At 38.2% G+C, this 111,655-nt stretch overlaps 5 protein-coding genes across 7 annotated transcripts; 3 read left to right on the top strand and 2 right to left on the bottom strand.

The window, feature by feature from the left end:
- Positions 1 to 3,677: 3,677 nt before the first annotated feature.
- Positions 3,678 to 26,509, bottom strand: mmp14b (matrix metallopeptidase 14b (membrane-inserted)). The gene is made up of 10 exons (XM_066680925.1): positions 25,988 to 26,509; positions 16,062 to 16,210; positions 13,265 to 13,387; positions 12,596 to 12,903; positions 9,912 to 10,073; positions 9,652 to 9,815; positions 8,836 to 8,974; positions 8,321 to 8,471; positions 8,124 to 8,239; positions 3,678 to 6,196 (listed from the first exon to the last, which is right to left on the bottom strand). Exons 1-10 carry the CDS (start codon positions 26,081 to 26,083, stop codon positions 5,715 to 5,717), a joined length of 1,890 nt encoding a protein of 629 aa, XP_066537022.1. The 5' UTR covers positions 26,084 to 26,509; the 3' UTR covers positions 3,678 to 5,714.
- A 2,310-nt stretch (positions 26,510 to 28,819) lies between these two features.
- sall2 (spalt-like transcription factor 2) lies at positions 28,820 to 41,574 on the bottom strand. 2 transcript variants are annotated; one of them, XM_066681606.1, is made up of 3 exons: positions 41,236 to 41,574; positions 33,177 to 36,588; positions 28,820 to 31,920 (listed from the first exon to the last, which is right to left on the bottom strand). In XM_066681606.1, the coding sequence occupies exons 2-3, from the start codon at positions 36,333 to 36,335 to the stop codon at positions 31,663 to 31,665; spliced, it is 3,417 nt and encodes a 1,138-aa protein (XP_066537703.1). In that variant the 5' UTR covers positions 36,336 to 36,588; positions 41,236 to 41,574; the 3' UTR covers positions 28,820 to 31,662. The 2 variants fall into 2 exon arrangements, with proteins under 2 accessions (XP_066537703.1, XP_066537704.1); XM_066681607.1 differs by having other exon boundaries at positions 41,495 to 41,572.
- Positions 41,575 to 47,892: 6,318 nt separating this feature from the next.
- Positions 47,893 to 57,094, top strand: trim110 (tripartite motif containing 110). Its single transcript, XM_066680296.1, has 7 exons — positions 47,893 to 48,390; positions 49,679 to 49,774; positions 50,672 to 50,905; positions 54,859 to 54,881; positions 55,041 to 55,186; positions 55,849 to 56,120; positions 56,560 to 57,094. Exons 1-7 carry the CDS (start codon positions 47,893 to 47,895, stop codon positions 56,830 to 56,832), a joined length of 1,542 nt encoding a protein of 513 aa, XP_066536393.1. The 3' UTR covers positions 56,833 to 57,094.
- Positions 57,095 to 61,329: 4,235 nt separating this feature from the next.
- On the top strand, positions 61,330 to 67,330 carry cbln12 (cerebellin 12). Its single transcript, XM_066681804.1, has 5 exons — positions 61,330 to 61,360; positions 64,760 to 64,816; positions 64,948 to 65,314; positions 65,414 to 65,533; positions 66,280 to 67,330. The coding sequence occupies exons 3-5, from the start codon at positions 65,033 to 65,035 to the stop codon at positions 66,475 to 66,477; spliced, it is 600 nt and encodes a 199-aa protein (XP_066537901.1). The 5' UTR covers positions 61,330 to 61,360; positions 64,760 to 64,816; positions 64,948 to 65,032; the 3' UTR covers positions 66,478 to 67,330.
- Positions 67,331 to 71,918: 4,588 nt separating this feature from the next.
- Positions 71,919 to 111,409, top strand: chd8 (chromodomain helicase DNA binding protein 8). Of its 2 annotated transcripts, XM_066680571.1 has the most exons (41): positions 71,919 to 71,963; positions 73,418 to 73,614; positions 76,095 to 77,086; positions 79,234 to 79,512; positions 79,702 to 79,818; positions 79,973 to 80,448; positions 80,637 to 80,751; positions 82,616 to 82,816; positions 83,230 to 83,298; positions 83,430 to 83,485; positions 83,955 to 84,072; positions 84,184 to 84,267; positions 84,420 to 84,557; positions 85,728 to 85,849; positions 87,098 to 87,341; positions 88,131 to 88,307; positions 89,344 to 89,487; positions 89,592 to 89,690; positions 90,571 to 90,730; positions 91,020 to 91,230; positions 92,183 to 92,378; positions 92,973 to 93,143; positions 93,717 to 94,007; positions 94,659 to 94,879; positions 95,453 to 95,655; positions 96,915 to 97,071; positions 97,251 to 97,340; positions 97,939 to 98,042; positions 98,498 to 98,621; positions 98,732 to 98,807; positions 99,636 to 99,901; positions 101,754 to 101,986; positions 102,156 to 102,439; positions 103,548 to 103,920; positions 104,986 to 105,101; positions 105,408 to 105,635; positions 107,390 to 107,485; positions 107,578 to 107,679; positions 108,053 to 108,163; positions 109,357 to 109,461; positions 110,348 to 111,409. In XM_066680571.1, the coding sequence occupies exons 3-41, from the start codon at positions 76,151 to 76,153 to the stop codon at positions 110,717 to 110,719; spliced, it is 7,665 nt and encodes a 2,554-aa protein (XP_066536668.1). In that variant the 5' UTR covers positions 71,919 to 71,963; positions 73,418 to 73,614; positions 76,095 to 76,150; the 3' UTR covers positions 110,720 to 111,409. The 2 variants fall into 2 exon arrangements, with proteins under 2 accessions (XP_066536668.1, XP_066536669.1); XM_066680572.1 differs by lacking the exons at positions 71,919 to 71,963; positions 73,418 to 73,614 and adding an exon at positions 75,872 to 75,931.
- The last annotated feature ends 246 nt before the right edge of the window (positions 111,410 to 111,655 follow it).

Here is a 111,655-nt window from a genome sequence, read left to right as displayed (position 1 = left end):
TTGATGTGTCAGATCACAGGGTATGTTTCCACTTCATCTCACTTCATCTTAAGTGAGCTCAGGCCCAGAGAAAGAGGTAGCAGTTCTAGATTCTGTTTATATATAGTTTCTTCTTTGTATTTGTGAGATTAAACTTGTGTGACAAACTGTGTTCATAGACAATGGTTTTGGGAAATGTTTCGGAGCCCATGCATTGATTTTCACAACAGAAACCTGTCGTTTTTTTTTGGGCAAGATTACAGCCAGCTAATGCAGGGTTTTGGCCTTGTCTCTTGCATCTAGAAGTCATCTATGGATTCTCTGAATCTTTTAATGATACTATGTAAAGTTTAAGAAATCTTTAGTATTTTACTTTGATAAAAGTTTTTCTTGAATTGTTGCACTGTTTGCCTAAACAGTCCTTTTATGAGGTAATGAACACCTCCCACTTTACTACTTACTCTCTGAGATGTACTTTTTTTTTTAATCAATCATGTCAGTGAATTGCTGCCAGTTTTTTGTAGTATTACACAACTGTCAAGGATTGCAAGGAACGTGGAGGTAGGTAACGTTGCTTAAAGATTCATTTAATTAACCCAAAAGATAAATAAAATAAAATGACACTGATGAGACCAAAATGCTACTAATAAAAAAACAGACAAGAACAGTATACAAAATGACTAGATAAAACCTAAAGGAAAGAATGAAAACAGAAGACTCTAAGAAGTGAAACACTGAAAATACAGAAAGAATAAACAGACAACACTGAACAGAGACAGAAAAAAAAGACAGATAGAGGAAAACAAGGTCATGAAAAATAGGTCTAAATGAAAACAGGCAGACCTGTATATAATAAACTATAAAAGGGATACACAAGCAGAACAGAAACAAAACAATACAATAAGAACTAAAGAAAGAGGCCAAAGCTAACAGAAAAAACATGGCATACAAATAAACCAAAAAAACACAACCTGGATAAGGGCAAAAACGAGAGAGACATAAACAAGAATACAAACAAAAGGAGAACCACAGATAAATAATATTCTAGACAGAGAGAAAGTGCATGAACCACAAGACCGACAGAGAAGGACCTGGGGGTGTTCCACAAAGCAGGATTTCTCTGTTTAGGCAGATAAGCTAAGCTCAAAATGATGCCTGTCTAATAGAAACAGAGCTGAGGGTCCCATTGGACAATGTGAGCTTAAGTTAGAAGGCTAATTGAGAAATCCTGCTCTGTAATATACCCCCTGCAAAAAATCTACAAACACTGAGGCAAGGCATAATGAGCCCATAGGAACAAACAAAGACAAACATGGTGGAAACGTAAACAGAAAAAAAAATTGTGGAAGGAGAAAAGGAAAAAAAAAGCCAGAGATGGAGACAATGAGGACGGCCCTTTATCAGTCTTTGTTGCCCCATCACAACATTTTTGAAATGCTGTTTCAGCATTTGAAATATTGTTTTTATACTATATTTTATTAAATACATGGTTTAAATGATTTGCACATTAAATATTATGCTGTTTTTACTCATAAATAGAGCATAGTACAGAAGGAAAAACTTGTATTAAACAAATATTGACTAAAATTCTTCTTAAAATTAAAATAAAGGCAACATTAACAATGGTAATCAAAAACACTTCTTATAAAATTCAGTAGATGTTTCCTAACCATTTGCTAGCTTTTAAGTCTGTGCTGGAAACGAGTCTAATGTGTTTACGAAGCCCCGTGTCAGTAAATGAGTAAAAACCAATGTGGCTTGGTCAGACATGCTAGCTTCCTTGTTCTCTGCTCATGGCAAAACAACTGCAAAGAGCCCTCCAAATGTTGAAAATCATGAAAAGAGATGAGGATATTGTTTTATATTGATTCATTTTTGCTGTTTTGCATTTACTCTGAAACCCATTCTAAATTTGGAAGACTGCTAACTGAAGGAAAGTAAACAGACCGAAAGTGCTAAATAAAACCTAAACAACTTACAAAAGTGTTTCTGTAGTAATTCAAACAGTGAATAAAAATGTACAGACAAGTTAAATTTCAGCTGCATAGTCGTTTTTCTCCACCTTATGTGAATGAGAATGAGAATGAGAAATGAGAATATTTCTAAATGAATTTTTTAATGTCCATTTTGAATTTGATGTCAGCTACATTTTACAAAAATGTTGTGATGGGGCAACAAAATACTGGTAAAGTTGTGCAATGCCACAAATAAACAAAAAAAAAATTGGGTTAATTGGAAACAGGTCAGTGACATGACTAAGTTTAAAAAGAGGATCTCAGAGAGGCAGTCTTTTAGAAGTAAAGATGGGAAGTGGTTCTGTAAAAAGCTGCATGGAGAAATAGTGAAACAATTCAAGGATAATGTTTCTTAGTATAAAACAGCATACAACCTGGTGATTTCTTCTTCTACAGTACATATTATCATTGAAAGATTCAGAGAATCCTGACTAATCTCTATACGAAAGGAACAAGACCCAAAACCAATATTGGCTGATTGATCTTTCTGGCCCTCAGGAGGCACTGAATTAAAACAGACAAGTTTCTCTGTTAGAAATCAGCCATTTAACATGCACTGAGGCAAAAAAGTCTTTTTGAAAAGCATAGATGCTGTGTCCTCCAGAGGTGGACCACCTGGCTTGGTATAAGCACAGTTCAAAAGCCAGCATTACATATGGGATGGACTTGATCACCTGTGATGGCACCGTTAATGCTGAACAATATATACAGGTTTTGGAACAACATCAGAACCTGAAAATGTTTAGGCAAAACCCTGCTTACAGCATGACAACAACAACGTAATGTGCTAAGCTATGAGGGGCGTTAAGTTCTTAGTAAGGTAAGATGTGAAACACATAATATTTATCATATTTTTTGTTTGTCATTTCTATATATTTGTTAGATCTAGTAATTCCCTGAAAAAAAAATACATTTCACATTTCTTTATAAATATATGAAATTTGCTTCTCACAAACACACACACATACGCATATATATATATATATATATATATATATATATATATATTTTTTTTTTTTTTTTTTTTTTTTTTTTTTTTCCGGGCTTATCTCGATTGTAGGGTTGAGGACTGGTGGAAACAAGAATCACTCAGTAAAATTTTTATCAGCATACTTGTGTTACTCATAATGGTTTTGTTTTCATACACTCAAATATGAATTGCAACAAAACTAATGATGGAGCCAATAGTTTCTTTTTATCCCCACAGAAAATCTCACTTCCTAGAACTATTATAAAAACATTGTATAATAGAATTAATTGATTATATTTATGCAGAGAACTTGCTGAATGCCCTTAATAGTTCAGTCCCACTGAAAACATTTTGTGCATTATGAAATGATAAATACTACAATGGAAGCCTGCATAATTGAGCAGCCAAAACTCTTTATCACAAAATCATGGTTAACCATTTCATTTTTAAAGACTTTTAAAGTTTCTCCTCTGTTCCCAAACTTAAATAGTGTTTGTGGTGATGCAAGACTGCGGTAAGCATGATCCTGTCCCAACTTTTTAGCAATGGGTTGCAAACATGTTCCCCTGTTACCTGGGAGCATTCTGACCTGCTTAGGTTTTCAGTTGCAAAAAAAAGACCTAATAGAGAAATTTTAACTTCTACGTAAGTCCAAAGACATTGTCGTTCATTATAATCATTTCTATGGTCACACAGTTTTGATTGAGTTTTTTAATTGCCAAAATAAAAAGCCAAGTGATAAAGAAAATAACAAAAATGAAAACAATGCTTCAATACCTACTTTTCCTGCTACAAGCTGTAATACAACACTAAATATCAGCCTAAAAATGACCATGTGAAATAAACGTATTACAAAATGTTTTTATTAAAAAAACATTAAAAAAAAAAAAAAAACAAAAACAAAAAAACACAATAGACAGATACATTGTGATGTATTTGTTTAGGTTAGATCATTATCATTATTATTATTAAATATTATTACCATTATCATTGCATGATTTAATTAAACTGATCAAGATATAAAATTATGAACACAATCAGAAGAATTAATTTCACATCCTGAATTTATTTTATTTCTGAAGTTCAAAAGTACAAACCCACCCTTTCACTTTCCCCCAATTAAAAAATGTCACTTAACATTTATTGTTGCCTGTCCAGCAGGACACTGAAATGTCAATGTTAAAAACAAAACACATTCTTTTCATGGAGAATATTAACAATAACAATAATAACAACAGTCATAATAATAATGACATCACCTTTATCAATAATAATAATCTAAAATACAGTACAATATTTAAGTATGCAACTGAAAGGCACAGACAAACAAAATTTAATGCAGCCATCTAAAGGCCCTAGTATAGTGGCTAAAGTTGTGGTGTACAGATTTTAAAAGGGGCAGGGATTAGTTTGCTGAATGGTCTAAGAAAGCTGCTGGAAATGAGGTGATTTTGGAAAGTCCCCTGATAAATGCATTTAAACATCACAGACTAGAATTTACAATGAGACAGACAAATGACAACCACAGCTAAGTAAGGACATAAAAAAGCCAAACAAACAGCGATGAGCTGGCGTCACTTCCTACTTTAGAAGGGGATCAAATGGATACAAAGGAGAAGAGAAAGAAGAAACTGTGTGGGAGCAAGCAATCCTTCCTAAAAACTGGCTACGGACACAAATTAGGGATGTCCCGAATATCATTTTTAGGGTTATATTAGCTTTTAGCAAGTGATAGCCTGAATACAGGTAGAGTGGACAATTACCTTAATCAAAAAACGCCACCACAGTGAATATACAATTCTCAAAATTAAACCCAAATACCTACCCAATTTTGGAATATATGAATATTTGGGTCCAGCCCTAACATACATTATCTTGTAAATATTTTGGGATTTGCCATTGCCCCTAAAACTATTAGGTCTATATTTGGCAAAATTATAACAGGTCTTAAAGACTCACAATACAGCCATAATATCAAAACGTAATCTAACTGAGATGACAATTTATAAGGCATTTTGGTAGACAGATGTCAAGGAAAAAAGTGCTATCTTAAGAAATGTAATTTTACGCATATTGCAACCTTACCCAGAGACGTTTGAGTGGAAACCAAACAGTGATTTAAGCCTTTAAGTGATATAATAGGGCAATAAACCACCCTGATATTAAACTCTACTCTAATTAATGGGTTATTCTTATGAGATATTCTTTCATAGTGTCTACATTAAAGAACCACATTTTAACTTCAAGCTACCTTAAAGGCTTTCATAAACACATTACAGTATTTAAATGGGAAGATTTCCAACAAATTGTTCCTTGCAAAAGAGGAATCTTTAACCAATAAATCTTTGTTTTTAGCACTTTTTCCTGGTTTAAATACATTCCTGATGTAGGAATTACAAGAACTTTGGGAACATACACAAAGATGGGCTTTTCAAATGCATATGTTTTTGTAAAAAAAAATTTAATTTTGCAATTTCTAAAGCCATTTTTCAACAAACAAATTATCATTTTTAATAACAGACAATTAATTGGCTTATCTATGTATTACCTCATTATATTTTTCTGAATTCAGAGCTCTGTCTTTGTTTCTATGTGGGAATTTGGGCCAATGTTTTATTTTATTATTTAAAAGCTTCAGAGCTCTGCGTATTTATTTTTTGTCCATAAAATGGTTACACTGTACTTCACTTCTTCATCCTCCCCTCCCTCATCTTTGGTCACCTTCTCTTCACCTCTCCTCCTCCTCCCCTCTAAACCTTGTCCAATAAGGAGCGCTGGCAGTAGAGTAGACGGCGTGGAGTGCCATACTTGCGGAAGAAGAGTAGAGCTCCGAGCGTACAAATCACACACACAAGCAGCAAGAGCGGGATCACCACTGCAGCAGCACCAACTCCACCAGCAGGAGCATTATCCACCTCAATGATGATCACCTCCGTGTCCTCCACTTTGTCCACTTCTTCATGCTTCTCTTCGTCATAGTCATTTGCATCCGTGCCGTCATTTCCATTACCGGTGCGGTCATTGCCTTCATTTCCATCATTTCTGTCACTACCACCACCACCACCACCACCTCGTCCTCCTCCTCCTCCTCCTCCTCCTCCTCCGGTCTTGGGGTCCTCATCTGGGCAGTTCACCCATTCCCTAAGGGCAGACTTAGGGTAACCAGGCTCCACTCGCAACAGCTGGTTGTTAAATTTCCAGTATTTATTGCTTTTGTAGAAGTAGGTGTAACCTGAAATTGCAAGTTAGACATAATATCTTTAGACTACTTTTGTATTTGTAGAGTACTGTAAACAAGCATTGTGACATCATACCTTCCTCACATTTACAGTAGGATGAAGGCAATATATAATATTTGGCTGCAGCACTTATTTTTTAAGGTTTTGTGATAATTCACCACCATATTTGACAGGTCAGAGTTTGTAACCAAGAATAATATTGTGCCAGTAAAAATACAGCCAAAATCACTTATCAGTACCATATTTATTCATTCATTCATTGTCTGTAACCCTTATCCAGTTCAGGGTCGTGGTGGGTCCAGAGCCTACCTGGAATCATTGGGCGCAAGGTGGGAATACACACTGGAGGGGGCGCCAGTCCTTCACAGGGCAACACACACTCACATTCTCAGTACCATATAAATATTTAAATTATATTAAAATTCCTGATGGTTAGTGATATCAATTCAATGTAAATTGCCGCCAACTTCCAAAAAGCTCACATATGTTACAACATAAAACAAAGTTAGGAACAGTCCCAGTGGCCTCAGTGCAGTTTTTGTAATGTGGTTTTTGTGTCAGGGGAAACATGCTGCAGTCTCAGAGCCACTGTGTGGTGCCCAATCTCACCTCCCCATCCTGATTTCACTCTCGTGAGACCCTCAAAATCATTGAAGATGAAAACAAGATGGCTAAGTGAGATTGGCAAAACACCGGAGCCCCTGAAAACTGAGGAGTAAGCTTTTGAGCTGTAACTGATGCTGATTCTTGTCTAAACGCGTGTGCCTGTAGGAGTGTGTCTGTTTATTCATTTTGTTACTTTTTAATGTCCAACTAGACATCAAATGCAAAAAAATAAAAAATAAATAATAACAATAATAATAATAATAAAAAACACATGCGTTCAAGCGTTACAAACACCCTGCTCGTTCAGCCTTAAGAGGTGCTGCCCTCTGCTCCACATAATACAATATGGCACTATAATTATATTTAAGTGCCTTTTTCCTTCACCTTAAATAAAGTCCTTCCTTCCTTAAAGAGAACTCTGTAACATTCTGCCACCAACACAAACATTAAGGTCCATCTTACATTTAAAAATGCTTTTTCCTTTATGCTCTAGAAGATTTTTAAAATAAACATGCTTCTTAAAAAGGAAACTCAAAATATATCCATTTAAAAAAAGAGGGATATACATTTATGATTGCTGATTACCTGATAAAATAAACCTAATAAATCATTTGCTCTCTTAAGCCACTTTACAGCCAAAAGTATAAGACAAACAGTATAATAGACTTTAAACAGTTTATTGTTAATTTAAACCCATTTTTGCTAAAACTTTATTTAAATTCGTACCTAGTGCTGATTTTATTCATGTTCAATATAAAGTTTAATGAAATGATTTCAGTTTGTGTGCCAGAACTTTTTGAACTTTTCAGCACATTTTACTAATACAGTGATAATACTCCATGCCGTGATTCTGGTCACTATAATTGTGATAGTAAATATTTATACCACTTCATGTCTAGCACCAAACGTGCAAAAGACTGGAATTACTGTAATGGCTAAATGAAAAATCCAGTTTAAATCATTTTCCACTAAACCAAAAGGCAAATGATCAACCTAGCCATGTTTAGTATTTTGTTTCTTTAGTGCTGGGACTGCAGACACAATATTGTTTATCACATGATTAAATAAAGTGGTTAAATCAAATTTACACAAATTTCCCATACATCAAATATTCAAATGTCTTAGACATAGTTCGGTGTCTGAAGTGTGCCCCTTTCTGTTTTGCACGACTGTCTATGAAAGTAAAAGGCTTGAATAATACTTTTAGCTAATTCATTATTTCCAGGTTTGAACGAATGGTTAGATCTGGATTAAAATAGAACCCAGCTTACACTTTTCACTGATTCATTTCAAGTGGTCAAAAAAGGGTCTTACTTTGATCTCGGCTTATGAAAGCTGCTTTAATGTTTTCAGGGACCCCTTGCCACTTGCTGATTGGTTTAGGATAGTCTTGGTCCACCGAACGTGAATCTTCATTATAGCGATAGTATCTGAGGAAAGCCAAGTAAAATTAGAATGTTTTGCCATAAAAAACAACATAATTGTCCTAACACAAAACATTTATAACCCACTTGTTTCCTCTGAAGAAGTAAGTGTTGCCTGTAGGAGTGTAATACAAGGCAGCATCTATTCTGTCCTTAGGGAGGCCACTGCCCATCTCCCTCAGTGTCTTTGGGTAGCCTGACTCCAGGGCTGACTCGGTGAAGACCCAATGCCGATCCCCTGAGAAGCAAAACAATTTAACAATTATTTAAATATAAAATGTTATTACACCAACATTCCTACATTGATTTAAATTTCTGATTAAATAAGATGCACACAAATTTATTCTGCATGCATAAATATGTTGTTGACTGCGGTATGATTCCATGCTCCAGCAAGTACATTATGCTTTATTTAAAAGTCCTTGGCCAAGACCCCTAAAGCTACATTTACCTACCTTTTTAATGTGTAAAATTGTAAGTTGCTCTGGATAAAAGACTTTGTCAAATGCTATACATTATTAATGCATTAAAAGCTACATACTTAGATTAAATACATATAAGTTGTACACTGCATTCCTAGATATGGATTAAAATGCTATTACCTTTAAAAAAGACAAATTTTCCATCCTCTCTCTCATAGGCAGCGTTAATTGATGAGGGTAGACCTCTCCAAAAATGTCCAATTGGCAAGGGGTAATTTTCCATGACTCTCTGATTACGAATGCGCCAGAACCACTTATCCTGCAAAAAAAGGTCAAAGAAGGTTAGGGTTGAACAACTGCACTTGCTGTATATAAACCGCAATATTCATTTTCAAACATTTGTGAAATGTAATCTGAAACAGAACACTCTTCAGCAGCCTTTTTATTTAAAAAGACAGATACAGGTAGAAGGAAGAAGAGAGAAAGATTAAAGTAGCTAGCGTTAAGATTAATAGATTTTACAGTGGAAAAGAATATTCACAAATTAACGTAACACACCGGTTGCTTGAATTCCAGCCCCGTTCAGTTCTTTTGTGTGCCACCAAGCATTCTGACAGTACTACATTTCATGAAAGCCATATCAAGGCCACAGAAGATCAGATAGCTGGAACTTTACACAGAGGAAGGCAGCCAGTCTTTTTGTCAACAAACACTAAGGCCAAGTTACCTCAGCTAACATATCCTTTCAGCTGAAAAACTGCCAGTGTGTGAAAAGGTAGTAAACTGGTACAAGCATGGTAAGTGGGGCTGATCGGATTATTTCATTTCAGTTATGTGAGTAGAATGTAAAAAATGAACTTGAATTTGGTGTTCATTCTCCCTGCCTTTTTCCTTTCTTCTGTGTGGTGGGTGGAGGGTACGGGAAGAACTGCTGCCACTGCTGAAAAAAGTTCTAGTGGAAACATTATAATTACAAAAATAAACATACTTAAATACCTTGAAAATAAACATTTCCCCTCTGAGGATGGCAATTGTGTCAAAGTGACCTTCACAGATGTCAGGTTTGAAGCTTGGTTTGCGTGGAGCATATGTGGGGGGTGGAGTGTGGAAAGGATTCCGGGGACTGACTGGTGGTCGAGGATTGTTACCAGGATTGGGCCCTGTAGGACACAGAAGCACAACAAACGCTTAATGCTTATATCAATATCAATTTTCACCTTTGCTAAGGATACCGTAAGTCTATGGTTCTGCTTTACCATAGAGCTGCTGAATTCCTCTGCGATCGTCCTCAGGAAGCTCAAAGTTCTCAGTGTCCATCCATTGATAGAATGGAGCCATGATGGCAGAGGGGTCATTTGAGTGCTCCATGCCCAGGGCATGACCCAGCTCATGCACAGCTACCAGGAAAATATCATTACCTGAGGATTTAAAAAACAAATAATTGAGGTTAGCATAAATTATATATGACAGTTTTTTTGTAAAACAGTTACATTTTGAAGAATGTAATTTCTCTGGGCTTGACAAAGATTATCAACGGATCTTTTCATTTTTGTGGAATGCCACTCCAGGATCATGTATAACAAGATTACAGCATTAATTTTGTTGCATAGTCCCGGAACAAAAAGTGCCACCCAGACGATCCCTCATTTAGGTAGCTCTGGCCTAAAAATAAATTAACCTGACTAGGGACGCCAAGGTTACCATGTTATATCCCCTCAACTGGCAGGAAAGATGGATGGGGATGAAGGAACATTGAGATCTCCCTGAAGCCAAGGCTGAGGGGCCCTTGAGCAAGGCATCTTACTCCAAAATTAACCCACATAACCCATACTTTTCTGATACAAACATCAGACCAGTTGTTTAGTCCATGTCTATTCCATGTTCATTTTTCACTGCAGGTGACCTTTTGAACAATGACTAGTGATTTCAATGAATCACTTGTGCTATAGACATCTAGATATTTTCATATACTGTATTATGTACACTATGTGTATGATAAATATATATATATACACACACACACATATATGTATATATATGTTGAATCCTAGCTGCTATGTAGAGGGGTTTGTACTGTGCTTTCTTTACTTAATAATTATTATTTATGTTGTAATTGTTAGTCCAGTTGGTTAGTATTTATAGTCCGGGACATAATGCAGAGTAAGAATTTCATTATACAGTGTAACGGCCTGTTTCTCTGTGTATATGACAATAAATTGTTGGCAAAATATCCGGTGCTTGAAAATGCTCCCCAGTCACAGAAGGCTGTCTGCTGCTCTGGGTGTTTATGTTCACTGCCCTTAATCACCAGTATGTGGTATGTGTCTTCACTGCCACAATGACAGTAATGAGAGTAAAGCACGAAATCCATGTTCATTGTGTTTTCCTAGCAAATATATGGGTGGAAATGTAGAAAAAATTCACACCCGAGGGAAGGTCAAATCCTCTTGAACCTCTTTAACACATGCACAGTACTCTACAAATTTTCCAGACATTACTTGGAAGATCTGTATGCGTGAACGTAAATGTCTGTAACAGTGGCACCAGACATTAGACAGACTTTATCCTGCACACCCCAGTACAAGATCCAAGTAATGTCAGAGTAAGTCAATATGTGAATAGAGCCGGTAATGTTTCGGAGAATTCAGTGAATAAATGTCATGCCTCCTGCAGGTGCCATCCTATTCCTAAAGCATTTCCTGTGGTGAGAATGCGTCTGCCCCAGAAAACCTCCGGCTGTATGCTGTGACTTCGGAAAAAGTCTGTATGTGATTCTCTGGATGTTTTTCAGAGTCCATATGTGAATTACAATTACAATTGTTTATTACAATTTGGTCCTTGTCAAAATCACTCGGGCCTGGGCTCACTGATATGTGAGAGCAATGAAATGGATCCTAACTGAACCAACCTGACAGAAAACTATCTTAAAGCTACATAGTTAGCTTGTAGCATGCAGGGGATTCAACTTGAAAACAACAATATAAACGTGGATAATGCAGAATTTCTGTGATTTGCTTTTGGATATATGCACATTACAAAAAATGTTTAAAAATACTGTAAATAAATATACATTGGACTAAATAATTCTTTTCAATGTAAGAAATACATAACTAATTTCTGTTATTCAGTATTAATGTGAAAGTGGCTTTAAAAGAGGTGCCTTCTCCTTTGCAGTTTTAAATGCTTGCAGCTGTTCAGCCCCGCAGACTTGCTCCGATGGCTTGAAGCGCTACAATGAATGTCAAGGAATGGTGTCTCACAGTGCACGAGACAGAAGTCTACACTTGGCTGGGCAAGAGATCATTCATTCCATACTACTCTCAGCTGTTGGTGATTAAGGGAGAAGGTGAAAAAAAACAGATGCTTCTACTTTTGCTGAGTTTACAAGCAGAAATGTCCATTTAGTTACTGCTGCCACGCTGCAAACACAAGATGGTGTGCTAGTATGTATACAGGGGGACAATACACATGAATTGGGATCTCATTAACATTGTGACGCCACAAATTGGATATCTGTCTAATTTTTACACTACATATTAAACTGACTTACATTCACTGAACATACTCTAAACAAAATAAACCTTCACAAATTATATTGTTTAATCATGGACAGAAAACAATAATTTGAATCATAAATCATGGCTTAACTTAGAATCAGAATATTCATTACAGGTGCTGAGCTGAAGATGTGAAGAGACCTTTCACCAAAGTTTGAAAAAAGGTTTACAATCAGAATGATCTAATACACAACTTACAATGAAAATAAAGAATCATAGCTATTTATATCCAAAAGCCTACACCCGACCAGATGAGGGGGAAAAAAGCATCCTGCTGAGACTTGCCATCTAATTTCTGTATGAAATGCATACCTAACAGTGGGAATTCCAAGTGAACCACAATATCACGGTCAGTGATCTGCTCTGTCTTTAAAATCTCTTACCCATTAGATCTCGGTTGCCAATCGTCCATGGTTCTGCAGCATCAAAGTGTGTGTCTCCCCCTATGCCATTGCCAGGGAAGTATGCGTGTGCCAAGAACCCTCCTTCACCATCGAACGGACTCGAATCGCCATGGAAACCTTCGGCAAAGAAGAGCATGATGTCCGCAAAGTCAGAGGCCTTGTCCTTTATGTAACTGTAAGGGATCTCTTTGAATTTCAAAGGCGTGACACCCTCCCAAACTTTGAAGGCTCTTCGGATGGCATCAAAAGTTTCATATTCCCCGACCTTAGGGGTGTAGTTCTGTATGCTGAATGGGACAAAAAGAAGAGAAGAATGGGTCAACTGGAGAGGCAATCAAGAAAAAGTAGGCCATAGGAAAAAGGACGATACTAAAATGGCAGGGGGGAGGGAGAGAGGGAAAAAAAAGATTCAGGGAGACGAGAAAGTGATTTACATTACAGACAACTCGCATAGAAATTCTAGCCAGAAATGAATGGATCATACTGTACGCCAAAAATGACTTTTCCATAAGTGAGCAAAGCGTTTTCCCTACACAATCCCAATTCAGGGTTTCAGTTCACCAAACCATGGTTTAACAGTAACAGTTCAAATGACTTAAAGGCATTTTAACTCTGCTTTTTCACATTGAAAAATGATTTGTCTCCTACCAGAATGTGATTTCCTTCTTCTCCCACTTCAGTCCCTGGATAGCGTAGCGTTTCTTCCTCAAGTTGCTCTTCAGCTCTGCTCCAAACTTATCAGGAACACCACAGCGAGGCCTCTTCATTGCTCTGGAAATAATATTAATTATTAGATCATCTTTAGAAATCACACACAGTGCTATGTTTATAGAAATTATGTAAAAAATATTCAGTGCAATTATTTTATTAGGCATGACACACTATGCACTGGGAATCATTATCTGTTGATCCTATCTACATTTTATAAAATACAGAAATTGCACACACCTGGATTAGCATAACAGAACTGTAATTTATGGTTGTAGCTGCAGTTACAAACCTAATTTTCAAAAAAGCTGTGGGGACACTAAAACTAGGTACTAGCTGATAACCTCAAAAAACACGGCCAAATAACAACTGCCAACGAGGAGAGATTTGGGAAAGGTTAAACCAACAAATTCACACACAGAATATCACACTGGAATAATGTTATTTGGTTTTATTCTAATTCTAAAGTTGGGATGGGCAAAAAAAAAAACTAGTAAAGTTGTGCAATGCCACAAAAAATGAACTAGATTGAATTGGCAACAGGTCAGAAAAATTATTGTGTTAATAAACAGCATCTCAGAAAGGCTAAGTCTAATTCTGCAAAATAATGAAACATTTTAAGAATCACATTTCTCAACATAAAATAGCAAAAAAAACTGGGAAAGATCTTCATGTATACATAATATCATTAATAGATTCAGGGAATCCAGAAAAATCTCACAAATGCAAATAAGAAACAATATACAAACAGGATCCAAAAGCCAGAGTCCAAAGCCAGCACATGTGTGAAGACATTGTTAATGCTGAACAATATATACAGCTTTTTACAGGGGTCATTTTCAACATCTCATAGAATCAGAAATAAAACAGGAACACGCTCTGTTTGTGTGTTTCTGGGGCTATCTTTGGCTATGCGTTGGTTACATTTCTATGCTGTTCACAAGCTCAGCAGGACGACTTGGAACGCTGCAACATTTACACACATATTATATCTAACAGAGACTACTGAATTTGTCTTATTTAACGTGAATTTGTGTCTTTGCCTAAAATATTGTAAAAGGAAAAGCTGGGAAGACATTTTGTGGCATTAATGTGTTTATAAATCTCTATATAGCTGCACACAGCCACCTTAAACTTTACAAGCTTTACTGTAAGCTGTTACATTGAATAAATAAGTGATTGTAAATCTTTAAATCGTGGCACAGTGGCGCAGCAGGTAGTGTCGCAGTCACACAGCTCCAGGGACCTGGAGGTTGTGGGTTCGATTCCCACTCCGGGTGACTGTCTGTGAGGAGTTGGTGTGTTTTCCCCGTGTCCACGTGGGTTTCCTCTGTGTGCTCCGGTTTCCTCCCACAGTCCAAAAACACACATTGGTAGGTGGATTGGTGACTCAAAAGTGTCCGTAGGTATGTGTGTGTGTCTGTGTTGCCCTGTGAAGGACTGCCGCCCCCTCCAGGGTGTATTCCCGCCTTGTGCCCAATGATTCCAGGTAGGCTCTGGACCCATCGCGACCCTGAACTGGACAAGCACTTACAGATAATGAATGAATGAATGAAAATCTTTAAATCAACAAAATATTCTTTGTTCTTTGTTGGTAGTATTTATTTTTAAATAAAGTGAACAGGATGAACACTGATACTGGGGCTTTCCTGTTTTTGAAATGCCAGAAACACCTCAGTGACAATGGCTTTATGGCTACCGGTGGGCCGGCAAAACTAGGCTTGCTTAGTTTTCTTTTTTCTTGTTTTTTTCTGGGAAGACCTGGTATATTTTAGCAAGACAAATACAATCCATATTCTATGAGTGCTAAACATGTTAAGACCCACTGAAAACTGCTGCATTATGTAATGAACAGCACCATAATGGAGACACAAAATATTGAGCAGCTGAAATCAAAGCTGAATCCTATATCAATAAAGAATGGGAAAACATTTAACTTTAAAATCTACAGCGGTCATTCTCCTCAGGCCTGAAATGTTTACAAAGTGTTAATAACACAGGGTAATGTCAGAGTGTAACACAGTGGTAAACATACCCCTGTCCCAACATTTTAGAAATGTGGTACTGGCATCAATTTAAAAATGGGCATAAATTAAAAAAAAGTATTTCTTAGTTATAACATTTGAAATACTGTCTTTGTATTATATTAAAATAAATATTGGGTTTAAATTATTTGCAGACCATTCTATCCTATTTTTATTTACATTTAGTTGTGTTTCAACTTTTCTGGATATGATGTTCATAGGTGAATAAAATGCAGATATTAGCACAGATGTCAAGCATCAAATAAAGGCTCTGTTCTTCCATACAATAAAAAAAGTCATCAGTTTGAAATATTTGCAAAACTAAAAATGTGAATGAGACTGATCATTCTGGATCATTAATTTAAAATTTCACACATGTGATTGCATTAAATCCAGCTAAATTGAAATACTTATCTCTATGTAAATATATATGCAGCTCATCAAAATTATATTCCTGTGATCCGCAATATTTTATTACGATAATGATATATTTCATCATTGGAGTTCTGGAGATGCATGTCCATTTTCATCCTCCTTAAAATCTATATTCTGCATACACTGCTGGAGAACAACAAAGTTCTTTTCAGACAGCTTATATCTCATTACATCCATGTAACAAAAAGCAATGTTAACCCTGTATTAGGACTGTATCTTTTGTTTTATTTTTCTATAAATAAAATTGTAAAGATATGTTAGTCTAGCAGCTAACTCACTGCAAGGTTTTGGGGTCCAGATTTCCAGTGATGGTCAGTCCATAGAATCTCTGCATGGCAGCGATAGCAGAAGAAATGGATTGAGGTGAACGGGCTGCTTGCATCCGAAGGTCACCTGGGGGCAGGTATCCATACTGCTGTAGCCAGGCCTAGAGAAATCAGACACAGGATATATACATGTGAAGTACAATGTACAGACATTTTCAAAGATAAGTGCCACAGGAGAAATAAAACAACAAAATAAAAAGAGAAAAATACTAAAATAATATATAATACATTTTTATACATAGAGCTAATTCATGATGGCATCTGGTCAATAAGACAGATGTATCCAGTGAGATTCCGTTTGAACCAATACAGAGTACAATCATATAAATATAATGGTGTGTATTACATGGGTCTCCCTTAATAAATCTCAGAGCAGTGAGCCTTTAAAATACCAACTTGAGCATTGCTCTAAAATACACCCTCATTAACCACCATCACTATCTTTCATGTTGTACATAATAAATAAGTAAATTAAATAAAATAAATCAAATTTATTTCTGCAAAAGAAGCCAAGCATTTGTATGAATTGTCTGAGTGGCTTTACTCATTTATTAGTAAGCTTCTGCTGTAGCCAGATGCTATGATATTTCTATTTAGTATAAATCATAATCTGTTAAAGATACATAAAACCACACACTGCAATTATACACAAGAAAGTAACACATATATTTTATATGATTCAATACATTTAAATATGACAGGGTGTTCTTCAAGTCCAACTCTTTATTCCAGAAAGTGGAATATTATTATACAAATTTATATCCATATTCCAGACACATTTTTTTCCATTCCTATATTACAGCTGTAAGAAACGTGTTAAAAAAAAGATAACTTAATATTTTTGAGTCCCTTAACGCTGTGCACATTCTCAGATATGTTCTGCTTTCAAAACACTGTGACATTTTCCAGTCATTAGAGAGAATACTCTCCAAATAACTTTTTCCATGTTTTTTCTTTATTTTTTTTATAAAAATAAATATGAACACAATACATAACAGATATCTAAATGTTGTGCTGACCCCTGAGGGCAAAGTTGGAGGTCCACTGCTGTTTTGCACAGTGTTTTCTGAGCAGAAGACTGGTCATTTTACATTGTTTTAGCACTTTTCCATTCACAGTCTAATTTACTGATTTTTCCTTAATTTCTTTTGATATTCTTTGTAAATTCAATTTGTAAATCATTTTAATCCAGTGTCACCATTTCCAGCTTAATCGTTTTATATCAGGCCTCTTCATTATTGTATTTGTCATAGTTGCTGGTAATATTTGTTTTATTATTTTTTCCAGAATAAAAGTCTAGTTGTGTTCCCTGAAGGCAATACCCTTCTCTGTTACAGCTTTGAGTCATTAGTTTCTTTAGATGTCTGGTTCCAATCACCACTACTGGGAACCATTCTGACTGTGTTTCTCAAGAACAGCATTTCACGTCAAACAATTGGGATTGTCTTTGAGTACATCATAATTTAATTATAGAGAATCTTTGAACAATCATTGCAATTCCTCTTTGTGTTAATGCCATTGGGTTAAACACAGCTCTGTGTAGCATTGCTAGGCCGTGCAGATTTACAAGCTAAGCACTTATGGGTACTGAGAAGCTAAACCTCAATTTCTTGTGCAATGGAACAATCCTATAAAGACAGGGAAGGGCAATCTCGCATACAATCCTCTCCTACTTGCATCTCAAAATGATGTTTTCCTTAAGAGCCTCATGGCCTAATTACAAACTAAAAAGTTTCATTATATATCTCAAGTAAATTTTTTTCATTACTGTTCCATAGAGAGTTGTAAACTGCTGCAAACCTGGGTGTGCATGTGTTTTAGTTAATAACCAAAGGGGTGAGAGAAAGACAAACCAAAGGGAAAAAATGACTCACATATTCCATTTTCACTGAGCCAATGGAAGAAAACAAGATTTGAGCGAGAGGTGATCGTATCCAAGGCTGTCTTGCAAAAAAAAAAGTTTGTACAGCTACTCAAGTTACCATAATAAACCCCAATAGCCAACTAACCCTGTCATTGCCGTAGACCTAGACATCATCCTCCAAAACAATGCAACAAACAGCAAAGAAAAACTAACAGCTGCAGCTGGAGCAGCCGCACATAAGCCTAAGGTCACCAAGTTCAGACCCAAGTGTGGGCTGGAAGAGTCTAGAGCCACACCAGTACTGGGCTGTGGAGGAGTGGAACTGAATTCTCTGGATTTTTATAGCTCCATCCATTTAGGAGTTAAGAATTAATTGTTTTTGTAACAAAATCACAGTTCCAAAATCACAAACTACAAGAGTTGCAGGTTTTAATTCAAAAGCAAATTTAGACAAATCTAAGACGACCAAATACTGCTGTGTACATATCAACATCCACAACTAAATGGCAGTCTAGGGCTCTGGATTCAGTGCTCAATTAAAGCTAGATCTTTCTGGTTATAAAAAATAGGACTGGACCTTTCGCAACTGCTACATTGGACAGAAAAATCACAATTAGATATCTTCCCCAATGAGTTCAGCCCTACATCCACTACCTTTGGGATGAGTTTGAGTAGCATTTGTGATAGAGAAATAAACACTCAACGTCCAAACCAATTATCAAAGAAATACCAAATGTAAAAGAAAAGCCATGTTTTAAGCTTTCTCAGCAAAGAAATTTTTCTTCTTTCTTTTTTTTTAAATCAATTATCTTTTTTTCCCATGTAGTGTTAAAAAATGGCTATCATTTTACAGAATTTTAAATAAATAAAATAAAATTAATTATTAATACCGCCGGCACGGTGGTACTACAGGTAGTGTCGCTGTCACAAAACTTTAGGCTCCTGGAGTTGTGGGTTTGACCCCGCTCCGGGTGACTGTCTGTGAGGAGTGTGGTGTGTTCTCCCTGTGTCTGTGTGGGTTTCCTCCAGGTGACTGTCTTTGTGGAGTGTGGTGTGTTCTCCCTGCGTCTGTGTGAGTTTCCTCCAGTTGCTCCAGTTTCCTCCCATGATCCAAAAACATACATTGGTAGGTGAATTTGCTACTCAAAAATGTTCACAGGTGTGAGTGAATGTGTGAGTGTATCGCCCTGTGAAGCCCTGGCGTCCCCTCCAGTGTGTGTTCCCGCCTTGCGCCCAGTGATTCCAGGTAGGCTCCAGACCAACCGACACCCTGAACTGGATAAGCGCTTACAGACAATGAATGAATTAATGAGTATTACTGCATATTGTGTATAAAACAGTGTATCTGTGATTTCTGATTTAAACCAAACACACACACAAACTCACATCTACACTTTTTTAATAGCCAATCCACCTACCAAAGTTTTTGGACAGTGGGAGGAAACTGGAGCATCCAGAGGAAACCCACACGAACATGGGGAGAACACAAACCAAAATCAGTGTGTTCATAATGTATTTTTATATTAGTGACTGACACTACATAAAAACAACAAAGGGCAATTACAGTACAATTAAAAATATAACACTCTGTATAAAAAATATAAATTTACTACTGAAACCATAAAACTATATGTGTAATAGATCATTTATGATCAATTTTCAAATAGGCCTTAAGTATCTAGAAACGTTTCTAAAACGAGCTTCAGTTATTTACATTTTAATGCTTATATCTTAGATTCTGGAAAAATTAATAAAGAAATAAAATCTGAGCATCATAAAAATGCAGAAGACTTTAATGATGCTTTATTTTCCATGAATATTTGCGGTTGAGCTCTCAGAAGAAGATGGCTGAGGATCTAATATAATCATATTCCTAGGCAATGAGTATTTTTCCAGCTCTTGTTTTTGCAGCTATAAGTCAAGCTGTACTAGCACCTGGTGCACTTTACTTTTGGATGAGTAGCATATAAAAAACACTCTAATTTTCTTATTCAGGTTTAATTGTATTACTGCATTTGTATCCTTGTAAGATTTAACTTTCAGCACTTTATGTTGATATAAAATGTCTCATTTGGCAATGACTAAGAATTTGTTGCAGATGGAATATATGAATTTAAATACAATGAAAACACATTTACATATACATTTTCTTTGCTGTATATATATATATATATATATATATATATATATATTTTTTTTTTTTTTTTCTCTCTCTCTCTCTCCACAGATCTTCAATAACACAGGAACTTGGTAGATGCTCATTTCATGAAGGAGAATATCAATAACAAGACCACAAATATGAAAGAGTGCCATTTACCAATAAGCCATGTTGAAGATTTTTCTAAAAAATAAATAAATAAATAAAACATTTAATATTAATAATAATAATAACTTCTAGATTTTTCAGGTCAAATAAATGAGCCTTAGGTGAAGTGTATGCCACAACTACCTATGCTAATGTAAATATTTAGTTTTGACGTCTAATATCAGGTAAAAATTCCCAGATTACAAATACCACTCCAGCTGCTTCACAGCCCAGTGTTGCGAGGCCATGTTTGACACTGAGCATTGTAAACTTAGGCTGATGTGCAGCTGCTCCAAAGCATCACATTTACTTTCATGCTTTTCTAAGTAGTTTATACATGCAATGTGCACATGACTGAATGTCAACATCCAAAAAGGTGTCCCTTAAAAGAGGTTAATAGGAGTTACTCAGACATTGTATTCTTGAACATTTCATGTAATAGCTTTCTTTGAGGTAGGCTTAGAGGCATTACATGATTTAGTCTGCTTCCTATTATTACTACTATCAACAACTTGGGCTTGATAAGTTTTCATTAAACCAAATAAATGACTAACTCACTAAGAATGCAACCCACTAGCATCAACAACAATCTCCAAAGAGAAACAGGAGGATATTATCTAGCCAAACAGCAAAAGCATTGCCTTGAAAACCACTGGATCAAAGCTGAATTCTGAATTATTTAAATTCATAGCCATTAATTACTATTAAACCCAGTGTGCAGGACAATAAAGTCAAAAGGACAAAAACTGTTGTGCTATAAAGCTTTCTTCATGTCTTCCATGTCTGAAGTCATTCCAAGTGATCTGATGTGAAATTCCATTCTAGAGAATCTTGCAGAGTCAGAAATGTTTCCTGGGGTAGTGATAATAGCCAGACAACTGAGAAGTTCATTGCCTACATTAGGGTTGGGTGGTATAACGATAATACTGTCTACCATGGTATTTAAAAATGTGGACAGTAAAAGTTGGCTAAAATGTTCATGTGCATTTTAAGAGAGCCACAGGGAGGGGGAGCGGTGGGAGCTCAGTTACTGCTGATGTACAGTCTGAAAATGGGTGTATATAGATATAAGATATAAGACTCAGCGCAGCCTGACAGAACACCCCCTCCCCACGGTAAAACCGTATACCGAGATATTATTTTGAGACGGTATTACGGTATGAAAAATGTGGATACCGCCCACCCCTAGTCTACATTGCATGAATTTATTACATGAAGTGTCTACAACAAATGATCTGTTGGCTTATGGGTTTTGAGATATAAGTTTGACCTAAAACATTTATTTTTAAATCTGTTCCAGGCTGAGAAGTGCATGTAGGACATTGTAAGGAAAAACTTTTCATTCTGAACCAATATCAGAACCAAGATTCCTGTTTTGTTACAGTGTATATATTTGATCAGGTAAGTTTTGATTTCACAATTTAGCGAGCAGACTAAAGTACTTTCCTACATCCTGTTGTCAGTACGTACATCGGCTGCATCTCCCCAGACTTAACACCGATTGATTTGTAAAAGGGAATAAAGAGATTCATTTCTATATTCTACTACTTATTTGTGGCCATGAGATACATTAAATAAGACACAAACACCAAAACTTTTACATTCAACACTACTGAGTGCCCCTCTAATAATGAATAGTATTTTTTATACCATACAAAATGTGCTAGTGTGTGGTTTGGTATTAAGCAGAAGTTACGCAGCGGAAATCACAGTTAAGTTTTTATTTGTGTTTATTACAGTAACATTCAACATAAAAACTAAGACAGTGAGACTGGAGAGAGGTGTTATATTTTACTCTCCCTCATATAAACAACTCTGAATGTTAAAAACCTTTATAAACAAAAAAAAGATTATATCAAATGATATTTACTGATAATGCAGTTTTCACAAAAGCAGCATTGTATGGTTATTGCAATGAATTTACAGTTAAAAGTTTTGGGGGGTTTTTTCTACTATTTTTGAAGTGAAGGCAGTGAGTAAATCACCTGGTCCAAAAGCCTGAACCATCCAAAAATTTGTTTTCATGCTGCAGAAGAATCGAAACATGATTCAATTTCATTCTGTCCACCTCTTTTGGTCAGAACAAACTTTAGCCCTTTGGTTTGGACTGTGGTCTGAGGCACATTTCACACAAACTATTTTGATTTGGATAAACTGAGAGGTCTGAAAGTGCAAACCAAACAAGGCATGTATGAAAGTACCCTTAGCTTTACCACATTTTTTCACTAAACTCTGATGATATCAATGAACTAAGCATCTAAACCCTGCCTTGGCACACATGACCCATCATCTTGGATCTTCTTGCAGGATGTTCTGATTCACTATCCACAGTTTTAAACTTTGAAATACTTGCCTAAACAGATCAGTGGATTAGCAAGCCAAGAGCAAGGTATTTAGATTTTGAGAGAGGTACATAACACAGTTTTAAGGAACTAAAATAAGGCCATTCTGGTAGCAAGATTATAAATTTTTCATGGTGCTCAGTGACTGAGGAGGTGTTTTCTGTCTTGGCTGATTGTAAATAAATATTTCTACTTTATTTAAATGATGAAATCAGTGGGAAGCCCATAATGATGGTGTTAATACATGATGGCCTTAAGTGATCTTTAATGCCGTCATTCATCTGTTCGTTAAATTACATCATAGTTCAAATATATAATGGCTTCTATTCTTCTCCTCTTCCTTTTCCTGAGTCAATAGCCTCAATTTATCCTCCTCTCCTTCATGGAGGCCCTTTTCTTTGCAGTCTACTCCCTCCATCCTCTCACATTTCCTTCTCTGCTAATAGGTCTGCTATGGTCTATTCATCTGCTGTCAGAGTAAAGATGTTCAAACCTATGAGGAAAAACCCTGACCTCCTCCCCCCATCCTGTACCACAGGATGTGACTGACCAGCTGTAAACTTCCCAGACTTAAATGCATCTTAAAAATGGACTGTGACTAAACAGACCAAACAGAAGCCCAGTGACCAGTCATAAGGTGATAATGAATGTTTTATAATAAATAACGGTTCTCTTGCTTTGCTTTTATTTATGTATTGCTGTTTATTACTGTTTGGTTAAAAATATTAATCTTGTGAGAGGTAAAAGACTGCATTTATTTAAAATAAATCATCAACTTATTTCTTCTACACATGCATTACTTCGAAAATTAGATGCTACAATGAGAAAAGGAGATGAAAATATGCAAATATAATCACAGAACAGAAGCTGGTGTATTTAAAACAATAAAATGGCCACCACCACAGTGTCAAGATGTCACTGAATGAATTTGGAAATGGTTATTAACTTTGGGGATATATAAACATGTCCCTGACATTTTCTTTGAGCCTATGGATAAGAATAGATACTGTAAAAAACTGTGAAACCCATAGATACTAAATAAAATTAACATTTAATTGTTGAGGCTTCTGGGGTTTTGGGGTTTTTTGTTTGTTTGTTTTTCCCCCAATAGTGAAAATTCAACACGTTTGGTTCTGCATTTCATGATTTCTTAATGGACTTTTGAGATTTCTATTAGGCTCTGATCGAATTTGTATCTATACCATTATTACATTAAATACAGTTATAAAAAGGCATGATGAATGGACCAATACAAATGCTCCAAAATTACTTTGAATGAAATCTGTTCACTTTGACAAGTATTTTTCCCTCTCCTATAAAGTTTTTATCTTTGAGATATATGTTTGTCTTTGGACAGCAACAATATACATATTACTCAGGTTCAAAGACAACCATGGAAAGAGGTTTTGGAAAACTTTGGAAAGAGGACGTCCCTCAGATACAGTGATAAGCAGCTCACAAACAACTTCTAGCTGAAACCTACACTCAGCTAAAATCTCTTTCCCTTGTTTGCAACCATAACCATAACTGAGAACAGATGTCAGTATCCTCAGCTCTGGCATGAAGGGAAGTGAGGGGGCTCTTTTGACTCCCCTCTTCTTTCTCCTATCCGCAGAAAATCTTCTTTCACAGGCCATAACAGTTTAGCAGTACTTGCAAGCTCAGCATCGGCCCGTCCCATTGCTCTCACATGACTTCAACTTTTTTAAAACAAAGGAATGACTCTATGGTCACAGGATCAGAAACTGGAACATCTGTCTCATATTTCAAAGAGAATAACTGTGTCAACATATCTTCAAATAACTTTTCCTATATACACTACTTTTTTTGCTATATTAACATAGATGACACATGCTTCTATCTCCAAAGGAAGGAACTGCTACTAAGATGAGACTCACTGCATAAGAGCTTGAGATAATGCCCAATGCCAAGCATCAGCTGCAGGGGAATGAAGCTCATTCTGTACTGGAATTTCAAATAACATAATAGTTTCATTTGGAGTAAATATTAAGGAAGAGTTGGAGAGGGGTCTGTAATACAGAACTATGTAGTTGAATGTGATCAAATACTCCCTACAATGTTACAACGGCTAATGTGAACACTTTCTAGGTAAGTCGAGGGTGAAGCAAAGTGGTACAAACTTTAGAAAGAGGGCCAACAAAGTTGGTACATATAGGGTATGAAAGGTCTATGTGTTTCAAAGTCAGTATTTCTGCATTTTCACATTGTATCAGAGATTGTACCATACCCTATTTGTTTTTCAATTCCAATATATAAGTGTTGTGTCTCATGATTGCTTACTGATTATATATTTCTTTAAAACAAATTCTAAGCTTTAAAATTATATCTATTTCTAACTTGTTTAAATATCTGATTTTAAAGCATCAGATAACTTCTAAATTCTGAATTCTGGAATATTCAATTGCAAATACTTACCTTGTTGACATTTGAACAATATGCATCGATATATGTATCTTTACTTTGATCCAAATTAACTAATACACCTAGGAATATATTTTTTATCTGTAATGATAGTAATTATAAAATAAAAGTAGGGTCTATATTTTCTCTGCAATGAAAATAATATTTAAATATACTCAAAGCTATTGTAAAATAATGCCCCTCTAGTGGAAATCAGGACTTTTTCAGGTGTAAAATTGAAAAATCAGCACCATTGGTGAGCATTCCGTTTGAAACTGCAGTGTCTCAAGGGCAGTCTAAAAAACAAAGTGGATTTAGACAGCCCAGGATTCTTATGTTATAAATCTAAGAAACCAATCCTGTCATCTTGCAGGGCAGGGTTTTCAAGCTTGAGGCTAATGATGGAAAATTAAGTAGAGACAGAAGTGGGGACTAGTTGTTTGAATTTATTAGTTTGCTATTAAATAACATTATAGACCTGCAAGTACTGGATGAATGTGAAGGTGAAGAGTCATATCTAAGCCACATTAAGCATTAAGGACTGTTTTTTATATATATATATATATTACCCATTAGACCACGATTACCTGGGATGACCAGAGGGTATTTTAATATATAAAAAAACTTGTTTTAAGCATTCTCTGTAACAATTTTCTCTGAGATAGCTAGATAGATTTTAGACGCTTCAGACGTCTGGTTTCTATACTCACCACTACAGTGAACTGTTCTGTAGTTTTGACTTGGCAAATATCTCGAAAATGGAACATTTCTTACCAACGACGCTGGATGTTTCTGTTTATACCTTAAACATGTAATTATTCCTAAAGTGTATAAATCCAATGAATTATCCTTTAATGTAACATTTAAAGTGCTGCATTATTGATTTTAATGTCATTTGCTATCTCACATCTCTCTGATAGTGCAGTAAAAGTAAAAATCTACTTACCTCAGGTTTTAAGTCTTGTTTTTGTGCCTCGCCTTGAACACACAGCCAAAACGAGAAGAGCAAAAGCTGGGCGAGTGCATCCGACCAAACCGCCATTTCTGGAGGACAGTCTTCTCCCTGAAAGCCGTTAACTCCCCAAAAACGTTTCTGAGTACTTTTCGAGCTGCAGAAATACCACCACAACGTAAAACTGTGTATATCTAACAGCTTTTCCCTTATAGTTATTTCTCAGGAATTCTTGTAATCCTATTCTATCAAATAACAGATGTTAACAAAAATAATATTGCACGATTTATCGCTGCATTGCATTAACTCATCAACTAACAGCAACAAGTACATTTTTTCAATCACTTCGGGGGAAACTGAACGCGTCGAGTGGCCATATTGTCTTCTCTGTACCCTGGCGATCTTTAGTACTCTAAATATCGCTTCTCTCTCACTCTGGTGTCATATTGGGTTTTTTTTTTTTCTTCCCTCGCTTGCTCTTTTCTCTGAGCTGTTGACGTGGTCGCTAGAAAGGTGCGAGCTGGCAGGCTTTCTATTCAACAAGCAGTCCCCCAATACCCACCCATTGGAAACAAGCACTCCCCCGTTTCCCCTGCCAACTCCCACCCCCACAGTACAGTTTGATAGAACCAGGGCGTTCTTGTTTTTTAGGGGTGTTTCTAATAGTTCGAAACAAGAACGCCCAGTACTGTGAAGAGCCTAAAACAACAACTATTTAACCTCAAATCAGTAGGCCTTGCAAGTTCGTCTGGCAAGACTGCCAAGTGTAGAAGGGCATTGCGTGTTTCTACAGGCAAGTAGGTGCATGCATGTCTACAAACAATAGACATGTCTGGGCTTAATTTTTGGCATTCTGAATCTAGTGTTGGTGGATGCCAGGACAAGCTACCTACTGGAATTTGTAATGCTGTTGGTTTTCTAGGGTTTAGGGTACAGCAATCTGGGGCAGGATTAGGGAAGGCTTCTTCCTGCTCCAGAATAACTGTACCCCAGTGCAGAGTTCCACAACCAGTTTTCAGAACTGCTGTTCTCACAGCAAAACAAACTCCCGTCTAACATTTGTGTTCATTCAGAAACTCCACGTCATTTAATGTGGAACAGTTTTGTTGAGCAAGAATCTGGCTGCAGCTTGTTCATGGCTGACGTTTACCCTCTCTGTGGGTTTTACTCATTGTTTGAATTACCACTCATCTCTAACCTGTTTTGTTTTGTAGCACTTTCAGTCAGTGTCTACATTCATGCAGTTAGAGCTCTCCCTAATTTTGAGAGTTTCACCTTAAGTAACAAATAAGTCAATATTACTCACCTATGGAGCAGGAATAGAGAAACATCCACATCATTATCAAGCTTTTCAACATTCAGAAGTCTCTCTACTGTCCGAACACTTTCAAATGCCATGTCTCAGCTACACACAGAGAGAAAGCTTGAGCCATTTCAGACTGAGACACTTAGTTTTTCTCCCATTTACAGTACCAGGGCTGTGAAATTTTTCCAGTTTGGAAACAGATCAGAGAGCTAGCAAATAGTAAGTAAACATTCTCTGTATTTTTTTTATAAAGTGTATTGGATTCAAATCATGAACTTTGCCTTTAAGACATGGTTTGATGGATTTGGTATACAGGAACACCATTGATGTGCAGAGAACTGACCTCAAAGCCACTGAATACATTTGGGGTGAATGGGAAGAAAGAATTTGTGCCAGGTTCTCACAAATGTACTTTCTGACACACGTCAAACGTTTCTGTGAAGTTTCCCAAGACGTGCAGAAGCTGTAAAAGTTGAAAAGGACCCTGCTCAATATTAATGGCCATGATTTAGGAGTGGGATGTTCAATAAACTGGACAACATGAGACACCTTGTGGTCAGATGCTCCTATTACATCGCAGGGATTGAGGGATCTACACATCAAGAAACTGAAGTTCACTCTTGGCTTGAGCCTCGGCTAAAGATCACCAGTGAGCAAAGACCTCCAAACTATAGGGCCAAGATCTAGACCAGTGCACCCCTGAGGAGCTATTTTAACTGTTTATATAAAATAAATTAACAACCACTAGAGATGGTTATGGCATATGGCTTTTCCTCCCAAAATTGCCCATTTATTGGCTGTGATTCCCACATGCACTTAGAAAATCAGTGGTATCTATTATTTTGCATATGCCTGTATTTATTATATGTTCAAACATTTGTATGCTGCTCCTCATAAACTATTTCTGTTGAACTTGAGTATTAAAGTAACACTATGTCACATCACTATGCCTCCTTAAGGTACATAGTGTAGTCTCTGTAGAGCTCAGGACAGCAATGACCAAGGATCTATCCTCACAATAATTTTGAAGCTGTAATTTTTAGTTTAAACTTCAACCTAATGTCCCTTTAAGAGTTTGAGTTTGTCTTTACTGCAATAACAGCCTCTAAAAAAATCTAATATTAATAATAATAATATAATAATATTTCTTTGAGGCTCTCATGCATTTTAGCCTCAAACATGAGTGAAATTCTCTACTGCTGTAGGAAAATTACAAAAAAAAAACACACACATCCCAAAGTTATTGGATGGTGCTCCATCACTCCAAAGAACACATTTCCACTGTTCCACACATTGGCTTTTGTGAAGCATTAGCTGACCCTTTATCACTAAACTGGGTTGGGGATATTTGTATATGCAACTGCAACTGAACTTGTGTCTATGAGTACATTTTAAAGCAGCTGAATACTTGGATTAGAAGGTGTTTCCACAATCTATTAGACAGTGTTGGACAGATGTCATCCATGATATCACAATAAATAATACTCATATACTCGTTATATGAAAAGGTTTTGGTTCTTTATTTATTTATTTTTGAAGAAGAAGAAATTTTAATAAATGGCAGCACATAAACAACTGGACTAAGACATAGGTTACTTGTATATATTAAGAAATGCACTTACCATCCAGTTTATTAGAAATTCCTTCTTTGAACATTTAGTTAATATTAGTGTACATAAATTACGCAATAGTATTGTAGTATTTGTACAGCTGTAGAGTGGGTTTGCCACAAAATCACCGTTCAGATTCTCACCACAGGACCACTGCTGTCTAGATATTGTCTAGGTGGTGGACCACTTTCAGTACAGCAGTGACGCTGACATGGCAGTGTATTAAATTAAAAAAAAAAAGATTATTTCATAAAAATGTACTTTGCACTTATCTTAAACCATATACAAGCATGAGAATCTTTTAAAGGCTCTGTAACATTTAAAGGCCAGAGAATGCATAGCAGAAACTATGCTTTAAAGCAAAACTAGGTAAGATTTTAACTTCTGGGGCTCCCCCTAGTGTTTTTACATTTTTACAGCACTGTACTTAAATTATTAAAAGGGGGCGGCGGACGGTTCCTACCCTCCTCTAAAAGTTACATAATGCAGCTTTTCAAGTGCTGAGCCTGGTGTAGGAAAGACAGAGGGAATTCTCTATGTATGACAGGTCAGTGGAGCATCACAGTGATTTTGACTGTTTACTTTTAGCATAAAAATATCACACAATGATGCTTTAACAGAAAGGAAACACTAGCAAAGTAAGTTGGGTGTTTCTAATAAAGTGGTCGGTGAGTGCATATCATTTCAGCAAAAACATTTAGATAGTGAACATCAACTCAGATCCAGAACAGTCACAGAAGGTTGCCAAAGTAACATCACAGAAAGTGTGACATTTTGACCTGGTTTTGAATTTGTTATAGTTTCAGTTTGGGAAAGGACACTGACAACAAATACGGTAGTTACTGCAGCAACAACTCTGAACTGATCACCAAGACTTTTCACTGACTGACATTTAAAGTGATCTAAACACTATGTATGGTTGACAAATCACTGACCGCTAATCCATTGTTGACACATTACAGATTACATTATTTGTTATAGTACAGTCTTGAAAGGAAAAACATTAATAAAGCCTGAAGTTAAATGAGTATTTACAGTATATTGTGACCTAAAGCCACACATTGTTAAAGCCATGCCATTCACAAGAGTGTTTACATGGTGTCAATATGTTTATGACTGAAGTAGCTCCTGTGAGCTACAGTAATAGGGTATTGTAGCATATCCCCTTCCACTCACATTTTAATGTTATAAGAAAAAAAAAAAGGCTAGATCATTGTGGTTATAAAGAGAATTTAAATTAATCTTGAGGCCCCCAGGATATTGCTGTGTACTTTCTCATCTGCGAACTGTGCTTGGCCATGTATCCTAATCACTGCAAAGTGTGGAAAGAGATATCAATAGTGCTGGAATAATTTCAGGAATTTTGCACTGCTGTTTCTTTGTACTACTGACAAACGATCAAGAGTAGAAACAGCTGACATACACTGAATGATCACTGGATTAGGAACACCTTCCTTGTATATACACTCACTGTAGTGTACTCATTTTATTAGCTCCACTGACCATACAGGAGCACCCTGTAGTTCTACCATTGCAAAATGTAGTCCACCTGTTTCTCTGCATAATTTCTTGGCCCATTTCACCCTACTCTTCAGTGGTCTGAACACCAACAGGACCGCCACAGAGCAGGTGTGATGTGGTGGTGGATCATTTTCAGTGTTTGCAATGACACACCACTAATGTGGTGGTGGTGTGTTAGTGTGTGTGCTGGTGCGAGTGGATCAGACACAGCAGTGTTGCTGGAGTTTTAAACCCCTCAGTGTCTGGACTGAGAACAGTCCACCGACCAAAAACATCCAGCCGACAGCGTCCTGTGTCACTGATGAAGGACTAGAGGACGACCGACACACTGCGCAGCGACAGATGAGCTACTGTCTCTGACTTTGGTGGACCAATGAGGGAGGAGTGTCTCACAGAGTGGACAATGAGTGGACGCAGGGTTTAAAAACTCCAGCAGCACTGCTGTGTCTGATCCACTCGCACCAGCACAACACACACTAACACACCACCACCACATCAGTGTCACTGCAGTGCTGAGAATTATCCACCACATCACACCTGGTCTGTGGGCGTCCTGAGCGCTGAAGGGCAGGGTATGGTCAGTGGTGCTGACAAAGAGTGAAGATACAAAGTAGGTGTTCCTAATCCAGTGATTGTTTTTTTGTTTGTTTGTTTATTTTTTTGCTCCAAACTGACAATATATTTAATTTTTATTTGTTTTGCAATTTTATGGCATAAAAGTGCTATATTTAAATACACTTTTATCAAAATATTACAACATATTTACACATGACTTTTGCTTAATAACTTTTGATAAAGAACTTTATTTGTGCAAATAAAGTTGTTTATACTGCAATTTGGCTTAATAACTCTCTCTGAGTGGGTAGGACTGCCCTAGTTGTGCCTCCATCACTCAGCTTTATCCTGGCAAATGCATCTGTGTGTTAGTTGTTATAAAGGAATTGGTAATGTGACCAGTTAATCCTATATAAGATAACAGATATGATAGTACCATTATTTCAAAGCCTAAATCAATTCAAGATGCCAAATTTACATTCATTGTGTAAAGTCTCAGACACAGTTAGTACTAAACTACCTAAAAGAAAAACAAAATTTCCTAATTTCATTAATTAACAAAAAAATCCAGTAAACAAGAAAGAGATAAGTTGATACATATGCATATATATAAATGCTATTTACGTTACTTCAATTCATGTTTCAGTTTCTTCAGTCAACCATTTTCACACTGTCCTTTAGCCTTCATCCTGATCTAACGCCTCTGACCTTTTCCCTTTATGACTCATAGTACGATCTGGAGAGTTCCCTTTTGGATTCACATGGCTGACACTGTGGTGGGCTTGATACTGGTTCAAGAAACTGACAGAAGCTCTAGTGGCTGGAGGTGGAGAAGCAGTGATGGCCAGATTTTGTGAAGTCGAAGCATGATGTCTTTCAGAGACCCTGGATCTTGCAGGGACATGAGGGGTAATCCCATGATGCTTCATATGGCCCTGTAAGTACATAAAAACAGGACTGTTGACACATATTAACACAATACATTAACTCACTGAATATATATGGCATTCTATTATCAGGTTTCATTTTATCACTGACCTCAATTTATCAGGTCTATAGTGCTGAGAATAACGGCACCAAATATATAATTTACAAGTAAAGGGGAGAGGCTAGCAAATTATACAGAAGAGCAGATGGACTACAATTTGTAATAGGTTGTTTATAGATGACATCACATCACTGCATGAACTGCAGATGGAGGACAGAAAGTGATTTTAAATATACCGGTAACTCCATCACATGCTCTCATAAAGCATGTCCTTTGTGTTTCAAAATCTTTTGAACTTAGAATTAGAATGACTTTAGTGGCTACTGTGCTTGCACAGTGTTCTCCCAATCCGTGCAGCAAAACACACATTTCCACACACTAGTGAACACTAGGGGGCAGTGAGCACCCATGCCTGGAGCGGTGGGCAGCCCTGTTCTACCTTAAATGCTGCAGCAGGCACCAGTATATACCTGCCAAACCACTTAATGTAGAAAAGGAAAAATTTACTTTATTGTGAGGTCTATGAGGGGCGAGAATTGTATTTTGTTTAGTTCTATAGGCACACAGGGTGTCCACTGGCTATGGACTTAAAAACTTAATTTTACATTAAGTAAACCAAAGTAACATCAAGTGGCATCAAGGTTTTGAATGTTGTTGCTTGATTAATCCAAACGACAAAAAAAAAGAACCACGTGACAGTCAACATGGAACTTCTTGGTACAAAAGTTGACCCAAGTGCTAAAAACATGGTGATGTCTCAATACCTTTGTGAGCATTCATTAGTGTTCTTGTGTAAAAGGACATCTGAAGAACACTTCTTACACTGCCTCTAGAGCAGCTAATTTTACAGTTCAGTTAAAAATTGCTCTCCATAACAAACATCAACTCCTACATGTTTTAATTTACTGTTTGTACATTTCTCATGTAATATATAAACTAGCACAGTATATGCTCCACTCTTCTGTTTTTTCGCCTCCTGCCCTCTATCTGGATTTTGTGTGTTGTCAGAAACATGACTGAAAACAACCTTTTAGGGAACTACTAATTTGGTCTATATTGTATGGGTGCCTGACAAAATGCACAATGGTACTAATTATATAAATGTAAAACTGAAACTAGCTCAGCTTATCACTCAAATACAGACCTTTACATTAATCAGTGGAAATAAGCATTTATGTAAGGCATTTCTATTTAGTCCCTCACCTTCAGGCCACTGCGACTGGCGTATTCTTTGCCACATTCCGAGCAACAGTAGATTTTTTTGTCTGGACGAGTCAGAGAGAAAGAAGAAGCCAAAGATGTAGATACCATTGGTTGTGCTTGCTCTTTTTCAGCAACTGCAGCCTCTTTAACACCAACAACATCACTCTGTATTGTGGAATTATTCTGGCCATCTTCCTTTGCCTCAACTTGTTCCATTTGGGATGAGTCCAGTGCACTGTTTTCCAGTCCCTCACTTGCCTTTTCCACTGTGTATGACAATGCTGTTGCATTACTGTCCATCTCAGATGCTGGGACAATCCTTGTTGTGTCTTGCAAGATATCACCTCCTTTATTTGACTCTGGTGTAAGTGATTTGGGTTTACAGATAATATTCATGTCAGACTCTGACAGGGATCCGGTGTGAGAAGGATAATCTTCAGAGTTAAGCGTCAGCAAAGACGGTGGTGTGGTTAACGGTTGAGAAAATGCTGAAGAGTTGTGGGCTGGCATACTCAGCAAATTTTCCAGGCTTGAGCTTAATTCGCAGGAATTGAGGTCCACTTGAGTTCCATGAACTGTATGGTCAGGTTGGTTGCTTTTTGCTTCACAAAGTGAGATGGGAGCTGAATTGTCTTCGATAGTGACAGATTTAATGGGATGGTCAACCATGTCTTCGTCATTTACAGGAGATCCTATTTTGCCTGAAGCTGGGGGTGGTTGTGTAGATTTAGGGGAGGTGATAGATGCTGCTAGAGGAGACACATTAGCACTCTCTGATGACGGAGGAATGTGATGTAGAGATTGGTCCATGCTTAGGTCAGATAGGGGAATCATTTCTGAACTGAATTTGTTTTTGGTACTTCTTGAGGAAGAGGTACTAAGAACAAGGGGATCTGGGGCAATCACAGATGAACTGCTCTCTTGGGAATTATCCATGTTAGATGATATAGTTGAAGCAGTACTGAGGTTGTCTTGCACCTGAGACTTAGATAGCTCACATGAGGCCTGATCTCCAACACCATCTGCTGGTAGCTGTCCTCCTAAGTGCATTCGAATGTGATGCTGCAGCACCACAGCATTGGTGAACTTTCTTTGACAAAGTGGGCAGGAATTCTGGGTGCGATTGTTTGGTGGACGCGCTCGGTGGGTAGCAAGGTGTGCCCTTAAGCTGCCCTTGGTGGAAAAGGATCGGCCACACAACTTACAGGAGAAGGGACGTTCACCCAGGTGAGTGGCTTGATGGAGGCGTAGTGCTCTGGGACAACTAAGCACCCGGAGACATACACTGCACTGGTTTGGAGTGAGTGATCCAGAAGATGTCATGAAGTGTAGGTTAGGTATCACTGACCCCACAAAATCATTTTCTCCTTTGGCATCTATTCCAAGGGCTGCCATCATTTCCCTGCTGAATGAGGAAGGTGGAGTATTGGTTGTGGAGAATGGTGGGGAGGTTACCACGTAAGTAGTAGATGTACTTGCAGTTTTCAGGGCTCCTCCTGTGCTGTAACTGCTAGAAGGATTTCCACTAGAGCCAGGAAGCCAGTGACTATACGTTTGAGGCTCTTTCTCCAATTTTTCCACAAGTTTCTGCAATTTAGATGTGTCTGAAGTTGGAGTGGAAGCAGAAACCGAAGATGCTGAATCTTTAGGGTAAGGTGCAGAGGAGAAGGTCATTTGCTGCTGACTGGATGATGGGTTGGATGCTGTTGAAGTTGGAGATCTAAGAAGTCCAAAAGCTGTATGGTGGTGGGAGGAGGCAGCTGGGAAAAGGATTTTAGGTAAGTGGCTTAGTTGAGAATAGGTAGATTGGGGGAGCAAGTCAGGTACAGGAGGAGTATTTTCATCAAAGCGCTGTTGCTTTGCTCCTTTAAACAGTCCAGTGAGTGCAGATGTTGATGAGGAGGAAGAAGAAGCCACATTTGAAGAAGAGGTGGAAATTGAGGTACCAGCTGCAGCTGCAGCAGCTGCAGCAACACAGTTGAGCTGCAAGAGGGAGCGAGCAGTGGTCAACAGTGCCAAATCTATACTAGGTGGCAGGGGCAGAGAGGAGGGTGGGGAGCGTTGCAAGGCTGTGGACATTCCACCACTTGTACCAGAAACTTCCAAACTTACACTACTCAGGTCATCTTCTGCTCTGCGTTTCTGTTGCCTGTCCAGAGTACTGGTGTTAGCAGAACTAACCAACTGAGATTGCGCTGATCCTCCAATTGTTCCCCCTGCTCCAGGCACAAAGAGTGCAGGAGACAAAAGGGAGAACGACAGCTCTGGGTTTTGTTCACGATGTCTGAGAAAGTGAACCTTGAGGTTTCCTCTTGTAGTGAACCGGCTAAGACAAACAGGGCACTGGTAAGGCCTTTCACCCGTGTGAGAGCGCAGATGTATCTGCAGGGAAGAGTCACTACTAAAGTGTTTTCCACAAAACCGGCAAGTGTGCTGCAAACGTCCTGAGGATGCTACACTACTTCCTTGAGCTGAGTTCTGTTGCTCTTCTGAGTCAGCAGTAGCAGGGGGTGCACCAGATGTTATGGCATTCGAGGACTTCTCATATAAGTACTGGGTAGGTAAGCCAAAGGAGAGGCTACTTATAAGCGGATAGCTTATAGCACCTGGTGTTGAGGATGACACAACAGAGCGAGAGCTTGTAACACTAGTGTGCTTCTCTGGGGACAGGGACTGGGCAGGTTTAGAAGGTTTATTTGAAGACTGAGAAGGAAGCAGTGTTGAGATGCATGCCAAGAGAGGGGTAATAGAGGTGGGGGGTGGGGTTTTATTAAGTCGAGGAAGTTTTGACGTGCGGTCTGAACCTTCCAAACAGAATGGCAGTGGTGACAAAATGAGGGGAGCTGTATCATCACAAGATGTTTCTCCAAGTCTTAACACCTGCCGGCAGATCTCTTCAGTCATCTGCATCTGGTGGATCTGCCTTTGCTGCAAAATACGAAGCTCCTCCAGGATTACAGCAATATTGACAGGGGCACTGACCATTGCTGCCGGAATAGTACTTGGGCACAAGGATGTTGCCAGTGGGCTAGCAGGGGCCTCAGGCACTGAGCTAAGGCTACTAATGTGTTGTGGAGCACAGAAGGAAGCAGCAGACCGGGAGGAGGATGAAGACAAAGTGGTAGGTGTGGCAGGCACAGCTAATTTTGGAGAAGCCATGCCAGATTGAGGCGTACTGTACTACTAATGTGAAGAATACTTGAAAGGGAGTGTTGGGAATGGATCCTGTGGGTGATGTCAAAGAGTAATGGGCTGGCAGGTAAGGTTGCAGTGGGCATGTAAAGGCTGAGAAGGCCTTTAGTTGGGCTTGGAGGGAAGGGATATTGAAAACTTTGGGAAACTTTTTGAAGAAGAGGTAGAAGAACAAAAAGTCTTTGCAAGTGTAGATGTGGAAGGACCTCACTGCCAGCTTCTATGAAATCAAAAAGAGACCTTTTACACAATGTGTAGCATCACTTAAACACAATTTTTAAGCTGTCATGGTATCAAGGATATAATTACTTCAAAGATGCATAGTAAGCATTCAGTGAAAATACAGATTATTAATATCTAACATGCATTAATGCATCATGAAATATATTATTTTTCTTGAATTTTTCTTTGGGGTCTACACACACTGAAAATTTTGTCACAGCATGTAAGGTGTGGTCACTCTGCATTATTCTGTAGTAAGGTTTGGGTCATATTGTATCGTTCATTATAAAATTGATTATATATATATTTAAAATTAAATCTATATTGTGCTAATCGGACTTTTATGTAATGTAATTCAGTTAACATGGCATATATTCATTACGAGTCGTTTAGGCACAGCAACAACAAGGCAACAAATTGTTTCTGCAGTGGAAAGAGTTCCAAAAATAGGAGCTACTTTATTCATGTGGAGGTAATTTATATATGAATAAATCAAATAAAATATGAGATGTACAACAGACCACAGTGCCATGTCAGATATGAAACAAGCCTGTATCAACAAAAGGCGGAAACAAATTTGTTCCGTCACCTCAGTTGAGTATGAGAAAAGTCAAAAACATTGCAAGGAGAGATGAAAAGCCAACTACACTGACTCAGTACAGCATCCATTTTGTATTTTTGCTGTTGTTGTTGTCTACTGTTAAGTTGTAAATTTTGTTTTGTTTTTTTAATGGTACAATTATTTATATTTATTCTGTTTTTATGCACGCACTTTAAATTTTTGGTAGAATTATTTGTTACGTTATTTTTTTTATACAAAACTTTGACAAGTTACTGTTTACAAAACAAAACAAAACAAATGTTTACAGTTTTTTTTTTTTAAACATATATTTACAATATTAACCTATGTTAACCCAGAAATACTTTGAAATATTGTGATATTGTATTGGGGCCATAATCGCCCATCCCCATTCTGTGCACTTTGGATAAATTAGATTGGACTGAAGTGCGACAATCCGAAATTATATGCAAAATTTTTCCAAAGCTATTTTTTCTACTGAGCTGTTTTGCAGAGCCTAAAAAATTTCCATTACTATTCAAATGTACTTAGCCTGTTAAAGTAAATGTTTTTTTATAGTTACTAATTTTGACAGCCCTACAAACTATGCAAGTCTATCTACAATGTTAATTAGCATGTTTAGCCTATCTATGATTGGCACAATGTTTTGCCAACAGAGCGTTTTAAAGATATGCAAATAGCAAGATTAATGTTACTAATGAATTTCATCAGTTCAACAGTAATCTGGTTATTTATATTTAAAGGGTCTTTATATTTTGAAGTACATGTCAGACTGGAGGGTGTTGTAAATTTGGTCTTTGAGCCATTTCAACTTTTGTCTCTACAACCTTTCTCTCAATTACAGGAGGCAACTGCTTCAGTTGTATTTAAAAGGTACATAAAAACCTGCTATGTATTTATTACATAATACTAGCAGTCATTCTGTCCTTGCAGATAGTGACAACAATTGTTTGGCATTAACCTGTTGACCATATATGTATATAATTTGTATTTCAAAATTGACAAACAGTGAATTCCAGAATAGAAACAAAATTGGTTGATTATAACCCTTTTTCAAGTAAAATTGTTCAGAGTTCCATACAAAACCACATCAATTTTTAAATATTTTTCCCACATTAATTAACCTCTAAATGTGATTTTATTTCTGCCTGTAGCAGAACCATTCTGTATTTCGGTATTCACCATGACGTCTATTCATAAGAACAAAAGTGGGCAAAACATCCACTGTTTATTTAAAGGTGGCAAGGGAAGGGACTGACCTAATATGAAGAAAGTGCTATAACTGCACTCATTGTTTAAAAACTCATTGTTTTGAGGGGGCTTTGTGGTTCTTTAGTGAGGTAAAAACAGCAATCCACCTGTGGGTTAATTTTTCAAAGGAACCGGACTCAGTGCTAGGAATAAATTAGTGTGTTTGCTCTTCTTCCTTTGCTGTAGACAAACGTCACGTCTTCATGCTCTTTACTGAGGAATGTGGTGCCAATGCTAATAAGCTCAAATCTTTTAGGCAGTCAGAGCGTGTTTATGCCCAAAGAATAACAACTAGGTTAGAAGGGTGTATGTACGTTGAAAAGTATAATAGTCTGTAAAAGTACATTCAACATGTTATTGAACTTGTGCATATGTATGGCTATTTGTTTTAGAATGGGAAGACAGGGGGATTTTGTGGCAAGGTTCATTGTCCCTGGTCATATGTTGCTGTGGCAACAGGGCTGGCTCTTAAGTGTTCAGGGAGCATTGTGAGTTGGAGGATGGGATGGGATTTCAGATCTGAAGGAGTGAGAGGATCAAGGGGGGAGGCGGCGTGAGAATGTAACCACAGTGCTGGATACCAAAATGCTTTAGTGAATAGTCTAAATGACAGAGCACTCTTTACTGAAAGTGTGTATAATGTTTTAATGTAACTGTCTTAGCAGATAAAGAAACTATATATTTAATAAATGTGAAAGAACCTCTATCAGTATAGGTTTCTAATTTTTATCCAGGCAATCGACTTGTGTAGCTCGTACTTTGCTGAAAACACCTCATCCAGTTCATGAAGAGACCGATATTAAGTTGATGAGTTGCATCAGGTATGATATGAGCCACATTAAATGTGAAATAAGTATATAAATTTAATGGCAATGTTGAAAAACAAAGAATATATATATTGACACGGTAGGTTGCAATGTAAAATTTGTAGCTGTGCCAGTAACTGTACACTTTAGATTAAAAAATGATGAAGGTGTTAACAAAACAGAGCACAGGGAAGGAACAAAGCATGGCAATACTTGAGAAAAGAAGCAAATAATATGTCTATATGATATTTTAACTCTTAGGGCAGTAGTCGCCCACAAGTTCACAGAGAGTATGATATTTTCATTACATTAATGTCTCACTGTCAGGATTCTGCCAGTTGCGTTGATTGGTATTGTGACCCACTCTACACGTCATGCCAAATAGCACACCTGTGATTGGGTAAGTGGCAAAATGTGCCAGACTCTCTACAAGAAACACACGCCTCCTCATTTGGGTTAACCCGTCCCCTTCTTGCAGAGCTCAGCCATGTCAGGAGTGCAAGAGTGATTTTTACAGGCTGCAAACAACCTTAATCATTTTCATTTGTTAAACTGCATCGGTTTTTGTCTGCATTTAACTTTTACCATTTGAGTTGGGGAGGCAGGATTAATAAAATCTGGCAACATTACTGCAGTTAAATCTAATTGTTGAAATTAGACACTGGAGATGGAAAGTCAGTTTAGAGGGAAAATTACACTGGAAATTGGCTGCTTTGCCTTAGAGAACTTACGGGGTATGGTGTAGCTACCCATCTTAATGCCACCAGCCAGTAGAGGTGCTAGACCTGTGGTGACCTCACTTTTGACACACAATGTGCTATGTTTTCTACCATTACTGATATGCATAATTAAACACCCTAGGCCTAAATTAAGACAAGGTTCATTTACCTTACAATTACAGATTCTAAATCATTGTGATGTTTCCCTGACCTGTAATAGGGAAAACATTCCTCTGTCATTGCTGCTCTGGGCTCAGCACTGCAGAAACTGCACTATGTAGCTTTTAAAGTAGGCAGGAGACCGCCCCCTCCCCATTGATTTAAGTAGAGTGCTGTAAAAATGAATTTCACTAGGGGGAAGCACCAGGAACAAAAGACTCTGGCACTTTAAAAATATCTGTTTAAAGAACATTAAACTTTTAAATTTTAAACATTTGTGACTCTTTCTGTTTTCTTTTAAGTTACAATTTTAACTGGGAACAACTAATATGCAATTTTCATCTCAGTGGCAATGTATTTTATTATTTAAATTTATACAACACTATCTGATTATTATAATACTACAATTTTGGATTGAAGATGTTTTGGAAATATAAGGGAGCATTATTATAATAATGCTTATAATGCTTAATAATGCTTATATAATAATATAATAATAATATAAACGTGTGTGTGTGTGTATATATATATATATATATATATATAGAGAGAGAGAGAGAGAGAGAGAGAGAGACTTGCCTTCTGTACCTGGCCACGTGTAACGGAAAAATGAGCTTGGAAATTAGCTTCGTGATTTATAACACGCAGCTTAGGTGCCACCAACAAATAAAGCGTCAAAACGACAAATTAAACATGGACACACCTTCAGAATAAAATATATTTCCCACTGAAGAGGATAATACGGCCCAAACACACTATTTCATGATGCGTTCACTAACCTTTATATGTTTCATACGTTACAGAATGTTGTCAGAACATAATAAATAGTAATTTTAAGTTCCACCTTAAATGATGCATAGGTTACATTCTATCGCTAGGCGCCACAAAGGAGCCACTGTAGCATTTAAGGTGGATCTGAAAACTCGATTAAACAAGTTGGCGAATAAGAAGGCAATTCTTCAGCGTACTGTACAGGCGACCTGTTGCGTACCTGTTGCGCATAATATTCCGTTATTGGTTATGACTTATGATTCATATTTTCGTATGTCAGAACAAGACGAGATTAGCTTATTCATCCATCGAGTCGGTGTTTGTTTTGTGGTTTATTATGTAACTGCTGAACTACTTACCGTCTGGTAGTTATTATAGCGCTGAATATGAAATCATAAGACACACAAGTAGCCAGTCGGCGACATTTCAGCGGCGGCCACTCAGATGCGCAGACGAGTCCTTCCAGAGCCTCAGGGATATGAACGGTTTTCAGCGTCGTCGTTATTTGTACAGCGATATCTTAGGTTATGTTTCGCATGTGTTTACCCAACAACGATACATTATAAAGATGCATAGCGATATGACCGAAAAAGAAGAAGAAAAAAACGTCTCCCCCACCTCTTATCGACCAGCTCCCTTTGTACTTCGAGGGGTAAAATGGCCCTTTCCTCGGCGTCTGCTTTTGTTGATTATTCGACTGCAGCAGCGGCAGTGTGGGTCTGTCCTGTCCCTCTGTCCTCTCACATTACTTACAAAACTATTACAGCCTCTTAGATTTGACCATCCCTGTCCTGTATTGGCAGCTCAAAGTGTTTTGTCATACAAGAGCATCATACAAAAAGTTTAGCATCGGTATTTTTACTAAATTACTTTTATTCTTAAAAACGCTTAAAGATTTTGTCTAGCTAAAATGCATTAATCAGTAATGTGTTTTTCGTATGGGTTGATATCAGAAAGAATTCTATGATCATCAGTGTACTCTTGATGTTTTTGCAAAGATAATTTAAAGTTGATTTAAAGGTAAACCCAGTTCTCTCTGATTAATTGTGTTCAGAAGCTCCAGGTCTCATAATGTTATATATATATATATATATATATATATATATATATATATATATATATATATATATATATATATATATATCACAACTACTGTTTGTATGTGGCTGAAATTTTAACTTGTCTATAGGTTTTTATTCAATGTTTGAATTACCCCAGAAACTAATTTCTAATTTCTGTTTAGTTTTGTAGCACTAATAGCCATCTTCTGAGCTTGGAGACATTTCCACCTTCAGTGATCAGAAACAGCAAAAAATAATTCAATATTTCCCACCTATGGAGCAGGAATAGAGCAATATCCTCATCTCAGTTCATGCTTTTCAACGTTTGGAGTTCTGTCCATGGTCTAAAAAACTCCAAATGCCTCTGCTATAGGCAGAGAGTGAGAGAAAAATCCTAGCATTCCGGACTAAGACTAAACTAAGACTGATTGTTTTTTTTACTCATTTACAGACACTGGAGTTCATAAACACATTACACTTTGGCCCATCAGTCAGTCCCTTCCTGGATCGGGGCCTTGTTGTGGCGGAAGGGCTTGTGAGGTCTCAAGACCTCCAGGGCTATGTCGTTGGGAGCGGTTAGCTCCCAGTAGGGTCTCCCATGGTGAACAGGTCTGGAGTGAAGATCCAGAAAAACACGACTGAGAAGCACCCCTAAAATCTTGAAGGGAATATAAAGTGTACCCTGCCCGGGAGAGGGTTGTCAGGACCTACCCCTGTAGTCAGGCCTGAGGGTAGGGTCCTACGACGAGCTCCTGGTGTCCAGGCAGCTCACGTAACCCGGTCGGACTCAGCCCAAAAAGGCAGCATGGGAGGATCATGTGGGCTCACCACCCGCAAGATCAAGAGTAGGGGTGCGGTGCACTGCCCATCGGGCACAGAGCAGGGGCGAAGGTGCCCCTGGCGTCGTGGAACTTTGCAGTCACTGCACTGGACTAATGCAGTCACTGTACCGGACTGTCGTGGTGAAGAGAGACCTGAGCCATAAAGCATAGTCTACATTCCCACTCTCACCTATGGTCACAAGCTCTAGGTAAAGACCGAAAGAATGAGATCGGGGATACAAGCGGGCCGAAATGAGCTTTCTCCGACGGGTTGCTGGGCGTACTCTCCGTTATCAGGCGAGGAGCTTAGTGATTAGGGAGGAGCTTGGAGACGCTGCTCTTTTGTGTTGAGAGGAGTCAGTTGAGGTGGTTCAGGAATCTGGTAAGGATGCCTCCTGGACGCCTCCCACTGGAGGTTTACTAGGCGGGTCCAACTGGAAGAAGGTCCTGGGGTAGACCCAGGACACGCTGGAGGGATTATATCTCCCGGCTGACCTGGTAACGCCTGGGGATTCTCCAGGATGAGCTGGTGGAAGTTGTGGGGGATTGAGACATCTAGGCTTTTTTGCTCACCCTGTTGCCACTGTGACCCTGAAATAGATGAGCGGAAAAGATGATGATTGTGATGATATCACTCAGGGATTGGCAGCTATCAGTCAGACAGTAGTAGTCCACTGCCCACTGCAGTTGGTTAAATCCAAGTACATATTTCTGCAGGCCGGAGGCCCGCAAGTGGGCGGAAACCAGCAAGTGGGTGGAAACCAGCAAGTGGGAGGGGCGTACGCAGCAAGTGGGTAGAAACCAGAAAGTGGGGGATTTAGATGTTTTGTGGAAAGGCGAATGTAGGAAATGCAGCCTTTGTGTTTTGAAAAAAGGGCATAGTTTATCTCCAACAGAACTAGGTACCCTCTACTAGTTGTAGTTTAAAATATTACGTTTCAGTGAAAACGAAATACATAGCACTTCTGATATTTTAATAATATATTTTTGGTAATCTGATTATGGGGTGAACTGCAAACTTATGAAATCCATTAGGTCTCTCATGTCTACAATCATTATTTTGATTTGATTACAGAACTATAGGACTGTATTATTTGTTTTGTACTCAGCACAGTATTGGATTATAATCAGTATAAATGTGTAAACCCTTAAGTAAAACTTATGGCCCACTATTGAAATAAATATTTAAAGCAGCTCCTTTCCATTAATGGACATGGGAGAAATGGTGCTAATAATTTGCAAATAATCAGTCATGGTGGGTGTTTATGACAATAGAGTCAGTGCATGTAGCTACAAGTGAGATGAACTTAATAAGATGGAAACTCACTGTAATGTAGTTATGGTTTAATTAATTCCAAGATAGTGGTGCACCCTTTCAGGAAATTTAGCTCAATTAAGAATATAAACAGACATTCAGAGAAGTTCACTGTACTTCATCTAGTTCCTTTGTGTGATTTTAAATTATTCTTTATAGAAGCATGTCCTTGTTGTAGAGTATTATGTATTACTCTTTGTGTTCAGATAATCACACATGCTTTGATTTGGCATCAGAACCAGGTCCTGGAACACCCTACTCAGAAAATTAGTTGAATAAAGTTTGTTTGAACAGGTAGAATAGGATCAGAATTAGATAACACTGGCTTAGACCTTCAGAAAGCCTCCCTTTATTATTACCTGGATTGTGCATGTGAATTTGTAGAAGGACTATCATTCATTCATTCATTGTCTGAAACTGCTAATCTAATTCAACTCCTCACAGACCGTCACATGGAGTGTGGCTCAAACCCACAACCTGGAGCTGTGTGACTGCAACACTACCTGCTGCACTACCGTGCCGCCTGAAGGGCTATCAATTTATTTTAATATAGTTCATTTATTCAGTTTAATTTATTTCAGAAATACACCATATGTACAAAAATTTGAGGACAAATTTGTATTGAATATATTCTACATTAAGTTGCAACCGTTACTAACACAGATGTGCACACACTGCCTCTCTGATCCCTGTAGAGAAACACTGACGATAGTACTGGATTCTTTGGAGTAGAGAAACATGAACCTAATGCCAGGCGAGGAATATATAGCACCCCAGCACTGAGCTGTGCTGATGAACCCATATTTACTGTCATGTCTCTTGTCAGGAAGTGAGTAGTAGCCTATATGTAAGCAAACATTATCATTCTCAGTACATGTGGTCTTAGTTAAATGGTTATTCTCTTTTTATTGCAAGAATTTCTCATATTAAGCCAACCACAGACACGCCTGTAAATCACATAATGCTGAAAATGTACTCCATATAATGTACTCAATGTTTACAAGGTACAATATTAACACTGAAAACAAAACAGTTATTACATGGTCACCAGGCATAGAGCTGTACTACAAAATACACAATAATCTAACACAATGTCCCAAAGAACTCACTGAAATTCTCTTAAACTTCCAAACAATGCTCAAACAGAGCAATCTCAGCTGCATTAGTTATGGAAAATTGTTAGAAGAAAGAAAATAACTAGGATACCTATTTTGTGCAGGGCATTTTACGCAAAGCAGGACGTCACAGTGAACCAGACAGCCTAGGTTTCTAAAAGTATAAGACTATACACACTGTCTGAACTGTGGTGTATAAGGGGCCCTGCAGTCTAGTATCTGTGCCTTAAGAATTGAGGTGAGGGGCCTACAGTCCAGTTTACTTGCCTTAAGAAAATTCTGGGGTGAGGGGCATGGCATAACCACAGACATCGCATTGACCCTGAGACCCTGCTCATCAACACAAGATTTTAGAAACAGCTCCATATCAGCCCTGTTTTTAAAAACAAATAAAAAAGGTTCTTTAGCCTCTGGGTCGTCTCCAGAGCCTTTAAGACAACTACATATCTTGAAGCCAGCGACGTGCTTGAGTCGTGCTTAAAATGTTCTTCCGCGCTCACTCGGAGCTGTACGGCCCACTTAGAGCCACTCTGGCAGCTATTAAGCAAGTAGCAGCTGCGTTGTTGTCAGTGGCAGCTGTCATTTATCGAATAGCTTAACCAGTCTGGTAATAGCAAAAAATCAGCCAACAAACAGGAGCTTTGTCAGAGCAGCTAATTCAGTAAGAACAGCTTCCAGTTTGTCAGTGGCAAATGCCAGTCATCAGCAGCTACCAGCTACCAACAGTCACCAAAAATCAGCTGCCTGTCAGTCACAAGAAGAGCATTGTCTGCTTACAATTACCACATAGAATTGGCATTGCCCATTGGTCAGTAGCAGCTTCCTGTCAGCAAGTATATGTTGCCTGTAGCTCACTGGCAGCTAACAGCCACTGCTAGTTGGTCAGTGGCAGCTAGCAGTCAGTAGCAGCTGCCTATCTCTCAGTCACAGCATACACAGATATGTATGGCATATATTAGATCCACATTTTTAAACGTGTGAAACATGAGTGAAACAACACATTTCATATCTGGTAATCATGTTTTAGACTGTATTAATCATTTAATTCTTAATCATATAATTCATTCATTGTTTCTAACTGCTTATCCAGGTCAGGGTCATTGTGGGTCTGGACCCTACCCCGAGTCACTGGGCACAAGGCTGGAACAAACCCTTGAGAGGTGCCAGTCCTTCGCAGGGTGACACATTCACATGTGCCGACCTGTGTTAATAAGGTTTTCTTCAAATCAATGAAAATAGTTTATTGAAATAAAGAAAATATCAAGTAATACTTTACATGACCAAAAGCAATAGTTTTCATCATTTTACACTTGTCCATTCTGCTGCCATCTCATGGCTTGGCTTTAGTATTTACACCATTATTTGGACTTGCAAAAACAAAGCTAAATCAAAAGAGGAAAAAGGCATGCCCTGTTGTACTGGATGAGGTTCAACCCAGTCCAAAATGGTGGCTTAGGCACTGCACAGCTCCTCTAAATCCCCAATGTGGTAATGGCAACAAAGGGCAAGGTAACCTGAGGATAATGGTTTCGAACACTTGTATTTGGGAGAGACATGTGATTAAAAAGTAGTGATTGATACATTATATAAATGTATATGTATATAGTATAATAATATATTTTTATTTAAAAGCATAACAACTAAATAAACAAAACAGTAACTTGGATATAAGCTCTACAGCTCTTTGCTAATTGGGTCATGTGACTGACACAAAGATTAGCAGAACTCAATGCCAAGAGGTCAATCTTTCAGATTAAGGAGGTAGTGGAGTGGGATAAAGCAGCTGCTGTACCCACACTACAGCTTCACTCGGAGGTCTGCTTTAATAATGACTACATTTTAGTGTGCTGCATTGGGATCTAAACAGGTGAGTAGAAATGCTTCATAAACTCTTCTAAAAAAAATTCTAGCTAGGTCAAGGGACATAATCATAGTGGATGCTGCAGAGCAAGTTTTCTACTATTGCTAACAGAGTTAAACATGAGATGCGTTATTTATTGGTGCGATTCAACCCTTAAATGCCTTATTACTGATGTGTCTGTTTCTTGAAATCTTATCAGATCATATAGAAAACTCATAGATTTTCATACATTTTCATGATCATGGGCTAATCCAAAGGAAAATCCTTTAAGTAGTCGATATAAGAACCGTTTAAATAAGTAGGATTTAGTGTTATACAATATCAGGCTTGTCATTAGCTTATTATGTTACATTGCAGTTCGAAGTATTTGGTTTGCAAAATACAGCATCTGCAATAAAGTATAAGTAAAATTATAAGGCAACTTACATTCATTCATTCATTGTCTGTAAGTGCTTATCCAGTTCAGGGTCACATTGGGTCCAGAACCTACCCAGAATTGCTGGGTGCAAGGCAGGAACACAGTCCTTCACAGGGTGACACACACTCACACTTGTGGACACTGTTGAATAGCCAATCTAAGCACCAACATGTGTTTTTACACCATGGGATGAAACATAGCATCCAGAGGAAAAACACAGAGACACAGAGAATCTCCCTGACCCTCTATCTTCCCCATCACAGCATGATTCTAGCCACTCCACTTGTCTGTTAGCTAGCTTTATAGAATGTTTCAAATAACCAGTGTCAGTGTCAGCTCTAGCCTTTATTATATGATTCTAAAAACAGTTTCTCTCTAACATACCATCCAAATCTTTTAATTTCCCTTAGATAACATTTACAGCTATGGGTTCCATGGAAGGCGAGATGACCTGCCCTATGTGCCGTGACTTGTTTGGTCCAGCTTACCCTTTACCTTGTGGCCATAGCTTCTGTTCCAACTGTGTATGGGAGATGTGGGGACAGACTCGGGGCTCCAGGACCAGCAAGGGGGGCTTCATGTGTCCACAGTGTCAGGAGGAGAATGGCATGGTGTTGTGTGACTGCTGTCCTGAGCAGGGGGATACAGGAGCGGTGTGTCCTGCAGTGAAGAGCTGTTTACGCTGTGAGGTTTCACTGTGTGAACAGCACCTGCAGCCTCACCTGCGCGGTCCAGCATACAGTACTCACCGGCTGGTGGAGCCACTCATGGACATGTCCCACCGCCGGTGTCCTGCACATCAGGAGGTCTTCCGCTATTACTGCCTGGACGATAGGGAGTATATCTGTGCGGACTGCCTTTTGGAAAGCAGCCATGGTCAGCACCAGGTTAAGGGCCTGAGGAAACTGGAGGAAGATTACAAGGTGGCCAGTAAATCTAGCACAAGTGCTAAATATGTTACACTGAATGATCACTTGTATCTACACTCATTGTCCATTTAATCAGCTGCACTGACCATACAGGAGCACTTTGTAATTCTACAATTACAAACAATGGTCAGGACCATCACAGAGCATGTTATGATTTGGGTGGTGGATCTTTCCCAGCCCTGCAGTGACACTGACGTCGTGGTAGTTTGTTAGTGTGTTTTGACACACCTCTTTGTTGGTGCACCTTGTAGATGTAAAGTCAGAGACAGTAGCTCATCTGTCGCTGCACAGTGTGTGTCGGTCGTCCTCTAGTCCTTCATCAGTGACACAGGACACTGTCGGTTGGATGTTTTTGGTCAGTGGACTATTCTCAGTCCAGCAGTGGCACTGAGGGGTTTAACAACTCTAACAGCACTGCTGTATCTGATCCACTCAAACCAGTGTGACACACACTAACAATCCACCACTATATTAGTGTCACAGCTGGACTAAGAACAATCCACCACCCAAATCCTACCAGCTCTGTGGTGGTCCTGACTATTGAAGAACATGGTGAAATGGGGATAAGTAAGTAGGCAAAGAAGCAGATATAGTACAGTCTGTAGAACACTTTGTAGAAAAGTACAAAGTGCTCCTGTATAGTCAGTGGAGCTGATAATAATGTAGGTTTTAGTAATTCATTTATTCATTCAGTTAATATATTATGCTTAAAAACAGTAGTTTGGAAATGTTACACATATAATGCAATGGTTATGAGTTACAAAGTTTTGCTCTGGCAATAACATATTAGTCCAAGTGTATTTTTTATTAAAGGGGAATTACGTTATTTTTAATATAATTCTCATAATTAATGTAAACAAAATCACAAAGAGTAATTGTATACCAGAAGAGAGAAAGATACTGCTACTAAAGTGAGCAACTGATGAGCAATTCCAGCTGCAGTGTTGAAATAACCCACCATAGAGAGTGTCTGTTCTCAGTTTTGATCTCTACAGCACATATAAATATATAAATATGTATATTCACAATGTAGACTTACATACAAGGTGTTGTATGGCAAAGTAATCTATTTTACAATTGTCAATAAGTATAAAAACACAGAAGGAATGACTTGTCATCACTACATTACATTAATGGATAGTACATTTTTAAAAAGCTATATTTGTTCTGTAGACAGTATTTCCATTGCCATTCGCCTTTGCTTAGTTTAAATTTAAAACAAGTTTTTATTTATCTTTAAATTATTTAATTAAAAATTTTAAATCAATTTTTTCCCCTTTAGGTAATTTTACAGTCTCTTCTTGAGCAAGCAGAGGAAAAGATAAAGGGTGGTGAGAAAATCATTCAGGAACATGAGAAAACAAGCAACAACATAACAGTAAGCAAATCCACCTTAAATGTCTTATTAAACATCCTGTATACTGTTTAGAACATTAAACTGGGGAATGGAGAGAGTGGAAACTGTACACTTACATGCCCTGGAAAGCCCACTTGCATTTCTTGTATTGAGGAGTCATGTAATCGTTCATGAAAACTTTTAAAAAGCTTTAAAAAGTGGTCTGGAGGAACAAATCTAAAAGAGACAAAGAAAATATGGGTTAAAAGAGCTCTCGGTAGTATTTTTACTTTAATATAGAGCTTCAAAATCATTGTGATGATACAGAGAACCATTTTATTTGCTACTCTGGGCTCTGCACTGGAGAAACTGCACTATGTAATGTTTAGAGGAGGGTAGGAAACAGCCCTTGTCCTTCTACCTCCTCCTTAATTTCAGGACAGTGCTGTAAAATTACAATCTGTAGAGGGCAACTGTAAGGGAAGCGCAGGGGCAAATACCAAATCTACATAGTGTTTCTTTAATAGTATTGTATATATGCTGTGAAAAGCAGATAGGACATCCCTAAAAGTAAATGCATATAGGTACCAAAACATGATTATCCTCTGTTTTCTCAGACAATAATAAGACCAGTTAAAAATGGTGCCGGTAAAACATGTAGTGTTTCAGAATATTTATAATCCTGTGTGATTTGAATAATCTAAACCTGTGTTACAGAGAATAAATTACCTCTAATCATCAAGTGTAGATTCTGCAGATTCTGTTGTAATATCAAAAAAAATGCAATAAACATATAAAGATTAAGATAACTCCCGTTAAAAATGTAAGTGTAAAAATGTCTTAAATCGTACATTTGTGGAGATAGAAACACCTTACGAAATGGTTCGGCATGCAAAGGGTTAATTTATTATGTTATGCCTATTCTAAAAATTGTCACAGGAGTCTTCTGTGGCAGATGCCTCTCATGTGGTGAGGATGGGCTCAGCTCTGCAGACCCAGGTGGACAGACTGGTGTTGGCTTTGAGGAATGCAAACGAGCAGGAGAGGCAGCAGACCACTCAAAGACTGCAGGAGAACTTCAGCAGAGTAAAAGGAGGTCTGGAGCAGACTGAAAACATCCATCATTATCTGGACAGTCTGCTGAAGGAGACAGACCCCTTCCTTCTAATCTGGGTCAGAGGCCGCCTTCTTTTTATACAGAAATAATGCAGTTACAATAATAATAGTAGAAACAGCATAATAGTAGCCTTGCACACAATCAAAGAGAGACAAAGCATTCTGAGAAGAGGTAAAGTTTGAGCCAAGACTGAAGATAAAAAGTGGAAGAAGGTAAGGAGTTCCAGAATGTGGAAAGAAAGCCTAAACCTAGGAACGGTCAGTTGTAAACAAAAGTTTGAACACAAATGTCCACAAAGAATGATTTCTTTGTTTAGCCAGATAAATCTATAAGGAACAGATGAGGGAATTTCCTATTGGACATTTCTCAAATCTGGACTAAATTTATATAGCTAACTTATAAAAGCTGCTTTGTGAAACCTCCTCCTAATTAAATTATCTATTTAATTGAGACATAAGCTTCAGAAAAATGTAAAGGAATATTAGGTAGAATCTTTACCTTATAATTACAGCTTCAGTATCATTGTGATGCTTTACTGATCTGTTAGAGAGAGCAGAGCCTTTGTTATGGGCACTCTGATAGAAACTGCACTTCCCACACCCTCTGCCTTGATTTCTGGACAGTGCTGTAAAAATGAATTACACGCAACTGTAGGGAGGAGCCAAATAGGCCAAATCTTACCTAATCTTACCTTAATCTTAGTATTACTTTAAATTAGGTATTTCTGATATATTTTTAAATTACCGTTTACTTTCATTTTTGATCTAGCCTTATTCTGGGTGCTGGAAAAAACGAATACATCCAACTTAAAGCACAGAGGTCAACCGAGCAACTCGAGCAGCTTGTGCCCAAGGAAAATGCTGTTTGTGTCGTTTGGACACGTTTTACCTTTAGTGAAGATGACACTGAACATGACGTTAAATGTAAAGACTGGAAAAGATAGTTTCAGTAACCAAAGTTAATCCCACAAGTCTGTTTCAACACTTAAAGCATGATCACACAAAAAGGCAGTGAGAGCAACATAAAAGAAAATCCCAGCTTTAAAGGCATTCACGATTTTTATCTAAACACACTTTTATAAAATTCAGAAGATTTGCTAGCTCTCCTGTCTGTTTGCGCACTGGACTAATGTCTTTAAAAAAGCCCTAGTGTAGCGGAGTCATGGATAATTAATCATTATCTGTAACCGCTTATCCAATACAGGGTCACGGTGGGTCCAGAGCCTACGTGGAATCATTGGGCGCAAGGCGGGAATACACCCTGGAGGGGGCGCCAGACCTTCACAGGGCAACACAGACACACACACACATTCACTCACACACTTTTGAGTCGCCAGTCCACCTGCAACGTGTGTTTTTGGACTGTGGGAGGAAACCGGAGCTCCCGGAGGAAACCCACGCGGACACGGGGAGAACACACCAACTCCTCACAGACAGTCACCCGGAGCGGGAATCGAACCCACAACCTCCAGATCCCTGGAGCTGTGTGACTGCGACACTACCTGCTGCGCCACCATGTTTGGGAACCATTAAGTAATATGTAGTGTCTTTACCTGTCCAATTCTAGTTTGGAAATGTAGGCCATCATGTTGGATAACTTTACATATTATACAGCAGAATTAACTAGAATTAATTATTATTAATGAATTAAGCTCATTGACCTGCTGTAGGTTCTTGGCTCCGAAATTGAATCTGACCAAAAAGTGATAATTCCGTACAAGAAAGGTGCACACAAACAAATAACCAAGGATTGGCTTTACCACACAACTTATTTATTAATTGTAATATGAAATAATGACTATTAATTATACATTCATATAATGAAATGGATTACAGCGATACATGAGGGAGCAGGGAGATTAATATATGAGGGAATTTCTCTATGATAAATACCCTAAATTCTAGAAAGGCTATTTTTTATCCCAGCAAACCATTCAGCACCACTCCTGAGCAATGAAAGATATGAAGCTATGTGACCTTGTGTATCCCTGGAGAGGAGTGGAGACGGCTTGCAGTACATCACAGACACAGGCCTTGTAGCATTGCACCTATTTTTCTGTTTGGCTTTTGGTCAAAGACACAGCCTTAGACACGGCGACCACTCTGTCAGAGCTGGTGGCATTCTGAGGGGCATGTGGGATTCTCCTTTGCTGCTGATCTTCCTCCTTATGAGATCCACGTCCATGCATGTCTCTCCTGGGCCTTTGCTCAGAGACGTTACCTCAGAAGGTGATCATTTTGAGGGAGCATGTGGCCTTCTACTTCATCACTGATCCTGAAGCTCTTGTCCTACCACTTTGAGGGTTCGTGTCAAGCTTTGCTGGATTTAAACTATAGCTTTCTAATATTACTTCTAGAAATAAACATAAACTTCTGTTGTCATTTCTGGGCTCTCTTAGCTGAGCTTCCGGGCTGGAAGCAGATTCACTCTTGTGTGAATCTACCCTCTGCTTTTCCTCTCTCTCTCTCTCTCTCTCTCTCTCTCTCTCTCTCTTTCTCTCTCTCTCTCACTCACTCACTCTCTCACTCTCTCTCTCTCTCTCTCTCTCTCTCTCTCTCTCTCTCTCTCTACATTTTCTTTCTCTGTTCTGGGTTTGTTCTGCCTGGACCCTGCTTGAAGAGCCTAAGTCTGTTTTAAGAGAGAGCCATAAGAGAGTCTGTATTCTCTCTGGAAGAGAGCAGAGTCTCTTAGAGACTGAGAAGAGTCTAGAAGAGCCTAGAACCCTTGAAGAATTTTGAAGAGGGATCTGAAGAGTGATCTGAAGAGCCTGTCGCACCACTGGGTTTTAAACCAGGTCTTCGGAAACCCACCTTGAAGGCCTGATTGGTCATCAGGGATTGAGGATTAGAGCATGTCTTGCCTCTGATTGGATGTTCTTTTAGACTAGAACCTCCCTTGGTAGTGACATCACATACAATTTATGACACTTGACATAACAAAGACTCCTGTTGACTGAGTATCAAAGATTTCTGAATCATGCTTTTGCAATATAAAGGATTATATGTTACACAAAGTAATATCATTCAGACAAAAACCTGTTTTACATGATTCTTACTCAAATAACATACAGAGTATTTGACGTCCTTGGTTCCTACATAAGTTCTTACAGAAGGGTAATTTTAAACACGTAAATTAATTCCATCCATTTTGATTGTCTAACTGGAATTAATTTTACACAGTCGTACCCATATGCAACTTCAAACCAATGGGAATTAAGGTTTAATTAAGCAGTTTTTACAGAGAGAATAAGTTGATCCTTGGAGTGTCTCTGCCATCACCAGAATTTCCTCTCTTGACCTTATGAGTCATAAAACGTCCTGAAGTGGCCTGTGGTGTGGTTTACGACAGTCTCTGGGTGTTATATCAGATTCCAATCTAATTTGGTGGAATGGGAAATGTCTCTGAAGTTGACCATCTAGATTCTAAGTATTAAGGTGCCAAAAAGTCAAATTTCTTTTATTAGAAATGAATAAAACATTCATCTGCCACTACTCTCGTGTCAGTATAAAAAAACAAGTAAAAAAGCATAGTGACTCAGTAAGATTTGCCCTGCAAAGAAATAAAAAATGAAGCAAATAAATGACAAAGAGCCCTCTAAATGTTGAAAATCAAGAAAAGAGATGAGGATATTGCTTTATTCCTGCTCCATAGGTGGGTAATGTTTACTTATTTTAGCTGTTTCAGATCATTTAGGTAGAAACCCACTCTCAATTTAGGAGACTTCTAACTGCATGAAACTAAATACAGACCGAATGTGTTACAAAAAAACTGCCGTTACTAATGAGTTACTGTGGTAATTCAAACAGTGAATAGAAACTTAGTGACTTCAGCCATGAACCAACAACAGTCATTTTTCTCCTCAAACATACCGCTCCACCTTAAAATGTACTGAGCTTCTGAACGTAAACAAACCAGAGAGAACGGCAGCTCCCCACAATCAAAGACATGTAGACTTATTTTATCATACTAGATAACCATACTTTTCAATAATCTGCATATTTCTTTGCAGGGATTTCAAACTGAATATTCAAGGTAAGTTTTCTCCCACTTCCACTGTGACTGATAAATTTAGCTCTGTAATAGGCACATGTATCATGTTACCATGTTTGTACGTCTAATTTAAATTTTTAATTGCACTTCCACACAGACACATTCATGATGTAAATCTAATGAATGTCTTATACATTGTAGGCTTGTGGATGGCCTCAACTTACCACTGTTTACCCCAGTGCTGCCAAACTTAAATAAGAAACTTATTCTGGAACACATGGAGCAGAAATACAGGGAATTCATATCTGAGACGCTGAAATGCCTTACTGAGCTCAAGAGAGATCTCTGTGAGTGAAGACATTTTCATTCTCCACAAGATTTGGGCAGTATGAAAGTTCAAAGTTATACTGCGTTATTACAAGATGTTGCCTGACAATGATGACGTTATATGAAAAGTGTAAAACTGCAGTATGGGGCATTCACTTAAGACAAGAACACTCATACACAAAGTACCCCCCTATTTATTGGCTCACTGTCATGCTCTGATAGGAAAAGCAGACAAATCCGAAAAACAGATAAAAACCCAACCCTGAAGAGTGAAGACACAGCAAAATGTAAATAAAAAGAGAATGCATTCATTTGAACCCTAAACTGAATTGAAAATAGAACAAATACAATATTTAAATTGTAGATTGTACAGTTTTTATGAAAAATATCTGCCCATTTTTTTATTTTATTCCAGCAACACATTCCAAAAATGTTGGACTTGTAGACTGGTGAATTAAAATAATAAAGGACATGGAACGTTCATCATCTATGGTATATAATATCATTAAAAGTTTCAGAGAATCCATAGAAATGGGCTGCAATGCCCAAATCCAATATTGGCCTTCTGTGGTCTTTGCGCCTTCAGAAAGCACTGAATTAAAAACAGACAGATGTAGTAGTGGAAATGTAGTGGAAATTTTGCATAGGCTCAGAAAAACTTACTTTTTTGTTTGTTTTTTAGTGAGTTGTTCTTTAACCCTGGACCCCAACTCTGCCCATCCACTCTTAAATGTTTCTAATGACCTGCTGTCGGTGACAAGGGTCAGACATCGATTACCTCTCTCTGATCATCCTCACCGTTTTGACCACTGGTCACAGGTGGTCACTAACCAGACCTTCACCTCTGGAACACACTACTGGGAGCTGGAAGCAGAGGGATTCTGGGACATAGCAGTGACCTATCACAGCATTGATAGAAAAGGCAAGGAGGGGACAGCCTTTGGGTGCAATAAGGTAATGTTAATATTTATAGTACAGGAGTATTATAAAAACACACACACACACACACACACACACACATACATACATACATATATATATATATATATGCCAGTCCTTCGCAAGGGCGACACACACTCACACTTATGGACACATTTGAGTCTCCAATCCACCTACCACCGTGTGTTTTTGGACCGTGGGAGGAAACCGGAGCACCCAGAGGAAACCCACACAGACACAGAGAGAACACACCACACTCCTCACAGACAGTCACCCAGAGGAAACATTTTTTTGTAGTATTCCTACATTTCTTGCATATTTTGAAATTAAATCGTCTATAAGATCTTTTTTAAAACATGACTTTAATTAAAACCTAGTGTTAACAGCAGATAAAATAGTGATTATTTGGATAAGCTGATGAATTGCTTGACTTTTTTTTTTCGGACTAACACAGGTGTCATGGAGCCTGACTCAGCAGCATGATCGGAAGCTGGCTGCCTGGCACAACCGAAAGAAAATCCGACTCGTGTCTAAAATGTCTGGAAACCGTCTGGCGGTCAGTCTGGACTTCACATCCGGCTCCATCACCTTCTCTGAGGTGGGGCCATCATCCGTTCTACTTCCACTGCACAAATTCTGCACCAACTTTACCCAGCCTGTGTGCCTGGGCTTCGGCCTTTATAAACCTGAGCTTAACAGCCGGATCTCCATCCTCAGAAAAACGTGACCCTCACTGTGACTATGAGACATGAACCAAAGGGCTGATTCACTTGAAACTATTCTAAATATGCCAACATTAGTCAATTCAATGTGTTCTGTATCAAATTAAAAGAAATACATAGCATAATTAAAGGAGCATTCAGTCTTTTGTACTGCAGTTTATGCTCCACAGAGCGAGTCCTCCACACTGGAGCAAAGGTATACTTTTTAAAATAGTTTGAAAGTAGTACAGAGTTTGTAATAAGTCCATTAGGTGTCAGTTTCAAAAAATGAAGAAAAGTTATTGGCAAATTTGACTAGTTTCACCTTTATGTTTAGTTCATTTTATTTATATTTTTGAGAAATTAATTTGAAAGTATGCTGGTGTTGAATTTTTAGTAATTACTTTACATAAGTTTAAAAGCCTTAAAGTGACTGCAATGGCTTTGGTGTATTTGCTCTGAGCTGCAAAGCCTGATTGTTTTATGGGTCTGGTGCTGGTTTACATGACTTATGTTTATTATTGATTTGACAACGATTTTGATTAAAGCATTTATATTTAACGAGTCAATGTTGTCACTACTTCAAAATTTTGTTACATGAATTAATATATAATTAATTCAATTAATATATTATACATGAATTAATATATAAATTGTTCCATCTCTCTCTCTAACACATACATACATATATATAATTTGTGTGTGTGTGGTGCGTGTGCTTTACCAATATGTTTAATAAGATAATTTTCAATCAGTTCCTTCATAATATTTATCAGATTCATTCAGGTCCAAAAGGTAAAAATTCTTCAGAAAGTTTTGTTTTAAATATTGCCACTTCTGAGGCTAGTTTGTTATGAATTGAGGTGCCTAGCAAGTGTAAGGAAGTCCTGGAGAGTATTTTTACTTTTACTTTTTCTACCTCTTTTTAATAATAATAATAATAATAATAATAATAATAATAATAATAATAATAATAATAATAATAATAAAAAATTATTGATAGAAACTGGGCGGCATGGTGGCGCAGCAAGTAGTGTCGCAGTCACACAGCTCCAGGGTTCGATTCCAGGTTCGATTCCCACTCCGGGTGACTGTCTGTGAGGAGTTGGTGTGTTTTCCCAGTGTCCGCGTGGTTTCCTCCGGGTGCTCCGGTTTCCTCCCACAGTCCAAAAAACACACGTTGGTAGGTTGATTGGCAACTCAAAAGTGACCATAGGTGTGAGTGTGTGTGTTGCCCTTTGAAGGACTGGCGTCACCTCCAGGGTGTATTCCTGCCTTGCGCCCAATGATTCCAGGTAGGTTCTGGACCCACTGCAACCCTGAATTGGATAAGCGGTTACAAATAATGGATGGATGGATGATGGAAATTGAAAAATGAAAATTAGCGTTCAATTAGCAGGGTAAGAGCACAGTTTTTGCACAAAATATTGCAATGCACACAACATTATGGGTGACATACCAGAGTTCAAAAGAGGACAAATTGTTGGTGCACGTCTTGCTGGCGCATCTGTGACCAAGACAGCAAGTCTTTGTGATGTATCAAGAGCCACGGTATCCAGGGTAATGTCAGCATACCACCAAGAAGGACAAAACACATCCAACAGGATTAACTGTGGACGCAAGAGGAAGCCGTCTAAAAGGGCTGTTCAGGTGCTAACCCGGATTGTATCCAAAAAACATAAAACCACGGCTGCCCAAATCACGGCAGAATTAAATGTGCACCTCAACTCTCCTGTTTCCACCAGAACTGTCCGTTGGGAGCTCCACAGGGTCAATATACATGGCCAGGCTGCTATAGCCAAACATTTGGTCACTCATGCCAATGCCAAACATCTGTTTTAAGGGTGCAAGGAGCGCAAATCTTGGGCTGTGGACAATGTGAAACATGTATTGTTCTCTGATGAGTCCATCTTTACAGTTTTCCCCACATCTGGGAGAGTTACGTTGTGGAGAAGCCCCAAAGAAGCATACCACCCAGACTGTTGCATGCCCAGAGTGAAGCATGGGGGTGGATCAGTGATGGTTTGGGCTGCAATATCATGGCATTCCCTTAGCCCAATACTAGTGCTAGATGGGTGCGTCACTGCCAAGGACTACCGAATCATTCTGGAGGACCATGTGCATCCAATGGTTCAAACATTGTATCCTGAAGGCAGTGCCGTGTATCAGGGTGACAATGCACAAATACACACAGCAAGACTGGTGAAAGATTGGTTTGATGAACATGAAAGTGTAGTTGAACATCTCCCATGGTCTGCACAGGCACCAGATCTAAATATTATTGAGCCACTTTGGGGTGTTTTGGAGGAGCGAGTCAGGAAACGCTTTCCTCCACCAGCATCACGTAGTGACCTGGCCACTACCCTGCAAGAAGAATGGCTTAAAATCCCTCTGACCACTGTGCGACTTGTATATGTCATTCCCAAGACGAATGAACGCTGTATTGGCCGCAAAAGGAGGCCCTACACCATACTAATAATTTGTGGTCTAAAACCAGGTGTTTCAGTTTCATTGTCCAACCCCTGTATGTATATATATATATATATATATATATATATATATATATATATAAACTAAGCAAAAAGAAAATGAAGGGGCAGAACAAGAATTGAATAATTGAATTATTTTTAAAGAGAATATTTAAAGATAAAATACCAAAAACATAATAGTAAAACATACACCTGAAAATAGTTTTTTTAAAAATCAAATAAACATCAAATGAATGTATGTATAAAACAAGACCTTAAAAACTGAAAAATACATACAAATAAAACCCTAAGGTAAGGTGCTTTTTAAAGTTGCTAAGTGGAGGTGCTTGGCTTGTGGGAGAGAGTGCCATATTGAGGAAGTGCTAAAAGCATCCTCACTGCTTTTTTTCTGTGTTGAATGAAAAGACTCCATTGTTGAGCACATTCAATTAGAAAATCCAACAGAACAGACATGTTAATGTGTCATTCTTGTTTTTTCTTTTTTTTAATTCACCTCTAAAATAATATAATATTACAAAATGTTTAAAAAATAATAGCATATTTTTCTGTGATTTAATCATTGCATTTTAAACACTCAGTGTAACTTTGTGTAATTAATTATACATCAGTCTACATCAGGTCTGAGTTCAAATTTGACCCATTTTTTTCCAAATCAAGTCCCACTCCGAGTGACTGTCTGTGAGGTGTGTGGTGTATTCTCCCTATGTCTGTGTGGATTTCCTCCAGGTGACTGTCTGTGAGGAGTGTGGTGTGTTCTCCCTGTGTCTGCATCAGTTTCCTCCGGGTGACTGTCTGTGAGGAGTTTGGTGTGTTCTCCCTGTGTCTGCGTGGGTTTCCTCCGGGTGCTCCAGTTTCCTCCCACAGTCCAAAAACACATGTTGATAGGTGGATTGGCGACTCAAATGTGTCCATAGGTGTGAGTGTGTGAGTGAATGTGTGAGTGTGTATTGCTCTGTGAAGGACTGGCGCCTCCTTCAGAGTGTGTTCCCACCTTAGGCCCAGTGATTCCAGGTAGGCTCCGGACCCACCGCGACCCTGAACTGGATAAGCGGTTACAGACACTGAAGTGTTCATGCATGCATGGATTCGTTTATCCAATTAATTCATTCATTTATTCATTTTCCCTAACCACTGGACACTGTGCCCAGGTCCTACCCAGAATCACTAGGTGCACACTCAGGAGAGGCCACCAGTTCATCACAGGGCATCTTAGTCATCCCATCACTCGCACACTCAAACCTATGGAAGCATTTTTGAACAGCCAATGAGTTATTGCATGGGTTACTTTAGTGTGGAAAACTCACACAGTCAAAGGGAGAACACACTAAACTCCTCACAAACAGGAACCCAAGGCAGGATTTAAACCCCCAACCGCAGGACTTTGCACCACCATGCTAACCCATAGCATTATAGTGTTTTGTGGCAGTAATGCACCGTATATTTCACCACAACAACAGCAAAACCCATTTGGGAACCTCTGTTCAATAGAATCTTGGGGAGAATGTACATCTACCATATGGAGGAGATTGGCCTCCTCTCAAAAAAAGCATGTTTCCTTCAAATGGTGGTGGTGGGGGAGGCGTGGCTATGGCTTGTTTATTATCAACATAGCCATGCCACAAACAAGCCTAAATATCACAAGGGAAAATACATTAAAAATACAATACAACAGCCGAAATACAAGTTCTAAAAGTGTTTTCTCCTTTTGTTTCTAAAAGGATCTGTTTAAACTGTATGTATCTTTTTTGTAATCAAACTGATTGCAGAAATTTGGTTCTATATTGAGAGCGATGGATTGGGTGCATGTTCTGAAACCTTTGTAATAATTACATGCTGCATCAGACTTTTTCTATTGCCAAAAATGAGCAAAGTTTGGTTTCCAGTTATATATGGGCCCTTTAAATGATTTTGAAGTGAGACATAAATAGAGAGAGTGTGAGATGCAGCGGGTGTGGGGGGGTGTTTGTAGGGAGGGTCTTTGGCAAATATGATAAGTACCACTGAGCTTCACGGTTCCTGCAGTCCCTCCTTGCCTTTCCAGAGGACATACCACCACATCAAACAGGTGATTTATTCTCTTTATTATTAAGGAATGAGTGGGAATACATTCTGCTTTTCATCAATGCAGTATGGCTTATATGTGCAAAACTATTATAATGTTAAAAACTGAATTCATAATTGAAAACACTGGGAAATAAAATGCCTTGAGGTAATAATGCAAAAGTGAAGCTTTGTTGAATTTTGTGGTTTTAAATGTTTTAAGTAATATCATTTCTGTTTGAACAAAACATTGTTTGGTGATATTTTTTGGTATAATTTGAAAGCATCAGCTGCACTTTAGAATTTTGTTGAAATTTCCTTAACAATGGTTGAATAAAAATGGTTGAATTATTCAGGAAATTATTTCTTCCGTTACATATGTTATTTGTACTCAGCAGTTTGTTAAAAGCTTGGCACTTTTTTGAAGAGAGTTGTATGCATTTTTGTATGCAAAAATTTTTGACCAGTTTATGATTTTCTAAGTAAATACCTCACATAACTGTGACCCATTTTTGCATATTTTTATTCATTTGTTTATTCATTCATTATCTGTAACCACTTATCCAGTTCAGGGTCGCGGTGGGTCCAGAGCCTACCTGGAATCATTGGGCGCAGGCGGGAATACACCCTGGAGGGGGCGCCAGTCCTTCACAGGGCAACACAGACACACACATTCACACCTACGGACACTTTTGAGTCGCCACCGTGTGTTTTTGGACTGTGGAAGGAAACTGGAGCACCCGGAGTAAACCCATGCTGACACAGGGAGAACACACCAACTCTTCACAGACAGTCACCCGGAGTGGGAATCGAACCCACAACCTCCAGGTCCCTGGAGCTGTGTGACTGCGACATTACCTGCTGCGCCACCGTGCCACCCTTATTTATTTATTTATTTATTTATTTACTTACAATTTTTGGCATAATTTGGAAAGGCCAACTCTCACTTCTACACTACAAGTGTTGACCAACAGGAATGTTGCTCAGAACTAAGGACAATGTCCGTTAAAGGAACAGTATGAAATATTAATATTCAGCTTCAAAAATCATTGTGATGCTTCACTGACCTGTAATAGAGAGAACATGGCCTCTGTTGTTGCTACTCTGGGCTCAGCACCACAAAAACTGCACTATGTACCTTATGAAGGAGAGTTGGTACAGTTCACTACAGTGAACAACACTAGGGAGAGCAACAATATGGATAAACCATATATGTTTCTCTACGTTAAAATCGCTACAATTTGCATAAATGTTGTATGATTCTATTTACAGAAATATGAGTATGAGATTGTGAGAAAATAGCCAAGATTATTCAACCTTTTTCTGACCATTTTTATCTTGATTAATTTATTTTGTTTAGAGAAAGTTACTCCTTTGGCAAATTATTTGGCTTGTTTTAGAAATTATTTCCTGAAACAAGTCAAATGGTCTACCAATAGAATAAGACACTTTTTCTGGATACACCTTAAAATGAGCATCAGTAATCCAGAAATGGGTTGAATAATAGTTATATTAGATGTAATTACTGGATTTAAGATCATCACTCACTGAGTACATTTTTGCAGTATGACAATGAGTGTTGAAACATTTGCACACAACTATATGTCATAGCTGAATCTTTTGCCTATATGCAGAGTGCCAGGACACTGGAGGTCCCTTGGAAGCAGTGTGCTGGAGGAAAGGGGGGAGAGATGGATGATGTATGTGGGTGGGTGGTAGGACAGAGTGGGATGCATGTTGTGGAGCGTCAGGAGGGAGAGGGCGCGTGTGAAAGACAGATGGTCTCTCAGTGGAGTTGTTCCTTTTTCTCTCCATAGTACTTACTCCCTCCTGCATGCTGCTTCCCTCTGCTGACACCCATCCAACACTGCCTCCTTCCCCCTCCTATCACCTCCTCTTCCTCCTCCTCCTTCTCTCTCATAAGGTTACCTGCTGATTGTGAACACATTTATAGGAGCAATAAGTGACACAAGAATATTTATGAAAATTATTATTATTATTATTATTTTTTTTTTTAAATGACTGATAACTCCTTTAAATTTAAATATACATGAAGGGTTTATTGTGTAAAGGGAATGCAGAAATAAATTATTTTGTCTTTGTTAAGAAGGTTTAATGTTAGCTGAAGTTTTCGGTGTCTCTGAATGTTTTTTTCCGCAAATTTGGCCGTGGATCTATTATCCTACAGATATAGGGAGACATTTTATGAGGGAGTTAGTGTGGCCAAGATCATGCCACATTAAAACTCATATTGTTACACATTTCTAAATAGGAAAAAACAAAACAACAACAACAATTGTCCCAGTAAACTATTAATTTTGATTTAGAAATCCATTAGTGATATAATTATTGGAGGCTCAGAGACTGAACTGTGAGAGTGATGATTCTTTTTCGATAAAGAAAATAAAGTTTTCCTCCTCAGGATTTTTGGTGAAAAATCAACCTCACCTCAGCGTTCTCCTTTGAACTCCCACACTTTATCATATATCAGCTTGGTTTGAAATGAGAGTAAAACGTTAATGCTTACCAATGATAAAATCTGAGAATATTAATATGACTCTAATATAAAGGTTAATCCCTATTAACATTCCAGTTGTGATTAATCAGTAATTATGTAGTTATAGACTCACAAGTGTCCGTAGGTGTGAGTGTTTGAGTGAATGTGTGTGTGTGTCTGTGTGTTGCCCTGTGAAGGACTGGCGCCCCCTCCAGGGTGTATTCCTGCCTTGCGCCCAATGATTCCAGGTAGGCTCTGGACTCACCTGATATACTGGATAAGGGTTACAGATAATGAGTGAATGAATGAACATGTAGCTATATTTTCAAATTAAAAAATGTATTCATTGCATAGGTAGACATTGCAATTTCAGAATTGGGAAAAGCTAAAGTGTGGAAAATATTGGGTTCAAGATGAGAGTTTTAGTTATTTATATACTGCAATGATTAGAGCAGTGATTTTTTTGGCTAGTGTTTGTTAGCAACCTAACCTTATAGCTCATGTGGTAAAAAAAAACAAAAAAAAAACAGAACCCAAACCTGCCTTGGCTGAATGAGTATATCTGAGGCCATTTAAAACAATTTTTTTTTTTTTTCATATTCAATCATCCATTAGGTGATTTCAATTGATTTTTTTAAGCCACTATCCAATTAAAGTTTCTTTAGGCAACCAAATGTGCTGGACAAACAGCATAGCTTACTGTTTATTTTGGTTTATGCAAGGCTGGACTTTAGCTAGTCACCCAGCATTAACATTCTGATTATCCAGTAGCCTATGACAACTTCCAAAAATGCAACTGCTGCTTTAGCTGGTAGCAGATATATATAATGGTTTTTGTAGCAGGAATCTTTTTAGCACCTTTATTTTTAGGAATTAACTTCCACAGCTTTATCACACATTTGTCCTCTTGTTTTTCTCTCTTCACAGATCATCTGATGATGGATTATATTCCACTTTCAAAAAACCTGTAAATGGAATCCCATGGTAAATGAAACAACCCACAAAAATAGTGTGATATTTTTTTAAAAGTTGTTTATGGAAACTAAAAATGAAGAAGGAAGGACACAAGGCAGTTTGATTTAATTCCGCCCATCTTTTATTTTCCTCTATTTCAGTCTTGATTGCTGAAAGCTAAAAATTTGAGAAAATATACATAAACTTTCAGAAGCAGACTGCAAGATAAATCAACTATTCAAGAGCATGCCACAAGAGTTACCTGTTGGAGTGCCTACTCTAATCCTTGTCTTGATTCTGCTGTGGGGCCCCCTGGTGGTCAAGAGTCAGAATGACACTGAGCCCATTGTCCTGGAAGGGAAATGTCTAGTGGTCTGTGATTCTACTCCATCTTCAGAACCAGCCAATAATGCACTGGGCATGTCAGTGCGATCTGGAACTGGCCGGGTCGCTTTCTCTGCAACTCGTCAAACCAACCATGAACCCACTGACATGAGCAACCGCACCATGATCATCTACTTTGACCAGGTATGCAAGAACAGTAAGCTGAACAGACAGGATCCTCATCATCTTATCAGACCTGCTTTTTCAAACAATATCTGCATTACTGCTTAATCTTATTTACAGATTTTGGTTAATGTTGGTGGCCATTTTGACCAGGAGAGCAGTGTCTTCTTGGCTCCAAGAAGAGGAGTGTACAGTTTTAACTTCCACGTAGTGAAAGCGTACAACAGACAAACCATCCAGGTAGGGATAAATATTAATTTTCCCCTCAGAATATAGCTGCTGGCATAGAAAAACACTGCCTCTAATGAAAACCACAGGTTTTGGACTTCATAAAATGAGTGGCGGTAGCAATAAACCCTATTGACTCATTGTGTATGCGCATGTTGTTTTTGATTTTTGGGACTGAACACAACTTAGTATGCATGAGCTTAGTATGCATGATGTAAAATACTATAATGTTATTTTTCCTTGTTGCGCTGTCCTTCTGTCACTTGGTACCTTCATTGGCCAACAATCAAGGAGTGTTTGTAACTTTTCAAAAGACCATGGTGTAATTATATGAGCTGCCATTGTGAGTCTGCTAAAAATAAATGGGATCTCTACTGTACTTGAAGATTTTACAAACTATGAGTTTTTGCAGGATGCTGTGCATTTTGTTGTGATTGACAAGTCTCTCTGGCCAATCAGTGCTCTGCTAGATTTAAGGTTACGGTTTAGTCCATACTCAGCTCACTTGGAACCAAGTACTATAAAATTTTACTATAAAAACCAGGTACTATAAAATTTACCTTGTTTCAGGTACCAGACTTGTCTAACTGAAAATCAAAAAAGTAGAGGCAAGTTGAGTAGAGTAGGTACCATGCAGTGGAAAAGTGACATAACACTAACAGGATAATAATTAATAGAAAAAGTGGAACCACTTTCTACTTGATTTAATGAATGACGAATCCCATTGGTAATACTTGCTCATTCTGTCCCTCTTACAGGTGAGCTTGATGCTCAATGGATGGCCAATGATTTCTGCCTTTGCTGGAGACCAAGATGTAACCCGAGAGGCAGCCACCAATGCTGGCTTGGTGATCATGGAAAGGGGGGACAAGGCCTACCTGAAGCTGGAGCGGGGCAACCTGATGGGGGGCTGGAAATACTCCACCTTCTCTGGCTTCTTGGTCTTTCCTTTGTAAATACAGAAAGGATGGAGGATTGGGCAGAGAAACTGAGCAGAGGCAGGGAATTTACAAGTACAGGCTGGTTTTCCAGGCACAGAGTTTTAGGCCTGAAGTCAAAAGATTTTCAACATAACATGCCACTTAATGTGTTCTAAATCTGATCTGAATAGTTGTCTGGAAAACCAGCATAAAGAATATACTCCTTAGCCACTTTATTAGATACACTATGCACTGTGGATCTAAACTTATTCTTCATTTAAAGTTTCCTTACCATACAGACATACTTTATAGACCTACTAATGCAGGGTGTAATCCATTTGTTTCTTTGCAAAATTACAGTCAGATTTTTTTTCCTGTTCATAAATAATCAAGACCAAACTTTCCATGAATTCCAGATATATGCTCGCTTAAAATATTACTATTCTAATCTTGATTTAAATACACATATGGACCTCACATTCCTAGCATATTTTGACATGCCATTTTTGAAGTAAAGTTGTGAAGCACAGTATGAAACAAGCTTCCAGAATCTAAGCTATAAGTGATCCTAATCGTTTGCAGTGAACCTGCCTCAGGTAAGCAAAATGGCCTTGGTGCGGCCATTGCTTCAAAATATCATTATGAAATGCCAGAGCTAGGTCAATGCAAGTAAGTGGAGGTGATAAAATGGTGGAGATACATGGTTAGTGTTCCTACTAAAGTGGCCAGTGAGTGTTGATCCGAGGAAAATACACATAGGTTCTGTTTGAATTCTAGGTCTGAGTTTAATTTTAAGTCTTTCTGCTTTCTTTTCTGAGCAAGAGTTCTATGTTGAGAAGCAATCGGAAATCTATTGAAATATGCCATAAAGAAAAACATTTATAGTTTAATGGAAAATAGATTGAAATAAAATATAAAATTTATTTGAATGGGACTTTTTTTTCTGGTGGCACTGTCCTAAAATGTTCATAATGTATATTTTGTCAGTGTTTCTAAAATCAAAACATGGTATGAGGTAGAAACTTTCTTATTTTTAAGAATTATTATTATATTATCAATTATTAAATATATATATATATATATATATATATATATATATATATATATATATATATATATATATATATATATATAAAATAATAATAACTTGCATTCAGAGGAGCACTATGTGCTATTCTTACTTTAAAATTACAGCTTCACAATCATGGTGATGCTACACTGAGCAGTAATATGGAGAACAAAGCTCTGTCATTGCTACTGTGGGTTCAGCACTGCAGAAACTGCGCTATGTAACTATAGGAGAAGGGTAAAATACCACAAATACATCTTACATGACATGAGTCACTAATTTTTTTGAAGCTCTGCTAACACAATGCCACTGAACACCTTAAAGGAACACTAGGTAAGATTTGGGCTTTTTGCTGCAGGGGCTCTCGCTAGTTATTAGTTTATAGAGCACTTTACTGTAAAGAATAGGGAAGTGGTGGTTTCCTACCCTGGTCCACAATTGTAGCAATGACTCTAATGTAGTAGAGACTCTATTCTCCCTGTTACAGGCTCTGGAAATAACACAAGAACATTGAAGCTGTAATTTTAAGGTAAAAAATATCTTAAAGGGTTCTTTTAATGCATCTGGAGAACACAAACTGGCTAGATCCATCACATTAACTGACAGAAGCCTGTGCAAAGCTAGCACCATGAGCAGAGAGAGGGAGGAGATGAGGGTTCATCCTACCCATGAGCAAGGTCAGTTGTTCTCTCTAGGACCATTTGGATGACTGGGGCATCACCAGGGAACAAACCATACAAAGAAGCTGTTTGGATTTTTAAGACTGAAATTTTTGGAGGTTTGGAAATATGTTTTTTATATTAGTTTTAAGTTATTGTCACTGGAAAATGAATAACCTTTTTTGGGTATGAAATTAATACAGGCATGGGTAGTGTCTGAGTTGCACAGTACGGTAAAATGCCATCTTCTTTCAATGAGCCTACTTAAAAACATACAAACAAACAAACAAATAAAAACACAGTGTATTTTAACTAAACAGATCGTAAATATGTCTAAACTGTCTGAATTAGCGTTAGCATTGTTAAACACATATTGTTAATGAGAGCTATCTAAGTCTAGTGGTGGAAAACAGATACAACTTACAGAGGCATTGGTCAAGATAAGACAGATGGAGCTTTTGGCAAGCAGCAACTCACGCCTATGCTGGACACCTATGGATGTACCAGGGTATCCTGTCACAATCAATTTTTTACGCCGAACTGAGTTCAAAGACACACTTATAAATAAATCATTAGCATGTGCGCTCTCTCTCTCTCTCTCTCTCTCTCTCTCTCTCATTGATGTTATGTCATATGATCCCATCCTGTAAATATCTAGTTATTTTTTTAAGTTGTTTTAAATGCTAGAAGCACTATTATGCACAAAATAAGCAGTGATGAGCATTCAGATTTAGAAATTGCTTTGAAACTAGTGTTCTAGGCCCACACAGACGAATTCAGATAGCCGTGGTTTCTTATGTCATTAAACTATAGAACCAATCCCATCAAGAGGCCGGACTTTCAAACTGTAGGAAAGTGGCAAAGGGGTAAGTGGAGACAGACTGGAGAACTAATTGCATATTCACAGATCTGCATGGACTGAATGAAAGCAAAGCGTAGAATTATATCTAAACTACTTTTAAGGAGTTAGAAGATTCTTGGAAAGAACTTGTAATATAATATATTCAGGAACAGAAATTGGATTTGAGAAGTTTAATCAGTGACCAGAGGGAGACTTTTAAGGTCACATATCCAATGATGAACTGTATGGTACTACATTCAAACAGTAGGTGGCCTGGTTACAGATTAAGAAGCAGCCCAGAGACATCACTCTAATGACAACCATCAACTAAATTAGGGCTTCCTGTTACACTTCTACCCATGATGGTATCCAGTCATGTAAGTGTTGCTATATTGTAAGTGATAGTAAGTATAGGTCTGAAGAATGTGGGGGCTCTTGTGAAAGCTATATGATGATTGGTTTCCAACCATGGTCCAAATAATCCTATTTTTATGTGTATGTGCATGTCGATGTGTACTTATAAAGGGATTGTAAAAACCAATCTGACATTTTCTGGAAATGACACACTTATCTCATTAATGTATAAAATGATCATTGTGAGGCATTGTTATGCTTTGTTTAAGATGTCCAATAAATATGTTTTACTCTAGCCATGACCTCTCCGTAGTGCTTATACAGATATTAGGGTTTCAGTTCAAAATATAAACATGTGGATAGGTTTATTAGCTGTAAGTATCTTACAATTTATTAATGTTTCTGCATTAACATATTGAAAACTATTTTTAAAATATGACCTACTGTAGAGACAACAAGAATTATAAAAAATGTTATATGATGGTATAAAACATTTACAACTTGAATGGATTGATTTAAATCACTTTGAATATTTTATTATGAAGATTGTGGCTTTTTATTTTATATATTGTTATAAGCTGTATAAAGGCACACTGAGCACAAAATTATGCCACACATCTTCTGTGTGTGTGTTGTCCTCTGTTATTTGTTTTCATAGCCAGTCTGGCCGTGAATGCATGTTAGTCCTGCCCTGTGGAATTATTGGCCGTCCCCACATTTTGTTTTGTCCTCTCCAAGGACTAAGTGTGACCACCCACACAACATTGTGCATGCAAGATGGCAGAGTACAGTATTAAATGTTCAGGTAAAAGTGGCTGTCCAAACACTTTGCCTCTAAAAAAAATACACAAACAAAAACAAGTTCTTCAGCTATAAAGAATGAGACAATACAAGTATGAGCACTGGACTGGAAGTTCCAACATGGAGAACACTAAGAGCTGTTGAAGGCCTCCAACATTAATATAACTGCTTTGTCTGTACAGCTTTCTCTGGGGTTTGCAACACCATGCTAATAGGGACATCCCAAATCACCATGGAAAAAGTTCAACGTGGTATTATGTACTTAATATAACCAATGACCTGTAAGAGCACCAAACTTCACTTTGCATTTAAACCCAATATAAGAAACAAGCTAAACATATGTTTTATTTTGTTTTTTTGAATGACAGGTTCATCGTTTCAGCTGTATTGTATTTAAAAGCGAGATCAATTCTGTGTTTATATTATTGCTTTAGTACATAAAGCCACATTAATCTTTTTCCACATGTTTAGATGGTCCCAGCTGAGAAGACAAGCAGGAGGATGGAGTCGTGTCTGAAGGGAAGGATGGCTGAATACAAAGCAATTATTTTGGTCTGAGAATCTGGTGCTCTACATCTAGTGTCAGAAATAATCAGTTTGAAGACATGTTCAGAACATACAGACACAATAAAATACAATTATTATTTAAGCTCAAAACTCAAAGTAACACATTCACAATTCCAGCATTTGAAATAAAACAGGAAAAAAGTCCCATCAAAAATACTGAACTGAACTGAACAAAACAAAGCAATGTAAACAAAGCAAATGTAAAAAGTATACCTGACATATGCAAGAAATCTTCACATGCCTTTTTATTTTAACGGTATTATTAAGATAGTGTTGAATTATTATTTTGTGTTCTGGAAAGTAGATTTTTGGCCAGCCTTAGACCAATGTTTCAAAGATTTTACTCTTGTGGCAAAATGTCCAAATTCAGAATAAAATGCTGCACTCCCTTAATCTTTATCATGTGGTGTAAGATTTTGTTGTCTTGACATTTAAATAAAATCAACCATTAATATTACCATAGACTTGGCTAATGTAAATAGTGAGCTAACAAGTCTTTGCAAAATAGATTGTAACTAAAAAATAATTTAATTATTTTTATGTCAGACCTCTGTTTTTTTTAAGTCTTCAAGTGTATGGTTAGCATTAAGCATCAGACGTCTGCTTCCTATTATTACCACTGTGAAGCAGAGTTCGTTTGGTTAGCAATTAACGAAGCGATTAACTTATTTAACCTGTTTATATTAGCAATTATTATTATTTTTTTTTTACTGAACAATGCTTACATTTTGAGAAACGGGTGGACTTGTCTCTATAATGTTGCTGTAGGGGAGTGTTGTTGAACATTAAAGGCTTTCATGAGACGTAGAGTCGAGAGCTGCTTTTTTTTTTTTTTGTCTTACTATACATCCAATAATTTCTGTAAAGTGGGCTTATATCGCGGCATGGGTTTATATATGTTTTATATTTTAGAGAGAATCTGACGGGAAAACCCCAGCGTTCATAACGTGTAGGCCGCATTTATAGCCTCGCCAACCGAACTAGCTGTCTGTCCGATCTCAGTTAATGGAGCCCGCCCAGTAATTCCGCACACTGGATTGATGGACATAGATTTGGACCAATGGGAGAGCTCAGTTTCGGGGCTAGGACCAATCACAGCGCGGCTGAGGAGGAGGGAGCGGGGCTTGCGGCGCTTGTGCTGGGGTGAAAGATAGTTCCTGCTCTCGGCTGTCCGTTTCCTGTGCTCGTACAGTGTTGTGAGACGGAGAAAGCCATGTGTGTCGATGCAAAGGTAAATTTAGTCTCGAATTTATGAGAGGGACAGTTAGAGGAGCGGGCGGCCAGGTTTTAGGGCTCGTTTCTGACCGAGAAGCAGGCCTTTGTGAGTGGAAAGAGCTCCGCGGCCTTGTGTGAGTGAGTGAGCTCAGGCGGTGGGTTTTGTAGCACGTTGCCTTTGGTTTGGTCCGGTTTGTTGATGAGAGCTGATTGAAAGAAGAGGAGTCCGAGCCAGAGCTGATGAGAGTAGACTGATGGGAGAACTGTATTCTTTATTTCAGAAAGCATAACAGAAGCATTACGGACTTCCTTCCCACTCACACTTTTGTTTTGTTACGTTAAGATACAGCAGTATGAATGGCCATTGAATGTAGCTATAGCTAACACACTGATAGGTGTGATGGGAACACAGTCTCTCAACTTTGAGCCACTCATCCCCTGTATCTCCCATAGTGAGACTTTCCGTTGTCCCAGAGCACAGGACATAATTTTAATTTAGTTACTCTAATAATTTGTACCTTATTGACTGTTCTAGGATATGTGGAAGTTGTGCTATGCTATCTGCCAGCTACATCTTTTGAAATATGCTGTGTTACCTGCTTAGAGAGATAGGATAATTTGCAATATTACTTGTGTATGTATGTGTGTGTGTATGTATATGTGTATATGTATATATATATATATATATATATATATATATATATATATATATATATATATATATTTAAAACTTCTCTTAAGTTACAGTTTCAAAGTATTCTGTTATTATTAGGAGCTCCTCAGAGGTGTTATGATTTGACACCTGATTATTAGGAGAATATTGAGTCTTTCTAAAGTTGCTGCAACAAACAAAGTTGAATTTTTACATCAGAAAATGTCCATTTAGAAACGATTAGATGGAATTAGAATGTGTGTGAATTCAGCGATGATTAATTCTTCTATCTGGTCCATAAGTGCTACAACCCAAATAGCAAATAGAAATCCAGGTCTCAAGATCATTCTTCTCATAAATTATTTTTAATCTTCACACCTCAGTGAAACTGATATGGGTGAAGAGGGCAAGTGTTGTTGTGTGTCATGTCTGTGTCAAGATGTTATATCACAATATGGAACGACATCGTATGAATTAAGATTTGACTAGATTTGCTACAGAAAATCTCAGAAAACTATTGTTATAATGGTTTTGTTTTGGTGTTTTATACACTTTCAAGAAATCAAATTAAACGGATTAATTCTAATGGCTTTATAAAGAGTCATCCGTTTCAGTGTTCTATGATTTTCCTACAAAAATGTAATCAAGATAATAGAACAACAACTCTATTTATTACCATCTATAAGTTATTGATTTCCTGAGACTATCCACAAAGTACAAGAATGTTGTTCTAAATGTTAAACACGTTTCCACCATGTGAAAATGTACTTGCTTTTTGTGTCCTGCTTTTACACCGGCGTCTCACTTGTCTTCCTCAGGGTATGACAGGGCATTCTAGTTGAAGGGCTCCAAACAGAAGATAAAATAAATTTTGGAGAGGAAAGAGGGTGGGGTGAACAGGAGGTCCCCTCTTTTCCTTCACCTCACTCCTCACCACACTGTACGTCTGACAGCTGCCTGCCATCTACTTCAGCTGATGAGATTGGGGGGGGGGGTAAATGACTTGAGCTTGAATGTAAGTAAATATGCAATATGTACTTTAATTATTTTTATTGTTATTTAAAAAAAAATGGCCCATTGTGATTTCTTGATGTATAGAACTAGTCCCGAATAATTTGAAATGAATCCTTGCCCCATTAATGTCAGGCTTGCCACAATTATTAGGCTTTCAAATAAGTTTGAGGGTTTAATTGTGTAACATGCAATTTAAATTAACGTGTAATATAAAATTAAAACATTCTCCTGCTTTTTTGTCACTGTATGGTAACTGTTCTGTAATACTAAAATGACAGTTGTTAACCTAAAAAATAAAGTAGTTTGTAAATGGCAAGAGAGAAGAATCATTTATTCATCACCGCATTCGTTATGAGTCCCATCAAGGAAAAAAGCACTGCAAAAGCATTTGATGGCTTTAAATATGGTTTATATACTGTAAAATACAGTATTAATTCTTAATAAAAAACAGTAGTAATCTGTAATAATAGTTGCCATAAAATGACAAAAGAGTGGGAGAATGAGTTTTGAATTTCTATTTTACATTACATAAACACGCTTTAAAACTTATTTGTACACCTAATATTCATGAAATGAAATGATTTCAGTAATTTAGTTTGTTTTCTCACATTTCTTAGCTTCCACAAATGTTTGTCACATCATGACATTATAGATAATTAAATAATTGCACTATATAAGTCAGCCATAATTTTAAAATGACCTCCTTTCTTTATTCATTGTCCATTTTTATCAGCTCCACTTATAATTATAGGTGCACTTCATAGGGTTCCATTTAGGCTGTAGATCATCTGTTGCTCTTCATATTTTAAGCACCTTTCACCCTGTTCTTCAATGATCAGAACCACCACACAGCTCTTATAAATTTTGTGGTGGACTATTCTCAGCACCTAGTGCCACTGATGTGGCAGTGACATGATAGTGGATGTTGTGCTTGTCCGAGTTGAGTTTTGAAACATGGTGCCCATTCACTGGCCACTGCTTTACGTAGACCTACTTCGTGGGTCCACCTTGTAGATCTAGTGTGTGAGACAGTAGCCGAAAAGCCGCTGCAGAGTTTGTGTTGGTCGTCCTCTAATCCAGGGTTTTCAAGCGACCCACTTTTTGTCCATATATTTTTATCACTATCCTGGCAACACAAACACTGAAAGTTTACTATATTATAAACTAAAGTATAACCTAACATTGTTTTCCCGCCTTGCGCCCAGTGATTCCGGGTAGGCTCTGGACTCACCACGAACCTGAACTGGAAAAAGCAGTTACAGATAATGAATGAAAGGATAACATTGGCCTATTTAGCCTAGAATTAGAGTGAATCCTATTTCTCTGTTTTGCCTAGGGGTAGGGATCACAATTTTTGGGGAAGTAAACCCACAAATTTCAGTATGATAACAATTACATTACCTTAGTTTAATGACATTTCAATGTATTATGTCCCTTTTTCTTCATAACAATCAGAAAACAACAGAAAGTTGTACGCTGATGTCTCTAAGTAGCTTATTTCCAGTTCAACTTCAAATCAGTTATGTTGTAAATCAATTACATTGTTGTGCCTGACGTTACCACAACATTTAAAGTGGACTTGGAAGGTTTGGGAAAGGAGCTGCCAAAAAAAAGCTGAATTCATTTTCATATCACAGAAGAGCTAGGTGTGGGAGATAATATATGATTGTCGAACACTTCTGAAGGCGTATGAAACCTTAAATTGACCTAAAGACCAGCTGATTTTCCACATGAGATCGGCAGGGAGCGCTTACAAACAGTGCTGAGCCCAGTTTTCTCTCCACAGTTAGCTAAACTCACTCAGGGTCACAACCAGTTTGTGGGATGGCTTAAATGATGTAGGGATCTGCTGATTGGCTCTTTAAGCCTTTTGCTGCTTAAACATGAAGTTATTCTGCAATGCAAATTGTTTTACATTTAAGTAAAATGTACAAACTCTGTTTTTAAGAACGTTTAATATATGACGTATTAGTAGCTTTAACATTCCTTGACCACATATGTCCTGCTGTTGGCCACCTATCCTGCAAGTGCCTGCAGGTGACCACCTTTATGGGGTATTGTAATATTAATTTGCACTGCTTTGCACACAAAAATATATGTTCGAAAATCAATAACAAAACCCTCAGTTCTCCGTTTATTTAGCATGCATAGTTATTACAAGACGCCACAAATTTCCTGCTCTTGATTCATCAATGGGAAAAGAAACCATCTGAAAGTGGCCTTAAGAACCTCTGCAGTGGGGGAAAAAAGGCCAATGTATGGTGAGCAACAGATGGGCTTCACTTTGTGGTTGTAGAATTACAAAGTGCATTTATATGGTAAGTGGAGCGGATAAATTACCATATTGGAGTTTTTTTATTTATTTATTTTATTATTATTATTATTTTTTTTAAACTGTCACTAACTAATATATTATGACTGTGAATGATTCTTAAGGAGTCTGTTTTGCTTTTTTTGTTTTCTCCATATCTGTGTATATAGCAACGCAAGCTGGGTGTAGTATTTGCCTTTCCATTTATCATAAACTGTTGGATGTGATGGCGGATCCAATCATGGACCTCTTTGATGACACCTCACTGTTTAATCTGGACTCTCTCCCGGAGGATGCCTTCTCTCAGGGTTCATCAGACCCAGTGGAAGAAGCACTAAAGCTGGCGCTGGGACAGGTGGATCCCCCTGTGGATCCCACTGACCCTGTCATTAGTGACCCAGCTTCAGCACCAGTATCAGTACCAGCTCCAGCTCCAGTACAAGTACGAGACACAACACCTGTAAATATTGCACCGGTCCAGACACAGCAAACAGCACCACTGTCTGTTAGCCAGGCCGTGTCTGTTGCTCCAGCTCCAGTCACCATCCAGGCAGTGCCTCAGACTTCTCTCCCCCTGGCCAGTAGCAGTGGTGCTTCAACTGCGGTTCTACTGAGTTCTCCACTGACTGTGCCTGTGTCTGGGACTTCTGTGACTTCACAGCAGCTTTCTGCAGTAACTCAGCAGTCCCCTGGGCAGACAGCTCCTAAAATTGTGATTCTAAAGGGACCTCAGGGTCAGGCTCAGGTGCTGCAGAGTGTTGCAGGAAATGCAGGCTCACCGGGGAAGGTCACCATTGCCCGAGTCCTGACGGGTACAACGCTTAGGCCTGGAATGTCCATTGTTTCAGGAGGGACGGTATTAAATGCTGCACAGTCTCCACAGGGACAGGTGAAAGTCGGGACGGGAGTCCAGAGGCTTGTTCAGACTCCTAATGGACCCGTCAAGCAGGTGCTGATGGCCTCTTTGCCCCAGACCCAGGTACAGATTCCCGCGCAGACACAAGTGCAGCAGCTGCAACTTCAGACCCAAGCACAACCAGCGCAGGTGCAGACGCAGACCACAGTGCAGGCACAGGGCCAAACACAGGTTGCTCCTGCAGCTGCAGGCACAGCAGCAGCAGTTCGACCACAAGGCGTCACTCTGTCCACAGTGCCACAACAGGTCAGTCCATCATCACTATAAGTAAACTAATTAAAACAAAACATCCTGCTTACAAAGACATGGTTTTATATTTCCTATGACTATACTTGGGGCTGGACTATATGGCCAAAATTCATATCATGATATGTTTCTAAGTTTCAGTCTATATGTTATAATTCAGATATCAATATAAACAACATAAAAGCCATAGAAAATCTGCCCAGAACCAACAAGAAACATGATATCACCATCAAACATAAACCTCTTGGCTTTGTCAATATTATTATTTTTAATTTAACTTTAAGATTGGTGGCAGTGAATAGGTCAGTGCCCTGTAATGAACGTCAGTCAATGACAGATGCTCTAAATAATGTATATTGGAAATATTGAAAACGTGTTTGATAATCACATCATTCTTATTGAAACCTTTTATATTGCAATATATATTGATATTGAAATATTTTCCAGGCCTAATTATACTAAAACATTGTATTCATTGTGTTTTTGGGATATTTCATAACTGTATATTTTGTTCATATGGAAACATACAGTAAAGGATAATATGTTTAATATATGGAACAAATGTAATACATTTAGCAGATCGTCCAAAGTGTTTCTCTCTGATTAGGGCAAAACAAATGGCATTTTGGAGGTTTTTACACAACGACGAGCCCTGCCAATGAACTGAGACCAATATTACTCTATTCCTGCTCCAAAAGTGGATGATATTTTTATATTTATATACTTATTTGCAGTAGATGGAATCTAAATTTGGGAAACTGCTAACTGCATGAAAGTAAACACAAATGTTTACAAACATTAAGCACGTAAAAACAACGATTTTTAAAAAAGTAATCTTTTTTTAAAAACTCTAAATCTTGTTATTAGAAGGACATTTAATATTCTAGGAGATAAAGTGCAGTCAGTACAACAAGTTCAACCATTTTAAGGTAGAAGCCAAGATATAGAGCTGGTAAACAAGTACGCTAAGTGTTTTATATATAAGCAATGTATTCATTTGTGTCCTACATAAGATATAAGGTTGATCTCAGCCACAAATATGTATTAAATAGTAAAAAATTACTATTACTAATTAATCTTTTTTTATTATTATTATTTACGGCTACCTAACAAATAGACCACTACGAACCAATCCATCTGAAATATGAGGAGACTTAGCCAACAAATGTAATGACGACAGGACAGGTGTTTCCTGCAAACTTAAATTGAAGGAAGAAGCCTAACCTTACGAGATTAAATACATACAATGTAACAAAACATAAACCATGGTTCAGATTTTAGTCTGGTTTTATGTGTGAAATCAAGGCAGTGCTGGGAATTATCCACTACCCAAATAATACCTGCAGGGCATACTAGCAAAGTATGCGGAGCAATAGATGGTTATTCAATCTGTATTTGTGAAACTACAAATTTAACCAGTAGGGTGATTGGAGCAGATAAAATAAGCAATCGAAAATGCTGTATTTACAAATTAGTGATTTAATTTTTTAAAGTTAGTTATTATTTTTAAATAAGGGTCTAATATTTTACTGAAGTGTCCCTTTTTGCAATTATGGAAACAGATATGATTTGCTTACCTTGAGAATATTCATGCAAACCTCTCTGTACTATTTCAGAGTATTTAAACAGCCTGAATGTGTATTATTATTAATATTATTATTATTATGACAAAATCAAATGTTTGTCTAGATATGTATATAAGGTACTGGTTTTCTGATTATTTCTCTGATAAGTCTGAAACCAAGAAAAGTTATTGCTTTATGGTGATCCTAATAGTGGCAAGTGCCTTGTAACCTTTTATATAAAATGATGTAATTTGTATAGTATAGAAATGAGTACTGTTTATAGAGAAACCAGTAGTCTATTGTAGAGAAAGGTGATGGAGATGGTAACCAGATGTTGTTGTGTCTACAACTATGTCTACAACTTAATCATAGATATTTTACTATCCAAAATGACCAGTGAATCTAAATGTCTTAAAATTCCATGAGCCAGATTTCATAAACTGGCATTATCACTACTTCTGGGCTATGATACACAATGGTATTTTTGAATGCAGAATTTAAAAAAATGCATTAATGAGCATTTGATTCAATAATCTACACATCTTTACTGTTTTTATGGTGATTTTGCTTGTTTCGCAAAAGGGCGAGGCTAAGAGAATCACACTAGTGCTGCAGCAGCCCTCTCAAGGTGGAACTGCCCAAGCAGGAGCAGTGACAGTCGGCAGCACTCCAGCTTCAGGGCCTGGTCAGCAGGGTCAGCAGCCCAGGCTGGTGTTGGGTTCTTTGCCAGGGAAGCTGGTCCTTCAAGGGGGCCAGCTGGCAGCGCTCACTCAGGCCAGAGGAGGTCAAACGGGGGCACAGCCAAAAGTGCTCACCATCCAGCTGCAAGTGCAGCAGCAGCCCAACCAACAAGGAGCCAAGGTGAGTGGAAATCTTAGTTAGCCGCTCTGTTAAAAAAATAATGGTATAGTTTTTAGACAACTGTTATACCCCTCTTTCTGGCAACATTAGGCTTATGTACAGGATTTTACAAGCTGTGTATGCACAATTGAACATCTGGTTCCACAATGGGAGCAACTTGAAGTCCAATATCTTTTCATTTGTATTCAGTTTCAGCTAGTTTCTGGGACGCCCAATGCTGGTGGCAGCCCCCAGGTGGTTCAGATTACTCAAGGCCAAGGAGGACAGAGATTGGCAGTGCCTCTTAAACTTTTACTACAACCACAGGTACATGTTTATGGTGGCTGCTGCAGAAATATGGAAAAATGCCAGAAATATTTAGGAACCAAAATGTATTTGCGTATATTATTATTATTATTATTATTATTATTATTATTATTTTTGCTTAATTATTGCTTTTCCTGCTTTGCTCCTCCAAAAGACAAGCTCTGCCTCTGGTGGTGGAGGTGCAGTTTCTGTGGTGAAAGTCATCAGTACCACAGCCGGCTCTGCTGCTGGCTCAGGCTCCACAGCTGTTGCCCCAGGTGTTCGAGTAGCCAAGGCCCAGGAGCCCCTACGGAAAGTGGAGACCCTCTGCAAGCAGGAGAAAGCCAACCGCATTGTGGCCGAGGCCATCGCTCGAGCTAAGGCAAGAGGGGAGAGGAACATCCCACGTGTGCTCAATCAGGATGAACTGCCTGCCGGACAGACCTCTAATGACCCAGACGGCTCTGCCACACCCACCGGGGCCAAGAAAAAGAGTGGAGGAGGGAGCAAGAAGAAGAGCCCTACTTCAGGCACCACTGGGAAAGCCACACCCAGTGGAGAGAAGAAGTTGAAGGTGAAAGTGCCTGGGTCTGTGGCGGCTGGAGGTGCAGGAGGTGGAGGCAGCAAGAGTAAAAGCAAAACAAAGCCAAAGTAAGTCTGTTTCAGTATGTGTGAGACCAGACATAGAAGGAAATGGGGTCTATGACACAGTGATTAGGCTTTTTTCATTGGAGAGCAACTATATACATAAATACTATGGTATTTAATTTGTTTTTTTCCCCATGTGGAGATTTTGTACTTCTCTCCCCTCATTGTATTTTTGCTTTTTAATTATGTAGCACCATTACTCTTGTGGGTATAAAGAAAAGAAAGAGGAATCCATCTTCTGATCATTCGGATGGGGAACCGAGTCCTCCTGCCTCACCTCGCACACAAGAGGAGGATCTGTCCCAGGTAATGCTTTTTTTTTTTTTTTTTAAACAATCATGTATCCCTTATATTTGAAAAAGTGCAAATGATATAGACTCACTGAAACAGTTTCAATGTTTGTATCTGAATTTGCCATGCATGTGATAAATCACACAGTGCTCTTTGCATCTTTGAGGCCCAAATTTTACCCTAGTCTAAACTAGTCCCTAGTCACATGTAACTAGGATTATTTTGGCAAGTCAATTAGGGCATGTAGGGCGGCGTGGTGGCGCAGCAGTTAGTGTCGCACATCTCACAGCTCCAGGGACCTGGAGGAGGTGGGTTCAAGTCCCGCTCTGGGTGACTGTCTGTGAGGAGCTTGGTGTGGAGACCATTTTTAAAATAGTAAATTAATGCTACCAGAAGCAACAACAAAAATAATTATATAAAATCATTCAGGAAAAACAGACACCTCCCAGGGCTAAACACAGTTTCAAAGGAAGGAACAGCATTACTGGGGAACACCTGCTAATCGTTGATTTCAATTTATTTGCAAAAGGTGTATCAAATCAAGCACCTAGCCATGCAGTCTTCCTACAACATTTGTTAAAGGATAAAGATCTCCCTGAATTTGTGTGTGGTATTGTAATAGGATGCCACCTCTGCAGCCTGTCAAGAAACCACAGGCAACTTGACCACATAAAGTTGCACAGTGGGATCACTGACTGCTGAAGAGCATTGTGTAAGTCGCCAATGCTCTGCTGACTTGGATTGTGTACAGCATGCTGCCATTGGACACTGAAGCAGTGGAAACCAGTTTTGTGGAGTGACTTATCACACTTCTCTATCTGGCAGTATGATGGACCAGTCTGGGTTTGGCGAATGCCAGGAGACCTGCCTGACCTGTGCGTGGGGCTGTACAAAAATTCAATATTAATATATAACGCAATATAAAATATTTCAATAACAGTGATATGGATTTAAAACATTTTTTCAATATTTCAATATACTTTATTTACAACATTCACTGACTGACGGTCATTATCATGCCCTTCCGTTAGCTCAGCACTCAGTTTAAAATTTAGTTTAAAAATGTTAAGATTGACAAAGCCAATCCGTTAATGTTCGATGGTGATGTCATGTTTCTTGTTTGTTCATGGAAATTTTCCAGTGGATTTTAATCTCAATATTGGAATTATATCATACTGACCCATATCGTGATATAAGTTTTGGCTACGTAGTCCTGCCCTAATTGTGTCCAAGTTTGGTAGAGGAGTGCCAGTGTTATTGGGTTGGTTTTCATGGATAGGTTTAAGCTCATTAGTTCCAGTAAAGGGAAACCTTACAAGTGCAATGTATGATCTTTGGGCATTGGATGTCACTCTAGAGCACCAGAATCACAGGCCAAAACAAAGGCTTCGTATTCAGCCTTTGAGCAGAGGAGCAAAGTGATGCTCACTAATGAAAGCATATTTAGCCATCAAATTATTTATACATTGCGTAGAAGAAACTTCAGTTCAGAGTCATATTGGCGACTTATAGGGTACTTTCACATCTGTTTTTGTTTGGTCCAAACCAAAATAGCTAGTGTGAAAGGGGACTCAGAACAAGGTCCGGACCAAAGAGGTGGCCTTGGTCTGGATCACAATGCAATTAGGTTTGTGTGAGATTGTAGTTCTGGTTGCAGAGCTACACAGAATGCTTTGCACTGTTGGGTTCTGATTTTTTCTTATTTTTAATTATTTTTTTCCCCTTCCCTTTTTGAAAAAGTACACTTGTTTATGACAAAAAAATTAACTGCTATACGCTCCTGCATTTTAAAACTCTTTCTCATCTTGGAGTTAATAGTAGTTTTATTATAGTGTATATTGGTTATATTTTACTAAGCACTTTTCCCGTCTTCTAACAGATGAGACGATCTAACCGCCAAGTTAAAAGGAAAAAGTACACAGAGGATTTGGACATTAAAATAACAGACGATGAGGATGAGGCAGATGAGGACGTGGATGTAACTACCCCAGCGGTGTTCACCGGGGTGCACCCTCAGTCTACTGGAGCTGAGCTTCAAGAGCTAGATGGGGATGGTCTTCCCAGCATGCAGTTCTTTGTGGTAAGGTTTATTTAAAAACTTGCATGTGAATGCATCCAGCTGCTTTTCTAAGACGAAAAATTGTGCTAATTTTTCTACATTTCTACATTATATATTTCTACATTCATTGTGAATGTAATTGATATGAATAATAATGAATGAATAATCAAATTGCTTTGTAGTATCCTATGCTGAATAAAGCATCGTCATTGTGTTATGAACATGTCATGTCACTGTTTGTCTGTATAATGACTATTACATAATATGAACCAAAATTATTGGGGGGAAAAAACAGATTGCGCAAAACTACAAGATTACATAATCAGAACTGGTTTTACCACAAGAATTATGGGTTTTTATACATGTATGCATGCATGCATTTTGTAATTGCTTCTCTGGGGGGGGGGTGCTGATTTCATTTTTGTATGTTGTAGGAAAACCCTAGTGAGGAAGATGCTGCAATTGTGGATAAAATATTGGCCATGCGCCTGACCAAAAAAGAGGCAAGTTATTGAATATATGCCATTCCTTTTATAAAATGTATGTGCTATTATTGTATTGTATCTGTGGTATTTCTTTATTTTATTGTATTGTATCATAAACCTGTTTTACTTTTGTTGTCTTGTGGTCATAGGTCTCTCCAGGACAGTATATAAATGTTGAGGAATTTTTTGTCAAATACAAGAACTAGTAAGTACTTTTTTTTTTTTTTTTTTTTTTTTTTTTTTTTTTTTTAATTTTCCTCTCAAAATTAAACTGATTGCTGGATTCTTAAAAAAAATAATAATATATATAAGTGAAGATATATGTTGTTTGTATTGCTGTCTTTGTTGTGGACTCTAAAACAAGCCAAGACCACACTTTATCTCTGTACACATGCATGGTAACCCAGAAATTTTCAGAATATGGAGGAGCTGTATGTGTGAATGCAAATACCCGCAACATTCGTCCCGGACATTACCCAGACTTTATACTTCTAGCACCCTAGTAAAGACTCTGGGTGAAGTCCAAATCAGCACATATGTGAAAATGTTCTGGATTTCTTCTGCACATGCTGCAAAGGCACTGCTGTGAGAACTCACAAATAGAGCTAGAGAATGGAAAAAGTTGTGTGGGGATATTTAATTATGTTTGCAACCCTCTATTTGTGTATCTTCAGCTCTTATTTGCACTGTGAATGGGCCACAATGGAGCAGCTCGAGAGGGACAAGAGGATCCATCAGAAGTTGAAGAGGTTCAAGACCAAACAGGCTCAAATGAGGCACATCTTCCAGGAGGTGCAGCCTTCCTTTATTATAAATAAAGCCATGTGTAGCCTGTATCAAGGTATCTGTTGTGCACTGATTTCCTAAAGACATATTTCACTGACTCCTTAATCTCTGTTTAAGGATGAAGAGCCATTCAATCCAGATTATGTGGAGGTAGACCGCATTCTGGATGAATCCAATAGTGTTGACAAAGACAATGGGGAGGTTAGTTTGTATTTTTATTTATTATCATTATCGTTATTTTTAAATCCTTATTTTTACTAAGGAAAGGTTATTGTATTGGTCTAGCTAAGGCCAGAGATGTAATGAAGGTTTGCAAACATTTTTAACACTTTGTTCTATTTTCCCCTCTATAGCCAGTTGTATATTATCTAGTGAAGTGGTGCTCTCTGCCTTATGAAGATGCCACCTGGGAGCTGAAAGAAGATGTAGATGAAGGAAAAGTGGAGGAGTTTAGAAAAATCCAGAGTCGGCAGCCAAGAGTCAAGAGAACTGTAAGTTGAGGGCAAAAAGTTTTGAACTGTTGAGCGTGATTCCGGAACCTGAAAAGTTTGCTAGCAGTAGGAACCAAAGAATATTAGGTTTTTTGACAAGAACGGTGACGGCATCTGTGGGCGTGTCTAGTTGTACAGGAGTAAGAAATAGTGGCGACACCCATGAGTGTGTGTTAGGGCTGGGCAATAAATCGAAATCGACATTCAGAACTTCTAATCAACATAATCTTGTCTATATCTATTATGTTGATCAGTATTCTGTTATGTCCCCAGTGTGTTTTCACGTACTGTCCCTTTAAAACCACGCTACCAAGCTGTACATGCTACCATCTGCCGCATGGAAGCAAGCTTAACGCAGAAGCCGACCAAGTGACTCCAGGAGCTTGTACCAAAGAGAATTACAGCGTCTGTGGTTTGGACGTGCTCTGTTTTGACTATAATTAAGATAACACTGAACAAAAAAAGTCAAATGTAAACACAGAGAAAAAACATTTTCAGCGACCCAAGCACAATCACACACCAAAAATAAACAGTGCTCAAAAAGCAAGAGAGGAAAAAGCTCCCAACAACATTAGAAAAAATATCCCGGCTTTAATACTGCAGCATATTTTCAGTACAAACCTTGTCACTGAATTATGAGGGTCAAAAATAGAAAAACAAAATTAGTTTATTAATCATAATCATAGTAAAATGTACAATTATTCGTGATATTGATTTGCGCTCATATCGCCCAGCACTAGTGTGTGTAGTCTTCCTATCACCAAAAGTTGATCTATGTTTGTTTTTTGGAGAAAAAGAAACATATGTAACAACAGCACAAATGCCTGCTGGTAGTCTATACGTACCACCATCTTCTAACTTCTGTTTACTGCTGCTGTGTCGCTGTTTACTCCCTCTATTGATGATGTATTCTGTATGTATTTTTGGTTCCATTAAAACTAGTGTAAATGCAGGCTCATTTGCTGAAAAGCACCAATGTTCTTATAAGCCTGAACGGAACCAGTTCAAGAACCAGGGTTCTTTTGGTGGAAAAGGGCTAACACTGGATGCCCAGCAAAACCAAAAATAATTGTAATCTGGCAAATGAAAAGACTGGTAACTTATAAAATGAAATTTGAATAGTCAGAATGATGCTTAAGATTTTTATTCTGACTGAAATTGCTTTTTAAGCCCCGGCCTCCTGCAAGCTCCTGGAAGAAGCTGGAGCAGTCTAGAGAGTACCAAAGTGGGAACACACTCCGAGAATACCAACTAGAGGGAGTCAACTGGCTGCTCTTCAACTGGTATAACAGGTACACCCATTAATATGAATGCCCCTCTTGATATTTGAGAGTATTTTTGAGGAGACCAAAATCAAGACAGCTCACAATTCAATTTCAATTCAGGTGGCCCCAGTGCTCGCTTATTTTTATTACCTGTGTTATGAGTTTTGCAATATAATGTAGACTGAAGATGTGTATGTATGTATGTGTGTGTGTATATGGACAAACTTTTGTGTACAATTGATAATCCAGTAGTCATTTAAAAATATTTAGTTATATATGATAATGCTTTAATAGTATTAGGTACATAAATTTTGAAGCATTTTTGTGTAAAGTATAATTGTAATTCTCCTTTACTAAAATTACTAAATTAAAAATAAATAAAAATATATAAATAAATAAATAAAAATAACCAAAAAATTAATTAGATTGAATATGGGGAAAAGACTTGGTCACTGCATTCATCAAGGAAAAAGGTGCTGCAAAACCATGGTCATTGATTTGTATCCAAAAGTTGTGTGTAAGATGATTTTAAACATGAAGGACTAGTGCCCCCCTCCCAGGTGTGCTCCTGCCTTGCGCTGAGTGATTCTGGGTAGGCTCCAGACACACCACGACCCTGAACTGGATAAGCGGTTACAGGCGTCATTTAAATGAATGATGGTGATGGTTAAACAGGGTGATTTCAGTGTGTTTAGTTGTAATTATAGGTTATTAATACTTTAATTTTCAGGTTTTTTTGTTTGTTTTGATTTTGGAATAAAATATAATTTGTCATATCTAATACTACGTATCAATTGCCAAAAGTGATAAATGAGCAGGGGAATTGTTACACACACACATCTTGTGCCAACTGCGTTACTATTTTGTCCAGTTTCTTCCCTTTTTTTTTTTTTTTTTTTTTTTTTTTTCTTTCTTCTTCTCCATTCTTTGTAAATGAAAACGTGTCATTTCTCAATTCTGCTTAAAGTTACTGTCACACTTTAGGCCTCAGCTCCTAGAGATATGGATTAGCTAGATCTAGCTGGATCTACCTTGCTACCACTGAGAACAAAGAGAAAAAAATTACTCTTGCAAAAGCTTTTAAATTTTTAGTTTTCAGATATATTCTAACAATTAAGTTAATGTTATTACAACACTTATAGAATTGAACAAACATTATGATTCTGTTAAATTAAAAAATATATAGATAGACTTTAGGAGCTTGTTCTAGTTGACATATTTTAACTTATTTTTTTTCCCCTCTCCCTCGCCTTCCTACAACCCTTTCCATATTAGGCAGAACTGTATTCTGGCAGATGAGATGGGGCTGGGTAAAACCATCCAGTCTATAGCTTTGCTGTCTGAAGTGTTTCGTGCTGGGGTTCAGGGACCCTTCCTAATAATTGCCCCCCTGTCCACCATCACAAACTGGGAGCGAGAGTTCACCACATGGACAGAAATGAATGCTATTGTCTACCATGGCAGTCTGGCCAGCAGACAGATGATCCAACAATATGAGATGTACTGCAAAGATGAAAAGGTGGGTGTGGGTGGATACTTGAGTGTAAATACATGCAGTTGGCTCAAGCCACTTTCAAATGTAAATTTAAAATTTTTTTTTATTTTGTGTGGCCACATGTTCTTTATTTGTTATTGTATATTAGGATGAACATTATCAGCAGATCCTCTTCATTGGATCCAACAAATCATAACCTAATTACAAGTATACTAAAAGAAAATAAACAAATTCAATTATTAGAAAAATAAAATATTAACTTTTTAAATAAATGAATCCAGTCTAGAGTCTTATTCTATGTAAGCATTACATCCTCTACATAGACACTTTCACATTTTAAAGCACAATTTGGGTTTATTCCTTAAAGCAGCTAAGAAATTTATTTTATTTATTTATTTATTTATTTGTGCTCCTGGGATACCATTGCAGAGTGTAATTAACCTTTGTTTCTCTGTCCTGAAATCAAGGGGAGGGGTGTGGTTTCATACTCTCCTCCAAAAGTTATATAGTGCAGTTTCTACTGTGCTGAGTCCAGGGTAGCAATGACATAGCCTCTGTTCTTTCTAGTACAGGTCAGTGGAGCATCACAATAGTTTTAAAGCGGTAATTTTAGTGTTGCTCTAATTTATCGTTTTGCATGTGCAAGTTTTTCTTTAATTCAGCCAAATAAATTATTTGAAGTGTGCTTTCTGGGGAAGATGTGTTATTTTAACACGGGTAAAAAACCAAAACGTGATTTGAGCAGGGTGTTTGCGTGACTGCACACATTGTAGTAATATTTTTGTATTAACCTGTTTTTTTTGTGTTCTGTAGGGTCATCTGATACCAGGAGCATACAAGTTTGACGCTCTGATCACCACCTTTGAGATGATTCTTTCTGACTGCCCAGAGCTCAGGGAGATCTACTGGCGCTGTGTGATAATTGATGAGGCTCATCGGCTGAAGAATAGAAACTGCAAGCTACTTGACAGCCTCAAGATGCTTAACCTGGTTAGTATTCGAAGGAATCTGTGGTAGGGTAATGATAATTTATGATATTGTTGGTGAATAACATTTGACCCATTGCTAATTATTGAATCATGGCAGGAAAAGAACTAATAGAAATTTTAGGGGTTTTGTGTTTTGTTTTTTATGAGTAAAATTCTTCCTAGTTCCTTTGGTGGTGCCAGTTGCAAATACTGAACTAGAGTGACTAAACATCACTAGACTCCATCAAATGCCTGAATTATGGGAGGAGTTCCTGGAATTCATGAGTGCCTTAACGTGTTAATTTCAACAGCATTACTTTTTTGCTTTTTCCATTAGTAATGTTTGGAGCCTGGTACTTGGAACTGGGTACTTTTTTTTTACAAGCGAGCAGAGTAGGAACTAAACAATGACGTATAAATCTTGCAGAGCACTCATTGGCCAGAGAGATTTATAGGTCATGACGAAATTCCGACATCCTGTACAAACTAACAGTTTGTAGCTGAGATCACATTTTTTACCCCTCTCAGCAGCAGCTCATAAAATTATGCCATGGTCTTTTGAAAAGGTCCAAATACTCCTTGGATTGTTGGCTGACGAAAGACTCCAGTGAGAGCTGGACGGTGCAAGAAGGAACGAAAATTACTGTTTTGTCTGAACATATGCATGGATGACCACCATGTTTAATAAACAACACTTTGTTACCACCACTGCTGTTGTGATTTCCAAAATCTGCTGTTTCTATTAGAGATGGTGTTTTTTTGCAGCATCACAGGCTACATTTCATGAATGGGAGCTTTAACATTGGACAATAAACCAGGTACCAAAAAGAAAGTATAGTCAAGTAGAGTAAGTACCACGCAGTGGAAAAGTTCCATTAGGGACTACAAAACAATTTGTTTCTTTATCTCACATGGTGGATGTTAAACAAAGTTAATATTTTAAAATGATCACTTTCTCTCTTATAAATACTTTTTGCTACTTGTTTGTTGAAAATATGTTTTGCTCTTTTAAAATATTGACCTTTTTTTGTCCCCCTTTCTTTAACCCTGTTTTCCAGGAGCACAAAGTTCTGCTGACAGGAACTCCTCTACAGAACACTGTGGAGGAGTTGTTTAGTTTGTTGCACTTTCTGGAGCCTGCCCAGTTTCCCTCAGAAACTGAGTTTCTGCGGGAGTTTGGAGATCTCAAAACAGAGGAGCAGGTAATTTTAACTTTGGCAGCATGCATATGCACATACACACACAAACACACAATTATTGTACATTAAGAACTTGTTAATGCATCCAATTACTGATGTGTTTTAAGGTCCAGAAACTGCAGGCTATTCTGAAACCCATGATGCTGCGCAGATTGAAGGAGGATGTGGAGAAGAACCTGGCACCAAAGCAGGAGACCATCATTGAAGTATGGCAGAGATGTCTCATCACTTTCATATTTATAAGTGATGCTTTCGCCCAGTTACTAACCCATGTTTGCCATAGCTGTGGGAAGTGCTCCCAAATTTCAGTTTTGTTATTTATCATCTAATATAAGCCACTTCAAATATGTTGTGTGTCAATGTACTTTGTGTAAAGATTTGTAGAGACCCATTCTTTGTTTGTTTTCTAATTTTTATAACTGTTCTGTGACAAACAGATACATGGAAGAAATCAGTAATTTGTTGCTGTTTTGATGCAAACGGCTCCATTTTATGGTTAATAGACGCTGTTATCTGTTCCATTTATAAATAACCATTGAAATTTCCATTCATGTATTTAGAGTTGGACTCTCATACGAAGCTACGGAAGAACTAATTGCAAAAAAAAAAAAAAAAACAATAAAAAATAGAAGGTATTAGAATAATGCTGATAGAATAAAAAGTAACTACAATAACCTTAAATATAAGCCTGTGCAGTAGGTTGCATAAATATTGTGTGCATCTGTTACTGTATATGAGCACTTTTTATTTCTACAATTGTATGCCTTATTTTATTTATTTATTTGTTTATTTATTTTTGGCTCAGCCTGCTGCATTGCTGTTCCTCTCATACCAGCACAACACACACTAACATGCCATCACCAGATCTACCCACTACCCAAATCATACCTGCTCCGTGATGGTCCTATGGGGCTCCTGACCATTGTTGAACAGGGTGAAAGTGGGATACAAAAGTTTCTGTTCAGCCTAGTCCAGTTCAAATGGGATACTATCTTAATTATATTGGACTGCTTTGTGTTGTTTACAGTAATTTAACACTGAGAATATAAACACAGAAAGGCTGTCATTTCTGCATGTTTCTTGAAGGTGGAGCTGACTGATGTGCAGAAGAAATACTACCGTGCTATTCTGGAGCGCAACTTCAGCTTCCTGAGTCTGGGAGCCAGTTCCAACAGCAATGTTCCCAATCTCTTGAACACCATGATGGAGCTTCGCAAGTGCTGCAATCACCCTTATTTAATCACAGGTCTCTAACCTTATTCTGCTTTTCTAGTTGGTCTAAAAACAAAGTGGTTTGTAGAGAACCTATCAGAACCAGCTTTAAAGGCATTTTCATTATTGAGATGTAAACAAAGTCATTCAGGTGGTGTGTTTCAAGTGAAATGATGAATTATGAATAAACGTACTGTCCTGGGATTAATTAAAATGGTGGTAAGAACCAAATATTGTAATTTGTTTTTTAACAATTATTTTATATGATCTATTAATTTGACATTGAATTCATGAAATTTGAATTCTTTATGCATTGATTTTAGGGGCAGAAGAGAAGATTGTAGCTGAGATGAGGGAGAAATATGACCCAACTCCTCCAGATTTTCATCTCCAGGCTTTGGTGCGCTCTGCTGGGAAACTGGTACTACTTGATAAGCTGCTGCCTCGCCTCAAAGCTGGTGGACACAAAGTTCTTATCTTCTCTCAGATGGTGCGCTGCCTCGACATCCTGGAAGACTACCTCATTCACAAAAGGTAAGGAAAGAACCCAACAAAAGCATTGAAGCAGTGCTGTCAATGCTGAAGCATATGATTAGTCCAAAAATTTCAAACTTGTTTTTTTAAAGCAAATTAATCATTTTGCCAAATTTCGCCACAACTTCCTCCCATATTTCTCTCACACATACACACACCTACTGCAAGAAGTTTGGCACCTTTTCCTCATGCCTGGCTTAATCTATACACGTAGCAGGAATATATATATAATTTTTTTTTTTTTTTTTTTTTTTTTTTTTTTTTTTTTTTTTTTCCCTCTTCATTTCAATTATTGGGCGCAAGTTGGAAACACACGCTCGAGTGGGTACCAGTCCTTCACAGGGCAACATGCACTCACACCTACGGACACTTTTGAGTCGCCAATCCACCTGCCAACGTGTGTTTTTTGGACTGTGGGAGGAAACCAGAGCACCTGGAGGAAACCCACACAGACATAGAGAACACTAGCAGGAATAGGGAGATGTTTTATCAACAGAGCTATGAGCTCTCAGTTAAAGCTTGTCTGAGCTTCGTTTTGGTTGATATTGACTCTCTCCCTGAAACTTTTAAATTAAGAGATTCCAATTCAAATATCATCAAAACTACTTTGAAATGTTACAAACTAAAAAGAATGGTTTCCTTTTGTCAGTTTGCCATGCACACCATACTGCCCATGTATTTATCCCCCCCAAAAATAACAAGAAAATACTAAAATTTAAACTAGTGACTTATATATATATTTTTAATTGTTTGGCACATCTGCTATGAAGCTGTCACTTTGCATTGTGGGGGAGGAGGAGGGGGGTGTTCCCTCTGACAAACAATGTACCAAAAAAATAGGCACAATGATAAATATAGGTAAAGAAATGTTGAATTATATGCAAGATGTGCAAAACAACTGAATGTCATTTAAGTATAGTGTTTTCAAGGCTGTTCCTATTATCCCTCACAGATACCTGTATGAACGCATTGATGGTCGGGTAAGGGGAAATCTTCGACAAGCAGCCATTGATCGTTTCAGTAAGTTGGACTCTGACCGCTTCGTCTTCTTGCTGTGTACCCGTGCTGGAGGCCTGGGCATTAATCTGACCGCTGCTGACACCTGTGTCATATTCGACTCTGACTGGAACCCACAGAACGACCTTCAGGTGAGACTCTTCTCATATTTGGTCACTTACGAAGTAAGTTCAATCTTCCTATGGGACCTGTTTGTCTTACACATACACCTGGGGACTACAGTTATATTAGGCAAAAATACACTGAAAAAAGACTCTGCAACATACCAGATACAGGCAGACAAACTGCAGTGCTCAAAACTGAGAGCCAAACAACAAATCCATAATGGGTGAAGTGGATTGTAATTTGCAAGTAAACGTTTTCAATATAACGTTTTTACCACTTTGAGCAGCGTTACTAGTCTGACCACACTTTAATACCTTGTGTATTTTATGAAGACTAGGTTCTCTGCTTCCATTTGTGATTAATTAATTAAGCTCTTTTTTTTTTCTGTGACTTATATTGCAAATATTTTTCTGGTCTTTTTTTGTGTGCGCACTAAAACTACATGGAACCTAAATAGAATAAAACTATTACCTGACCCTTTACTGATTTTGAATTTTATTGTTTAAGCCTGCTTTTTGCCAGTCTTCTTAAATATTCTGATCTGTCCCTACTGTCATGAATATGGATATGTGTAAAGAATTTGCTGTGCCTTTTTAATCTTCTGTTTTTTCTTCTTGCAGGCCCAAGCACGTTGTCATCGTATTGGCCAGTCTAAGGCAGTGAAAGTGTATCGTCTGATCACCAGAAACTCCTATGAAAGGGAGATGTTGGATAAAGCCAGTCTGAAACTGGGGCTGGATAAAGCTGTGCTTCAGAGCATGAGTGGTAGCAAAGACAGTAATGTTAATGGGGTAAGACTGCTGCATATGTGGCACCTATACAACGCATTGTTCCTTAAGACTGAAGATTTTAATTTTGGATATTTAAATGTTAAATACGTATGGAATTATAATTATATTGGTTGTTTAATGATTTATAATCACAACAATAAAGTTATAATGCTAATAGTTTAGTTATTTTTAGGAGTGAGCGAGTTTTGGTTTGTTTTTTCCCCATTTTAAATCAGTGGATTTTTTGTGATTTTGAATTTGAATGTCTTAAGTTGCTTCATTGTAGGAAATTAATGCTACAGCACCGCTCATGGCTTAAACATAAAAACTAGGCAGGTGTGTGTGCTCTCGTATGAGAGGAAGACAAAGACAGAATTTGCCATGATATTTAATACATATTTCAGCATAAATGAAAAGAAACCTACCTTCTGAACTTAACGCTGTGTTTACATTGAAATATAAAACCATGAATACTTCAGTAGACACTAGTAAAAAGTGCACACACATTAATTATTCATTATGTGAAAACATGCATATAGGAATAGCAAAAATGACATATAAAGTAACAAATGACTTTTTAAATGTTTTCTCCAGATTCAGCAGTTCTCAAAGAAGGAAATTGAAGATTTGCTACGGAAAGGAGCATATGCAGCGATCATGGACGAGAACGACGAGGGCAGCCGTTTCTGTGAGGAGGACATTGATCAGATTCTCCAGAGGAGAGCCACCACCATCACCATTGAGAGTGAAGGCAAGGGGTCCACATTTTCCAAGGCCAGCTTTGTGGCATCCGAAAACAGGACTGACATAGCACTGGATGACCCTGAATTTTGGCAGAAGTGGGCCAAGAAAGCAGACATTGATCTGGACAGTATAAACAGGAAGGTAGGTTCCTTGGTGTGTGTGGTGTTTTTTTTTTTTTTTTTTTTTCCCCCTTCCCTTCTCCTTTCCTCCCCTTTTCTCCTTTGATACAAAATGCCCTATGGAACTGTAGTATAACAACCACTCATGTTTAACTAAATATAGTGCTTCACATAAGAAACATGTAGGGGTGGTTTCCCATATTTTAAATTGGGGTTTTCCATTGAAAGGAGGACATAGTCCAGGATAAGCCTTAATTCCTGTCTTAGAAACTACGTTTTATGTCCCAGTATGTTTGAGTGAAAAGAATTCATTACCTAGGGTTTACTTGAAAATGGCTTTTTGAAAGGCAATGAGCAGCCTGGTTGTGAAAAATAAAATCAACAAATTTGATTGCAGATTGCATGCTAAGAGCAAATATAGAGAACAGCCCCCGAAAAGCTTTTGAATTCAGTATTTTGAATGAAATATTAATTTATTTTCCATGAATAATCGAAACCCTGAAGAACATTTAGCATTTTCAAAACACAGATTAAAGAAAGTAATGAAAAAATTAATTGGTCAATGCCTTGATCAGTTCTGCTTAGATCATCCAAATCTTATTAAATTGCATCCCTTATTGATGGCTTGCTCTTACTTTCCCCTTTTCTTCCCACTCTCTGTTTTCCCCCGTAGAACACCCTGGTGATAGATACACCTCGAGTTCGGAAGCAGACTCGGCAGTTCTCCTCTCTGCGTGGAGAAGGCGGTGAACTCTCTGATCTGGACAGTGATGATGAGTATCCGCCACATAACTCCCGACAGGCACGAGCTTCCCGCCGCTCTGAGCGCCAGTCTGGAGGAGGCTATGGTCGCACTGACTGCTTCAGAGTGGAGAAGAACTTGTTGATATATGGGTATGTAATGTTAGAGTAGCCTGAAATTGTGACTACAGTAATGACCAGTGAACATTGAAACTTAAGGTTTTTCAGCATCAACCCACCAAAGCCAACTTGACAGTGAGACTATTGGAACAATGAGTTATTTGAAGGTTCTTTTCTAAAAGAATTGTTCTAGCTAGCTAGATTTACAGAGAATGTATGAAGTGTTCTTAACAAAATGTAGAACCTAAAAAATGAGGAGAGACGGTGGTAATGAGGGGTAATAAGTTGGGTGACAGACCTACCTGCACTTGTCACTTTGCGTCATCTGCTTGAAGACGTGAACAAATATGAAGTGTATTCAGTCAGACAGGCAAGGGCATGTTATCCCATACAGTACATGCTGTGCCAAGTGAACAACTGAAAGGGATCATTTAATTTATTGTAACTTAAAAAAAAAATAAATTGCACTAAACTGCACTGCACTAGCAGTATAACCATTTGAATTTGTTGTTTCCATTGAACACGGTTTCACATTAATAGTTTGGTTAATTTTCTGTTTATTTAACGTTATTTGCAACACTGACAATAATTTCCTTGTTTCTCCAGTTGGGGGCGCTGGAGGGACATCCTTCGTCATGCTCGGTGTAAACGACGCCTCGGGGAGAAAGATGTGGAGACCATCTGCAGGGTCATCCTGGTATTCTGTCTCCTGCATTACAGAGGAGATGAGAACATAAAGAGCTTCATCTGGGAGCTCATAACTCCACCAGAGAATGGCCAAGAACCACACACTCTCTTAAACCACTCTGGTAAGCGTTCTCTGGCTTTTAACTCCCTGCATGTTTATGGATGTTTCAAACTATTCTGCCTCAGTCTCTAATCATTGACATTCCTCATGCAGATATACACCACAATGCGAAACATATTCACTCACCCATCCTATTGAATGTAGGTGTTCTTATCACTTCCATGGCCACAGGTGTGTAAAACCAAGCACCTAGTCATGCAGACTGCCTCTACAAACATTTGTGTAAGAATGGGTCGCTTTCAGGAGCTCAGTGAATTCCAGCATGCTATCGTGATAGAATGCCACCTTTGCAATCAGTCCACTCATAAAATGTCCTTGCTACTATATATTCCACAGTCAACTCTCAGTGGTTTTAAAACAAAGTGGAAGCAATTGGGAACAACAGCAACTCAGCCACGAAGTGGTAGGCCACATAAAATGACAGAACGGAGTCAGCGTATGCTGAGGGGCATAGTGCAAAGAGGTTGCCAACTGTCTGCAGAGTCAATTGCTACAGATCTCCAAACTTCATGTGGCCTTCAGATTGGTATAAGAACAGTTCATAGAGAACTTCATTGAATGGGTTTCCATGGCCAAGCAGCTGCAGCCAAGCCTTACCTCAATATGTGAAATTTAAAGAGATTTTGGATAATTCATGCGCCCACCTTTGTGGGAACAGTTTGTGGATGGACCCGTCCTGTTCCAACATGAATGTGCACCAGTGCACAAAGCAAGGTCCATAAAGACATGGAAGATCGAATTTGGTGTGGAAGAACTTGACTGACCTGACCTCAACCCAATAGAATATCTTTGTCTATGAGCCAGGCCTTCTCATCCAACATCAGTGTCTGACCTCACAAATGACCTTCTGGAAGAATGGTCAAAAATTCCCATAAACCCACTCCTAAAGCTTTCTCAGAAGATTTGAAGCTGTTTATAGCTGCAAAGGGTGGGCCAACATCATATTAAACCCCATGGCTTAAGAATGAGCTGTCACTCGTTCATATCAAGCAAATACTTTGGCAGTATACTGTATATATGAATGATGCAATGTATATGAAATACACAGGAACTGTCGACCGCTTCTGAGATGTATTTGTTTATTTGCATTTTAATGTTACAGCATGGAACCTTGACCTATGTAAATGAAAAATCTTTCTATTTACCAATACATTTTTGGATATTTACTTACAGTTCTGCAATTAATTGCATTTAGGGTTGGACACTCACTGGAATCTGTCTATAGAGGACCACTGATATAGCATTACCCCTTGTTCACAGGTTTGTCCATTCCGGTGCCTCGAGGAAGGAAGGGGAAGAGAGTCAAGGCTCAGAGCTCTTTTGACATACAGAAGGTGGAGTGGATTCGCAAGTACAACCCTGACACGCTCTTGCTGGATGACAGTTACCGCAAACACCTCAAACACCAGTGCAACAAGTATGTGCATATTTAATGCTTGTTGCTGTCCATAAATATTAGCATGAAAATTAACTTTTACTTTTTATTTTTATGCCTCTCAATCTGTCTGCTTTTCTTCTCTCCCTCTTTTTGTCCTCTCCATTTTATTTATTTATTCATGTCTATTTTTTCCCTCTCACTCTCTCCATCTTTCTCAGGGTATTACTGAGAGTACGTATGCTCTACTATCTAAAACAAGAAGTTATTGGGGAACATGCGGATGCTGTGCTGAGAGGAGTCAATGCCAGGTCTGTTAGAAATATATTTAAATGTGCTATATTTTTTTACTTATTCTAATGTATAAAATACAAAAAAGTCATCCCTGGACAACTTAGAATCAGTGCTTACAGCCTCTTTGTTAGATATCAGAGCTTGCAAACACTTGAAATATCTTTCAACTCTCTTACTTGGAATTTTTCCCTACTCTTCTTTGCAGAAGGCTTTTAAAGCTAAGATATTCTTAATTTGTCTTGCGTGCACTTTCTTAAGGTCTATACACAGATTGTCCATGATGTCTACATAAAATACAGAAGTGCTTCCAAAGTAATCTCATATGTTTACAATTGGTGACATGCTTGAGGTCTAAGTGGCTCAGATTTCTACACTTGCCCTTGTTTCCAGCTTCCAGCATCAACTTTAAGACCTGACTGTTAAATTGCTGCCGGTATATGTACCACCTGGTTACTCCAGCTGTCATTAATTTTATCTTCTGGCTTCATGTTTGATATCTGTGCTTCTGAACTGATTATGAGATTGACTCGATGAATGCGAAGACTGTGATTGAAAGACGTTCCTGCAGATGTATTTTTTTTTTAATATGCATCTCTTTGACTTTGTGTTGTGCAGGGATATTGACATCTGGTTACCCGAAATGGAACAGCAGGATGTTCCGTCAGCATGGTGGAATGCAGAAGCTGACCGTTGCTTACTTATTGGGGTCTACAAGCATGGTTAGTCCAAGCCCCCCCCCCCCCCTTTATTTGGAAAAACAGGATGTACAGCTCCATTTCCTTAAACTATTAGGGTTTTACATGATTTACACATTGCATTGGGTTTATTTACTTTTTTTCACAGCTTCCCGAAGTTTATTTTTGGTGTACCATGCTACAATACTTACATGTTAGATTGTTTACTAATGTAAATATAGGCAAGAATATTAGGCTCAAAGAAAAATGCGATGGACATTTTCAAGCAGTAGAAATGTAGATTCATACGGGTGTGGTAAGCATAGCAACAGTTTGTATTATAACACCATCACACTTTAAACAGAATAATAAAGGTTAAATGCACTGCTACATTACGAAGTGTTTTTGGGCTTGATTCCTAATTTTCTAGTCCCATGTCAAGACTCTTTTAAGATGTGCCATATTAGAGTGTACCAGATCATCCTCTTTCCATTTATTAGGTTATGAGATGTACACAACCATGCGAGCCGATCCCTGTTTGTGTTTCCTTGAGAGATGTGGCCGTCCTAATGATCAGGACATAAACGCTGAACAGCACTCTGCAGATCCAGAAATGGGAGATGGGTAAGCTGCACATCACAGTTGTACCCACTTTTTTTTTTTTTTTTTTACTTTTTATTCTCTGTCAATGAACCTGCTTTCCAAATTCACTAAATGTTTCTTTTATTTGGCAGAGGGGACTATGACAAATTCACAGAGGACCCAGAATTCAAACCTATGATGAGGCTTGGTAAAGACATGTTTTCAGAGGTGAGAGTCAGGGTTATATTTGCATAGATACTAAACAGTGAACTAAAAGGGGACCAGAACTAACACCTATAAATGAGGGAGGGTGCTTTTTGATTTCCCAGTAGTTTTAATATAAATCCCATGCATATATACACACATTGAAGAATCTTTATTTATGTATTTATTTATTTGTATTATATATTTTTTTCTTGGGATGGAGGTTCTCAGACACAAATTTATTAAACAACTCAAAAAGACCTTAATTATTCATGTGCAGATTGTTTGATAATATGCAAACAACATTTATACAAACAATAACTAATGTCAGTAAAGAAACTGAATATGTGGAGACAATGCAACTGTCAACAATACAATGCCCCCAAACAAACGGCCAGACCATCTCGAAATTAATTTTTAATTAAGGTAACAGCAGGTAACGTCGCAGTCACACAGCTCTAGGGACCTGGAGGTTGTGAGTTCAAGTCTTGCTCCAGGTGACTATCTGTGAGGAGTTTGGTGTGTTCTCCCCGTGTCTGTGTGGGTTTCCCCTGGATTTCCTCCCACAGTCCAATAAACACACATTTGTAGGTGGATTGGTGACTCAAGTGTGTCCGTAGGTGTTAGGGAATGTGTGTGTGAAGGGCTGGCGCCACCACCAGGGTGTGTTTTGTATATTTCGTTGAAATGCTGTCGTTTCACAGACTAAAAATATGATGCTTTTGGGTGATATAGTCAGGAGTTAAACAAAGACGGCGAAGACAAATATTTTGAATCAGCTAGTCTTAAGTCATAAAATCTTAAAGGTCTCTGCATTTCTAACACACGTTGCATGCATTTTTTGGCTCCCAGGCTGATTCCAGGAATGCAGAAGAGATTTGTGTGGATGATCAGGCCAATCCTCTGCCCAATGAGATGCAGTCCTCTAATTTGACCAGTTATTGGCCTACAAGCTCAAGCCTCACAGCACGACTACGACGCCTAATCACAGCATACCAGCGTAGCTACAGACGAGAGCAGCTCAAGATTGAAGCAGCCGAGAAAGGGGACCGCCGCCGCCGTCGTTGTGAGCAGGCTACAAAGCTAAAAGAGATTGCCCGACAGGAACGACAGCAAAGGTTTGTCCTCCCAAAGTCCTTAGTAATCGCTCTTGTCTCACACTCAAAAAGGTATATTCCATTGATAAAAGGAGTGTGGAGTGTTGCCTGTCCTTGAAAAGAAATGTACTATAATTCCTCATATTTCTCCACATCAGTAAATTTTTGTTCCTCATACTACTTATTACATCATTTTATCATCATCATCATCTTTGCCGCTTAATCCATTTCGCGGTACAGGGTCGTGGTACCTCATTTTGTATTGCTTGAAGTAATTTTCAATAATTTAATATAATAAATAGGCATTTCTTCACAATACACCAACTGTGTGTCCAAATAAAGTTTTGACCAAAATTTCAAGCTGATCTCATTTGGTCAAATGTGGCCATCACAAATTCACATGGTCAGATCTGGGTATATCAAGTTTCAGACCAGTCGCATTCCTCAGGCTCATTTTATCACTCATTCAGTTTTCCTTCATTCGTTTGAATAGGAAAATGCTAGAAGTGGGCGATGTTATAATCCCCTCTGGCTAGGGCTGGTCAATATGGCCAAAATTTTGTATCACAATATATTTCTTCATTTTGGTCGATATGATATGAACAATATAAAAGCTACAGAAATCTGCAAAAAAACCATACTTGACATCACTGTCAAGCATAAACCTCTTGACTTTGTCAGTATTCATATTTTTTATATTAAGTATTTTAAATTTTAAAATTAAATTTGAGTGCAGTAAACTGAAGACAGAGCCCTGTAATGAATCACTCAGTGATCGACACTGTAAAGAAAATATATTTAAATAAAAATATGTTGAAAAATATCATTATTGAAACGTTTAATATTGCAATATATATTGATGTTGAATTATTGTCCAGCCCTACCTCTAGATTGAACTGTAAGCTAAGTCTGACTTCCAGTTTTCATTCAGCATATTTTCTTCTAATAAAATACATTCACCAGGAAGCTTAGTCCTGTAATTGGAATTGGTTTCACCTAGCCTAGAATTTTTGAGTTAAAAACATTTGTTCTGCACTAGGCAGTTTAATCTGCTCCATAAAATACAATGTAATTTTTTGACATGTGAGCAGAGGCATTTCCAAAATGTTTTGAGTTTAAAAACTCCGATCACACACACAGTTCCAGTTTAATCTACACGGCTTTTGCATCAAATTCAATAACAAAAATCACCTTACACAAATATCATTAGTAAAGCAATGTGGGAAATATTTCCTGAGATTTGGGCATTATTATTATGATTTTTTTATTTTATTTATTTTTTATTTTTTTAATACATTCTGTATCAGCGGTTTTCTCCCATTCATTTCAATGAGACTTGATTATTCTGCTTTCTAAGTCTGTGCCTGAACAGTGTCTTTTCTACTCTCCATCCTCTTCTCAGACTCTCTCATGCCTCACTCTTTTCTCTAACTAACTTTCCTCGTCCATCTCTCTCCATTGCTTCTGTCACATTCTCAGAAATGTGGGCCCCACACAAACCTACACATTTTCAGTCTTTCAAGCACTGTGTATTACTTTTGGAAAGTGCAAGTCTCATTATATCTATGCTTTTCATTATATTATTTATCACTTTAAATAATACATTCATTAATTTTGGATTTCTTTCACTTTACCGATTTGACTTATTTGGCTGCATCAGGCTGCTTGGTTTGTAAGTCATGCTAAGGACTGAAATACGGGTAAAATGAGGTTGCACCTTTTTAGAAGTATTAAAAGTTGTTTCAAAATGACTTTCACCAAATGCTTCATACATGGTCTTCATTAAAATTCATGATGTTGCATTGCTTCCTCTGTAAAATAACTGTTTCGTTGTTTTATTTGCTGTGTTTTTATTTGTTTACTTGTGTTTCAGGTGGACTCGCAGAGAAGAGTGTGACTTTTATCGTGTGGTTTCCACATTTGGTGTAGAGCGAATAAAGGGCGAGGTGGCAGCTCAAGCGAGTGAGGAGACCAAATTAGATTGGAGTAATTTCCGCACATTTGCACGGCTGGACAAAAAAACTGACGAGAGTCTGACTCGATACTTCCGCAGCTTTGTGGCCATGTGCCGGAGGGTGTGTCGCTTGCGGCCGGCTCGTGGAGAAGGTTTGTAATGTTTTTATTGTTATTTTAATTAATTTTTTTTTTTTTGTGGGGGGTATATTTAACAAATGGTACACAATTACATTCTAAATAAATAAGCAGTGATTTGTTCCAAGTGGCATGCTATACAAATATACATCTTACATTTTAATTCTGATCTTTTTTTAAACAGAATCTCAAGATTTCTCTCAGTCTCTAGCACCCATCACAGAGGAGCGAGCCTCCCGCACACTGTACAGGATTGGTTTGTTGTGTCGTCTGAGAGAGCGTGTGCTTCCTCACCCCTCCCTGGAGGAGCACCTCGCCCTTGCACCCCTCAGCTCTGACCTTCCCAAGTGGTGGAGCATCCCCAGGCATGATCATGAGTTGCTCGTAGGAGCCGCCCGCCATGGTTTGAGCCGCACTGAGACCTCCATCTTCTCTGACCCACAGTTCTCCTTTAGCCAGGCTCGGCAGGTAAGGGTTGGAGTCTCTAGGCCACAGGTGTCAAACCAGATCCACGGAGGGCCGCGTGGGTGCAGGTTTTCTTTCCAACCATGCAGAAGCCACAGCTCATTCCACCTGTTTTTATTGGATCTAATCAATAGATCTTGACTTTCAGTAGTGTGGGGCTTTTGCGTAGTTGAAAAGAACACCTGCACCCACATGGCCCTCGGTGGATTTGGTTTGACACCCCTGCTCTAGGCAATCGTTAATTCAGGGCTATTTATTTATTTATTTCATTCAGGCCATTTTTTATTTTCAGTGTGTCATGATTTGCAGATTCCACTGAGCAGTGGTTGTTGTGGTGCCTCATCTCTACAAAGTCTTCATATGCATTTTTAGTGGAGAAAATGTTGAAATAGTGACACCACAATTTTACAAGTTAATACAAAATATCCCTAGACTAATGTTGTACCTCTGCAAAGCCCTCTTCAAAACTTGAAAAGATCACAGCGGTGAACAATGCCTGTCAAATGACATGCCAAATATGTAATGATCATGTTTACATATCACACTTCGGCACCACGTTTCTTGGTTATAATTTATTAGAAATTCCATGTTAATGCACAAAAACAAGAACATAATATTTACAGAAGTTTGTACATAGTGCGTAACACTGGATCTGGTCTGACAGCGGGCAGGAGAAGCACATGCATTCAGTCTATGAAAACACACTGTTGTAGGACATGTAGATTCAGGCCTGGCTTTTTATTGCTGAAATAACCATGGACTTCCCAGGAAAATATGCGGCATTTGGCATTGTGCCTCGCTATAATTTCAATATACACCACCACAACATGACATTCACAAACATTTATCTAGCACTGTACCCAGCTTCTGGTGTCATCGACTGTGCTCAATTTATTCTGAAATATAACGTAGTGTTCTTGCCCAGAAAAGAGGCACCAATTTGGCAAGATATTCTGCTTTGTTTTTTAGTTCTTGTTGGCCATGCAAGGCAAGATTTTTAAGCTATTCAGAGCACTGGGCATTTTTTACACAAATTGATTCAATTCAGAATCTTTCAAGAGAGAATGGTGAAACATATATTTAAAAAAATAATAATAAATATTTTTCTCAGGACTATCTCCAGAACCAGCAGGCTGCCCCTCCTGTGCAGATGCAGATGCACAGGCAAGCAACAGAGAAGATCAGCATCAAAGACGAGAGGTTAGATGAAGAGGCCAGGCTGCTGGGCATGGAGGTCCTTTGTCAGTCAGACTCTCCTGCCATGCAACACCCCTTCTCTGAGGGGAAGGGCAGGGGGCAGTTTGACTGGGGCTGGAAGAAGAACAGGAGCAGGGGGTCTAAAGGAAGAGTAAAGAAAGAAGGAGAGACTCCTGGAGGAGAACCATCAGACTCCGATTCTGATTCAGACTCGGACTCATCAACAACTTCGCATCATTCGGCCAGCTCTGATGAAAGTGGGGACAGTGATGCAGAGAGGGAACCAAGTGAGCTCATAGTACATTTATTTTTATTTTTTTAAATAATTGCTATTAATTATTTATTTTAGATTTGGTCTCACCTTTTTTTGTTCCCTTTCTCTAATAATGACATAATTACAAATTAAGAGTATGTGCAACTGCAATGTAACCAATGGCAACACACAGCAGTAGAATAGTCCGTCCCGTATTTGGACACTAAAAGCCGTGTTCTGTTTTGACTTTTTTTTTTTTTTTTTTTTTTGAGGTGAGACTGAGACGATTTTTTTTTTTGAGAAAATTAGAAGCTCTCCCTTAGCTGTCCCTTAGCCAGAGAGAGGGACGGATACCCCACGGCTCCTAAATCTAGAATGAGCTTCTCACTAGTTGTCACTTTTATTAAGCCAATCAGCTGTCCATCATTTAGTGCTTGAGTCCCTCCTACAGAGGTTTGTTTGTTAGCAACAGCGCTAAAAGCAACAAGTCAGTGCTGAAAAACTAGGATCTTAAAGCTCTGCTTTGAGATATAATTTGTTAGTACTGTGTTTTGAAGGGATAGCCTACTGCTATCTCCACACACCTGATAAGTGAGAGAGGGAAATGGAGGAGAGGAAAGAACGGAAGGTAGATTTAACTCGCTAACGTTAAGTTAGATAGGTTTTACAGTTGAAAACATTTAGAATGTTACTTTTGTTTTGGCACATAATTAATAACATAATTATAAAATAGAAAAAAGAAGAGGTTGGGGGTGCTTGCCACCACTGCAAAAAAAATTCTATAGGAAACACTGACCTATCTAACTATTTTTCCTAATGTTAGTGCACCACTCCTATTATTTAATGGTTTAACATAATTGAGGAAAAAATGCTATATTGCACCCCAGCTGTAGCATGTTTTTATATTTATTTTATTTATTTATTTTTCTCCCCTATATGTTATTCTGAAACGCACGCAGTCTCTCTCTTGTAAAAGTGTTTTCTCTTAGGATGCGTAAGAAAATCAACCTTTTGCTGACGACTGTGTGCTGAACGTTCTGTGAGATGTGGTGAGAGCTCTCAGATACTCATTGTCTTGATTTCTCTGACCTCATTGCAGCTGTTGTAAAGATGTGCGATGTGGATGAAGAGAACAGCACCCTCTCATTCACACATTCTCAAGATGGCACCCCAGCAGAGTCCCTCAATGACTCTCACAGAGTTGACTGGCCCAAGGTAAAGGTGTTTTGGGTTCCAAATTATTTCTTCTTTTGTGGAAAAGTTGTTCAATAAGCTGGTGAACAAAGAGTGGGGTCTTCAAATGTTCATCATTATTTCTTTCTTGCCACTTTTCCTCACGTCTTAGCTCCCAATTGAAGGATATGATGGAACGTGTCTTCTGAACATATTTAGATCCACCACTAAAATATTGGTTTTAATCAATACAGGAGTCATGGACTTTTTAGAACAGAGCACAAACACCCACAGTGGAGTTTGTTTGTTCTAGATCCTGTTATTTACAAACACACTTTCCCATTTCAGGATCGCATATTGATCAACCGAATAGATAACCTCTGTACTCTGGTTCTGACGGGACACTGGCAGTCGGGACGGCGATACACCTCAGACCCTCCACACCCTATGACCTCTGATGAGCATGGACTCGGGGATGACCTGGGATACACCCGTGTATCACGCAGAGGCAACAGTGCCCTCTCTGGAGAGGCTACGGATGGACAGGAGTCTGAGTTCACTGTAAAACTCTTGAAAGTGAGGATGAGAATAGACTTTGTTATTTGATATAGATGCATTGGCCTATGTTCATCAAAGTTGCATATAATCTGACAGTCTGGACAAATCCAAAAAATGATTAGTACCCAAAATTTCAAAAGTAGTTTTCTATTTGTAGGGAACTGCAAGGTTTAAAATATGGATAGCAAAAATGTGTACACTCAAACCCCAGTTTGTTAGAAGGAAATATTTGAACCAGAAATGTAAATAATCAAGACACAAATTATGAACGTTGCCAATTAGGACTTCCATTGGCGCTGTATAATTAATTTTTATTGGATCTTTACCCAAACACCTGCATGAACTACATGTATATCATGTGTACAGATGAAACTACTATGAATGATCATTCGATTAGGAGCACCTACCTTGTTTATATGTTCACTGTCCATTTTGTCAAATCCACTGACCATACAGGAGCACTTTAGTTTTTTTTTAGTTTTTTTAAATCCAAATTTCACCCCCCACAAGGGCTACAACAGAGCAGGTATATGATGTGGTGGATCATTTTCAGTGCTGCAGTGACACTGACATTGTGGTGGTGATAGCGTGCGTTGTGCAGGTATGAGTGGATCAGACACAACGGTGCTGCTAGTGGTTTTAAACCCTGTGTTTTGTCGTTCTCATGACGTGTTAATCTTATATCTAATCTAACTATAATACTTGAAAGAATAAGTTCAAATAAAAGTTTCTAGTTCTTTTAAAAATACTTGAAAGACGAAGACGACTTCTTGGAAGATCAGGCTCTTTAATTTCTTAAAATATTGGGGAGCAGTCTCAGAAGGCCACCCAAAGGCTCACTCACACCAAGACACACACAAAACCACAGTTTACATACACTTTTTTTGGGGTGAGGTCATCTCGCCCCTCCTAATAGGTTGCATTTCATAGGATACAAAATGGTACCCTTATCTCCTCAAGGATGCAGTATATCATAGGAGCCCAATTAAAAAGTATCTTTGCCTTCTAAGGAAGTCGTATTTCACACTGTACCAGACAATCTCATGCTACCATTCTCCTTTTTTCCCCCACAGAGTTCAGGCCTGAGTTTTAATCTCAAGTATCCCTTTGACCATTTTAATATTTTTTGCCATAAAACTCATTTGTTTAAAATAATTCTCATGTCTTTATATTATTTGATTATTACAGCCACATGTTTTCTATATTATTTGTTTATTACAGTCACATGTCTGTATATTTTTGCCTCTGGGGAAATGTCCCATGCCTAATCTATGAATAAGTGAATTCTCCATCAGTTTCCTGACTGTCCGCTTGTTTAGATGCACCTACCTCATTAGTCCACCTGTAAAGTCTGCATATTTTTGGTTTTGCTCAGGGGTTTTAAAACCCAAGCAGCATTGCTGTCTCTTATCCACTTGTATCAGCACAACACGCACTAACACATCACCATCATGTGGGGGGAGTCATGATCATTGAAGAAATGGGCATAACATATGCAGAGAAACAGGTGCCCAACACTCAGTGTAGAACTTTAGTTTGTATTTCTTCAGGACAGTCAGATCTGCAATCAAATCAATCTACTTGATTCTGTGCAACTTTGAAGAATCGGGGCCATTATGGGTGTATGTACAGATGCAATCTGTATACCAGCTTACTCTAAGGTTCTTCTGCTGACTGCATTTTAAACACGTACCACGTTTAATACATATATCAGAGTTGCCTAAGTATTTTCCAGCGATGCTAATTTCATCTTCACCTAATTTAACTTTAAGGAGGAAGGGCTAAAACTGACATTCTCCAAACAAGCTCTCATGCCTAATGGGTCAGTAGGAGAGGCTAGTGGTCGACGAAAGCGCAAAGATGTCGAGGTACCAATGAGCCAGCATTTTCCATTCCTTTTTAAATTCCACTGTCACAAAACGCCTGTGCTGTTAGTCTTCACATGACTTGTTTTTTTTAGTTGACAGATTCAGGGGGAATGCTTCATATTCCTCGTAAAAGGGACCTACCCAACTGGCTGAAAGAAAACCCAGACTATGAGGTGGAAGGTGATATGCTAGAGGTGAGATATTTATTTTAAAATAATCGGTTTAAATTTACAGTTTTATTTAAAAATAGTAAATAAAATCTAAATCTAAAATATACTTGATGCATATTGTACTGCACTAAACTTAAATATGCTCTATTTCTAAAGAAATATGCAGACAGTGAGTGCTGACACTGTATTATAATCAGAAAAGCGTATTGTTGCACTCGTTTCATAACAACATACTTTGTTATAATGCAGATAATACAGTTGCTTTGAAAACACAATGATTTTTGTATCAAATACTGGAGGTTGGTTAGTTCTTGATTGTTAACTTTCTTGTCTTGTCTGATTAGCCCCCAGCCAATATGTATTTTAACCATCTGACTGTTAAATAAATGCCTTGCAGCTTCTTGTAAACAGGACCAAAAGGAAGAGGAGAAAGAAGAGGATAGAGAAAGGAGCAACACTTACCGGCAGCGAGAGGGTTAAAGTGATAGACCTAATAACTGGCAAGAAGGTTACTGTCTTTATCATTTGTACACATGAACTAACTCATCTGACTCTTTGCTTAAAGCATTTTACACCATTTTAATGCCAATTGTGTAAAAAAAATTGTAAACATTGACACAATAAATGTATTCATTTTGGTCAATACTATATAATTAAGATATCAATAGGAACAATATAAAAGGCACAAAAAAACTCTAAGAACATCCACAACAGATGTCATACCACCTTCAAACTACTGAAAAATAAATGTGCCAAGTATTGGAAACCTCCCTCTATAAAACTATATAATATTTTATAAATAAATCCACCAAATAGAGAGAAAAAGCTATTGTAGTGTATAGTTCTCATTTGTTTGTTTTACCTTTGATTTTATATATATATTTTTTTTTTTAACTCATCAGAATCACTTTAGTAGTCATTTCAACTATATATCAGTACACAGTGAAATGAAATTACATTCCTCCAGGAAAATGTAAGGGGAGGAAAACTGTGTGAAAGTCCTGCGGTCCCAGTAGCCCATATAGTGGCTCCTGCACTGGGTCAAACCACTCCATCAACGACAACCACTGGTCTGGTCTCCCCTCCTCTGAGGGGATAATGTGCAGCTCCAGAAAGCTGGAGAACAGATGAAGAGAATGGCAGCTGGTGAACTGTCACCTCACGCACTGCATTCCAGGAGTTACTTCCGTGCTCTGAGGCCCTGCAGAATGCTTGGGATACTCCTGACCTGGCTGTTAGCCATTCCTCATCCACAGAAAGATATGATTCATGTTCATAAGGAAAAAGTAGGAAACAGAGAAGAGCTGCCATAGCAAAAGCACCATATATCGATCGGCTCGCCATATACCTTGGAATCGTTCCATAATTTTTCAGTCAAATCCTAATTTTCTGTATATTTTTTGCTTTTTATTTCACATTTCATTGGTACAGATGAAGTAAACATCTGTACCAACATAAATTTATAATAAAGACCAGCTGAAGCGTCAGTGCTTCTATAATGAGACCTTTAAATATATGCAGATCACTCATGCTGTGGGCACTGATTAACCCCCATGCCATCACAGATGATTGTTTTACATGTTTCGTTGGTAACACTCTGGGACCCAACCAAACAAATATAGGCATAAAACATCTTAAACCTGAACTGTTACTTTATTGCTCTGCTTGCTTAATCTCAGGTTTGTTGATTTTTTTATGCAGTTTGGTGGAGTCTATGGCCCTGCACTGCAAGATCTGAAGGATTATCTGGAAGAGAATCCTGACCATGCCGTATCACCAGAATGGGCAGAAGCTGTTCGCCACTCTGTAAGTCTCAACATATCTGCTGTATGCTAGTTCAGTCACCAAGGCCTTAGTAGCTAACCACAAATAGGTACTGCTTCTGCATTTACATTGCCTTAAATTTATCAATCTAGATTTTCTAAATGTAGAATATTGGATACTGAGCAAAATGTAAATTAAAAACAGAATGCAATGGTGTGTAAATCGTTTAAGTCTTGTATTGAAAATTATACAAAGCTTTAAATGTGGAAACAGAGGCATTATAAATTAGATTTTACTACAGTTGGTTCTAGCTAAATTAGGCTCAAATCACATACATTTAGAGGATAAACCCTCATCTGTCAGCAGAAATTTGAGTGAAAGGTGTGTTTTCAGCTTTTGTCCTCTCTCCTGAGCTGACCTCTGCACCAAACTCACAAGTGTGGTGAGCTACAGGGCTTGTGTCCCACCTGCCCTATTTCGGTCAGTGAGCTCCCACAGCACTCCCTGTCTTAAATGCACATGAATTGCCTCAATACTTGGGCAGACACAGAAAAGGAATTTGAAAAAATGCTCCTGCTTAGAAATCTGTGATTTGGACAGTGCATCCACTGGGTTACTTTTCTTTGTTCTGAGGTTGTATCTACTGCCCTGTCATAAATAAATCCACTTTTGCATATTTGACTTTTACTTTAATTTTCAATAGTATTTAAGATATGGCTAAATGTAATCTTATCAGGTTAACACTCATATGGACGATGAAACATAAATGTGAATGCATGATTATATGAAATCATGAAAAATAATAATAAAGTTATGCCAAAAAAAAAATCACAGTATGCATTAAATTGATTATTCTGCTATAAACCGTGTTTGAAATCAAACTGACGGGTTTCGCTGTTTCTAACCAAGTATTTTTATCCATCTTCAGGGCTTCCTGCCAGAAAGTTTCTTCCACAGATTGTTAACCCTGCATGCTCCATTCCCCAAAAAGAGCCACCATTACCTCTCCCACCCTTCAGCTCAGCCAGACCCTCTCCTAGGGGGAGGAGAGGGTGAGACGCTGGTTTCCGATGGCACTTACATGATGGACGACGAAGACCTGGAGGCCGGCAACCTCACGTCCACTCACCACTTCCTGGCACCAGCCTACGACATAAAAATGGAGGCCGGATCTCTGGACATGGACGGAGGGGATGGCTTGTCACAGGGGGGCTATGACAGCTCCGACAGGGAGGCCATCTTGGACAATGTCATTATGGCACCTAAAGATTCGGATTCTTCCTCCAGCTCAGAAGATTGACCACGTCTCTCTCGTCTCCTTTGATGTAGTCCCACTGAGAACATTCTTTTATTATATCAACCCCCATAAACAAACACAACTTTATTATTATTATTATTAATTATTCTTATTTCAACTTGGCTTTTGAGGAATTTTGGAGGATTTTTCAGTCTTCACAAAAGTTGTCTTAAGTAGTTTTGATGATATATGATCCACTCTGTACGACTCTTTCACTCAGCCCGTTGTGTAATACTTCCACGCCCAGTAAATTAAATTGTATGTCCTCCATGTCTGTCCAACTGTCATTCAGCATTCCCTGCATATTCCGTAGCTCTGGGAAACCTCAGGCTTGGACTTTGAGTTGAACATTGATGCTGAAGAGTACATATTTATATACTATCCTGAGCTGAGCCATGGTGGTACCTCAATCACTTCTAAACTGTGGCCACTCACATGCCCAGTTCACCAAGTGAAGAACATGGCTTTCATTTATTGGGTGTATATTTTATTTTCTATTTTTTTTCCTTTGGGATAAGAGGGGAGGGTTGAGGGTGTGGGGTAGGCCCAAGGTGTTAGATAATGAAACTGAGACTAATGGGTTTATTGTTCAGTGTAGAATTGGTAATATGCCTGCAATGATGCAAAAATTGAGTTTATTCCTGTTTGATGACTTGACTCCAGCTGTCTCTGTGATGTAAACATGAATAACAATCGACCATGAAATCAACAGGCGTTGTCTTACTTTGGTGACTGAAAGATTAACTTATTTATTCAGTTTACACACAGGTTTTGCACAAGCAGCATTGTTTAATCACTCATCTGCACACATATATTTTCTTACATCTGCTGATTCTGTTTTGTACTCAGAAATCAGCATTGATACATTTTGCCATTGTTTTTGATGAGGAATGAAAGGTGAAGTTCACGAATTTAGTCAAAAAAGAGTGAAAGAACCCA

The sequence above is a fragment of the Hoplias malabaricus genome, chromosome 9 (assembly GCF_029633855.1).
Source record: "Hoplias malabaricus isolate fHopMal1 chromosome 9, fHopMal1.hap1, whole genome shotgun sequence".
NCBI lineage: Eukaryota > Metazoa > Chordata > Actinopteri > Characiformes > Erythrinidae > Hoplias > Hoplias malabaricus.
This window is presented reverse-complemented; position numbering and strand designations above follow the sequence as displayed.

Bases quoted from the DNA above. Each gene is read 5' to 3' on its own strand.
- mmp14b (XM_066680925.1), bottom strand. From the start codon at position 26,083: ATGGCGGTTTGGTCGGATGCACTCGCCCAGCTTTTGCTCTTCTCGTTT. The intron at 16,211-25,987 runs GTAAGTAGATTT...TGATTTCTCTAG, and splicing joins AACAAGACTTAAAACCTGAG to GCCTGGCTACAGCAGTATGG. The intron at 12,904-13,264 runs GTAGGAGACAAA...TGTCCCATTCAG, and splicing joins AAGAAGGAAATCACATTCTG to CATACAGAACTACACCCCTA.
- sall2 (XM_066681606.1), bottom strand. From the start codon at position 36,335: ATGGCTTCTCCAAAATTAGCTGTGCCTGCCACACCTACCACTTTGTCT. The intron at 31,921-33,176 runs GTGAGGGACTAA...ATGTACTTACAG, and splicing joins CCAGTCGCAGTGGCCTGAAG to GGCCATATGAAGCATCATGG.
- trim110 (XM_066680296.1), top strand. From the start codon at position 47,893: ATGGGTTCCATGGAAGGCGAGATGACCTGCCCTATGTGCCGTGACTTG. The intron at 48,391-49,678 runs GTGGCCAGTAAA...TTTCCCCTTTAG, and splicing joins AACTGGAGGAAGATTACAAG to GTAATTTTACAGTCTCTTCT. The intron at 49,775-50,671 runs GTAAGCAAATCC...AAATTGTCACAG, and splicing joins AAACAAGCAACAACATAACA to GAGTCTTCTGTGGCAGATGC.
- cbln12 (XM_066681804.1), top strand. From the start codon at position 65,033: ATGCCACAAGAGTTACCTGTTGGAGTGCCTACTCTAATCCTTGTCTTG. The intron at 65,315-65,413 runs GTATGCAAGAAC...TCTTATTTACAG, and splicing joins TGATCATCTACTTTGACCAG to ATTTTGGTTAATGTTGGTGG. The intron at 65,534-66,279 runs GTAGGGATAAAT...TCCCTCTTACAG, and splicing joins ACAACAGACAAACCATCCAG to GTGAGCTTGATGCTCAATGG.
- chd8 (XM_066680571.1), top strand. From the start codon at position 76,151: ATGGCGGATCCAATCATGGACCTCTTTGATGACACCTCACTGTTTAAT. The intron at 98,622-98,731 runs GTAAGCTGCACA...TTTATTTGGCAG, and splicing joins GATCCAGAAATGGGAGATGG to AGGGGACTATGACAAATTCA. The intron at 102,440-103,547 runs GTAAGGGTTGGA...TATTTTTCTCAG, and splicing joins CCTTTAGCCAGGCTCGGCAG to GACTATCTCCAGAACCAGCA.